At 47.1% G+C, this 124,564-nt stretch overlaps 1 protein-coding gene and 3 long non-coding RNA genes across 10 annotated transcripts; 1 reads left to right on the top strand and 3 right to left on the bottom strand.

The window, feature by feature from the left end:
• Nucleotides 1-9,140: 9,140 nt before the first annotated feature.
• On the bottom strand, nucleotides 9,141-21,358 carry LOC122241058. The gene is made up of 5 exons (XR_006221001.1): nucleotides 20,869-21,358; nucleotides 16,211-16,289; nucleotides 11,797-11,937; nucleotides 9,877-9,945; nucleotides 9,141-9,486 (listed from the first exon to the last, which is right to left on the bottom strand). It is a non-coding gene; the product is annotated as an uncharacterized LOC122241058 (long non-coding RNA).
• Nucleotides 21,359-33,921: 12,563 nt separating this feature from the next.
• On the bottom strand, nucleotides 33,922-56,318 carry LOC122241059. The gene is made up of 4 exons (XR_006221002.1): nucleotides 55,398-56,318; nucleotides 54,407-54,474; nucleotides 35,361-35,539; nucleotides 33,922-34,188 (listed from the first exon to the last, which is right to left on the bottom strand). It is a non-coding gene; the product is annotated as an uncharacterized LOC122241059 (long non-coding RNA).
• Nucleotides 56,319-59,378: 3,060 nt separating this feature from the next.
• On the bottom strand, nucleotides 59,379-112,991 carry RPS6KA1 (ribosomal protein S6 kinase A1). Of its 7 annotated transcripts, none has more exons than XM_007078149.3 (22): nucleotides 112,926-112,991; nucleotides 92,303-92,347; nucleotides 83,837-83,953; nucleotides 83,490-83,571; nucleotides 81,684-81,764; nucleotides 81,412-81,491; nucleotides 79,515-79,621; nucleotides 78,737-78,774; nucleotides 78,302-78,444; nucleotides 77,823-77,893; nucleotides 77,419-77,507; nucleotides 76,341-76,405; nucleotides 75,989-76,091; nucleotides 74,402-74,532; nucleotides 73,268-73,393; nucleotides 72,954-73,043; nucleotides 72,403-72,561; nucleotides 62,673-62,834; nucleotides 62,117-62,193; nucleotides 61,741-61,858; nucleotides 60,687-60,824; nucleotides 59,379-60,348 (listed from the first exon to the last, which is right to left on the bottom strand). In XM_007078149.3, exons 1-22 carry the CDS (start codon nucleotides 112,974-112,976, stop codon nucleotides 60,226-60,228), a joined length of 2,196 nt encoding a protein of 731 aa, XP_007078211.1. In that variant the 5' UTR covers nucleotides 112,977-112,991; the 3' UTR covers nucleotides 59,379-60,225. The 7 variants fall into 7 exon arrangements, with proteins under 7 accessions (XP_007078211.1, XP_042851598.1, XP_042851600.1 ...); XM_042995664.1 differs by lacking the exon at nucleotides 112,926-112,991 and adding an exon at nucleotides 98,548-98,641; XM_042995666.1 differs by lacking the exons at nucleotides 92,303-92,347; nucleotides 112,926-112,991 and adding exons at nucleotides 86,124-86,206; nucleotides 86,667-86,754.
• Nucleotides 87,303-90,658, top strand: LOC122241056. The gene is made up of 2 exons (XR_006220997.1): nucleotides 87,303-87,765; nucleotides 89,632-90,658. It is a non-coding gene; the product is annotated as an uncharacterized LOC122241056 (long non-coding RNA).
• Nucleotides 112,992-124,564: the final 11,573 nt, after the last annotated feature.

The following is a 124,564-nucleotide window of genomic DNA, read 5'->3' as shown; positions in this document are numbered from 1 at the left end:
CAATGGTATTTTGCTCAAGGGGAGCAGAAATGAACAGAAGTTAGAACATCTAATCCAACAAGGCCTCTAAACCTTCTAAATCTTCATCTCTCCCTCAACCTTAACACCCCTTTCCTACCCTGCACTCAGCTCGTGAATTTGCCTTCTATGTCACTGGGAAAATAAAGGCGATGAGATGGGAACTTTCTCGTTCTCTCACCCCCAAATCGACCGTCCTATCTCCACCAGCTCTCCTATTCTCTGTCTTCTTTCCTGTGACAAAGGGAAAGTGTCCTTGTTCCTATTAAAGGCTAGTCAACTCCTTTGGGCCCCTTATCCCATCCCCTTTAGCCTAGTCTTGGACTTTGCTCCTGAAGTTCTCCCTAATCTCTCTCACATCGCTGATTCCTCCCTTTCTATTGAAAACATGTAAACATGCTCTAGTATCCCCTTACCCATACTTAAATTTTTTTTCTGGGAATTATAAGAAAAAAAACTTTTGTTGGAGCAAGGAAGGCTTTGAAAGTATGATACAAAACTCAGATAAATTCAACTATGTAAAAATTAAAGATTTCTGGAGAGAAAAACAACGTAAATAAGGTGAAAAGACATACCAGCAACTCCTATCACAGAGGGTTAAAGTGCCTGATGTATTAAGAGCTTCTACAGATGAATAAGAAAAAAACCAACAACTCACCAGAACAATGAGCAAGAGGATGGCAGAGACAATTCAAAGAAATACAACTGGCTTTTAAACTTTTGAAAATATATTCAACCTCACTCAAAATAAAAGAATGCAAATTAAAGGTACAACAAGAAACCATTTTCACTTACTAGATTGGCACAGATAAAAAAACTTGATAACACACCGAATGGGGAAACGCCTTCTCATCATTGCTGGTAGGAAATATACTGGTACAAATTATATAGAAACGTTTTGCACCGTATCTGTCAAACTCACAAATGCACTCACTCTTTGACTCAGCAATTCTAAGTAATTTTATACTACAGATATATATTTCCACACATATGACAAGGCCCATGTATAAAATCATTCATTGCAGTTTTGTTTGTGATAACAAAAGATTGGAAACCACCTAAATATTCATTAGTAGGATCACTAGGGAATTGAATAAATAAATTATTGTGTAATAACATAATGCAACCATAAATAAAGAAAGTGGGAGACCTTTTTGTATATCTATACAGAACAATCTTCAAGATAAGTAGATAAGTGGAAAAGCAAGGAACAGAAACAGTACGTATAGTGAGCTATCATCTGTATATTTGTTTAAAAGGAGGAAAGGTAGAAAAAAATATATGTAAATATTTGCTTGTATATACAGAGAATATTTCCAGAAGGATTTGTAAGAGACTGGAAACATTGAAATGAGGGAGGAAAACAGAGTGACTGGGGGAAAGGTAGGGGAATGAGATTTTCACTGTAAACAAATCATTTTGTACCATGTAATGTAATCTATTAAAAAAATTTTTTTTAAATAGGCTCCACACCCAGTTGGGGCTTGAACTCACAACCTTGAGATCAAGAGTCACATGCTCTGCCAACTGAGCCAGCAAGGTACTCCCAAAATTTTGTTTTTATGTAAAAAAATTGTTTTTCTAAGTTTTCCCTGTCCTATCACCCTATTTCTTTACAAAACTACTCAAAGCATTTGTCTCTATTTGCTGTTTCTACTTTCTCATCTCCATTCTCTTTTTAATCCATTCGAACATAGTTTTTGTCCCTGCCATTCTACTGAAACTACCTTGTCCAGGTCATTATAACCTCTATCTTGCCAGACAAATCCAATGGGCATATCTCCACCCTCATCTTAATCTCTCAACAGTATTCAACACTGCCAACTACTCCCTCCTTGAAGTCATTTCTTTTCTTGGCTTGTAGGATACTTCATTCTCCTAGTTTTCTTCTTGCCTCCTTAGTCACACTTCAATCATCTTGTTGGATCCTCCTCTTCCTCTGACTTTTGAAGATTGACTCTGGCTCTTTTCTGCTCTATCCATACTTTGCCCTAGGTGATCCCATTTAGTCACATAGCTTTAAGTACTGCCATTGACCACCTAATTTATAATTCGGTTCCATTTCTCTTCTCTAAGCTCCTGAAGTCATAATTCTATATTTAGTTTTTCAAGGAACCATTAAACTATTTTCTAAAACATGGCATCATTTTACATTCCCACCAGCAATATATAAGGGTTCCAATTTCTCCATATTCTTACCAAGAACTGTTATTATCTTTTATATTATAGCCATCCTAGGAGATGTGAAGTGATATCTCACTGGAGTTTTTATTTGCATCTTCCTAATGAATAATTATGTTGAGCATCATTCATGTTCTCGTTGGCCATTTGTATATCTTTTTTGGAAAAAGTCTATTCTAGTCCTTTGCCCATTTTTTTAATTGGGTTGTTTGGTTCTTGGTTGACTTGTAGGAATTCTTTATGTACTCTAGATATTAATCCCTTATCAGGTATATGATTTGCAAATATCTTGTCCCATTCTATGGGTTGCCTTTTACTCTGCTGATAGTATCTTTTGATACACAAAAGCTTTTAATTTTGATGTTCAACTTATCATTATTTTTTCTTTTGTTGCCTGTATTTTTGGTGTCATATCCAAGAAATCATTGCCAAATCCAATGACATGGAGACTTTCCTTTTTTTTTCTTCTAAGAGTTTTATAGTTTTAGTAGTTACATTTATGTCTTTGATCCATTTTTAGATAATTTCTGTATATGGTGTAAGGTAAGAGTCTTTTGCTTGTGGATGTCCAGTTTTCCCACTACCTTTTGTTGAAAAGACTGTCCTTTCCCCATTGAGTGGTCTTGACAACCTTGTTAAAAATCATTTGACCATATATGCAAGGGTTTATTTCTGGATTCTATTTTCTATTCCATTGGTCATGCCTGTTTTTATGCAAAGTAGACTTTTAAAGATACCATTTTTAACTCTTCAGATTGGCAGTATATCAAAACATTGATAACATTCAGTATTGAAAAGGATGTGAAGAGATGAGGATTCTTACACAATGCTGGGGGAAATGAGAATCACTATGACCTTTTTGGAAAGTAATGTAGAGGTCTCAAAATTTAAGATATTCTTTTAATGCAACACATAGGATCTTTTTTATAGAAATAAAAAACTAGTGCATAAGTATATGTGTACAAAGATATTTATTGTGGTATCATTCGTAGTGGGAAGAGGCTGAACTGAAAAAGTCAGGTAGCTATTCTCTCTGCATCTTTCTCTCCTTGCAGTCACATGTTTTCTCACTTCTGTTTTCCTCTGTATTTCTTCCTGGACTTGCAAATGGACCAACTAGATCACTGGGTAGGAGTCTCTCTGATCTTACAAATCTCAGTGTTCACCATCATCTTAGTCTTGAGTTACCATTTTGCTCATTTACAAATCTGCTATTTTTTTATGCCACTTTTTATAGTTTCTACTTGTCTGCCAAGTTTTTCAAGTTTGGTTTTTTTATCTCCTTGAACATAGTTCAGAGAGTTGTTTTATAGTCTGTGTCTAAAGATTGCAACATACAGAATCAATCCCTGTGGGTCTGTTTCTATTATTTGTTATTTCTCCTCCTTATTCATGGTGTCTTATCTCCTTGTTTGCCTGGTTATCTCTGTGCTGGACACTCTATTTGAAAAAAAAATTTTTTTAAATAATTTGATGCTGAGGATGATTATATTTTTCTTTAAAGAGGATTTTTATTTACTCTTGCTACTAGCAATTAGGGCCAACTTAATATAAGTTCAGGCCCTGAGATTTTTCGGGGCCACTTAAATGATATGAAGTCAGCCTGCAATATGAGGATTAGTTTCCTTCTGGTGTTCCCTTACACCTACAATGTGGCATTTCATTTTATTTTATTTATTTATTTATTTATTTATTTATTTATTTATTTATTTATTTTAATGTTCACTTATTTTTGAGAGAGAGAAACAGAGTGCAAGAGGCAGAGAGGCAGAGAGAGGAGACACAGAATTCAAATCAGGCTCCAGGCTCTGAGCTGTCAGCACAGAGCCCAATGTGGGGCTTGAACCCAGAACTGTAAGATCATGACCTGAGTCAAAGTAGGACGCTTAACTGACTGAGTCACCCAAGTGCCCCTACAGTGCAGCATTTTAAACTCCTAGCCAAAGCAGAGGGTAAAATGTCAGGGTTACAACCCTTTATGGACCCTGGACTCCAACTTTTGTCCCCATCAGCTCCCAAGGCTGCCAAAAGTGCAGTTTAGATTGACAGTATGCCTCCTGAACTAGTAAATGTAGTAAATGCTACCAGACAAAAGCAGCATGAGTGTCAGGCTCATCACTCCAAATTTCTTATCTATCCAAAATGTTGGCCCAGTAATTCCTCACTATCTTGTTAGTTAGTTATTAGATGCTTCTGGAGGATGCTTTTTATGTGCGTCCAGCTGGGTTAGCTGTCTTCAGTAAGAGGGTTGACCTGAATTACATAGTCTATCATCAGTAACAATGGAAGTCCATTCAGTTTACTTTATTTCTGCAAGAGAAAATCTCATTAGCTCCAGTCAAGGGCCTATTCCTACTCTTGTGGCCAGGGTTCTAAGGTCATTTAGTATACAGAACATTCAATTGCTTTGAGAAGGGCAGGTTCCTAACAAGGGGATATGGGCATGGAATAAATGATTGGCATCTTTAATATACCAAATTACTTGCTGTTCTTTAAATGTACCCTCCTATATCATATTCCTGTGTTTTTTCATGTGTTGTCTCCGCAGCCAGGATTTGCTCCCCTCTGTTCACTAGGCAAACTCTTTTTTTATTTTCAAGACTTAACTCAAAGAAGACTACCTTATCTCAAAAACAAGCAAAGAAAAAAAACAAAAAGACACTTCTTCTATATGCTCTTTGTAATGTGCATAAATCTTTTCATAGAAATGATTCTATCCTAAAGGATATCATTCCTATTATTCTATCCTAAAGGATAGGAATTATTTTTTTTTTCACTGATGAGAACTGACATTGTGCCAGGCACATTCAACAAATATTTGTTGAGTAAATGAACGAATGGGAGTAAAGAACAAATGATTCTATAAAATTCTAACTCCAAAAAATAACTTATTTCCATGGTTTGTTATTCACTAGACCTTAATTCTTAGAAAAACCTTTTTCCCTCTCCTGCTAAAAATAAATAATACAGATATGTTTTGAGAAAGAGTAAATAATGATATCATTTTAGAAGCAATTGCCTAATTTCTTTTGCTTTACTAGATTTGGTACTCTCAGATTCTGACTCATTTTGTTTTCATGCTTGGAAGACAAGGCTTCAAACTCATTAGTTGGCTTTATGGCCATTTCACACTTTGCCTACCTCCCTCTCCATTCCCACAAACAACCCCCCCCTTCCATTTTTATCTTTTCTTCCTTCTAAATTTTCATTCTTTCTTCATAGAAAGGACATTCACTGATCACACAACTGGTCAAACGCAGCAAAAGAAACACACAACTTTATATCCACAGTTCTGTAACTTTTCTGAAAATCAGAGGCCTAAAGCATACATCAAGTTTAATAAGGAGTCATAGCAACTTCTAACAAATTCGGAACATTCATAAGGGACCCCTATCAACCAGTTCTAACAGTTGCACTGCAAGGGAGAAGGAGCAAAATCTTTGTGAAAACCAAGGAGATACCTTACCTTCTGAAGATCTTTTTGAGAAAGATTAGGAGGGCAGACAGGTCACACATTAGTAATCACCTTCCCCAGCACAAGGGAAACAGAAAGTATCTGTTTAACCATATTCCCAAAAAAGGAGAGACTAGAAGAAATCAGACAGAAACACAATAGTAGCTTTAGAAGCTACAAGCAATAGAAACAACAAAAAGAGAGTTGAGGTGTGACCAGTTATACAAAACTGGAAGCATACAAGAAAAAAATACCATTAAGTAGTTGTTTCAACTCGAATGTGAAGATATCCACTGTCTTTTTTTCATGTTTATGTTTACTTATCTTTGAGAGAGAGAGAGAAAAAAAGGGGGGGAACGTCAGAGAGTGAGGGAGAGAGAGAGACTCTCAAGCAGGCTCTGCACTATCAGCTCAGAGCCTGATGTAGGGCTCAAGCCCACGAACTGTGAGATCACGACCTGAGCTGAAGTTGGACTCTTTAGAAAAGAATCAGTAGCCCAAAACTACAGAAGCAAAATAAATATAATAGAGTTTTACCCAAAGAATGACTTACAAAGTGGATTTGCTAGTTTTTTTTCATAAAATATGCTCATTCATTAACAATAAGAAACTTCTGCTATTCCATAGGTACTGATAATTTGAGCCATTTCTTTGGTCTGTTGAAAGGCTGCCTTTTCAGTTGTAGCCTCAAGTTCCCAGAATCATTGGTGACAACCTAAGTGGACTTAATATCATTTCCCAAGGCTTGCTTGGGAATTTTCAGCCTGTGATGTTCAAGAATCTCAGGTGCTCCCACCCAATATTTGCATTTTTGTATGCAGAAGAAAAAAATTATTTAAGTTGAGGGGAGGGCTAAAGAAAAGAATGAGTAAACTAATACTTTTTTTAAAGAGGTAACTATTGATGGCATCAGGATGTGAAACCCCAACTATTGGCACCAACCCCACTGCCTCTGGGTTCCAGCATTTTTTATTTTTTATTTTTGAGAGAGAGAGACAGGGGATGTACAGAGAGAGAGGGGGAGACACAGAATCTGAAGAAGGCTCCAAGCTCTGAGCTGTCGGCACAGAGCCCAATGCGGAGCTCGAACTCATGAGCCATGAGATCATGACCTGAGCCAAAGTGGGTCACCCAACCGACTGAGCCACCTACGAGCCCCCCTAAAAATTTTTTTAGATAATACAAATACTATAAGCAGTAATTAGACAAAACAAATTCAGAACCCCAGTTAAACTCTTTGCTCTCAAAGTTGAAAATTAAGTGAAAGCAATTTTTATAATTCAGAAAAATAAATACTGTGGAAATGTGGAAAACATGGACTGGCTCAATTCTGTAATGATACATGATGAAATGCCATCTGTACAAGTGACAAATAACAAAACAAATCAATGGAAGTGAAGAATAATCTTCAAATGTAATTTAGACATTTTAGTTGCAAAGATGTTGATCTGCATTCATATGTGTTGCTAATTTAAAGAAAGAACTAAGTAAATGTCTTTCTGGATCCTAATGATAAAAATATAATAATTATTTCAATTTAATTTTCCACTCATTCATTCAAATATTTTTGGAGCACCTGCTATGATGTGGAAGACCCTGGGGTTACTATGGGGTGGGGGTGGGGGGTTGAAAATAAAAGGTGAAAATGAGCTCCTAACTTCAGGGTATATATATATATATTTTTTTTCTTAATTAACATAATTCACATACCATAACATTTATCATTTAAATTTAAAGGGTACAGGGTTGCCTGGCTGGCTCAGTCAGTGGAGCATACAACTCTTGATCTTGGGCTTGTAAGCTCGAGCCCCATGTTGGGTGTAGAGATCACTTAAAAATATAAAATCTTGAAAAAATAAAAGTGTACAATTCATCAATGGTTTTAAGTACATTCACAAAGTTGTGCAAGCATCACCACTATGTGATTCCAGAACATTTTCATCACCCCCAAAGAAAACCTTGTATCTACTAGCAACCACATCCCATTTCCACCTCCTCCTAGAGCCTGTGGTGGCCACTAATCTACTCTGTCTCTATGAATTTTCCTATTCTGTACATTTCATATAAGTGGAATCATACAATATATAGCCTTTTTAGACTGGCTTCTTACATTTAACATAACATTTTCGAGTTTCATCCATGTTCTAACAAGTTTCAGTACTTCATTCTTTTTTATTTCTAAGCAACATTCCATTGTATGATTATACCACATTTTGTTTATCCATTCATCAGCTGACAGACACCTGGATTGTTTCCACTTTCAGGCTATTATAAATATTGCTGCTATGAACATTTGTGTACAAGTTTTTGTTTGAAGAAAGTTAACTACTACAGAATGATTAATCAATGTACTAATTATGTTTGGATTAATGCATCAATGTATTGATACAGAAGTAATGGATAGTGGTAAGCATCATGCAGTGGATTTTTATTGGTTTTGGCTTCCCAACTTCAGTTCCTCCTTCCTATTAGTACAGTATCCGTATTCTCTTATGTGTAATAACATAAGGAAGCTTCTAAAGAAGCTGACTTCACACTCAAATCCAGGGTAGCCCTTATTGGCTTAAGTCCAGCACATCCTATCTCCATGGACATTGATTAGTTCAGTGACAGGCAAGTGACAATAATTCAAACCGATGAGATATGAAAAGATCTTTGCTGGGGCTTCTGAGAAAGATGCTTCCTTGCTATTCTGAAGTAGCTGCCTTGAGAGATGTTCTTTTACTACTAGAGATGAGGGAAGCACATACAGCTCTCTTAGAAACTGCTACAGTCATATTGAGATTGAGCATATTGACCCATACCGAGCAAAATTTAGAAAATCAAAGATTTTGTAAAAGAAATCAGGTCTTTGCTAATATCACTGAGCCTCTATACTGAGGACCAAGTTTCAGGTGACGATTAACAAATTCTCTTAATTTATTTTAATGTTTATTTATTTTGAGAGAGAGAGAGAAAGCATGATGAGTGGGGGAGGGTCAGAGAGAGACAGAGAGAGAGAGAGAAAATCCCAAGCAGTCTCCATGCTGTGCTGTTAGCATAGAGCCTGACGTGGGGTGCAATCTCACAAATCTGTGAGATTGTGACATGAGCCGAAACTAAGCCGAGCTTAACCAACTGAGCTACCTAGGTGCCCATTCCTTAATTGTTTAAGCCAGTTTGAGTTGAGTTGTCTGTTGCTTACAATCAAAAGATTATATCATAATATTAACGGAAACTAAATTTTTATAGCACTTTATAGTGTAAGTCTAAGCTATGTGAATTCAGTGGTAGACACATTGGATACTGCCTGAGGGAGTCATGAAAGTCTTCCTGCAGAAAGTGACATTTGAGTTACAACTTGCAATTTAGAAAGTATTTACTAAGTACAATGGACTAAACAAAATTAGGCAGATTTCTTTTATTGCAGATCTTCTCAGAGACTTTAATATTCATTCATAATATATGCATAATATAAATTATACATATATTCAAGAGAGGGAAATAATATACCATGTTTACTAAATTTATTTCACTCTGAACACCTAGTAATATCTCAAAGAATCCAGCTGGCTTGGTAAACACTGGTATGTATAATGTGTCAGTGGATGGCTAAAAGAGAAGAAAAGATCATCTTGGCCATCTTATTAGAAAATTTTCATGAAGATGAAGGCATTTGAAACAAATTTTAAGAGATTGGTGAATCCTGAACAAGCAGAATGGATCTAGGTAGTTTCTTGACTAAGACAAGTTCATCAGTTAAACCCTTCGGTCAAGAAGAAATCTGAAAGGGTAGTCATCAGCAGTGTCATTCTTTAAAGTTTATCAGGAAGGCTTTTTTTTTTTCTGGAGTCCTGGAGCAAATTCAACAAATAAAAGGATAATAGCTATTAGTAAAATAAGCTAAAGTGAAAACATTTTAAATGTATTGCCCACTGTATTTGTAGGAAATACTTGTAGAAGAGAGGCATGAGTAATGAGCGACTGATTTCTCTGTATTTGATAAGGCATCTAGTAATCTGTTTGTCACATTTCAGTTTCACTTTATAATTGTGAATGAACCCTGAGATACATACTACATCTTTTCAGCTCTGGCTGTCTAACAGGAACAACTGATAGTTGGAGAAAACTCTGCAAGTTCGTAGGTTATAAACTTAGGGAATTAAGGGTTGTTACCTTATTAAGACAGAATCATTAAGTCTCTAAAAGCCCATTTACAATTATTCATGGTTAACACCATTTACCTCAAATGAATAGTCCTTTCTTTTCTTCATTTTTCCAAATCAGGTCTATGAATAACAGGGTGATTAAAGCTTGAAAAGGAAAAGAGACCAGAGATACTCACATACATATCCATTTTTTATTTTCCGAAGAAAATTGTATAACTTTGCCATAAATTGCTTTCAACAAAGGCTTAGTTTACACATAAAAAGATGGTGGGGACGTGAAGATGGGGGTGGGTTGGGGGATGGCAGTGGGAGATTAACTAATAAAAAAAACCCAAAGACTATTTCTCTGAAAAGCTACATGGCAGAAGGAAGAAAATACAAACACTGGCCTTAGGACAAAGTCTCCATTGACTTCTTACATCCATCAGTCAGTGCTTACCCAAAGTCCCTGCTGAAGTAGCATTTTGCATACCACACACCTACCAATAGAAGGTCAATTTATCCTGAAGCAGGTAAAGCACATAAAACCAAATTCCTGGGCTGCAAAGATGCAAATGCTGACAAAATAAGGTGTTTACAGGGAACTTCTTATCAACAGCTAAGTCTTTAAAGGAGAAAAAAAATCTGAGATACTCCTCAAGGTACCAGATCCATACACCAAACATTTTCTTCCAGGTTTTGTTAACTAGGGGCTGAATCGCTAACAGAACTATCTTAAAAATACATAAGTTATGAGAAATTATTATTGCCATTCCTCTTCCCTTTAAGAATTGCTACATTAGGGAGCCTGGCTGCTCAGTTGGTAGAGCATGTGACTCTTGATCTCGGGGTAATGAGTTTGAACCCCACGTTGGTCTTGGAGATTACTTAAGGAAATTAAAAAAAAAATCTACATTATTATTAGGACCCAAAGACTTGTTCACTACCCTCGTCTTTCACTTCCTTCTTGCTAATTCTTTTTCTTGATACTTTACTCTGTTCCTGTGAACCTGATTACCAAAGGTCTTTTCGAATAAACAATTCATATTTTAGGAATATAGATAATGGTATTTTTTCAGCAAGTCGAATACAATTCAAGACTCTACTTTTGGGGGCTTAACAGAAGATTGCTCATTCATTAACTAATAATATTCTAATTCTTGTCAATTGTTTCCATTGGACTATGGAATTTTTTATGGTGGAGGCAGATATTATCAACCACTATTTTTTCTTAAATTATTTTCAAAATACTGTGTAAGTATAAGATAATGCACTGAAGATACACAAATATACAAGGGTAGCTTTCATTATCTTAAAATAAAATGATCTCAGCCACTCCCCCATTGTATCACCCCAGGAAGTAAAAATCACGGAATACAACTATTTCTTCACCTTTCGCCATGGCAAAAATGACAGACAGAATGCATAAGCTAAGTCTGCTCTGGAATGGCAGAAAGGCAAAACTGAGGAAATAAGGAAGATCCAGGTGATTGAGAATTGAGAGCTAAGTAAAAGATAAGGATAGGAAAGAGAGAGAGACTGACAGATAGACCCAAGTCCATACACTTACACTGCAGGAAATATAAGATCCAGATAAGAACATGGGTGCTGAGATAGAAAGAACGGGGTCTTGGGAGTTCAGGCTATTGCATTCTTGCCCCACCTCTCAGATACCAGCGTTATAATGCTAGCTTCTGTTTCCTCATCTGGGGTATAAGGAAATTGAACAAACTGCCTCTGATATTCCATCTTTAACTTTCTAAGAATCAATGGAAGGCTCCCAAGTGGTGGAAGGTAATAGAAGCCAAGATGGAAATTTGGAGGAATCTGAAGCCTAGCAAGGCTCTCACAGAGGGAGTGAAGACAGGAACAGCCAAAGTAGGAAAAGAAACTGAGAGAAGTTGAAGAGTCAAGAACAGATCCCACATGAACGGTCTCCATTTTTCTACCAACACTCTAAGAGAAGAGAAAATAACCCAATTTAATAACCTAAAATAAATCTAATAATGTACTTACTGCTATTAGGTTGAGCCATATATAAAACTGTTGATATTCAGTTGTGACAAAACTAGCAATTTCATATGGTTCAAGTTAATTATTTTCCATTATCCCATTTGGAGACAAGGAGTCTTCATACCGATGATAATTAGCTGATTTCTATGTAAATAGAAAACAACATATTTGAGCCCTTAATTTCTTTATAAAGCTGATATTAGTCAGTAACTAGTAGAACTATTAAATGACCCACACCAACTACTGTGGTTAGATTACTCTCCTTAAGACTATAATTCTGAGATGCTATATCCTCTCTTTCTCCCAGCATATTATGCCTTAATTTTCCATCAAGAAAATGGAATCATAGAATCACAGAAATGAAAACATACAATTTTATTTTATTTTTTATTTTTTTATTTAAAAAATGTAATGTTTGTATTCATTTTTGAGAGAGAGAGACCCATCGGGAGGGGCAGAGAGAGGAGACACAGAATCTGAAGCAGGCTCCAGGTTCTGAGCTGTCAGCACAGAGCCCAACGTGGGGCTTGAACCCACAACCTGTGAGATCATGACTGAGCCTAAGTTGGATGCTTAACCGACTGAGCCACCCAGGTGCCCCCATACAATTTTATTTTTTTAACATTTTATTTATTTGTTTGTTTATTTATTTGTTTATTATTTTTTATTTTTAAGTAACCTCTACACCCAGTGTGGGACTCAAACCCACAACTCCAAGATCAAGAGTTACATGCTCCACTGACTAAGCCAGCCAGGCGTCCCAGAAAATATACAATTTTCTTGAGAGTACATAAAAAGACCTTGAGATGGCGTGACCTATGGAAAAAAGTTTAAACAATATAATAAACCATTACTCTATGGGAGAAGGGTTACAAGTAATACCATATAAAAGAAACCAATTATGTACAGAAAAGGTTGGCAGTAAAGAAAGATGCTGAACCTACAAGAGAAAGGGGTATCCCAACCATAAGCTCGAAAACTTCAAATTGATCCTTGCCTAATCATGAAGGAACTGAAAGAAGCATTTAGTTATGTTACTGTGGTTCTCTAGCAGAAGGAACTAGCTCTAAGGAACCAAGAAACTAAAAAGAGAAGTAAAAAGGGGTGGCTCAATTTTTGCCATCCAAACACAAACACCAAAGGATCAGTTAGTGTTGTAAAAAGAGGACTGACATCTGGAGATCTGAGTTTGGGCCCTAACTCTTGTCACTAACTTGTTGCGATCTTGAGCGAGTCTTCACCTTCCAAAATATGAATTTTCACCTCCTCAAAGTGAGGGGGTGTAACAAATGATCTAAAACAATATAATTTCAAACTGACAGAACATTTCAAGAATAGTAGAAGGAATCTTAACTACAGAGAACACACAGTAGGGAGGTGGGTGTGGGGGGATGGGTGAAGTAGGTGCTGGGGATTAAGGATGCACTTGTTATGATGAACACTGGGTGTTGTATGAAAGTGTTGAATCACTATATTGTGCACCTGAAACTAATATTACACTGTATGTTAACTAACTGGAATTTAAATAAAAACTTAACAACAACAACAACAACAAAAGAATAGTATGGGGCACCTGGGTGGCTCAGTCAGTTGAGCGGCCGACTTCGGCTCAGGTCATGATCTCACGGCTTGTGAGTTTGAGCCCCGTGGCGGGCTCTGGGCTGGAAGCTCCCTCGGAGCCTGGAGCCTGCTTCCAATTCTGTGTCCCTCTCTTGCTCTGCTCCTCCTCCGCTCTGCTGCTCCTATGCTCATGCTCTGTCTCTCTCTCTAAGAATAAATAAAACATAAAAAAAAAAAAAAAAAAGAATAGTAGAAGGAACTCCTCTTAAGTTTTTTATCCAAATCAAATTTTATTACCTCTGCTCCATATGCCTTACTATTCTACCTTTATATATATAGACTTATAAATATATGCATTTTTTCTGAACCATTTGAGACTTAGATATCACACTCTTTTACTCCTAAATACTTCCGTGTGTTATTTACTAAGAACAAGGTCATTCTCTATGCAGCCACAGTATAGATATAAAAATTGGGACATTTAACATTGATACAATACTATTATCTAATTCACGATCCATGTTAAATGTTGCCATTTGTACTAAAAGCATTTTTTAGGGCTTTTTTTTTTTTTTTTTTTCCTAGTCCAGGATCAAATCTAAGGTCACACACTACATTCAGTTTTCATGTCTCTTTTGCCTCTTTTAATCTGGACCAGTTCCTCAGCCTTTCTCAGCCTTTCTGTTGTTTCCTGACCTTGACTTTTTTTTTTTTTAATTTTTTTTTTTAATTTTTTTTTTCAACGTTTTTTATTTATTTTTGGGACAGAGAGAGACAGAGCATGAACGGGGGAGGGGCAGAGAGAGAGGGAGACACAGAATCAGAAACAGGCTCCAGGCTCCGAGCCATCAGCCCAGAGCCTGACGCGGGGCTCGAACTCACGGACCGCGAGATCGTGACCTGGCTGAAGTCGGACGCTTAACCAACTGCGCCACCCAGGCGCCCCTTTAAATTTTTTTTAACATTTTATTTATTTTTGAGACAGGGAGAGACAGAGCATGAACAGGGGAGGGTCAGAGAGAGGGAGACACAGAATCTGAAACAGGCTCCAGGCTCTGTGCTGTTAGCACAGAGCCCGACGCAGCGCTCGAACCCACGGACCGCGAGATCATGACCTGAGCCGAAGTCGGCCGCTTAACCGACTGAGCCACCCAGGCACCCCTCCTGACCTTGACATTTTTTGAAGGGTACAGGCCAGTTATTTTGTAAAATGGCTCTCAATTTGGGTTTGTTTGACATTTCCTCATGATTAGATTCTGTTTGTACATTTTTGGCAGGATTACCAGTGAAGCAATGTTGTGTCCTCAGCACTTCTTATTAAGAGATGACGTAGGCTTGATGACTTGGTGAAGGTGGTATTAAAGAGGATCCTCCACTATTTCCCCTTTATAATTATTAAAGTCGTTTATGGAGAGATACTTCACCATGCAAATATCCTGCTCCTCATCAAACTTTCACCCATTTTGCCAGTTTCAGCATCCATGAGTGAGTTTCTCACTCCACCATTTCATCTATACTTACTAGTTGTCATCCTCTGATAGGAAATGCTTTCACTTTTCCTACATTTATATAATGATTTATTTACTTCTTTATATCAGTGTGGACTCATAGGCTCTTATCTCATTCAATGGTTTATAACCCGTTACCAATAGTAATTATTTTGATTAAAGCAGGGTTCTTTTTTTTTTTTTTTTAAGTTTACTTATTTTGAGAGAGAGAGGACACAAGTTGAGGAGGGGCAGAGGGAGGGAGAGACAGAATCCCAAGCAGGCTCCATGCTGTCAGCGCAGAGCCCGATGTGGGGCTCAAATTCACAACCTGTGAGATCATGACCTGAGCCAAGCTCAAAAGCCAGACATTTAACTAACTGTGTCACCCAGGTGTCCCAAAGCAAGGGTTCTTAATCATTCTTTGTACCATGGACTCCTTTGTCAATGTGGAGAAGCCTACAGACCTCTCGTCAGAATGATGTTTTTAAACTCATTAAATAATTACAGACGACATTACATAGGTTTCCAAATGCAACATACTGAAATAGTGATCAAAATATTAAAAATTTATGATACAATGTGCTTCATTATTAACAGAATAAATAACAAGATCTAGTAGTAAAGACTTCAGGGGTGCCTGGGTGGCTCAGTCGGTTAAGCATCCGACTGGCTCAGGTCATGATCTCTCAGTTTGTTAGTTTGAGCCCCGCGTCGGGCTCTGTGCTGACAGTTCGGAGCCTGGAGCCTGTTTCGGATTCTGTGTCTCCCTCTCTCTCTGCTCCTCCCCCGTTCATACTCTCTCTCTCTCTCAAAAATAAAAATAAGAACATTAAATTTAAAAAAGAGTGCAAACTCTTATCAACAGGTCTGCAGCAACTGCAATGTGGTAGGAAATTATCTGTGATTTCTATCAGTGACATTCCCAAGTACAGAACTGCTAATACTGCTATGATTTTGTTACTAACACTCATACTAAAAGGAAGTGCTAAATTTCAATATTAGTGAAAACAAAGATGTAATTTTCTCCCCATCCATGGTCGTGAATTTTATCCTGGATGCCCGGTTTAGAACCCCTGATATAGTCTCTTGGTAATCCCAGCCTCCCGAAGGCCCTACCTTAACATCACATTGTTATTCAAGCCCAAAGTTTCAGTCCTCCAACATAAAAGTTATCACACAAATATAGAAAAACTAGATACGACTTGAAGACACTGATTTGAATAAAAGAATAAATTGCTTTAAGAGTCCAGGGCCCTGCAGCACTAAGGCAAAAAAAGTGGCCCCCTGAAGAATGGCCTTGAGCTGGTTGTGGGTCCAGCAAGACCCAAGGTAGAGAAACGGAAGCCCAAATAAGAGGAATGACATACCCAGGATCCCACAAAGAATGGAGTCAGTAGCAGCAGCCAGAAGTCATCTTTAGAAGGCTTGGTGAATGTACCGTGGCTTCTAAAATGAAGAAACAGAACCCTTATGAATTCCAGCTTTCATGGAGGACCAACAATAAAGATATGTTTATGCTAAATGACACAGAGGTGGACAATAAAGGGGAAAACAAGGCCTAAATTCCATTAGGAAAGAGCTGATGACTTGTGTCAATTTTTCTATAGGTTTTAGTCTACAATGTGACTTTCCCTTAAGAAATCAGATAGCGCCACTGTTGTCCCAGATTAGTGATAATAAACCACAGCAGCTTGACTCTACTGTCTATGGGCCACTGTTGCAGGTTATAAGTAACAATACAGTCACATATAAGAATTCTGAAAATGATCCCCAGATTTAATAAAAAGTAGTGCATTCTCACATGTAATGTTTTCATTTCACCTAAGAAAGACTATGTTCTGAGGTTCTCACAATTTAACTTTTGATTTTAAAAGTTAGAAACAAAATGAGATTGGGGTGCCTGGGTGGCTCAGTCAGCTAAGCGTCCGACTCGGTTTCAGCTCAGGTCGTGATCTCATGGTTAGTGGGATCAAGCCCTGCATTGGCCCCTGCACTGAGCATGGAGCCTGCTTGGGATTGTCTCTCTCTCTCTGCTCCTCCCCCCACCCCCACATGCTCTCCCTCCCTCTTTCAAAATAAATAAACATTGAAAAAATAAAATAAAATTCTTAAAAAAAAATAGGGGTGTCTGGGTGGTTCAGGTGGTTAAGCATCTGATTTTGGCTCAGGTCAGGATCTCACAGTTTGTGATTTTGAGCCCTCTATCGGGCTCTGTGCTGACAGCATGGAGCCTGCTTGGGATTCTCTCTCTTTCTCTCTCTCTCTCTCTCTCTCTCAAATAAATAAACATGAAAGAAGAAAGAAAGAAAGAAAGAAAGAAAGAAAGAAAGAAAGAAAGAAAGAAAGAAAGAAAGAAAGAAAGAAAAAGAAAGAAAGAGAAAGAAAGAAAGAAAGAAAAAGAAAATGAGATTGAGCTGAAAACCTAGTTACTTATCTTACAGCACCAACCCCCTGAGAAGCATCAGTTTGCAGACCAGGATGTAACTTCAAGGTTGAAGTTGCAGTGAACTCTGGTTACAGAAGCAAGAGCCCAGCAGAAACATAGAGTATTTGAATGGAGCAAAAAGTGGAAAAATCATTTTAGAAGGGCAACTTCAAATGCTAAAGTTCAAATGCAATGCTTTCTAAATTGGTCAAAAAGTACTTTAAGATTTAAGTTACATTTAATCTCTTTGACTTTAAATGATTTTCTTTGGGAGTGGGTGGGTAAGTTTGGAGTCTGTTTAAAGTAATCACAGGACTCTCCCCTCCTCCTGCTTTAGGAAGTTTGAATTCCACTGCAACCTAGATGTTACCACTCTACCACTGGTCTTCCTTAAAATTCCTCACCAAATCTATGTATGTAGGCAACGGCTTAAATGCAAGGCTATTTATCCTTCCTGAAATAAAAACTATGTTTGTGAGCACTCATGCAAAGTTAAATAGTACATAATTCCTAATGCTTTCCCATCTTTCTTCAGCATTTAAAATCCGAAGACCCGGACATTCTTACACTTAAATTTCTCTTTCCTGACATCCTTGTTGTCTTTTTTTTCAATATTGGACTGTGCCATTATTCACATTCCCATTAAATCACTACCCACTCCTGCTCATTTTCTGTTTAGCTCGTTCTTAACTATTCATTGCTCTGTTTCTTGATCTACACGTTCAGAACCTGAGGACTGCATGTGAACAAGGGGAGAGAATTGTGGAAACCACAAATTCATATGTAACTTATGTGTGGTTTTTTTTAATAATAAGAAATAACAATGAGTTTTTACTGATTTGAGCCTGTAGTAGTTTTATCTCCACTACTAGATTGCATTTTACGAATAGCCCCGTCTTAGGGCACAGGTTGGTTGAGCATCTGACGTGGCTCAGGTCACGATCTCATGGTTCAATGAGTTCAAGCCCCGCATCCAGCTCGCTGCTGTCAGCACGGGGCCCACTTCGGATCCTCTGTCCCCCTCTCTCCATGTCTCTCTCCCGCTTGCACTCTTTCTCTCTCTCAAAAATAAACATTAAAAAATAAAAAATAGAAGAATAGCCTTATCATGTTCAACTTTATATCCCACGAAAGACCTAGCAAATAGGAAGCATCCATTTGATGAACAATGTTCAGAAAAGTGTTAGCACACCACACTCTTAGTCTACTTAACAAAAAACTCTCTTGTAATGAATCTGGACTGGTTCTTAAGACCACCATCATGATTAGAAGACATCAGCCCAATAAACAATTTAGAAATATTTACAATAGAGGAAAATCATGATAAAAGTGTCATTTCACACAAAATGTAACAAAACAGATCCAAATTTACAATGCTTGGAATGAGACTCTCAAAACATTTGAATCTGAATTAAAAAAAAATTTTTTTTTTTAATGTTTATTTTTGAGAGAGAGAGACAAGGTGTGAGCCAAGGGAAGGGGAGAGAGAGAGGGAGACACAGAATCCGAAGCAGGCTCCAGGCTCTGAGCTGTCAGCACAGAACCTGACTGGGACTGAACTCATGACCTGCGAGATCATGACCTGAGTCAAATCTGGACGCTTCACGACTGAGCCACCCGGGTGCCCCTAAATCTGAAGTAATCAATCTCTAGATATACATAAAATTACACAAGTCTCCTGTTTCCTTCAGTTCCCAGGTATAGCTTTAAAGTTTGTGGTACCAAAAGGTTTACAGTAGTGGTGCTTCAAGAATTCTCTAGGACATCTCTTGTCTCCCATGGACTTGAGATAACTTTAGAGCTGAAGCCCAGGGAAGAAGTAACTTTGGGAAGAGGGGGAATTCAGGATAATAATATCCAACCACATTAACAAAAAGGAAAGGTTATCTTTATAAAATAAAGTGGTATTAAAAATTTTTTCTAAGTTAATTTTTTTGAGAGAAGCAGAGAGAGAGGGTCTCTCTCCAAGAATCCCAAATAGGCTCAATGCTGTCAGCACAGAGCCCTACAAGGGGCTAGATCCCAGAACGATGAGATCATCCATGACCTAAGCCAAAATGAAGAGTTGGACGCTTAACCGACTGAGCCCCCCAGACGCCCCTAAAAAAGTCTTTTTTCTTAATCGAGGAGGCCAATTCCATCAAAATGTATTCAAATCCTGAAAAATAAAAAATCTCAAAGGGGGGAGGGAATAAGAGAATTACAAGATCTAAGAGAAAATATTACACATCATGGTAAAAAAACGACCTTACATTGAGCAAATAACCTCCATCACCTCTAAAAGCCTGTGTCTTGGGGCGCCTGGGTGGCTCAGTCGGTTAAGCAGCCGACTTCGGCTCAGGTCACCATCTCACGGTCTGTGAGTTCGAGCCCCACGTCGGGCTCTGTGCTGATGGCTCAGAGCCTGGAGCCTGCTTCCGATTCTGTGTCTCCCTCTCTCTCTGACCTTCCCCTGTTCATGCTCTGCCTCTCTCTGACTCAAAAATAAACGTTAAAAAAAATTTTTTTTTGAAAAAAAAATAAAAAAAATAAAAGCCTGTGTCTTAAGATGCCGGCTTGGCTCTTGGCCCTTCTGACTTACCTAGTTGAGTTGGGGTAAATTGTTTCTATGGCTTTTGCTAACCGGTCTGTTGTGGCTTGCCCTAGAGGTTTGAGGGTCCCAAGAGAAAGACTGGGGGACTGGCTTTCCAAGGTTGCTTAAAATTGGTGGAAATCGAGGGTTTAATCTTTCCAGGGTCAGGACGCCTGGGTGGCTCAGTCGGTTGGGTGCCTGACTTCCACTGCGCTCATGATCTCCCAGTTCGTGGGTTCAAGCCCCGCCTCGGGCTCTGTGCTGACAGCTCAGACCCTGGAGCCTGCTTTGGATTCTGTGTCTCATTCTCTCTTTGCCCCTCCCTCACTTGTGCTCTGTCTCTCAAAAATAAATACAAGTAAAAAAAAAAAAAAATCTTTCCAGGGTCAGCTCAGGTTTGATTTGGGGAAAAAACTCGAGGAGTGTTCAGAATCCAGCCAGTCAGACCTCTGGACCTTAACTTCCCCATCTGTAAAATGGAGCAGGCGATCGCCACTCAGAGAGAGGAAGAATCACAGGATCACAACCCATGGCTCCGCCAACGTGAAAGCAGCCATCCAGTTAGGGCAAGAAGTAGGCGGCGCGCACAGAAGAGCGAGAACAGGGCAGTTCGCAGGAAGTGCTTCAGGGCTGGGAGGGGAAATAGAGGGCGGAGGCGGGAATGTGAAAACGGAGCGCTCGCTGCGGAGTTTGTACCGAAGCTCAGGGGAGGCGGGGCAAAGCCGAGGTGAAGGGGTTAGTCAGTGGATAGGCAAGATGGGCCACCTCCCCCGAAAAGAGAGGGTTGGGTGCGGGGGAGGCTCTGAGGTGGCGGCTGAGGAACGTGGGGGGAGGGGTGAAAGCGAACGCTCTCAGGAAAAGGGGCGGGAAGCGCGCGCTAGCGCGCGCATGCGCGCGCCTAGCTCCTTCAGCGCACAGGCCTGGGTTTCTGACCGCGCGCCCCGCGCCGACGGCGCGGACGTTAGAGAAGGAGGAGCCACGCGGCCCCTCCTCGCCGCGCCGGGACCTGAGCGTCCAGCCGCGCGTACCCCGTGGTGGCGGGTCGTCACTTTTTTCTCCAGTGGGGGTTTAGGTAGCCGGGAAAGGAAACACGTTTCTCTCCGTTGCTTTTTTTCGTCCCCTCCCCCACGAAAAATGGGACGGGAGGTCCTGGGCGTGTCAGGGAGAGTCCGTTCCGGGTTTTCCCGCCCACTTCAACTCCGTGAGCGCTTCGACTGCGCGGCGCTTCACTCCACCGGGCGCGCCCGAGCCCTCCGCCGGAACTCGTTCCGCCTCCCCCACACGTCTTTCTCCGGCAAGGCAAAGTGGGAGCTCGGACCTCTTTCCCTGAGGCCCTCAGGCCGGCTGTCACCCCCTATCTCTTCGGCGTTGCGACTCTGCCTGCCCCTGGCAGCTAGAATTCTCTAATAAGGTCGCTCTGAGGGACTACTTGATGTCTCCGTGCGCTCGGTGGTGCGGCCGCGCTCTGAGCTCTTCCTGGAAACTCCCGCCTCGGGGAGCCAGGAGAGCCCGGCCGGGGGGGAGGGGAGCGGAGGGGACGCGCACGCCCCCCTGTCCCGGGGGAGGGCTCCGCGCCCCCGCCCTCCTCCCCGCGGGGAGGGGAGGGAAGGCGCGAGAGGGGGAGGGGAGGGAGCGGGGCGCGGAAACGGGGGGGGGCGCGGCTTCCCGCCCCACCCCCCACCTCGAGAACAACGGGTTCCCGCTGCTGCCCCCTGCCGCCCACAGCGCCCCGCACCCCGCGCCCCTCCCCGGCCCCGAGAGGGGCGTCGGGGGCGCCGCCGCCGCCGGGGCCGTGGGAACCGGTGCCGAGACTTACAAGAACTGACCGGTTTCCTGTCAGAAAACTTCCAGTTACTTTAGAGAAGCCGGTTGGGCCAACTTGGTCCCAGCCGGAGTTGGCCACATTTCACTACAGCCTGGTGACCTCCCTTCTACTTTAAAACAACGGGGAATAATCTTGGGGGAGGCAGTGGGTTGATAAAACCAAGAGCAACACCACGTTGCACCGCTGCGACTCAAAGGAAATTAAACAAAATACTGACTGGGGGGAATTTTTAAAGGGCTACCGAACAGAAGGAACTCGGGTTTTTCAAGTTAAAGCCTCTCCCCCCCTCCCCGCCCCCCGCAGCTGTATGTACACAAAGATGTGAGTCAGGAGCGTTCACCAGAGCAGGACATCAGCTCGTGAGCTTACTTGAGTTTGTAGTCCAAAAACACCTTCCCGAACTTTTAAAAAGGCGGTTGTTTCGGGATCCAGCAGGAAAAAAACCAATTCGAAAGAGCCTGAAAAAGTTCAATTAGAATAGCAGCCACATTTCAACATTTCCCAGATTTTGCAATATTAAACTGTGAGGGTTGGAGCCAAATTTTAAGGCAGGAATTCTCACTGCCAAATTACAAATTTCTCAAAATGAGGGGTGTTCAACCAAATTGCTGCCAGACCCCATAAACAGGCACTAACAGCACTGCTATAATTACACCTTATTATCTCCCTCTCAGTCTTCCTTGATTCACTGCCGGGTAAAATCCTCATCCCGGGTGTCACTAGCTGGCCTTTTTCTGGGGCTGAACAATCACACACCTCCCGTTCCTCAGTTCACCCAGTGCCTCTTTAGCTGTATAACTGATCTGCCTCTCTTCCATTCTTCACAGTCCCATCTCTTCCTAAAATGGAACCCAATCAGATGGGTTCTTTTCACCACCCCCCCCCCCAGCTTCCCTAGGGACTAAGAAATGAAGAAGATGAAAACAAATTTATCGGAATTACTCACAAGAAACATTTCTTCTTTGAAGAAAAGGATTTAGGCCAAGAAACCAAATTTGTTGTTTAACTCAAGCCCCCTACAGGGATTTAGCATAGTGGGTTGAATGCAGTTAAACCAGCTTAATCACTTTCTTTGTTCTGGGCTCTTTGCATTTATTTAATGTTGTATTTTAACACGATTTGACACAACCTATACTAATTTCTTCTGTTAGTGTAGAGTCTGCATTGTTAGACCGTACAACATAAGCAAACAGAAGTTTCTACGGAACATTTGGCGTTTTGTAGAATTCGGTACTAAACTGCTATATGACCAAGACTAAAGCAGTAGGGTGGTTTGGGGGGTGGGGGGAAGGGGAGGTGGGAAGTCACGTTTTCATTTTTAAATCCAGAGATTTTTAAAGCACAAAAGAGTGGCCAAGGTAGACCACTGAATTCTTTGGGTAAGATCTGTAGCTCCCCCGCTCTCGCTAGGAGTCATATTTACTCATTTTCGCCTGGAAGTTTTGTTGTTGTTGTTGTTGTTGTTGTTGTTGTTGTTGTTGTTGTTGTTGTTGTTGTTTCAATAGCAAGAAAAGAAAGATCATGCTGGATCTCATCCCCGCTAGATTTTAATTCTTCCAGCCTTTCTCCCTCTTAAATAACAATCCTACCCTGCTTCTCACCAGCCCCAGATTGAGGGGCATTCATTCACAAATGACTCCTGAGCCTCTTTCTGAAAGTCTGCTTCCTTATAAAGCCAAAACCTCAATACTAAGGCTCAATGAATTAAGGCTTGTAAAGATGCAGGCGGAAAACTTAAATGCCTGGAGAAATAATCTCCTTTCTGTTTTGGCTTTATCCAACATGCAGGAATATCTGTCCTTTACTATGTGGGAGCCAGACACTGTTCTAAGCTCTTTATATGAATTAACTCCTCACAACGGGCCTAAGAAGTGGGTACAATTGTTGCCATTATTTTACACATGAGGAAATTAAGACACAGAGAAGTTAAGTAACTGGCACAAGATCACCCAGGCTGGAAACTTCAGAGACAAGGTTTGAACTCAGGCTGCTTCCATTATTCTTCTCATCGTCCAAGCTAGTTATTACTTTAACTGTCCATAGAGTGAAGGGGTCACTGTTCGTTCATCATATTTTGCACTCAGGATGTCCCCTATAAGACTAAGTCCTGGGCCATGGTGTGTGTGTGTGTGTGTGTGTGTTTTAAATTTTTTAATGTTTGTTTATTTTTGAGAGAGAGAAGAAGAGAATGCAAGTGGGGAAGGGGCTGAGAAAGAGGGAGACACACAGAATCTGAAGCAGGCTCCAGGCTTTGAGCTGTCAGCTCAGGGGCCCAAAGCGAGACTCGAACCCACGGACCATGAGATCATGACCTGAACTGAAGTCGGACACTCAACAGACTGAGTCACCAGGCGCCCTCTGGGCCGTGTTTTTTCCTCTGGAACTCCAGTAAAGTGAAATTCTCGTTGAGATCTGCTCATGAAAAGCATTCCCAAATCAAATTACTCTCTTGGAAGCCAGCCTCAAACTGCTAGCATATGTATTTGTAAATGCTAACCAGGACAGACGCGTCCAAACTCACCGGATTCAGAACATGCCTACCTCACGTTATAAAGAAAAAAGATGGTTAGAAAGCAATTTGGATTCTCTGATATTGAACTAGGTAGAAAGCAGGAGGTGAAGTGGGAAGAGATAAGGTGATAGAAACCAAGAGAAAATGAATGTGACATATGTGCACATGCAGAGATCAGTACTACACTGCAAGAATGAAGATCAAGGTCATGCAGAAGAAGAAAAGCATGTGCACGTGTTATGACAGAACCAGAAAAGGAACATAAAACCTAAAAACGACATGGCAAGGGGAGGCAGTGGGGTTTCAGGTTGGGTTTTCCCCCATAGGGAGTTCAGATAAATTAAGTCGAATTTTAGGCTGGATTAAGAGAAATATAGCATCTAGAACAAGGGGGGGGGGTGGGAATCCACTTTATTCTGTATTAGACCACATCTAAGTGACGTGTTCACTTTTAAAGGGATGTAATAAAGAGCAACCAACCAAGATGGTGAGGAGACTTGAACCCCCGGGTAATGAGGAAAAGTTGAAGAATTCATGAGTGATAGAAGAACCATGTTGAAATACCTGAAAGGCTACTGAATGAAAAGGAAATTAAACTCATCCTGGGGCTGCCCCAAGACTAGAACTGATGATTAGGAGCTTCAGAAACACATGTTTTAGTTCGGAATATGGAAGAAGTCATGTAATAGACTTAGAATGTAGCAATCTCCATCCACATCCATCACTAGAAGCATACAAAATGCACGTGGTGGCTGGACTATATAGTGTTCAAGGTGCCTCTCATCCTTGCTTTGACATTCACTTAGACACCGTAAAAAGAGGAAAAACAATATAACGCACCTCATTAGTTTGTTGAGAAGCACTTAGCGCACAGTTATAAGTAATAGCACTCACTAAAAGTCAGCTGCTAATAACATCGATGAAGTTCTAAGATTTAGTCTTTATAAATTTATCAGTGGGAGATTATTTAAGTCTCGTGTTTATAGATCACCTTTTTGGCATTATCAATATTATCCTGAATGGTGGCTTGGGTATCACTTAAGCAACTCTAGGATATCCCGATGCAACTAAAACTTATTTAGTAGCATCCGGGGAGCAATCTTGTGAATTCTACACCGTCAGGATCTTACAAGCTGAATTGTAGCACTATGCTGCGATTCCAGAGGTAAACGATATGATAAGATAATGTGAGGTGACTGTTGGAAGGGTGAAGAAAATAAACTTAATAAAATCTGGCAGACGGAGAGAAGTCCAGCAGCACAGCTTTGTGTTAATTGTTGAAAAGCAACAGCAGCTGAGGTCAGCCTTACTTTTCACATACAAGACACAGAGGAAATGGCTCATCTTGAGCAAAAGGTGTCACGAAGTCCAAGAAACCAACTGGGAGAGCTGGGTACAGAGATAAAGACAAGCCAACCAGTGATCTGATTACCTGCTTACCCTGGGAAAGTAGTTCTGTAAAAACATTGCTATGTCACGGAGAATAAGGCTGGCCTCAGCAGCATCTTCAACAAAAAGAAAACGTGTGTGACTGCTAAGAAGGACAATGAAGTTGTCTTAGCATCACACTTAATTCCTCTTGGTTCCTCCAACCCCAAAGGGAAAATGGAGAGGAGGCAGTACAGCTGTAAAGCAGGACAAAGCTGGGGCTAGATGAGTGACTAGAGCCAATGGCTTTGCCTCTCCAGGCCTCAGTTTTCCCATCTGTGGAATGGAAATAATAGCATACATAGCATCATTGTGAGGATTATAGCATTTTTGTGAGGATTATAGGATAGGTTACATGTAAAATATACTTAGGGCAGTGTCTGACACATAGTAACTAATGCATTATCAGAATACAGTTTTATTGGAGAAGGGAAGAAATTGTGGCCACGTGATAGTGTTTGCGATATAGCTTCTGCCGTAGAGAGAGAGCAACATTATACAAAGGGAATGGAGAGCCACGACCCCCACACACAAACCAACCCTCTCGGCACTAAAGGGCCTAAAGCTTAGAACTTAACATAATTTCTAGAAGGCCAGCGGAAATAGAATTGCAAGTGTCCTTGCTCCAAATGCAAGGGAAATAATTTCCCTTCTCCCTCCTTTGGTTCTGTTTTTTTTCTTCATGCTTTAATCATTTTGACACCAAGCTGTACAAAAGTAATTTAAAATTAACATGTCTGACACTTGGTAGCTAGCAGAACCTGATTCTGAACCCTGCCCCCTCTCCAGGGCAGCCAGAAGTCTTCTCTGATTGGCTACTGGTCCTGCAGCAGCTGATGAAGGGCCCAGGAAAACACATCCAACAATTAATTTGCTAATTTAGTTTTCTGTTTAATTTGAAACCAGAAAATCCTCAATCACTCAGGAGCTTGGTTTTCTGGCTCAAGCATTGGCTTCTGAAACTTCTTGTTCAGTAGCGAGCAAAGAAACAGAAGAGAAAGGGAGAACGCTTACCTTTTTAGGTACATGCCATAACCCCATGCCCTTCTCTCAAAATGGTTTTCTATAGGATTGCAGCTCACAAATCTTTTTACAAGAAAAATTGAGAGTAATACATTCATGTTCAACGTAAGTAAACTGCTTCTTCAGTTATGGGGAATTTCCAGACCAATATGTATTCAGGATTTAGAAAACTACCTTAGGGTTACAGACAGACTCTTAGAGGGTTTCTACTGCTAGAAAGAAACACTGCTCCGGGGCGCCTGGGTGGCTCAGTCAGTTAAGCATCTGAGTCTTGATTGCCTGAGTTCGAGTCCTGAGTCAGGCTCTCTGCTGACAGTTCGGGGCCTGCTTGGTATTCTTTCTCTCTCTCTCTCTCCTAAAATAAATAAACTAAAAAAAAAAAAAAAAAAAAAGAGGTATTGCTCTGTTGTGAAGCAGCTTTCAGGTTCCCTGGGAACTTTTCTGTTGATTTTGAGAAAGGAAGAGGCAAAGGCAATTTGTATTGGAGGTAGAAAAAAATTGTATAAGAGAGTTTAGTGAAAAGATACACACACAGGTCTTTCTGGTAGTTTTTTTCCTTTCTGGAGAGAGTTTCAGAATTAAGAGGGGGGCCTAGGGGCGCCTGGGTAGCTCAGTTGTTTAAGAGTCTGGCTTCGGCTCAGGTCATGATCTCATGGTTTGGTTCGTGGATTTGAGCCCTGCATCAGACTCTGTGCTGACAGCTCAGAGCCCGGAATCTGCTTCGGATTCTGTGTCTCCCTCCCTGTCTGCCCTTTCTCCACTTGCACTCTGTCTCTCTCTTTCTCTCTCTCTCTCTCTTTCTCTCTCTCTCTCTCTCTCTCTCTTTCGAAAAATGGATAAACATTTAAAAAAATTTTTTTTATTAAAAAAAAACACACAGAGATTACTGGGTTGTATTCTCCCTGAGATTCTGTTTTGTTCGGTCCAAAATGGGACCCAGGAATCTGTATTTTTTGCAGGTGTTCCAGGTATAGCAGTCTCCTGATGAGAGTTGGAGAATCATTTCTTATAGCAAAGAGTGAAAGACTCACTCGACTTGAGTATGAAAATTTGGGTATAAACAGTATATGTACTTACTTACATCACACAGTGACCTTATCAATGGGCATTGCCACTGCCAGACTTACACCTCAGGGCACAAATTGGAAGGCAGATAACCTGGTTAACCTTTTGTGGCATCTGGTATGTTTGGAATCCAAATCTCCTTTCACCTTATGATTTCTTTGTAATTGCAATTGCAGAGGTCAGGTTGATAGAATTGACAACATTGTAGCTGGTGAGAAACATGGATTCATTTCCCATCCTTTTCCATTTGTTGCAATCTATAGTATTTGAGGACTGATATTTACAGGCAGGGGGTCTTGGGCATGTGAAAAAAGCTGGTCGGATTCTGCCCCAGGCACAAGGGGCAAAACTGGTAAAATGTTCCTGCCCAGTCCTCACCCCATATCCTAAATCCAGCTCAAGTGTTAAATGATGAAGGATTAAGCTGTGATCCCCTCCTGAGGTACTTGTGTTTCAGAGAGAATCCTCTGGAAGTGAGAGGAGAGGATTATCTTAATGACTCCCAACCTTACTTGATAGGCAGAGTGCCAGATCCCAAGATTTGGGGGAGCATTTTCTTAGAAGATGACCCCCTGAGTACCTCTTTGCTACCTTCTGTACTCTACCGTCCTCAGTAAACAATGACCATGAAAGTTTCCAGTCATTATTCTCAGAGCTGAGGGAATGGGAGCCTTTTTGTTTAAATGTGGACATGTCGGTCTGCTGTGGCTGGTGTCAGAAGAAGCATCTGGGTCACAGAGTCCCATCGCCGTTTTGTCAAAATGCCATATTCTGAACTTTCCATATTCTTACACTACTAAATTCAAAGAGAGAACCCATGAAGTGTTTTTTTATTCATTCAACAAATAAATTTATCAAGTGCTATTTTTTTTAATGTTTTAATGTTTATTTTTGACAGAGAGAGAGAGAGAGAGACAGAGCATGAGTGGGGGAGGGGCAGAGAGAGAGGGAGACACAGAATCCGAAGCAGGCTCCAGGCTCTGAGCTGTCCGCACCGAGCCCGATGTGGGGCTCGAACCCACAAACCGTGAGATCATGACCTGAGCCAAAGTCAGACGCTCAACCGACTGAGACACCCAGGCACCCCTCAAGTGCTATTTTGTCCCAAGTACTGTCCTATATTCTAGAGATACAACAATGAACAGATAAAATTCGTGTAAGCTACATTATAGCGGAGGACAGGGATGAGGAAAGGGCAAGATATAAACAAAATAAATAGTTATATGGTTTGTTGAGTGATGAATGTTATGGAGAAGAAAACAGTCATAGAATGGAAATGAGAAGTATTGGGAGGGGGGAATGTTTAAATTTTAAACTGAATAGGCAGGGAAGCGCTCACTGAGAAGGTGTCACTGGAGAAAAGACCTAGAAGAGGTGAGGGAGCAAGCAAGCCATATAGATACCTGGTAAAAAAAAAAAAAAAAAAAAAAAAAAAAGGAATTCCTGGGGCACCTGGGTGGCTCAGTTGGTTAAGCTTCTGACTTCGGCTCAGGTCACGATCTCACAGTTCATGGGTTCGAGCCCTGCATCGGGCTCTGTGCTGACCGCTCAGAGCCTGGAGCCTGCTTCGGATTCTGTGTCTCCCTCTCTCTCTGCTCTTCCTTTGCTCATGCTCTGCCTCTGTCTCTCAAAAATAAACATTAAAAAAAAAAAAAAAAAAAAAAGAGTTCCTGATAACTAGTTTAATACCTCTCAGAGCATAGGTTAAGAGTTAAAACTTGCAAATTCTAACCTAACTCTAGTATCTTTGCTAAATGCACAATAATTTCCCCTTTGAAATTTACTCAACCCTTAAAGCTATGAAGTCTTCTAAGGCTTCGTTGAAATTTTCATATCAAAAAGTAAATTTTATTTTTTCCCCCTGAAAGCCAAATAGTACTGCCGTAGTCACTTAGAGGTATGGAAATCCACCCAAAAAACAAACAAATAAAACTTCTTGCAATTTTCAGCCCAAAGATTTTCATTTTGTAAATTTACTTTAACTTAAAACATTATTCACATAAATAATTAGACATTGGACTTTAAATGGATTATTTGTTTAAAACATGAAAAATAGTTTCTTTCATTCGGTTCTCAGAACAAATTGTGAAATGTGCAAGACTAGTATTATGCTCAGTTTACATAAGAGAATGCTAAGGCTCAGAGAGATTAAGTGCCTTGCCTTAGGTCACACAGCCAATAAGTGGTTGAGCCAGTGTTAAAACTCAAGCCTTTTGACTTTAAATCCCATGCTTCTTCCCTCTATCATAGCTGCCACTTCGGTTCCCAATTTAGGAAAACAGCTACACCACAGTATTTACTTACAGAATTTAAGCAGCCTCTAGATGCCCTGTGAAACCACATCTGTCACATAAAAAAGAAAAATATCAACAGTATATTGGAAAAGCTAGTTGCGAAGTTAAACTAAAAACCAAAAGGACAGACAGCTGGCACCAGTTCCTAAGGCCTCAGTTTTAAAGGCTGGAAGTCTAAATCACAGAAGAAATATTATACCTTTCTACCACTGGGCTCTGGTACAAGGAATGCTTTCCACCTTGGTCAGAAGAGATGCTGAGAAGCAGCATAATGTTCCATTAAGTACTAAAATTTATCAATACCCTAGTTCAGGCAAAAGGAGATATAGATAAAGAAGTGGTTATATTTCTGGAATTTGGTTCTTTCCCCCCATTTCCAAAACCACTATAGTCAGGACCTTTGTCACTTATTCCTCACGTTTCTGTAAAAGCCTGCTATCTGGGTTTCCTAACTCTGTTTCTCCTTTTTCTCTGACCTGTTTCTCAAACCTTTATTGTACATTCTCCAGATTAAGCTTCCTTAAAGTACTGTCATCCTTTTGCGTGAAGACCTTTAATGACCCTAAAATATAATTAATTTCAATAAAAGAGGACTCAGTCTAGCATTCAAGACCTTATCTAATGTAACTTACTAAAACTGACACAAGATGAAAGAAAAAATGTGAACTGCCCTATCTCTATTAAAGAAATTGAATTTGTCATCAATTATGTTCCATAAAGAAAGCTCTAGGCCCAGAAGGTTTCACTGGCAAACTCTAGCAAGCATTTAAGGAAGAAGTGACATCAATCTAACACATATTCTTTCAGAATATAGAAGAGGGCATATTTCCAACTTGTTAGAACTTCTCTAGCCAGCCAGATCTTTGACACTGTGGTCCCAACCACCGAAAACTTTGTGTTCTCTAATTATCCTACACACAACATGTGGCATGCCTTTGCTGACACTTTCCTTTTCTTGGAATGCCCTCCCCACTCCCTATGCCTCTACAAATACTTTGGATGGATAAGATTCTTAGATGATTTGAAGCTGAGGTCTATTCTTTTGTGTCACCTGCCTGTAAAGACAAATACATCCTTAAGAAGTGAGCACAAAAAAATTGAACCCATCAGTGTTAGTACTATATATATAGACATTAAGCCCAGCATAGTGTACAGAAAAAAAGAGTCAAGGGATTTTCTGATTCAACGGGGAGAAGTGTTTCCACTCAGCAACAAAAGGCAATATAGAATTGTGCAAAATGCAAAGAAAGTGAGATTTTAAAAAAAGAAAAAGAGGGGCACCTGGCTGGCTCAGTCGGTGGAGCAGGTAGGTGACTCTTGATCTTGGGGTTGTGAGTTTGAGCCCCACATTGGGTGTAGAGATTACTTAAATAAAATCTTTAAAAAGAAAATTAGAAAGAATAGCAGCAGAATACCAATAAAAGCCTTTTATGTCACTCAGCCTTTCAACAAATATTTATTGAGAGCCTACTGGGAGCCAAGCATTCTGCCAGGCATTGAGCACACTCTTGGGGGTCACTGCCTTCGTAGAACTTACCGTCTAGTGGAAGAGACAGACGATACACAGGAAAACAGAATTATAAATTGTGATTTACTTTCCTGAATGGAAAGAACAAACCCTGAAAGAAAGAATAATGGTGGGAACCTGGGAACCTGTTTTTAAATTGATGGTCAGGAAAGGCCACTCTGAGATAGTAGTTCCTTGCAGGATCAGAAGGCACCAGCCATGTGGGTGAGGGCCATTCCAGGCAGAGAGAGGAGACTATGTGATAGTTCTGACGCTGGAAAGTTGTCAAGTTCTTTATCAGCCAGATAAGAAGGTCAAGGTGGCTGGTGGGTTGGACAGGTAGGTGAGGCTACACCATGAAGTGTCTTCCTGGATTTGGAAGGAGTTTGGATTTTATTCAAAATACAGTGGGAAGCCAGGTTATAAGTTACAGGTTGTAAGTTAATGAGAAAAGTATTGAGAAGACACTAGATTCATAATATTTCAAAAGGCATCATTTACTCCCAGGATCCAAGGGACGTCTGTCGAGTATTGCTCTACCAGGTATTATTCTAAGAATTTTCACATCCCATTCAATTCTCACCATAGACCTGTGAGACCGTTATTACTATCATCATCATCACTTTCTTACTGAAGAAACAGATGCTCAAAGAGGTTCAGGGACTTGCCCAAGATCACAAAACCCAGAAGCCATGGATTTGAGATTTAGTTTCACCTGATTCAAGGCCTCTGCTCATCCCATTAGATTATCTAATAGTTACTCAGGCCCAACCAACATCCACAATATACTTGACTCCTCTCTGTTTCTCAAATACCCCCATCGTGTCCATCAGCAATTCCTGGCACCTGTACCTCTAAAATCTAACCACTTGTCACCATCTCCATTGCTGCCACTCTGACCTAAGCCGCCATTGTTTCTTGCTTAGATTCCTGCAATTGCCTCCCAACTGTTGTTCTCCTTGCTTCTGCCCTTGTTCTCCCACCTTCTGTTTTCTACCCAGCGGCCAGAATAAAGCTTTTAAAACTTAAATCATATCATAAAATATGTCATTTCTCCAGTAGCTTTCCATCTCAGAGTAAAAGCCTACAGTGACTTACAAATCCTTACAAAGCCTGCCCCATGCTCTCCCACTTCCTTGACCTGTATCCTACATCTCTCCCTTGGCTCACTCTCTTCAACTACACTGGTCTCCTTCAAAGAGGGAACTCCTGCCTCAGGGCCCTTGCACTTGCTGTACCCTCCGCCTAGAATTCTCCTCCCTGTCATATTTGACTTTCTCCCTTCCTTCTTTTATGTCTCAGCTCGGGGAGTCCTTTCTGTCCATCCTTGCTAAACTAAAAAGCTCCGTTCAAACCATAATCCCCATCTCCCTTAACTCTCCTCTCTGATTCTTTATAATCCCTTTTACTATTTTACTTATTTGTTTATTGTTGGGCACCCCCCCCCCACACACACACCCTTTAGAATCTAAGTCCCATGAGGACAGGAACTTTATTTTCTGTTCTTAGAACATGGTTTTCAGCTCCTAGAACACCACCTGGCACATAGTAGGTGCTCAATGAACAGAGGCAGGTGACTAAAGAACAAAGCCTATTTGTTCAAAGACTAAGGAAACAGAAAGTCAAAGTCAGTCTTCTGAGGATGGGAAATCACTTTGTAAATTAAGAAGTGGTGTGGAAGTTTATTTCTTCCAGTTGGTTCTTTGAATTCTAAGCCTTAAGAACCACTTCTGAAATCCTTAACTAAATTGAGTGGACCCAAATGATCTTGGTTTATGCAAGGCTGCCTTTTGGTAGGCCACCAACTACATAACTGATATTGCCAGGGAATCCTGTCTTGCCCTCCTTGCCTTCACTGGAAAGCCAGCAAGGACCCCTTCTCTTTTCTAAGGCACCCTTGCATGCCTTTGGAGTTTTAGAGTTTTTATTCTGGGCAATGGGAGTGATGGTCGATGCTCTATCCGTGGTCGGGATTCTATACAGGGAAAGTCATTCAATTAAATCAAGCAGTATTGAATTCTTAATTGACACAAATGAGACAGACAGACAGCTGGAGGAGTGGGGGAGGGACAGGGAGCAGGTGCTCTGCATAATGGAGAAAGAGGAGGGGCAGAATATAAATTCGAACTGATGTTGGAGAAGCTCATTTGCGAATGTAGATTTTGTGTCACAAGAAAGGTAAGTTTTGCCACAGCTTGCTTTACATACAGCAGAATGGATCAGGTGGTATCTTTGCCAAGGATAAGACAACAGGTTTCAAGTGCTCGTGCCATTTTGGCTGCCCCCATGGCCCAGTCTGCCTCTTTTCAGGTACTGTCATTTGTGAGAATCACTCTGGGTAAAACCTGGGTTTTGGTTTTTGGTTTTGTTTGTTTGTTTGTTTCAAAATAACCTTATCAGATAATGTTTGAATAAAAGAGACCACTTTTTAAATTCCATTTCTCAAATACAGGGATCCTTAGTGCATGAGTTAGGAAGGTAAAGGAAAACCTGTTTCCAGATCTTCAAATGCCAGATGTATGGGGCATTCCTGCAGAGAAGGCATGTCCCTAGACAACTCTGGAATTTCCTCTGAGAATGTTGGGGGCATTTTTCCCTCTCAGCACCCTCTCGATCAGAGCTTTGACTCCCCAGCTTAGACAATTCTTCTCTGTATCCATGGGAATTGCTCCCATAATTAGCAGTGTCTCCTGCCTGGAACACAGACAAGTAAATGTTCAAACCTGGCAGCTGATCCTGGGAAGGAGAGCTGATTAAATCTTCCCTGTTGAGAGGCACCTCTTTGATTTATATGTGACACCTACATCCTCCACCTCAGGTTTGTCTGAGGGAAGCAGTTTCACCCACGTCTTCATAACCAGGGACCCTAATATTTAAAGACATTGAATCTTAAGTGGAGACTACTGGTTTCTCAAGTCAACTGACTTAGGAAAACGCATAGGTGATTTTTCCTCTCTCCTCGCCCCTTCTCCACTAACCACCACCCTGCATTTGCTGTGATGAAAACTCCTGCTGCACAGGTATCATCAAATGCCAGGGGACTTGAGAAATAAAAGGAGCTCAGAACACCACTAAGTACCCATCAGTATTAACTACAAATGGGAGAGTCAAGGAGTGGGCAAACTGTTTCTTTAGAAGTTTTAGTAAGACAGGCTGGAACCGTCAGGCCGCAAAGTGAATACTCTTGGTGGTATTCCATTCCAGGAAAGCTTTCTACGGGAGGAGGCGGATTCTTATCTGGATGTAGCTAGGATTATGTGCTCCCATTCAAACACGTTCAGGAGAGACAATATCCATTTTCTCCTGACATCAAGGCAGCCTTTTAAGTTTATCCAGATTTATTTTGGTTAGTGCAATAAAAAAGCCAGGTTGGAGAGTTCTGTCTAACAAAAATAAAGCCATTGTACGTTTAAAATTTCCCACTGAAAGCCCGCTTTTGTTTTTTTTTATTTTTTTTTTATTTAAAAAAATTTTTTTTTAACGTTTATTTTATTTTTGAGACAGAGAGAGACAGAGCATGAACGGGGGAGGGTCAGAGAGAGAGGGAGACACAGAATCTGAAACAGGCTCCAGGCTGCCAGCACAGAGCCCAACGCGGGGCTCGAACTCACGGACCGCGAGATCGTGACCTGAGCCGAAGTCGGCCGCTTAACCGACTGACTCACCCAGGCGCCCCTGAAAGCCCGCTTTTAAAGCAGTTTGCTGCTCTCCAGCTCCAGCCAACTCGCAATACTTGCGTTCAGGCAGGTTGGCTGAGAACAAAGCAAATTTGCTTCGCACACAACAGCCTAAACCTACACTCCTAGGACAAAAGTTTTCCTTAGCAATGTTTTGCACACGGCTCTGGTTAAGGGCCGTTCACTTACCTCCAACCTCTTTCTCCTAGGAGACAAAGGCACCTTTGGGCTGCGGTGACATGGGAGAGTTAGAATCAGATTTGTTATCGGCGTTGCAGCCTTCAATTTCAGTAAGAGGCTAAATGTGTCTATTCCGACTACAGGAAGGCAGTCTTTAGAACCCCTGGAGCACTTGGCCAATTATGCACCTGCAAATATACCATACAGGACATTTCAGGTTCCTAAGCACTTTGAAAACCGATACTTAAACCGTCTCAAGGGATCCTATCACCCACCTCGAATAATAGCTGCTTTGGAATCTGTTGTTGGCACCAGAAAAAGAAAGAATCCTCTGAAGTCATTCTAAAGCCATTTTTATTGTGCATTTTCAAACAAAGAACCTCACCAAAAGAACTCGTTACAAAATCAGGGTAGAAAGTCAAACTCATCTCATCTAAGAGTCAATTACCCTGGCAATTTTGCGAAGGGATGGGAAATGAGTGCTAGGGGAGAGAATTGTGGGGAGAGGGTGGGATTGGCTTTTAAAATCCCCTGGGCGAGGAGGGTGTTCCCACTGACTCTAACAATTACAACAGGAGGGCCTCTGTGACTTTCTGGCTATAAACTTTTTTTTTTTTTTTATGATTATTAACTGGGGAAATCTAGAATATGTGGAATTTCAACCTCCATTTGCTTCTTTCTGAGAAATTTGTTTCTGTACAGAGTACAATATAACCTAAGGCTCAGAATTTATATCGGCTACCTTGATATTCCTTGCTGAAAAGCCACCTTCTTACATGTCTTACTTCCAATAAGGAGGCAGATGCCCTACTTGCTGTTTATCTCAGGAAAGAAATACATGTGGGAAAAGAAGCAATTTTCTCCTCATTGCAATTAAATTAAGTCATGACCACCTGTTGTGGGATTATCCTGCCATCTGCTGGTCAAAAGAGAAATAACAGCAGACAAATGAGATGGATGAGGTAGAATGTCCCTCAGCTGATTGAAGGCTTTTGGCATAGCTAAAATCTTCCTTCTTTTAATTAAGAGTATCACTCTCTTTTTATTATTGTGAGGTAGCAAAAATGGGATTCATAGCAGGAATACTTATGGAGAGTCCAAGAAAGGCCGGTATAATCCTTTTTGAAAACAACTGGCAATATTTTATCAAGAGTGGGAGAACGTTCTTCACCTTGACTTCGTCGTTCCACTCCTGGAAACCTGTTCTAAGGGATGAATTCAAAATTCAGAAGAAGCCGTGTGCGCAAAGCTGTTCATCACAAAGATCGTTTTATGTTGGAAAAAATGTTTAAAATATGCAACCCAAAATATCTGCCAATTAGTAATTAGTCAAAACAATCCACTTGGAATATTCTGAAGCTGTTAAAAATAATTATATTAAAAAATTATGTCTACACGATGAAGTGTTTATATTATAATACAACATGAAAAAAAAAAGCAGATTGAAACCTAAGCATAGGGGTGCCTGGGTGGCCCAGTCGGTTAAGCGGCTGTCTCTTGATTTCGGCTCAGGTCATGATCTCACGGTTGGTGAGTTCAAGCCCTACGTCGGGTTCCGCACTGACAGCTCGGAGCCTGCTTGGGATTCTCTCTCTCTCTCTCTCTCTCTCTCTCTCTCTCTCTCTCTCTCCCCCTCTCCCCCTCTCTCTCTGCCCCTCCCCCACTCATGCTTTTTCTCTCTCACTCTCTCTCTCAAAATAAATAGATTAAACCTAAAATAAGAATCCTAAGCATGGAAAAAAATTCTTTTGGGAGGGGGGGAAGCCACACCAAAATATTACTGGTAATTCTTTGTGAGGCCATAAGGGGCTAAATATTTTTTCCTAGGTTTTAGTCTTTTCCAAATTGTCTTTAACAAGTATATATTAGCTTGTGTAATGGAGGGAAAACTCGTTTCCCCTAAAGGATGCCAAGGTTCTTATTCATTCCTCATTTTACTAAAAAACATTTAAAAGTCCCACAAATCCTGCCTGACCATCACAACTCACTTCAGCTCTATAGGGCTCTAGCCTTTTATCTGTCAATTGCTTCCCTCCCCTCCCAGGGTTGTTCAAGGATCAATCCAATAATGGATGTGAAAGTACTTTGAGGAATGTGATATTCCATATGATTTGTTATTAATAATTAATGTTGTCTACAGGTTCTCCCCAGTCTTATCCATTACCCTGGTTTCTTGTCTGAAATCAATAGGGAAAATACAAAACCTTTCATTTCCCCCTCACTCTTGGCAAAATAATACTTTGTAATCTTGGTAAAAGGCACCACTCTCCATTCAGGAATCCAAGTTCTATGGGTGCCTCCCTTGAGCTCTTGATTTGGCTATTCTAAATGTCTCCTGTCTGATCTCCCTGTCTGGGGTGTCTCTTCCTTCACAATGTTGTTCACACTAGTGGCAGCCAGAATGATCATTCTAAAATGCAAGGTTGGCCAAACCGTTCCCCAGCTCAGAATCCTTCCGTGGCTCTCACTGCTTTATGGAGTTAAGTTTAAACCCCTAGTCTTGGCATCCAAGGTCTCCGTGTTGATCCTTCAAGTCTGATTTGTCAGGCTATTTCACACGTCTTTGATTTTGCTTGGGCTGTTCCCTCTGTCAGGAACGCCCTTTCTGGCTGTCTGCCTGATAAATCTGTCCCCATCTTTGGGAACTCAGTTTAAGCATCAGCTTCTCTTGAGACCTTCCCTGAAACCCTGCCCCTTGATCGAACTGGCCATACCCTCCTTCCTACCGATGGCTCCCTTTCCACACCATGCTTTAATAATGTCACTTATCATAGAGTTAGGTAATTTTTGATTTCCTTATCTGACTCCTTCGCTAGATGAAAAGCTCCTTAGGAATTACAAATCTTGTACTAAGTGGCAAAGCTAGGACTCAAGCCCAGCTTTTCTAAAAGGAGGGAAAAACCCAAACCCTGTAGTAGATATTATTATCATTCTTGCTCATCCCAGATCCTCTCAGATCTCTTACCAGTCCATCCCATCCCTCCTTTGGTTGCTGTTTGCTTTTGCTTCTAATAACCAGTACCTGAGGCTCTTCTAAGGAGGATGGTCCTCAGGCTACCAGAATGGCTTTGATCCTTCCCTCGTCTTCAGCAAATGACTAATTGGATGTGAGAGTTTGAATGAGAGCCCAGTTTACTTGTCTCCAGTAGAATTTATACTCCTGAGTTCCCTGAGGGATTAAGCTGTGCTTTTTGCAACTGCCTGAAATCTCGTTTGCTTGGCTGCTGCTTCTTCTTCCCTGTCCCACTTTTCCTACACCCTTACTGACTTCTTGGAATATTTCTTTTAAAAAAGGTTTTTTTAATGTTTATTTATTTTTGAGAGAGACAGAGACAGAATGCAAGTGGGTTGGGGGCAGAGAGAGAGGGAGACACAGAGTCCAAAGCAGGCTCCAGGCTCCAAACTGTCAGCACAGAGCCCGACGCGGGGCTCGAACTCACGAGCTGCGAGATCATGACCTGAGCCGAAGTCGGACGCTCAACCGACTGAGCCACCTGGGCACCCCAGAACATTTCTTTAATAAATCTCTTACCCAGGAATCCTTGTCTCACGGTCTCCTCCTGAGGCTCCCCTGGCATCCACCTAAGCCTGTTCTCAGTTCCTACTATATGCTAGAAACTCTTGGATGTTGTATAAAAGCTCGGTTATTTGTACCTCACAAACTCACTATGAATAAAGTGTATGTATTTAACTTTTTTACACCCGAATAACAGACTCAGAGAGGCTGGGTAATTTATCCAAAGTCACACGACAATTGGAAGAAGAGTCAGAGTTGAACCTAGTCCCTTTTACTCCAAAGGTATGTCTGGGCCACCTGGGTGGCTCAATGTGGGAAGCGTCTGACTCTTGATTTGGGCTCAGGTCGTGATCTCACAGTGAGATCGAGCCCCATAGTGGGCTCTGTGCTGGGCATAGAGTCTCTCTCTCCCTCTCCTTATGCCTCTCCCCATCTCATGCTGTCTCTCGCTCTCAAAAGAAAAAAAAGAAAAAGAAAGAAAGAAAAAAGAAAAAGAAATAAGAATAACTACCCTATAGGATAGGTTACACTATTACTACAACGGCTACTTATTCAACAGGTTATTCTCCAAAAGGCTGTTGATTAGTCCTCCTGTTCGTATGTGCATTATAATGCTCAACCACAGAGACTCAGGATGGGCAAAACACTAACAAGGAACCACTCGCATAAGCCCTGGATGCGACATACTAAGAAGGAGCCGCTGCTCAGATATCCATATTGTTATTTCCACGTGGGTAGATAAAAAATATTGACTTGTTCTCACAGTTCACAAGAGTAAATTCCTATTCCCCCTTGCGGCCATTCCTAGAATTACCACTGCCGCCTAAGTCCTGGACCTTACAGGACCAGACTTGTAAGAGTTCCTAGAGACCACATTGAATTCAGAGGCTACGGAGCTGGAGCCCCAAACCCCTACCTGTCAGAGAAGGTGCTAATGAATATTTTCAGAATTTCGAGAAAAAAAATTCTAGCTAAAATCATTCAATTACCTGCGATGGGAAAAAATTTAACTCTTTTAATCCTCATAGCAATCCTGTCAGTAGGTATCCCGTTAGGATTCCCTTTTTACAGATAAGGAAAAGGATTCACAGAGTAACTTGTCCAAGTAACAAATAGCAGAGATGGGTTTGAATCCGGGCAGTCTGGCTCCAGGGCCTTACATGTATCTACCCTGCTGTGTGGTTGCATTTATTCTAGCCCTATTTCCCCAGCACCTTCTATGTGCCAGAACTCAAACTAAGGTCACACCACAGGTCCTCACAACTGAGCTGCATGTTGCAAATGAAAAGGCTCAGACTCAAAGGGGCACAAGGAAGCTTTTGGCAGGGGTGGGGGGTAAAGAATGCATTCATTATCTGTTTGTGAAGATGGTTTGACAGGTGTATACAAATGTCAGAACTCAACAAATTGTTCTCTGTGCAGTTTATTATTTATCAGTTTTATCTCAATAAATCTGCTTTTAAAAACAGCATGGTGGGGCGCCTGGGTGGCTCAGTCGGTTGAGCGTCCGACTTCAGCTCAGGTCACGATCTCGCGGTCCGTGAGTTCGAGCCCCGCGTCGGGCTCTGGGCTGACGGCTCGGAGCCTGGAGCCTGCTTCCGATTCTGTGTCTCCCTCTCTCTCTGCCCCTCCACCGTTCATGCTCTGTCTCTCTCTGTCTCAAAAATAAATAAACGTTAAAAAAAAATTAAAAGAAAACAGCATGGAGATATTAGATTATAACATTAGACTGGCAAAAATTAGAAAGCTAGGTAATGCTAAGTGTCTGCCAAAATGGGAAGAATATAGGGGCTCTACTGGGAATGTTAAATTAGTGCAGCCATTCTGGAGAGCAACTGTCACTACACGGTCAAATTCATTTTGCCTATAGTCTGGGTCCCAGTAATTCTATTCCTGGGTCAATATTAAAAAGAGAAGAATCCCATCATAGTGAAACTGCACAAAATCAAAGAAGAGAAAATACAAAAAATGTACAGGTGAAGCAGACTTAAACTACCTGGTATCAAGATTATAAAGCTATGGCAATCAAAACAGTGTGGTATTATAAAGACATATAGACCAACAGAATAGAGTTTGGGAACAGAGGCACACGCATACAGCCAATTGGTTTTCAGCAAAAGCGCTAAAGAAAGGATGGTCTGTTTCAAAAAATGGTGTAGAAGCAACTGATGTACATAAGGAGAAAAAACAAATTTAACCCTTATCTCATGCCATACAAAAAATAATAATTTGAAATGGATCATAGACCTATGCATAAATGCTAAAACTTTTGCAAGAAAACAGAAACTCTTTGAAACCTTGGATGGAAAAAGTTTTCTTAAAACAAGAACATTAACTATAGAAGAAAAACTTGATAAATTAGACCTTAACGTTAAGATCTTCTGCGCCTCAAAAGACACCATTTAGAAAATGAAGGCACGCTGCAAACTAGGGGACAATACTTGTAACATATATTTCTGACAAGGGATCTGTATCCAGAATATGTAAAGAATTCATCAACTCAATAATAAGAAAACCCAATGAGAAATAGGCAAAAGATTTGTACAGACTCTTCAAGAGAAGATACAGGAACTTCTAATAAGCACATGAAAAGGTGCTCAACATTTATTAGGCATCAGGAAAATACAAATTAAAATTAAAATGAGGGGTGGGGCGCCTGGGTGGTTCAGTCGGTTAAGAGTCCAATTTCAGTTCAGGTCATGATCTCACGTTTCATGAGTTCGAGCCCCATGTCGGGCTCTGTGCTGACAGCTCGGATTCTGTGTCTCCCCCTCTCTCTCTGCCCCTCCCCGACTCATGCTCTGTCTCTGTCAAAAATAAATAATAAATAAAACATCAAAAAAATTAAAATGAGGGGTGCCTGGGTGGCTCTGTCCATATAGCATTCAACTCTTGATCTCAGGATTATAAATTTGAGCCCCACCCTGGGTATATAGATTACTTACCTTTAAAAAATAAAAGAAAAGTGGGAATGCAAGCTGGTGCAGCCACTCTGGAAAACAGTATGGAGGTTCCTCAAAAAACTAAAAATAGAACTACCCTAAACCCAGCGATTGCACTACTAGGCATTTATCCACAGGATACAGATGTGCGGTTTCGAAGGGACACATGTGCCCCCATGTTTATAGCAGCACTATCAACAATAGCCAAAGTATGGAAAGAGCCCGAATGTCCATCGATGGATGGATGGATAAAGAAGATGTGGGATATATATACAATGGAGTATTACTCGGCAGTCAAAAAGAATGACATCTTGCCATTTGCAGCTACGTGGATGGAACTGGAGGGTATTATGCTAAGTGAAATTAGTCAGTCAGAGAAAGACAAATATCCTATGACTTCACTCATATGAGGACTTTAAGAGACAAAACAGATGAACACAAGGGAAGGGAAACAAAAATAATATAAAAACAGGGAGGGGGACAAAACAGAAGAGACTCATAACTATGGGGAACGAACAGAGGGTTACTGGAGGGGTTGTGGGAGGGGGGATGGGCTAAATGGGGAAGGGGCATTAAGGAGTCTACTCCTGAAATCACTGTTGCACTATATGCTAACTAACTTGGATGTAAGTTAAAAAAAATAAAAAATAAAATTAAAAAAAAGAAAAAATCTTTTAAAAAATTAAAATGAGATATCTGTATACATCCATCAGATAGCTATAATTTAAACAGAACAATAATACCAAGTGTTGGTGAGGAAATCGAACAACTAAAACCTTCAAATGCCACGTGGGATTGTAAAGTGGTGCCTACAACTATTTTGGAAAACAGCTCTATAGTTTCTTATAAAATGAAACATATGCTTAACTTATGACCCAGCAATTCCACTCCTAGATGTTTACCTGAGATAAATAAAAGCATATGTCTATAAAAAGTCTTGCATATGAATGTTTACAGCATGAACCTAGACCCAAATTGGAAATAACCCAAATGTCCATCAGCAGGTAAATGGATAAATGAATTGTGGTATAATAAAACGAAACACTACCCAGCAACAAACGAAACTGATTTCTGCAGTAATATGGATGACTCTCAAAAATGAGAGTCTAGCTAATGAGGGAAGCTAGACAAAAATGAGTACATACTATATTATTCCCTTTACATGAAATTTTAGAACAGGCAACCCTATGTAACATCAAGCATATCAGTGATTTTCTGGGAGTGGAGAGATTAACAATAAAGGAGAATGAGAGAATTTGGGGACTAATATAATTGTTCCATATCTTGGTTGGGGTGTTTATTTTATTTTATTTTATTTTATTTTATTTTATTCTCTCTTCTTTTCTTTTCCTTTCTCTTCCTTTTTTTTCTCTTTTCTTCTCTTCTCTTCTTTTCTCTTCTTTTCTTTTCTTTATTTTAAAGAGCCCCAGTGGGGAGAAGGGGCAAAGAGAAAGAGAGAGAATCTTAAGCAGGCTCCATGCTCAGCACGAGCCCAACACCACCCCCAACTGTATACTTTAAATGGGTGTATTTTATTATATGAAAATTTAAAAAGTACATTTGATTTCAAAAATAAAAAGAAGGATAGAAAGGAAACAAAAGGAATAAAAGGGTATAAGGGAAGAGGAAAGAGGAAAGGGAGAAGCAGCATCACTCAGGCTCAGAAAGGGAAAGCGATTTACTTAAGGTCATACAGCTAATGAACTGTGCATTTGAGATCCCAACCTAGATCTAACTGACTTCAAATCTCGTCCACTCCTTCCACTCTCTTCCACTGCTCCCATCAGCAAATGTGGTTTGATTGTAGTTCGCAGGGTTTGAAAAGGAAAAAAACAACCCGAAGGGGGCTTTAGTGGTTTTCAAACAAACAGAACCATTGGTTGGGTTTTATTTTTTTTAATATATTTTTTTAACGTTTATTTATTATTAAGAGACAGAGCGTGAACAGGGGAGGGGCAGAGAGAGAGGGAGACACGGAAGCAGAAGCAAGCTCCAGGCTCTGAGCTGTCAGCACAGAGCCAACGCGGGGCTTGAACTCACAAACCGCAAGATCATGACCTGAGCCGAAGCCGGACGCTTAACCGACTGAGCCACCCAGGCGCCCCCATTGGTTGGGTTTTAATCCCTCATTTCTCTGGACAGTGATTTGCCCAGTGTCACATAGCTGGTAAATAACAGACTGGGATAATAACTCCGCTTCTGTGTTCTGATGATTTCTCCATGGGACACCGTTTCTTCTACTTCACTCCTTCATTTTTCTCTGTCTCAAAGAGTTAAGAAAAGTAGCTCACAGAGTTAAGGAATAGCAAAGAAGAATAAGAAAAAAGATGGAAAAGCAATAGTGAAAGGAGTGTTGCAAACAACAAAAATAAGAGGAGATAAGAGCAAGCAATTGGACTCAAACGGTTAAGAAAGGCTTTCTGGAGGAAAGCCTTCGATGGAAACCTGGAAAGACAGCCATAGGAGGTTTGTGAGCAAGAGAGTTTAGTTACCAGGGAGCAGGTGGACTTCACAGGAATATGGCTTGGGAGGCACCCCACCATCCCATTCAGAGTTTTTTCCTTTGGAAACCTGCCAACATCAAAATGTTATCATCAGAGCCTTAATTTTTTAGGTGGAGATCATGTCTCCAGGAGTCCTAGGTCAGAGTAACTGTCCAGCACACTGAATGCAGAGTTCAGTCCTTGGCTCTTCTATCATTTGATAACTGGTGTCTACTTAGTGGTGATGCAGGGCATGAAGAGATCTGGGGTGAGGAGTACTACCCTGGCCAGCCCCTGTGTGTGGACTTCTCAGGACCACAAAGACAGGACCCGTGATGCTTGGAGCCTGGGGATTGCCAACAATGAGAACGGACCCTTCATTGATCCCTTACAGTAGTACTTAGTGCTAAAACAAACCAACCCACAAAACAAGTTTCTTTCTTGCTAACATAAAATCCAAAACAAGTGTCCCTGATTGACATGTGACCTTCTTTTTAGCAGTGATGCAATAACCCAGGCTCCGTCCGCCTCATGGCTCTGCCCATCTTCACTGCATGGCTCCCAAAGTGCCCAGGCTCTTCAAACCACAGGAAGAAGAAAGGGCATGGAGAGGATGATTTGGCAGACAGAGTATGTCTGTTCACATCCCATTGGCTAGAACTCTGTCACATGGCCACACCTAACAGCTAGGGAACATGGGAAATGTAGTCTGGCTGCCTGCTTGTTCAGGAAGAGGAGGAAATAGACTCAGGTGGGACACAGGCAGAGGGAACATTGCCTACAGCACCTAACAAATAAAATAATTACCATTGATTGAACAACTGCTTTACGCCAAACATGGTGCTGGGCACTTTATTTAATTAACTTGGTCCTCTGAAACACCTCTGCAAAGTAGGTGTAATATAGAGGGGATGATAGGGGTGCCTGGGTGGCTCAGTCACTCTCTCTTTCTCTCTCTCAAAATAAATAAACTTAAAAAAAAAAAAAACTTAAAGCAAAGCAAAACAAAACAACATAAAACAAAACAAAACTAAGCTAAACTAAATCTCAGAGCTGTTGGGCGGCTTGCCCAAAATCACATTGTAAAAACAAGATTTGGAGTGCTTGGGTGGCTCAGTTGATTAAGAGTTAGACTCTTGGTTTCGTCTCAGGTCATGATCTCACAGTTCATGAGTTTGAGCCCCGAGTCAGTTCATGAGTTTGAGCTCTGCATCAGGCTCTGTGCTGTCAGCTTGGGATTCTCCCTCTCTCTGCCCTTCCCCTGCTCGAGCAGCACTTGTGCTCTCTCTCTTAAAATAAATAAACGGGGGGGGGCGGGGGGAAGAATCATTATTTTAAAATAAAAAATAAAAAAAAATAGAAACAAGATTTGAACCCAGGTCTTCAAATGCTAAGACTAGTTCTGGTACCAGAATTATCATTTTCCAACAGGATGATCTTCAGTAGGTAATTTAACCCACAGATAATTTAACCTCATAAGTAAAATGAGTATAATCAAAGCCTTCTCTCCATAGGTAAGTAAGTAAAGGCATTAAATACTAATAAAGCATTTGGTGCAGTGATTGGCACTCAGTAAACGTGAACTATTAAGGGATTTAAGTTCTTTTATATCATTTGATTAAAGTTCTCTGACATGCCAGTGTTTTTTTCATATGTAAATGGAAATAATAATATCTCCTTTGCTGTTTTTTTAAAGTTTATTTATTTTTAATTTTTTTTAACGTTTATTTATTTTTGAGAGAGAGAGAGACAGAGCATGAACGGGGGAGGGTCAGAGAGAGAGGGAGACACAGAATCCGAAGCAGGCTCCAGGCTCTGAGCGGTCAGCCCAGAGCCCGACGCGGGGCTTGAACTCACAGACCGCGAGATCATGTCATGAGCCGAAGTCGGACGCTTAACCGACTGAGCCACCCAGGTGCCCCTTTAAAGTTTATTTATTTTTGAGAGAGAGAGAGACGAGACAGAGGGAGAGAGAGAGAGAGAGAGAGAACACGTGCACGTGGGGGTGGGGCAGAGAGCAAGGGAGAGAGAGAATCTTAAGCAGGGTCCGTGATGCCAGCACAGAGCCCCACTTGGGGCTCCATCTCATGCACTGCGACGTCATGACCTGAGCTGAAATCAAGAGTTGGACGCTTAACCAAGTGAGTCACCCAGGGGCCCCGCCTTTGCTGTTTTGTTTTGTTTTGTTTAATTTTTATTTTTAAGTAATCTCTACACCCAATGTGGGGCTCAAACTTACAACCTGGAGGTCCAGAGTCACATACTCAAGCACCTAGATGGCTCAGTCGGTTGAGTACCCAACTTCGGCTCAGGTGATGGTCTTGTGGCCCATGAGCTTGAGCCCTACATCGGGCTTGTTGTCCTCAGCCTGTCAATGCAGAGCCCAGTTCAAATCCTCTGTTCCTCTTCCCCTGCCCCTTCCCTGCTGTACTCTCACTCTCAAAAAAAAAAAAAAAAAAAAGAAAAAAAAAGAGTCACCTCCTCTGCTGATTGAGCCAGCCAGGCGTCCCTCATTTGTGTGTGTGTGTTGTTTTTAATAATTAAATGAGTTAAAGCCTTTAAAGCCTCTAGTAAAGTGCTTAGCGTGTGGTAAATGGGAGGAAGGAACAGAATTGCCTTTTAAGAAATACCAAACTAAAGTCATATTTTTTTCCTCCAAAAAATTCGGTGTTGTGTAGGTGCCCATTTGTTGACTGACAAATGAGTAGATGCCAACATCACTGTAATGTACAGCATAATAAATTTCACTTTTCGTTTTTTTAAATTTCATTTTTCTAAAACACGTTGCTTTTTAGGCAATCAGAACACTTGCCTGTCCCTAGTCAGGCTTTCTAGCTTCTTAGTTGGGGATCGGTAAATCATTTTCTTTTTGCCATAGTGTCCCTACAAAGGCTGTGGGGATTAGTCAAGACTCTCCTTTGAGATCCTGAAAGAAGGAAAGTGGCTCTGTGACTGTGGTCATAGGAACAGTCAGCTACTTCTGAGTCTCCCTACCTCTTCAATTCTTAGGACACGTACTTAGGGCACACACAATTTTTTTTACTTAGGAGTTTGTGGCTTTTTTTTTTTTTTTCTAGATTCGTAGCTTCATTTTAGAAAGTTTGTCAAGTATTTAAAAAACACAATCACTGTTAATATTTTGTTGTCTATCATTTGGGTTTTTTTTTTTCCCTATATGTATAAAATTGTAAAAATAAATTAATCTTATACTGTATTACACTTGCTTAAGACATTATATCATAAATATTTCCCCATGTTCTTAATAGTTTTCCCAAACAAAATTTTGTGTCTGTATAATATATCATCATACAGCTAGCTATACCATAATGCATTAAAATTTTTTTTAATGTTTTATTTTATTTTTTTTAAATTTTTTTTTTAATGTTTATTTATTTTTGAGACAGAGAGAGACAGAGCATGAACAGGGGAGGGGCAGAGAGAGAGGGAGACACAGAATCTGAAACAGGCTCCAGGCTCTGTCAGCACAGAGCCCGATGCGGGGCTCGAACTCACGGACCGTGAGATCATGACCTGAGCCGAAGTCGGACGCTTAACCGACCAAGCCACCCAAGCGCCCCTATTTTATTTAATTTTTGAGAGAGAGAGAGAGAGAGAGAGAGAGAGAGAAAACACAAGTGGGGGATGGGCAGAGAGAGAGGGAGACACAGAATCTGAAGGAGGCTCCAGGCTCTGAGCTGTCAGCACAGAGCCTGACGTGGGGCTGGAACCCAGGAACCTCGAGATCATGACCTGAGCCAAAGTCTGATGCTTAACGGACTGGGCTACCCAGGTGCCCCCATATTGCATTTTTTGCATCACTGGTGTATATTTAAGTTTGACCAATTTCCCACCAATAAAATAATGCTGTGGGGTATAGTTGTACATAATTTCTTATTCTTATTCCTAATTTTCTCTTTAACATAAATTCAGTGGTATTCTGGAGCCTATTTGTACTGGCTCCTGAGAGCCAGCTGTGGGCATTGCTTCACAACTACACATTTATGTTAGTAGCTTCAAATTGGCCATTGTGGGAACATTTATATCACAAAATCAGTAAAGGCTACAAATCAAGGGCTGCTCTCCCTGCCCTTGTCAGTTGTTATTTGCCAGTATCCTAGTGTATAAATTCCTCAAAGTAGTATTTCAGAAGCAAAGAATGTGCGCATTTCATACACATTTTAAACATTTTGTTATTACCTTGTTGCCCTCCAGAAAGGTGAGGCATTTCTACTGGCAACTTATGAGAATGAAGCAGAGTTGGTGTTTTAGTCAGCTTCCAGTGGAAGTGCAGATTTTAAGAGCAGAAATCAATGAAACAGACAATAGAAAAACAATATAAATCGTTGATTAAGCCAAAACCTACTTCGAGAGTATCGGCAAAATTGATAAATCTCTAGCCAGACTGATCAGGAAAAAAAAAAAAGAGAGAGAAAAGACATACATTACTAATATCTGGACTGAGACATTTCAGGGACTTGACTCTAGATACCACAGGCATTAAAGTAACAATAAGGGAGGGGCGCCTGGGTGGCTCAGTCAAGCGGTTAAGTGGTTAAGCGTCAGACTCTTGGGTCATGATCTCGAGGTTCCTGAGTTTGAACCCTGCATTGGGCTCTGCACTGACAGTGTGAAGCCTGCTTGGGGTTTTCTCTCCCTCTCTCTGCTCTTTCCCCGCTCGTTCTCTCTCTCAAAATACATAAATAAACTTAAAAAAATAATAAGGGTATATAGTATGAACAACTTTATGCCAGTAAATTAGATGCCAACAACCTAGATGAAATGGACAAATTCCTTGAAAGACACAAACGACCAAAGTTCATTCAAGAAGAAATAGATAACCGGAAGAGCTGTGTATCTCAGTAATGCAATGTTGGTTTAACATCAATCACTACATCAATAGACCAAAACAACAAAAACAACAAAAAACATATGATCATCTCAATAGCTACAGAAAAGGCACTTGACAAAATCCAAAATACATTCATGATCAAAACTCTCAGCAAACTAGGAAGAGAAGGGACTTTAGCCTGATAAAGGACATCTAGGAAAATCCCACAGATAACATCATATATAATGAGGAAAAATTGAATGCTTCCCCCTAAGATTGAGAAAAAGGCAAAAATGTTTTAAAATTTAATATTGTTCCAGAGACTCTAGCCAATGCAATAAGCAAGAAAAACAAATGAAACACATACAGATCAGAAAGGAATAGATAAAACTATCTTTTTTTTTTTTTATTAACGTTTATTTATTTTTGAGACAGAGAGAGACAGAGCATGAACGGGGGAGGGTCAGAGAGAGAGGGAGACACAATCTGAAACAGGCTCCAGGCTCTGAGCTGTCAGCACAGAGCCCGACGCGGGGCTCGAGCTCACGGACCGCGAGATCATGACCTGAGCCGAAGTCGGACGCTTAACTGACTGAGCCACCCAGGTGCCCCTAAATAAAACTATCTTTATTTGCAGAGGACAAGATTGTCTATGTGGAAAATTCTAAGGAATCTACAAAAACAGCTATTAGAACTAGTAAGTAAATTAAGCAAAATAGCAGAGTACATGGTCAATATATAAAAATCAATTGTATTCTTAAATCAATTGTATTCTTAAAAAAAAGCAACACACAATTGGTCATTGAAATTTAAGAAACAATGCCATTGACAACATTATTCAGAATATTAAATTCTTAAGGATGAAGTCAACAAAAGATATGCAACACTGACGTCTACAGAATTAAATAAAACCTCAACAGATGAAGATACACTGTGTTCATGAATTGGAAATATCAATATTGTTAAAATATTAATTCTCCTCAAATTAAGTTATAGATCTAATGCAATCTCAATAAAAACCTTACAGATCTTTAAAATTTCCAGAATAACCATCACCTGGGTTTGAAATTATGGAAGTCATAAAGTAGTAAATGTTAGGAGCAGAGAATTCCAAGATAGATGGACCTGAATTGAATCCTAACTCTGTCTCTTCCTAACTGTGGGCCCTTGAGTAAATTATTTAATTTCTCATTGTTTAGGTTTTCTCATGTTGTTAGGTACAATTTTCATTAAAATTATGGGTTTCCCTGGGGCATCTGGATGGCTCAGGCAGTTAAGCGTCTGACTTCGGCTCAGGTCATGATCTCATGGTTCATGGGTTCAAGCCCCACATCGGGCTCTGTGCTGACAGCTCAGAGCCTGGAGCCTGTTTCAGATTCTGTGTGTGTGTGTCTCTCTCTCTGTCCCTGCCCTGCTCGCACTCTGTCTCTCTCTCTCAAAAATAAATAAAACATTAAAAAAAAAACTTAAAAAAAATTATGGGTCTCCCTTAAAAGACAATGTTGTGACCACTAGACAGGTAAAACAACAACAACAACAAAACTTTTTGGATAGGAAAACATGAAACAAAATTAAAATTTGAGAAATGAATTGTAATTTCACCAAAATTAAAAACTTCTGCTCTTCAAATAAAATGTCAAGTCTCAGATTGGAATGGTCCCAATACGTGTATCTGACAAAGGTCTTGTACCAGAATATACAACAAATCCTTTACAATCGACAACTTAATTTTTAAAATAGGGGAGAAGATTTGAACAGATGAAAGAAAATATCAGAATAACTGCGAAGCCCATGAAAAGATATTCAGCATCACTAGTCATTAGAGAAATGCAAATTAAAACCACAAAAGGAAACCTCTTCCCACTCACTAGAATGACTAAAGCCGAAAAGACTAATAATACCTAAGATACCTGGAACTTTCATACATTGCTGGCGTAGTGTAAAATGTATTTTGAGAAGCAGTAATTTTTTGTTTTAATTAAAGGTTCTGTTTTGTTTTGTTCTTTGAGAGAGGGAGAGAAAACACAAGCAGGCTCTCGTATAGAGCCTGCTGCAGGGCTTGAACCCACAAACCGTGCGATCATGACCTGAGCCTAAGTCAAGAGTCAGATGCTTAACCGACTGAGCCACCTGGGCACCCCTGGAAAAAAAAATTTTTTTTATGCAGTTAAACGTACACCCACTCTGTGACACAGCAATGCCACTTCTATATATTTACCCAAGACAAAGAAAAATTTTTCCACACAAAGATCCTGCATGAATATTCCTCTTAGCCCAAGACTGGGTGGGAAAGTGCCCATCAACACATGAATGGATTAAATCAATTGTGATATATTCACTCAATGGAGTACTACTCTGCAGCAAGAGGGAATGAACCACTGATACACGCAACAGCATGGACGGATCTGCACAGACATGATTGATGCTGCACAAAAAGAAGTCAGACACAAAAGAGCACCGGCCGTTCCGATTCCATGTGTACAAGTTCTAGTACAGGCAATACTACTTCGTGGTGACAAAAATCAGAATAGTGGCTGTCTCTGACATTGAGGGAGATTGAGAAAGGAACACGAGGGAATTCTCTGGGTTATGCAAATGTTCTATATCTCGAGAGTGTTATGGACTTCACCAGTGTGTTTGTCAAGTCATTCAACTGTACAAAGTGTGTGCCTTTTACTGTAAGTCAAACCTCAGTATGGTTGATATAAATACACATGTGGAATTTCCTCTTGGTCTGTCAGCCTGCGGTGGAGTTTAGGAAGGGACCCCCCCTCCCTGAGTCAGCTCACAATAGGGCTGTTTACAGTCAATGACCTGCCACCCACAGGCAGCTCCTGAGCAACCCCCCACCCCCACCCCCACCCAGGTGCACCCCTAGCCTCAATCTGGCTCCTTCCTGATGTCTCCAGGGCTTTTCCTGCTGGTCTCAGGACCAGGGGGAACTCTGGCACGCAACAGACATGGAGGGCCCTCTACGGAGACACACAGGGGCTGGCTTCGCAGTCAGAGATTTGGGGTTCCCATCCTAACAGCGGGGTCCAATCCTGACAGTGGGCTTCCTTCAGAAGTGTGCGACCTTGGCTGACCGACTTAACCTCTTTGACGCGCGGTGTTCCAGAAAGGCAAGGAGGATTTGTCTTTGTATCGTCAGTGCCCAGAACATTCGTCTTCTGCATGAACTCATGCCAGTGCTGGGACAGAAAGTCTGTCCTGAGTACTTGTAAAGTAAAAGTGCTAGTTATGTGCTCTCCTGGAGGCAATAGTTCTTAACATTTTAGGGGGTCACAAACACCTTTCAAAATCTGCTGAAAACCCTGTACTCTCTCCTTCCAGAAAAAATACCAATATATATGCTGTTTTACAGATACATATAATTTCCATATTCCTGGGAAGCTTAATGGACCCCGAGTTAAGATCCTCTGGTTCTGGAGGGTCTCACCTAGCTCTGCAGGTTCTATCAAGCATTCTTGCAACTTGGCTACCCTTTGCTCTTCACCTAATCTCTGTCAGAGCCTCGATTCATATAACCCTTTGAGGATGGTTTGCAGATGAGGAAAATGAGACTCAGTGGCCAAATGACTTGCCCAAGACCACATAGCTAGTCATGGCTGGTGTTAAGTTTTTACTTCAGTCTCGTGCCTTCTGACTCCAACCCTCTACTCATGCCTCCAGGTGAGAATTTAATCCCCTTCGAGGGCTCTCTGAAGCCCATGGAAATAGTCTGATTACTGTAAAGCTGGTGGTGATGGTAGGAATGAGTGACTCCAGGCCCATCACAAGTACAGCCCTCAGGCCCAGTTCAAGTATGTGTCATCTGCCCCTCAGTTTCTCAATTTGGCCCACAGCCTGGGCAGTGGGTGTGGAGCAGAAGAAGGAAAGAGAAACAGGAAATTATTTAGAATAAGAAGTTTCAGACTGAGTCACACACATGAAATACAACTCAGAGAGAGGCGCTGGGGTGGGAGGGGAAAAAAGAGAGGGCTCTATCCTCTCCCTGGGGGGCAAAGATGCTTGGATGGATGGACCTCTCTCCAGGCTTTGGGTGTGGCTCCCTCTACTTAAAAGGGTGGTGGGGACAGGGAGAAAGAGAGACAACTGAGGGGCTCTGGGAGGAGGGAATGGACAGTAGTCAACAAGCGTTAAGTACTTTAAGTAATTCGTATGTGTCAGGCCCTGGGCTATATGCTTCCGATGCATTACCTCATTTTACCTTCACCAAGGAGAAGACACCACTGTCGATCCCCACTTTAAAGATGAGAAAAATCAAGGCAGAGAAGTTAAATGACTTGCCCAAAGTCGCACAGATAAGCGGTCAAAATTGGATTCTAACCCAGTACTGCCTGTATGTCAAGCAAACAGTTAAACAACCAAACCAGGATAGCCTAACCCCAGAGTCTGCACTTAACCAGAACACTAGACGTTTTGGTTGCTGTTTGCTTGTAACTGAGAAGCTTGTAACTGGGAAGACACTTCACACACCATCTTTTAATGCTCACAATAGCCCTTTGACAGTTGACAGTTGAGGGAACCTCAGAGCAGTGCAGTGACTTGCCCAAGGTCACACGGCAGGTCGGTGTTGGGGCTAGAGTATGATTACAGGTCTGACTCCACATCCAGTGCTGTTCCCACTACTAACTCGCTGCTGCTTTCACAGATGAGTTGGGCAGGAGTCAAGGCAGGAGGGAACAGGTGGGGACCCACTGCATGGGCCTGGGGGCTGGGGGTGGAGGGATGGCCCACGAGGCCCTCTTGCTCACCTCACAGGGTCTTTCTCTCACGGAGACACAGCCTTAGCGCCAACCTTTTGCCTGCTTCTGTAGCTACCTGCCCTGGGGGTGAGCAGGGGTGCTCATTTAGACTTCTCTCCTATTACTGTTGAGTCATTTCTCCCCTGAGTCCCTTGGAGGTAGTGGGAACCCCCTCAAGACATAGAAGCTACTCAGAAGACCTCAGTCAAAGTGGAAGAACTTTCCAACCGTGCGGGGACTGCCTTGTGATGTGGTGGGGTCTCCGTCACTGGGGGTATTTGAGCAGAACAGGATAACCATCTATGGGAGATTCCTGTAGTGGGTGGAGCTTGGGTCTAGGTCTTCGAGAGCCCTTTTGACTGTGAGATTCTGTGAGTCACTGTGGGATGAAGTTCAGCCTGTGCATCAGGGTGGTATACTATGAGATCTGGGGCCAAATAGACCTGGGTTCAAAACCTGACTCAGTCACCTCCTTGCTGGGGGACTGTGGGCAAGTTTTCTCTCTTAGCCTCATAAGACGGAAATTTCAATACCTACCTCATGAGATTGCTTTGAGTACAGGTTTCCTCCACTATCCGAAAGTACGAATGTTTCTATGAAAGCTTCTGTAAGCCAAAGTGACGTGTAAAGTGAAGAAACAATTAACGTTAATGTATATGGAATTTTTTTTTTTTTTTAGCTTTCCCAGACCCCAAAAATAACCTCTTAGGCTTCTCTGATACTGTAGGACCCATCTTGCTAACGGATACACAGAACAAACCGAAATCAAGCACAGATGTTCACAGACCCAGTTCAAAGCTATGGTAGCTTGTGGGAGCCTGGCTAGCTCAGTTGGTAGAGCATGCAATCTTGATCTTGGAGTCCTGAGTTCAAGGCCCAGCTGGGTGTAGAGCTTATGTAAAAAAAAGAAAAAACAAACCTATAGTGGGTTGATGCTGAGTGTAGCTCCCCTGGGAGGAGTTTGGTGGGGCTGCTTTGGGGTGAGCACTGCTTCTATAAGAGCTCACTGCAAACAAACACTCAGTACTATTTATTTTCACTTTTCGCCTTTTTCGAATCAGTGAAAATCCTCTTTTGAAAAATGGGGGTAGCTGCCTGTGTATGTCGTGCTCCGTGTAAAGAAGGAACTCAATAAATCGTTCCTACTATTATGGCCATTAAATGAACGGCCAAATCACAGATTGGCAGGTCCTTTGGCAGTCTTTTATGAGGGCTGGGTCAGAGAAATCCAAGTGTTAACCAAAGTACCAAATGTTTGGATACCTAACATATGTAGGAAACCACCCTTTCTTCTGAGGCTGCCTGTCTTAGAAACAATGGAGAACATGGTACATAAAGGGGGTAAAATGCACGAAACGCTCAGGGACTTTGAGGTCTGTGCCAACAGTTGAGAATGTGAGTCCCTGACTCAAGAGGAGACACAGAGGCTATCTAAACAGTCCCTGGCTGGGAACAAAAATCTCCTGTAAGATCCTGACAAATCTCATTAGTTCTCTGTGTGAAGCCCAGGCAATGGGGAACTCACTACCTTCTGAGACCATCTGTAGGAAACTCCCCACATTTCCCAGCGTGTTCTCCGTTGTTTTGCCAGCTGGGAACTGGAACTAACAACTACATCCTCTAATTGAGAGCCGACCCCATATCATAGGAACGTTTATGATCACATGGCTGGCTGAGGGGAAGAGTGATGACCCGGCAGATCTGTGGAACATTTAGACTTTGAACATTCTCAGAAGCACAGAGGTGGGACAGCACACTCTGTTGAGAGAGTTTCAGAATCACACAGACTCCGATTTGAGTTCTGCTCTGCCACTCACCTGTGTCCTTGGGCAAACTACTTAACCTCCAAGCCCCAATTTTCCCGTGTATGAATCGGAACCGATCATATCTCCTTCACATGAGGAGGGAAGAGTGACTTTGGAATTTAGGGACGTATGGATTCACAGTTTGTTCCCCCCAAGCCAGGTTATTTCTATCAGTGGGCTTTGCCCAGGGAGTCAGCACCTCAGAGAAGCAAATTCCTGGCTGAGATGCTGCTGGTGGCGAACTGTGTTTCTGGAATCCACTGAGGTCCTGGGGAGCTGTCTTGACTTTGTGAACATTAAAACAAGCTTAATGGTACAAGCTGCACTTTCAATTTCCTAAACGTATGCATATTCATTTGCTCATTGATCTTCAGGTGACACGGTGAGATGGACATGAATTATGTCCCATTTAGCAAGTGGGGAAACTGAGGCTCAGAGAGGCGAGTTATTTTGTGCTTTAGAGTTTAGCTGCTAAGTAAACACCTATGGGCTCCCATTCCACCCATCACCGATTCCTGGTTCTTGATTCTTCCCTTTGGTGCCTGGGGCCAATACGGACTGTTTTGGGCCTCAGAGCACCAGCTTCTCTTCCTCCTCCCCAGATGCAGTTCCAGTCTCCTGCAACTCTGAGGGTATAGTTTCTTTCTTTCTTTCTTTCTTTCTTTCTTTCTTTCTTTCTTTCTTTCTTTCTTTCTTTTTTTAAGTTTATTTATTTATTTGGAGAGAGAGAGCGAGCAGGGGAGGGGCAAAGAGGGAGAGAGAGAGAGAGAGAGAGAAAATCCCAAGCAGGCTCTGCACCAACAGCACGGAGCCCGACGTGGGGCTCTAACCCATGAAGTGTGAGATCATGACCTGAGCTGAAACCAAGAGTCAGGCATTTAACCAACCGGCCGCGCCACTCAGGCGCCCCAAGGACATAGGTTCTATGCTTCCCCCAGTCCCACCATCAAGTCCCTATTCCTGTTTTCTCTTGTGCTCACCCATTCAACCAATGCTAGCTAAGGACCAAAATATTGTGGGCCAGCCCTGATGCTTGGTGCTTGGGGTACAGAAATGAACAAAACACGTCCACATCTTCAAGTTCACAGTCTGATGTGTGTGTCTGGTCGGGGGAAGACATCATCAGCTTTTTCCAAACAGTGTGATGTACAAAGAAATGGAGCATGAGCGTGTCTGGGGATCCCAAAGGAGGATTACCGGAGTCTGTGGGGTTCTTGGAAGTGTCATTCAAATTTTCCTAAAGAATGAGTAGGAGTCAACCAGAACATGTCGCAGCGGAATCCAGGGGAGGCAGGAGCATGGCAAGTTCAGGTTCTGTGAGCAGCCGAAGGGCAGGTTCTGAGAGCTGATGCTCAGCAGGGGCCAGATCCCACAGGACACTGTCAGCCTGAGCTCCATCTTGTGGACGATGAGGAGCCAATCCAGGCAGTTGCTGGGTCAGATTTGTCATTCTAATTGTTATTTTTTAAATGTTTGTTTATTTTTGAGAGAGAGAGAGAGAGAATGAGCAAGGGAGGGGCAGAGAGAGAGGGAGACAGAGGATCTGAAGCAGGCTCTGTGCTGCGGTGCTCAGACCCACAAACCAGGAGATCGCGACTTGAGCCAAAGTTGGATGGTTAACGACTGAGCCACCCAGGTGCCCCCAGATTTGTAATTCTGAATGGAGGGTGTTGGGGACACAAAAGACTGGAGGGAATTAGTAGGTTGTGGCAAAGAACAAAAATATGAGGACGGGGAGGATGGAGACGGGGAGATAAATCCCCCCCAATATTTAGGAGAGAGAATTGATGGGGTCAGGATGCAGATTGGATGGGAAGTGGGGGAAGGAGTCAGGGATGATGCCCAGGATTCCAGGTGGGGCGAGGGGGTCCAGGGTGAACAACCCCGGGTGGTGGGCAGGACAGGGAATGTTGGTTTCACTGCACAGTTGGGGGAAACTGAGTCTTAGGGCAGTGGAACATACCCAGGTCAGGGGCTCAGCACTGTGTGCGTCAGTGGGTGCTCAGGAGGGTTCCTCAGCCCCTGGGACTCCACTACTGCCTTCCCTGCTCCTATGGGGAGGTGGCTAGCTCAGAATCCGCATGCTTAGGCCAATTCTGAAGCTGGGCTGCTAGGGTCAGAAACTCCTTCTATCCTAACAGGATTGATTCACTTCATGGCCCTGGTTTTCTAACCTGCAGAGTAGGAAGGCTGAGACATAACAGGAGCAAAAGCCCTGGTTCGTAAGGCTTCGAATCTTGCCAGACTGGCAGGTCTCGCTCGCTGGCTGTCTCCTCTGCTGGCTCTCCCTTCTCTGTGCCGCCCCGAAGTGCTAGCATGCTCCAGGGCTCAGTGGCGGTGCCTTTTCTTCTCTGCTCTCAGTCCTCAGAACAGCACTTCTCAAACTTCGGTGTGCACACAAACCATATGCGGATCTCGTTAAAATGTAGAATCTGACTCGGTAGGTCTGGGGATGGGCCTGGGATCCTGCCTTTCTAACAAGTTCCCAGACGCCGCCGCTGCTGGTCCGTGAGCCACTCTTGGAAAAGCCCGGCCTCTTGGCTCTACAAGTTTCTTCCAAGCTAATGACTCCCAGATTTATAATTCCAATCCAGACCTCTCTCCAGAACTCCGACTTCTGGTTACGACTCTTAGGTGACATTTCTATTGGGAGATTTAAAAGATATCTCCCACAGGCGTCTCAAGCCTCTGCCTCCACAACTTTCCCCTCAGTATTCAACTGCTCCAGTCAGAAATCTGGAAGATCTCACGAATCTCCGTTTTCTCTTAGCCTCTCTACCCAAACCGCCAGCAAATGCTGTCTACTTTACCTACAAAGCATATCCTACCTGCCCACCTCCTCCCCATCGCCGCTCTCACCGTCCTAGTCCAGGCCACCTCATCTCTTATCGGAGCCACTGTAGTGGCCACTGACCTGCTTCCTCTTGGAACCAAACCCTGACTCCTCACCCTGGGCCACAAAGCCCAGCATGACCGGCCCCACCTTCCTTTCCAGCCTCATCTCATGCAAACCTCCGGCCCTGATAGCACAGCCATATCGCCTTTTCTTTGGTCCTTCCCTGAACATGCTCGGGCTGTTTCCCCCTTGGGGCGTTTGTCCCGACACTACCCTGTCTCCCGGTCTTGGACAGCCCCTTATCATTCGATCTCAGCTTCTGGGTCACCTCAGAAGACCCCAGGGAGGTCTTCCTGATCATGCCATCTCGCATCTCAATTTAATTCTGCATACGTCTTATCCATAGCTGACCTCAGTTTGCCCATTTCCCCTGTTAGGAGAGAAGACCCATGAAAGCAACGAATGACCTTATTTTCTACCTGGTTCGCCAGTGTCTGGAGCAGGGCCAGGGCAGGTGCTCAGAAAATACTTATTGTGGAGAAAATGTCATTCTCCTCTCTCGGCCCGTTTCCCCATCTATAAATGGAGATAATAAAAGAAGAGCATTGACCTCACAACATTAAGATCAAATGAAATATACATGTGAGACCCAGGCGCAGTGCCTGACACTTGGTCACTGGTGGCTAATAACACCGTCACTATCACCAATACCATAACGGGAACCCCCGGTGGGAGTCCCACCTGCTCCCCAAGTGACCTGAGCTCTAAGCAGCTGGGCTCGCTGGCCCTGGCCCATTGTGGCTGCAAAGTCCTCAACACCCAACAGCAGAGAGGGCAAATTCAGGGATGAGAAGAGAGGCAAGTGTGCTTCAACTCAACTGAAAGTTTATTAGGAAGGCCATGGACAGGTGAACCCTGAGATACCAGCTGAGGAAGAAACGAAAAAGAGCCCCTGCCTCTCTTGGCCAGCCCCACAGGCCTCCTGCGAACTCTGTCCTGTAGCAGACTCCAACACAAGTCGGCCAAAAAGTGCTTTCTCGATCCTCCTCCTGGGGCTGCCCAATCTCACTGCAGGGAACCCACTGGCAGGGCCGGTGTGGATGCTGGTGCCTGGAGCTGGGAGCCACGGAGTCTCGGTCCTCTCTTCTAGCAGGAAGAGGTTTAGACCCTTCCCCTGCCCCAGCAGAACAGAACGGAAAAGGAGCTGACTGCGGATAGAGCAAATTCTGCTAAACAGCCAAGGGCTTTGGAAGGTGGTGCTGGACTGCCTTGGAGGTATGTGCAGATGGCTACAGATGGCCAATCGTGGGGTTCCCCGGGGGAGGATGCCAAAGCTCTAAGGAGTCTCAGCCACAGAGAGCCCTAGTATGACTCAGTGCCCCTCCTGGGGCCTCACTGGCTATTTCTGCTCCCAGAAAGGCAAATGGATCTTGTAAAAATCCATGGCAGTTTGATGCCATTTTTCCCTTAAAAAAAAGGTAAGAGTCTGTACAGTGAATTGATTTCAACCGGCAGAGCATGAGCCGAGAAGAGTCCATCCCGGGGAAGGAGAAGGCACTTCTCACACCCTCACTGGGGGTGATCCGGGCTGGCTGCTTCCTGGGTCCCTCGGGGGCTCCGCTTCCTCTGGCCCCGTGACTCAGGCCTGCTCCCTCTGGGAAGTATGCTGCCTCCATCGAGCTAGCACCGCCCTGCGGCCTGGACGCCCTGGCCTCTCACAGGGTGGTGGACGGAAGCTTCCTCACCCGCCGCTGGGCCAGAATAGAGGACTCGATGGGCTTCAGCTGGGGGGTGGGCTTGTTGCTGTTGAGAGCAGAGTACGTAGCTGCCATGGCTCCCTGGGAGAGAGGGTGGGAGGTCAGATCACAACGGTGGGAGGTATAGGCGGGAGGGGGGACGTGTGCTCCCCAGCCTCTCTGTGTTCCACACCCGCCCAGCCATCTCTTAATTCAGCCTTGGCGTTCCTTCGTGGTCATTAGTCCTGCCTCCTCCACCACACTGGAGGCTTCAGAGTCGGAGCCTATGTCCCCCAGAGGACAGTTGACACTCTTGCATGTTAGACTGGGGCTCCCTGAGGACAGACAGATATGACACCTCCTGGCTCTGCCACCCAAGTTCTTACCCATGGAACCCTGGCCTGGACCACCAGATGCCCAGCAGCCCGGAGTGGCCATACCTTCACGAGCTGCAGGTCTTGGTGGGACAGCTGGCTCTGGGGGAGCTTGTCTTTCTGGGTGATCCATGGGTGCTGCAGCACCTGCTTAGCTGTGAGGCGCTGGTGGGGGTCCACATGCAGCATCTTGGACACCAGGTCCTGGGGGGGCACAGCAAACAAGAGGGCTGGTGGGAGGAGCTGGCAGGGGAGCTCAGGCTGTGTCCCACTGGTGAGAAATGGACAAGGCGGCCATCTCCCACCATCTCCTGCCTGAACCCTTGCAGGAGCCCCTGCGATCCATGTTCCAGATCATTCCAAGGCCTCCCCAAGCACATGCCCTTCTTTGGGACTTCCTGGAACATCCTTTCCTTTCTCTTTCACCTTCTAGAAGCCACGCAGGAAGGTGGGGAGAACCTAAGACTGGGATCAGGTAGGCTCAGCTTCAAAACTTGATTCTTCTGCTGATCAACTGAGTATCCTGGGCAAATTACTTCAACCCTCCGAGCCTCAGTTTCCCCTCTGAGAAAGAGGGATAACAAATACCTGCCTCATAAGTTTGATGTGAGGTACTATTGAGTAAGGCCTTAACCCATTGCCTGGCACAGAGGCTCCCTTAACTGGAAACTTGCTAATACGGAGAGCTCAAATGTTCCCTCCTCTGAGAAGGCCTCTGTGCTTCGCATGGTCAGTAACTCTGCTCCATGCCTTTAATGCCTGCACCCCTGGAGGAGGGCCTGCCTTTCTCTGCTGCCAGACATCTCCGCTCCTTGTGTGCAAGCCCGTATCTCTCCGCACACCAGGTTCCCACAAGGCAGGGGCTGCGATTATGCAGCCTTCTGTCCCCCACAGGGCTCAGAACATGGGAAGGGCCACTGATGATCACCAAGGTGTCCAAACAAGGCAGGAGGGCAGTCCTCCTGGGAGTCTTCCACTTGGAGAAATACGGCAACAGGGATTTATGGAACATTCCACTTGGAGAAACCAGGTTGCAGGCCATCTGTTCATGAACTGCTAAAACACCCTAGGATGGGACCCTGCCTCCCCATCCCAGATGAGCTGGGCCTCACAGACTTACCTTGGCTGTCTCTGAAACTGTGTTCCAGTTTCCGCCACTCAGCGTGAACCTCCCACTGCCGATCCGGGACAGGATTTCCTCTGGTGTGTCACTGGGTCCATTGGCAAATGGAGTGTATCTGGAGGAAGGTCCACCCAGTTTGGGTCTAGCCTCTGGCCCCCATCCTGGGGCTAAGGGTGGGATGGGGGGGCTGTGTCTCCCCCCCAGGCTGAGTATTCCCCAGGGCGGTATCTTCCCTGTCCCGGTGAGGCTCCCGAAGGCAGGGCTACATCTGTATCTTCAGACCTTCCTGAGCAGAGCTGAGTCTCTCCCATCAGACCACCCCAGCCCGTGCACTAGGGCTGGAGGAATGGGCTGGGGGGAAGGGGACACTCACCCCGCCAGCATGGTGTACAGCAGAACGCCCAGGCTCCAGATGTCACAGCCTTCATCGTAGCCCTGGCGTTTCAGCACCTGGCAGGAAGGTAGGGGAGGGTGGTTAGTCAGACGTGCAGCACCAAGTGGCCCCGAACACTTGCGTGGTCCCCACAGAGGGTAAGACAAGGATCCCAACCATGGGCTGGATCCTCTCTCTCTCTTTTTTTTTTAAAGTTTTGTTTATTTATTTTTGAGAGACAGACAGAGAGAGTGAATGGGGGAGGGGCAGAGAGAGAGGGAGAGAGAGGGAATCCCTAGCAGGCTCTGCGCTGTCAGCACGGAGCCCGATGCGGGGCTCGAACTCACACGCCGCGATATCACAACCTGAGCCGAAACCAAGAGTCGGACTCTTAACCAACTAAGCCACCCAGGCGCCCCAAGGCTGGATCCTCTCTTGGTACCTAGGCCAAGACCATACAGACTAGAATCCTGGATAGCGTGGGGCCTCTGTAAAGGGCACGAGGCTTCCTGTGCCAGGGCGCCTCACTCGCAGGTGAGGAGGCTGGAGCGCTCACCTCGGGTGCCACAAAGTTGGCAGTGTAGCAAGGTGTCATGAGGAGTCCGTTCTCAGCCCGCAGCTGCTTGGCAAAGCCAAAGTCACAGATGCGCAGGCACTCAGGGTTCCCAGACTCGTCCACGTACAGGATGTTGCTGGGCTTGAGGTCCCTATGAACAACCTAGGGGCAGAGGGTCCGGTCAGTTCTCCATGTGGGCAGGCTGCCAGGGGCCCAGGTCAACTGCCAGAGGTGAGAGAGTTGAGAGTTACGAAGACGGGCCCAGAAAGGGATAGAAGGACCCAGAATTTGGAAGGAAGGGGCTGGAATGGGGCCCTTAGTGCTGCTGGTACTGCCGACTTGAATTTCATGTCAGTGTCCGCGAGGCAGCCCTCGTTTCACCTGTCCACCCCCGAACTCTCCTTATTTCTCCCTTCAGATCCGCTCATCACAGTTTATCCTAAAGACAGTTCCATTGAAACTTCCCATTGCTTGGGTCGAAATCCTAAGAGTCATTCCCAATTCCTCTTTTTTTTCTTATATTCCTCAATCAAGGCATCAACAAATTCTGCTGTCTCTACCATTAAAATATATCCAGAGCTGAACCACTTCTCAACCCCTCTACTGGCAGCAGTGATCCCAACCAGGGACCCTATCGTCCCTCCCTTGTATGACAGCAAACACCTCCTCACTGGTCTCCCTGCTTCTGTCCTGCCTCCTACAGTCTGTTCTAAATACAGCAGCCACAGTGAGCCTGTTGAATATAAGTCATATCACGTCATTCTGGCTGCAACCCCTCCAAGGTTTATCGTCTTAAGAGGCAAAGTCCTTACAATGGCCTAAGTGGCCCCACCTGATCTCCCGTGCCCCTCACCCACGTCTCTTGCACTCTGTTGTCCTCTAAGCACCCTCCTCCTTGCTCAATCAGCTTCAGCCACACTGGCCTCTTTGCACATCCTTCAACATGCCAAGCACACTCCTGTCTCAGGGCCCTTGCACTTACTGTTCCAGCTTTTAGGAACATTCTTTCCTCAGGCATCTGCCTCGCTTATTCTCTTGTTTCTTTCAGGTCTCAGCTCAAATGTCACCTTATCAGTGAGGCCTTCCTTGGACCATTCCATATAAAATAGGAATCACCAACCAGTACTCCTTAGTCTCCTCACCCTACTTTCTTTTTATCCATAGCATTTACCACCATTTGACATATTTATTTAATTGTTTTTCTGAATCTACCCTCTGGAATATAAGTTCCACAAGTGTTTTTGCTCACTGCTATATCTCAACATTGAGAATAGTTCCTAGCACACAGTTGGTATTCAAGGAGTATCTGTTGAGTGGATGAATGACATTTTTTTTTTTTTACTTTTTTTTAAAATGTTTATTTATTTTTGAGAGAGAGAGAGAGAGAGAGCGAGAAAGAGAGAGAGAGAGAGAGAGAGAGAGAGAGAGAGCATGAGCAGGGGAGGAGTAGAGAGAGGGAGACACAGAACCTGAAGCAGGGTCCAGGCTCTGAGCTGTCAGCACAGAGCCCGACATGGGGCTTGAACCCGCAAACCACGAGATCATGACCTGAGCTGAAGTCAGACGCTCAACCGACTGAGCCACCTAGGCGCCCCGAATGACACTTACTTCTGAGACCTGAAGCAAATGAGACCTCCGGCTCCCACCTGCTCCTCTGTAATCTGAGGGGGCTGAACCACACTCCACTTTTCATCCTCTCCCCTCCCTCGGTATGGTTCTACGTATAGCCACTCTCTCAGATCGCTGACCCTAGCCCAGAACTTTCCTGAGTCCAGGCTCATATAACTGCTTATCAGATAGAAACCACTGAATGTTCCACAGACCTTCAAACCCAACACATCCCAGAGTAAACTTGGTCTTACTCTCGTGCTCCTCCTCCCATAAGCTAACAGGGCATTGTCAAAAACCTTCAATGGCTCCCTACGACCTGCAAGATAAAGCCCAAAGTCCCCTTCCTGGTGTGGGAGGCTCAGCTATCCCTTTCAGCCTCATCGTCCACGACATCTCCTCAAGTGTTCTGAGCTCAGGCCAGCAGAGGATCCTTCAACCACAAATAACTGCATCTATCTATGGAACGCCTGCTCACCTCCAGCACCCAGCACGGAGCGAGTGTTAAGTGAACTTTGTGCAATGAATAAACAAATCACACCTCTGAAACACACAGAGATCTCGCAGGTTACATTAGTTGACTCTCACGGATTAGTTGGCTTTATGAGACGATGCTTCCATAGTCCCACTTGAGTCCCAAGCCCTCCAGCAGGTGCCTGTGGGGCGGGTAGGTTGGAGGGTAGACATGGCCCAGGATAGTCCACTTCCCCAGAGGGAACAGCGCTAGATGAGGAGGAGAGCGCTGTGCTGGTAGGGTGGTCCCAGCTACGTGCTGCAAAGTATATCCAAACCCATGGGAAGCCCCTTTCTGGGCAGTGCCTGTCCAGCTCCTAGGGCTCTCCTTCCTAATACAAGTCTGTGACCCCAAAGACAGGGCCCGGCCTCAAGGATGTAGACTCTCTTCCCTGTGGAGGGCCCAGCCAAGCTTCCCAGAGGTCAGGGAGGCTCAGCTTGGCTGAGGACACGGACTATCCTGTACAAGTGATCTTCCTGGTTCACAAAGCACTTTCCTGACCATGATCTCACGGGGGCTGTTACGTAGGTTACACCTACGTAAGTGGGCAGGGCAGGGACTGCTGGCTTCTCTTTTACAGAGAAGGAAACCGGGGCTATGAGAAGAAACTTGACTTGCTCATGTACGTAAGAAGCAGAGGTGAGACTTGAGCCCGGTTCTGACCTTCATTCCACAGCCTTTTCAGTTCAGTGTGACACAGATGACACTTTCGGGAAACAGGGATAGGGAAGTTTTCAATCTTTATCCCGCTCTAACACAACACAGAGAAACAACAAACTCCTTCAGGTGACCGTGGCTCACTATGGCAGGTAGCCCCACCGGTGACTCTGACACCGGTCCCCTAGGCGTTTGTGCAGCGGAAGGGGTAGCGGATGCTCGCATCTCTCTGCACTGAAGAGCACAACAGGCTGGGCAAGCAATGAGCGAAGCCAGGCTGAGACGGAGCCATGCCAACCCGTCTAAAGGGGCACCTGCTACTTACTCCAGCTGACAGTCACCCACGTAGCAACCCGGGCCCAGGTTTCAAAAGCAGCCAAACTACCCAACTCAACCAAACCCCAAACAAAAAACCACCCGACATCTTGCAGGCCAAACAAAACATGTATTCAGGTCAGATGCAGCCCCCGAGTAACAGGCTGTGGCCTGTGGCAGAGTTGTGATTTCAGTCGGGCCGGAGTGTGAATCCTGGCTCTACCGGCAGTAGCTGCGTGACTTGGGGCATGTCACTTAACCTCTCGAGCCTTCGGTTTTCTCACCTGGGGTTCAGAAATGGGGTTGGTGACAGTGCTGAGGCAGGAAGGAGCACATGAGTTACGTACCAGGGATATTTAGCACAGGGCCTGGGAGATGACAGCTGCTGTCATAGTAACTCCAGCACTCGCTGGGCTGAACCCACCAGCATGCCGGACATTAAGATGCAGTGAGTGCTTGTTGAGAAGCACTTACAGGGGCGCCTGGGTGGCTCAGTCGACCGAGCATCTGACTTCGGCTCAGGTCACGATCTCCCAGTTCGCGGGTTCGAGCCCCACGCTGGGCTCTGTTTCGACAGCTGAGAGCCCGGAGCCTGCTTCGGATTCTGTGTCTCCTTCTCTCTCTGCCTCTCCCCCCACTCGCAGTCTCACTCCCAAAAATAATATGTAAATGGGGCGCCTGGGTGGCTCAGTCGGTTAAGCGTCCGACTTCAGCTCAGGTCACGATCTCGCGGTCCGTGAGTTCGAGCCCCGCGTCGGACTCTGGGCTGATGGCTCGGAGCATGGAGCCTGCTTCCCATTCTGTGTCTCCCTCTCTCTCTGTCCCTCCCCCCATTCATATTCTGTCTCTCTCTGTCTCAAAAATAAACTTTAAAAAAAAAATTAAAAAAAAAAATAATATGTAAACATTTTTTAAAAATTTAAAAAAAAAAAAAAAAAAAAAAAGAAGCCCTTACAGATCAGAGGACGTCAATAACAGGATAGGGAAGCCAGGTTAGCTGTGAGACTTTTACTTACTTCCGGAGCCTCAGTTCCCTCACTTGCAGAGTGCGCACAGCAACAATAGCCACTTCCGACTGTTGGAACAGCTAAGTGAGTTGACCTATAAAGGGCTTGGACGTGTCTGGCCTGTGGGAAGTGCTGTGTGGTGCTGGCTACCAGAGCAGCAGCCCCCTTTTGTTTTCATCACCATCACTGGAGGATGTGCATTTCGGTGCCTCTGACCAACCACAAAAAAAAAAAAAAATGCTTTTCTGTGTAAATCATCTGGTTAAACACAGAAGCCAAAGTGTGACTCCCTACTGAGTTCTCAAACAGGGTGACAACACGAGGGAAGCTAGGCTTAAAAGCGCTCCGTGTGTGAAACAAAGAACGCTGGCCAAATAAGATGAAAAAGGCAGACAACCCGATTTTTAAAAATAAACATAAGACTCGAACAGGCATGTCACGGAAGAAGCTGCCCAAATGGCAAGAACCACGCAAAGAGGTGCTCCACTTCGCTGGCCCTCAGGGAAAGGCAATTTAAAACCACCGTGGGGCGCCTGGGTGGCTCAGTCGGTTAAGCGTCCGACTTCGGTGCAGGTCATGATCTCACGGCTCATGGGTTCAAGCCCCGCGTCGGGCTCTGTGCTGACAGCTCAGAGCCTGGAGCCTGCTTCGGATTCTGTGTCTTCCTCTCCCTCTCCCACTCCCTGTCCACTCTCTGTCTCTCTCTCCTTCAAAAATAAACAAACATTAAAAAAATTTTAAAAATAAAACCATTATGAGAAAAAACGCCACATCTATCAGAATGGCTAGATTAAAACGACACAAAAGCCCATGCTCTGGAGGGGTGTAAGCTGGCAGAACAGCTTTGGAGAACTGTTTGGCATCACCCGCTAAAGATGAACACACACACACACACACACACACACACACACAGAGCAACCTGGTGGGTCCACTGCCAGGGGTGCACACAGTGTTAAAACCCACATGTGCGGTCACATGCCACAGCAGCATTATTTGTCAGAGTCAAAACTGGTAACAACCCAACATCCATTAGCAGTAGAATAGACAATTAAAGTATTGCTTGTTCATACAGCAGAAATGACACAGCAATGAGGATGCACAAACTATAGCCACACAACGCCGTGGATGAACCCCGGAGAGCCTGTGGCATGGCAGAGGCCATGTATAACAGAGTATATTGATATACGATTCAGAGACAGGCAAAACCAATCTAAGCTATTAGCAGTTAGCTTAGAATGGTTATGCTTGGGAGGGGGCAGGGAGTAGAAGGGATTCTTGGTCTGGGTGCTGATCACCTGGCTATATCCACTTTCTTAAAATTTACTGACTTGTACGTTATGATTTGTGTTTATATAATACTTCACTAAAAAGGCAACATTAAAACAAACAGGAGGTCCCAGTGGACCCTGCTCCTGGTCACCCCCTTCCCATCCCTCTATGAGATTCCCAGCTTCTAGACCACAGATACTGCAATTCGTAATTAGCCCAAAGAATCTCCCTCCAAATACCTCAGTGAGAGTTTCCCATTTCCTCATCATCTCCCCTGGTATTTGGAAAGGGTCAGAAACTTTATTTAAAAAAAAAAAAATTTTTTTTTTAACATTTATTCATTTTTGAGAGCTGGAGAGAGACAGAGCGTGAGAGGGGGAGGGGCAGAGAGAGAGAGGGAGACACAAAATCCAAAGCAGGCCCCAGGCTCTGAGCTGTTGGCACAGGGCCCGACGCAGGGCTGGAACCCACAAACCATGAGATCAGACCTGAGCTGAAGTCGGATGCTTAACCAACTGAGCCACCGAGGCGCTGAGGCGCCCTTAAAAGGGTCAGAAACTTTAGAGACCCATGGACTCATGGCTTTGGGGAAGAGACAACTTTCTCCCATCACAGTACCACCAAGTGGTTGTCTGTATTTGGAAGTTCTTTGTCCCTAGTAGAGGGGGCAGTTCTTACTCTAGAAAGTCCTTCCTCGCTCTGAGCCTTAGGTGACCCACTGGAAACTCATTGCTTTGGCTCTGTCTTCTAAACCTTCTTGGAGGGTAACTTTAACAAGCACTCACTTGAGAACAAAGCAGGAAAAGGAAACATTTACTATCTGGCCTGACATATTTAAATATTAGTCTATTTGCACTGGCCATTTCAAAAACCAAAACCACTTCAAACAGACCATTAAAAACGGTACATGTGGTAATCAAATTGAGGCTCTGGTTCTTTTTTACAAAAGAATCCTCCCTAATAAATCCTCCCTAATGTCTGATTAGACAGAATCAGACATTGCCATTTTTGCAAACCCTAATGAAACGATTGATTCAGGCAAAGATCCTGAAAGGATGAAGTCATTACCCATCCCTAGACTCTTACCGCCTGAGAGGACTAATGACCAAGGGGGGCACAGGGACACTGTGCCTGGGGATGTGATGTCATATGAAGTACACTGCACCTCCCATGAAGTGGTTTTTTGTTGTTTTTAAAAAATGTCTATTTAATTTTGAGCACGGTGGGGGGGGGGGTTGGGGAGGGGCAGACTGAGAGGAAGAGAGAGAACCCCATACAGGCTCCGTGCTCTCAGTGCAGAGCCTGCCACAGGGCTTGATCTCATGAATCCTGAGATCATGACCTGAGCCGAAATCAAGAGTCAGGTGCTTAACCGACTGAATCGGGTGCCCCCGCCCCATGAAGTCTTTTCTAACTCCCCGCTCCCAAAAATAAGTTGAAGCAGAATATAATTAAGACTTTAGAAATACAGGCACCAGAGAAACAACTAAAATGATGCCCCAAGAAAGCAGACACATTCCGAATGTGGGGCATTCCAGTGGCACAGAAAAGGGAAGCTGGGGTGCCTCGGTGGCTCAGTCGATTAAGTGTTCTGCTCTTGGTTTTGGCTCAGGTCAGGATCTCACTGTTTGTGAGTTCGAATCCCACATTGGGCTCTATGCTGACAGCATGGAACCTGCTTGGGATTCTCTCTCCTCTCTCTCTCTCTGCCCCTTCCCTGTTCTCTCTCTCAAAATACATAAATAGAACAAAAAAAGAAAAAAGAAAAGGGAGGTTTTACTATGGAGGTTATGTAGATGTACACATGTAACAAAAAAACTCATCAGACTATACACTTAAGATCTACTGTATGCAAATTTTATATCAGTATTTTTTTTTTTTTTTGAGAGGGCGAGAGTGTGCATATGAGCGAGCTGGAGGAAAGGGGGCAGAGAGAGGGTGAGAATCTTTTTTTTTTAAAGTTTATTTACTTATTTTGAGAGAGAGAGGGCGAGCATGAGTGGGGGAGGGGCAGAGAGAGAGGGAGAGAGAAAGACTCCCAAGCAAGTTCTGCACTCTTAGTGCAGAGCTGGGCACAGGGCTCGAATTCACGAACCATGAGACCATGACCTGAGCTCAAATCAAGATCATCTAGATGCTCAGCCAACTGAGCCACATGCCCCTGAGAGGGGGAGAGGATCTTAACAAGTTCCACGCTCAGTGCAGACCCGATGTGGGGCTCGATCCAACAACTCTGGGATCACGATCTGAGCCGAGATCAAGAGTTCGAAGCTCAGCTGACTGAGCCACCCAGGCGCCCCTTATCTCAGTTTTTGAAAAGAGACTTGAGGGACTTAACAAGTGACTGAAAGGAGTAAATCCTGCAGAGACTGGTTTTCCAATACACTGATGGCAAAAAGATTTTTTGAAAGGACAACAGGGAAATGTGTCTGTTGATTGGGTACTATGTGAACACAAGTAATTGTTAATTCTGTTAGTTGTTACAAAAGAATGTCTTTTATAGAGTTACAGATACACAGCTAAGATTATGTGAGGTCTGAGATATGCTGTAAGATGCTTTAGGGGTTGTGAGATGGGGACGTGAAGCCTGCCTGGGATTCTCTCTCCCTCGGCCCCTCCCCGGCTGGAGCTCATTCTTGCTCTCACTCTTTCCCTCTCTCTATAAAACCCTTTAATTAGAGGCATTTATGGGTCAAGGGTCATAATGTCTGCAACGCTTCTCAGTTGCACCCATAAAAAATATATATTTATATGTAGACAAGGGTATAGAGATAGAGGCAAAGACCGAGAGAGAGAAAGCAAATGTGGCAAACTGCTAAGATTTGGTGAATTCGGAAGGGGAAATCATTTTCATTGTAATATTCTTTTAACTTTTCTATAGATTTGAATGTCTTCCTCAGTAAAAAGTTGGGAGAGATACTTCAGCAACAACAACAACAACAACAAAAAAAAAAAAGAAAGAAAGAGAGGGAGAGAGGGGACAGAAGAAAGAAGGAGAGAAGGAAGGAAGGAAACGGGGGAAGAAAAGGAAAAGAGAAGGAAAGAAAGAGAAGGAAGAAGGGAGATAAAAATCTCAACAGTTCTTTAATCTGGGAGATGGGTGTCTGAAGGTTCATTATACTTTTCTCATAGCTTTGCATATGTTTAGCATTTTTGATAAAAAGTTAATTAAAAAAAAAGGCACACCGGGGGCACCTGGGTGGCTCAGTTGGGTAAGCTTCCGACTTTGGCTCAGGTCATGATCTCACGGTTCGTAGGCTCAAACCCCTCGTCGGGCTCTGTGCTGACCGCTCAGAGCCTGGAGCCGGCTTCGGATTCTGTGTCTCCCTCTCTCTCCCTCTCTGCCCCTCCCCTGCTCATGCTCTCTCTCTCTCTCTCTCTCTCAAAAATAAATAAACATTAAAAAAAAAAAAAAAGGCACAGCAATGATCTGGCCCTATTTCCCTTGAAGTTTGTGCACCATTTCCCACGGGGCTGCCCCGGCCCACAGTGCCCTCCCGGAGCGGCGCCTTGCTTCAACCCAATCCACCCTGCGAGGTAGCAGCTCCCTCGATCCCGAGTGTGCAGACGAGGAAACAGCTCAGAGGTGAGAGCCCTTCCCAACCATATACACAGAACTTGGACACAGCCAGTCGGATTCCAGAGCCTGGATTCTTAACCCCCACAACCGTCTGACTGGAAGCACCCCAAAACATCATCTCGTCCAGAAAGAAACTCATGCTAACTCTGTTTCCAGCTTCTATACACCATCAGGAAATTTTCCATCTCCATCCCAGGCAATGATAAAGGCCACATCCTCTCATTTGGACAAATACCTCTTCTGTAGCACCTGCTGTGTCTTCAGCAACATTTACTCCTGCATTCACTCCCTCTGTCCCGGCAGCTGAACCCACAACCAGATTCACCTCCCTGCTGACCCTGCTGCTTCCCAGCTCAAAAACCCACTCCCTGTCTGCAGCTCCCCAACCACATCCCTCAGTGTGACCTTGGGCAAGTGACCTTACATCTCTGAGCCTTGGTCTTCTTGCCTGTAAAGGGGGGGGGGGCCCATAACAGCACCTACCTCGTAGGGTTGTTGTGAAAATCAATTGAGGTAACGTAAGGAAACAAGTTGGCACGGTGCAGGGCATACAGTAAGCATGGTGTAGACACTCCGTGTCACAATCCGGCCTCATCTCTCGCCGTTTCCCTTCCTCGTATCCGTCTGCTCACCCACCCACCATCCCTAGTCTCCCTAGGGATGGTCTGGCTGCTTGAAGACCGCTACTGCCTGGGCCAGCCCACGGTTCGTGCACTCTACTGCTGGTATGACCCCTGGCGGCCCGCCATCCCCACCGGGCGCCCCCTACCCCAGACTTACCCCCTGGGAGTGCAGGTACTCCACGGTCTTGCTGATGGTGTGTAGGACAAAGCTGGCCTCCCGCTCTGAGAAGAATTTCTGCCGCAGGATCTTGTCCAGAAGCTCCCCGCCCCGCATCAGCTCTGTCACCAGGTACACATGTTTGCCATCATCATACACCTGCCAGAGACCTCACCGTCAGGTCCCTCCCCTCCGTGCCAGGCCGGGGCCCCTCAGTTACCGGTTCACTGGGCCAGGAAAGAATAACATGAGCCTTGGACGTGGGTTCTGCTCTGTGCTTCTGTGGTCCTGGCGGGGCCTTCACCTATCTGGGCCTCTGTTCCACCCCTAGACGGGAGGAGATTGGCACTGGTCCCCCGAGGGTTGGGGAAGCTGTCAGAGGATGCCTGAGTCTGAAGTGGACGGCCTTGGGGCATCGCCAGACCCGAGGCACAGAGATCCTTCGCTCCCAGGAGCAGAGGAAAATCAGAAATCAAAGGAATGACAGTCCTGAGACAGATCCCGGAGTCAAGTTCCCAGCCCCCATCTCAGTCTCAAGGACCCCCACTCACATCTTTCAGAGTGATGATGTTGGGGTGCTGCCCATACCGCAGAAGAATCTCAATCTCTTCTGAGGGATCCCGCTTGCTCTTGTCAATGACCTGAGGAAAGGGGGTACATGGGAGATATCAGGGGGACAGTCTCCAGAGTCCCTCCCTGCCACGGAGCCCACACTGCAGGGCTTGGGGGTCTTAGCCACATGCCTTCCACCCACCCACAGAGCCTAGGGCACCAACCCATCCCCCAACTCCCACCGAAGGACTGAGGCTACAGTGGCCTCCCCCTGGCCCAGCAGCCTAGGCCGAGACGTGGTCGAGAGGCCCACCTTGACAGCATACTCCATATTGGTGGCCTTATGGACACAGCGCTTGCACACGGAGTAGGACCCCACACCGATCGTCTCCTTTACCACGTAGCCATCGCTAAAAACCAGGTTCTTCCCATGGAGTTGCTGCAGAAGACCAACAGGTGGGGCTGGCCCTCTGCTCTAGAATGCAGGGCTCGTCCCCCAGTACCCAAGGCCTTGGCTTCTGGGCCTCAATTTTCTACTCTATACGGGCACACTCACTGGCTCCCGCACTGTGGTCAACAGAAATGCAACACACGCATCGAGGGGTCTGTGGCTCTGAGAAAGCTGGGTAGGCCTGAGAGACACGGGAGCCCTGAGCTGGGTCCCAGCTCTGCCACATCCTGTGAACTTAGACGAGTTGCCTCCCCCCTTCTGGGGCGTCACAGCCCACGTCATGACGTGTCTTAAAGTTCTGAGACATTAACAACAGCAAATGCTTCTGTGGTGCTTATGTGCGGCAGGCACTGCTCTCAGCACTTTACGGCAGGTGACCACACGCCATATGACAGCCCTGGTTTATGCCTGTTGTCCTTGTATCCGGTCTGGTTTAATATTTGTCCCAGACAAAGATGTCCCAGTTGTAGAATAAATTACACAGTCACCTTAATTTTACACATGCAACAACCTATGGAGAAAAGTTCTATCATCACCCCCATTTACAGATGAAGAAACTGAGGCACTGGGAAGGTAAGTGTCTCGCCCAAAGTCCCTTACCTTGGACAATGGGCTCCAGAGTCTACCCTCATGCCTCTGAATTCTAAATCTCCCACGGAAAGTGTACTAATGGGGGACAAGTGTGAGGACACACGAGCCCTCTGCCACCCGTCCCCATCAGGGATCTGACAGCCACCCCACAGCACCACCACCCTGGGCACCGCCTTGCATTTATTTATCCAGGCTCCACAACGTCCCTGGCTCTGTGCTAGGAAATCTGTTACATCCATGTTGCCATCCCTGTTTTACAAACGGAAAAAGTGGGGCCCAAGGAGGTTTGGAGGTCCAATGGGCTACACGGTGGCAATCAGAGGTTGAACTCTAGAGCCTGTGTTCTCTGCCTTTGTGGCTTCTGGGTAGAAAAGACAACGGAGTAGCAGTCTTCTGCCCCCTCACCTGTACCACGGAGTGCAGGGGTGCCTGCGTGGGCCGAGGCTTGCCATCATCCTCCATCAGGCCAGTGGCCACGAAGCTGAAGCCACGGAACAGCTGATGGGCGCCAGCGCTGGGAGGGATGCCTGGGGAGTCTGCAGGGGTGGGAGGGGGATGTGACCCTGAGAAGGTGCCCTTGACCCCGAGGCAGCCCAGAAAAGGGAGACCAGGGCTGTGGAGAGGGCTTGGGCAGGCCTCTCGTGCCAGACCTCAATTAGGCCATCTGTTCGTGTGCGTTTAGACCAGCCCAGGCCTGACACACAAGAAACATAAAAGACACCCCACGATGGGCATTCGGCCCAGGCCAAGACACTTCATCCCTTTCTGGAAGCCTCCCCCTTGCTTCACTGCCTCGGGTCTGCCCCTTCAGGTCCATCTTCTGCCCAGGCAGCGGGAAGGATGGTCCCAGCTGCAAATCTACCCCCTGCCAGAACCCTTCAAGTGCTCCTCTCTGCCCCAGAAGAAAGCCCAAAAGCCCAACTTCTCAGCCTGGTGACTGAGGTCCTTATGATCTTAGCCTCCTCTCTTCCCACTCTACAGCTCAGCCACGCCAGACTTCCCAGATCCTTAAAGGAGACCCTGAGCCACCACACATGCCGTTCCCTCTGACCAGATACTCTACTGTTTGTCTGTCCTTCACAGTTCAGCTGGCACACCCTCCTCTGAGAAGCCTTGCCTGAGCCTGCTCCTCCAACTCCTCACCCCTATGATGCTGCACTTGCCACACCGCCCAGTAGAGTTTTCACACCTCTCCCCCGACCACAGTCTAGGCCATAGGAGGCGGGGCAATCCCCTCATGGCTGATCAGGGGCACACAGTAGGAAGCTGGTATGTACTGATCCGGTAAGCGAATAAAGATGAGACCAACTGCTTGCGAAGTGCTAAGCTCCCTGTCATCAGAGCTGTGCAACCCGCAGTGAGAAGAGCAGCCCCTCTGCTAAAACCCATCCATCCGGGAAGCCTTCCAGAACTAACACTAACCCCCGATATCTGACCAGGATATTGGGATTTACCAAACTCCCTCCCAGAAGCCCCATCCTTGGCTTCTTGCAATAACCCCAGGGACCGAGTGAGTCTGTGACCGAGCCCATGTTCTAGATGAACACACTGAGGTCCAGTGATCAGAGCAGCCAAAGGCGTTTCCCACACTTGCCCCTGACCTGTGGGCGCTGTCACCTCTGCTCTGACAGACTGTCTCCACCTCATGTTTTTGCTGGGTCAGATTCTTTAGCCCTGACGTGAGTGTGAGCCCGATGTGTTTGGTCTTCCCAGTGGGCTGGAAGATGCCTGGGGCAGGGGGCCTGACTTTTCTATTGTGGCCTTAACCACCCACTCCCCCCACCCCCTCACTCACGTACAAAGAGGCCCATAGAGCCCTGGAGTGGGAGAGTCAGGCAGAATGAGATGGGGACAAAGAGTCAGAGACCCACCCTTCAGTCTGCCCACACACCTGGGCCTGCCAGAGTCCCTGACCACCCTACATCCCAAGGGGCCCCTGACTCCCTGCTTCCCTCCTGTGCCAGCCCAAGACAAGCCAGACAACCGACATACCCTTGGGTGTGCGGGACGTGAATTCAGTGTCAAAGTAGAAGGTGTCATCAGGTTGTGCCACGGCTGGCTTGAAGGGTGGCTTGATCTCGCGACGGTACAGCTTCTGCAAGGTGAGGTGGCCACTCCGGTCACCATGGCCCATCCTCAACAACCCACCAGGAGCCTCAGGCAGGAGAAGGTAACTAGCCCTGCCTATGCAGGCTGTACAGACGGGGGCATAATTGCTTGCCCGGGGGAGGCCAGCCCTTGCTTCCAAGGCCATGCTGTCACCCTCTGCTCCACATCGGAGGAAGCCCCCTCCCACCACCGGTGAAGCCCTGACTGAGGCTGTGGGGTGGACAGACACACTCACATTCCAGTCAATGGTAGAGTAGAAGATATGCCGCTTGATTTCCTCTGCCCCATCAGGGCCGGAGCCTGAAAGAGCCCAGATGAGGGGTCTGCCCCTGGATGGTCCAACTCCCAGACACCCACCCTGTCTGCTGAGTGACCTCACCGTGGTCTGGGACCAGCGGCTGCAGCTGTCTACTGGGAGCAGGGAGGGACGATAGGCTCTCCCCGCCCCAAAGCCACCCAGCCGTCACCCCAGAGGCCTATTGCCCACTCAGCGTTTTCCACTTTCTGGAGACCGTTATGATCAAGCTCCAAATGTACTCATGGAAGAAGAAAGGCCCAGAGAGGTCAGGCAACTTGTCCAAGGCCACAGAGAACAGAAATCAGACTTATTCTGACATCTGCAGGGGACTCCCATCTCCCTCTCAACCCAGGCCTCATCTCCATTGCTTTTATCCATCCCATTGCCCTTCTCAGCCACCAGGCAGACTCTCACTCCATTCGACCCCAGGGACCTGAACTGGGACCTTACAAAGCTGGTCATGGTCCAGATGAACCCAGGATCCAAGGGGCCAAGACATACTGAAAAGCTACTACATGCCAGGCATGTTCATGCAACTTCATTCAGTCAAGAGGGATCTGGATCATCATCTCCCGTGGAGACGAGGACCCAGAGCTCCGGGAGGTGAAGTCAACTGCCTTGGGTCACTTAGCTCATAAATGGCACTCACTCAACAAATATTTATGGAGGAACCACTGTGTGCAGGGCGGTGAGGACCTGCCATGGGGACAGGATTGGGACCTGAGCCTTCTGACTCCTGAGCTCATGCCTTCTCTTGTGCCAGCAGCCTTGGCGGACCTGTGTGGGGGCCTCTGTCCTTGTCCCCAGGGGGAGTAGGGATGACTCAGTTCCTGCCTTCCCCCTATACACAGGTCACCCCCCCCGCCCCAAACACCACACATGGAGCCAGAAAGCAGGGTGGCCGGCGGCATTGTCTGCCCACACAAAGGACAACGGCCCCTTTCAGCCCCAGATGTGACACTGTGGCCTAGGCTGCAGCTGTACCCCGCTCCCCTCCCAAGCTGGAGCTGCTTACCGAGACGGTTGGCAGGATTCCGCTTGAACAGGGCCCGCAGGAGGCTCTGGGCTTCCGTGCTCAGAAACTGGGGCATGCCTAGCTTCGCCCTAAAACAGCCCCCAGGTCTCATCAGGGCTGAGCCCGCCCCAGAGGCCCATCTCCCCTCCCCGCTCTGTCCAGGTCTAATTTCCAGCTCAATCCAGACAAACCATCCACTAACTCACCTCCCAAAGACTTCAGGGATTCCCCACCCACAGGCCCTGATGGATGAAAAGGGGGCCCCAGAAAGCATAATGCTTAGCTCAGAGGAGGGTCTCATTGATGGGGAAATCTGAGGCAGGTACAGGATATTATTCTGGCCCCCAAACTGGGGCCAGACATCAGGGGAGACCCTGAGGTGTCAGGACAGGGCTGGTGCTTACTTTAGAATCAGTGTCATGGTCTCTTTCCGGTCCTTCCCCTGGAAGGGCAGGGAGCCCGTCAGCATCTCAAACTGTAAAAGACAAGGGTCTGTTAGGCTCTGGTCTCCATCTCCCATGTCCCCCACCTCCTCCCACCCAAACCACTCAGCTTCACTCCCAGGATTCCTGCTGGCCTGTGGCAGGACCACCTGGATCGAGAATTGTGACTGTCTCTGGTTCCTTTGTCAATCAGAACACCGAAAGCAGCACTAGGGGCCTGAGGCTGAGGAGAGGCCCAGTCCTGGGGCGGGGGCAGCCCAGGTGGGGCCAAGCCTGGAATCTTCCTAAGGAAGGAAACTGCAGCTGGGTGGACGTTGAGGCAGCTTGGCTGGGAGAAGACAGGAGGAAGTCTTAGAGACTATCAACCCCCTCACTGTTCAGATGAGAAAACTGAGGCCTGAGGCATGGGCTGAATGCTTTTCCCCTGTCTGGCCACTCACCATCAGCACCCCATAGGACCACCAGTCTGCACTGTGGGTGTGGCCCTGGCGGTTGACGACCTCAGGGGCCATGTACTCCACCGTCCCGCAGAAGGAATAGGCTTTCTTCTCATGGTCAATGGCCTCCTTGCTCAGGCCAAAGTCTGTGGCAAGGAGGGCATGAGGACACATCTTTAGGAACCCCCCCCCCTTGCCTTCCTCCCTGCCAACCCTGCACACCCAAAGCCCCCTGCCCATAGGCCTGAGGGCACCACTCCCATGGGGCTGGGGTTCACACCCAGGCCATCCCAAGTCTAGGGTCTGGGCTTTTGACCACTTCCGAGTACCTGGCACAGCCTCTCGGGAAGAATGGATCCCCTAGCGCTCAGCCCAGGCCCATCAAGAGCCCATCCTGACCTCCCCTGGGAATTGAGGGGGCAGGTGCCTTCTACTCACCGGTGAGTTTGATGTGGCCCTCCTCATCCAGAAGGATGCTGTAATGGAGAGATGGGAGTTGGGGCCCCTCAGCTGTGGCCCCTTGGGTTCTGGTGACACCAAGGGGGCCGTGGGGGTTGGGCCCAGCCCAGAGAAGGCGATCCACCCAGATCCATCCGGTGAATGGCAGGTGGAGCAGGGTGGTGGTGGTGCCATGCAGATGTGTGGCCTGTGTTCTTTGCTAATCCTCGGAACAACTGGATGAGGTAGGTACTATTATGGCCCTATTTTAACAACGAGGAAACTAAAGCTCAGGGAAGTCAAGCAACACCCCACGGTCACAGAGCTAAAAGGTGATGGAGACAAGATTTGAATTCAGGTCTGCCTAACTCTAAAGTCAGATCTCATTTCAGCCCAGCACCTGCCCCTGGCTGTCAAGTTACCATTTGAGGATGTTTAGATATTCAGGAAAATTCTAGAGAGGACCGTATCAAACAAAGAATGACCTTTAGTGGTGGCATCTCAGACATCGCACTGGATTAGCAAAAAAAAAAAGAAAAAAATGTAGGCAACGTACCTGCAAGGAGGTGTCCAGCCCTTTTAACGGACACTGGTAATTAGGCAGACCCCTAAGAGGGCCCTGCTGCCACCACCACCCGTCCCACCCACCTATCCACGGGGCGGCCACACACAGGGAGACTTTGTTGGGGAGAGTTACACCCACCCCTGTCAGGAGAGACCCCAAGGCCTGCCTCTGCCCTGGCTAGGGAGGCTGGGGCAGAGCTGGGGCTTCACTCACTTTTCAGGTTTGAGGTCTCTGTAAATGATGCCCAGGCTGTGCAGGTGGTCCAGGCCCAAAGCTAGCTCAGCCAGGTAAAACTTCACATCCTCCTCTGTGAACATAACCTACGACAGGCGGGAGGGGACGCCAGCTGCGACTGCCTCTTCCTCAGGAGCTCAGGTACTGCAGTCAGCAGCTTCCTGGTCTCGGCGGCCCACCTCGGGGAGGACCCTTAGACACCCCAGGGCCACACACCATGCTCTGTATAAAGGGGTACGAGGGGCACCTGGGTGGCTCAGTCGGTTAAGTGCCCGACTTCAGTTCAGGTCATGGTCTCGCGGTTCGTGGGTTCAAGCCCCGCATCAGGCTCTGTGCTGACAGCTCAGAGCCCGGAGCCTGCTTCAGATTCTGGGTCTCCCTCTCTCTCTCTGCCCCTCCCCCACTCGCACTCTGTCTCTCTTTAAAAATAAACGTTAAAACAATGAAAAAATAAGTAAAAATTAAAACAATATGTAAAGGGGTTTGAGGTATGACATGATTAACATATGAGTCACTCATTGTGGCGTTGTTTGGAAATAGCAAAAGGGTTGGGCAGAAGACTGGGATAAACCATCTCTCCCATGTGTAATGGAGTGCTATGCAGCCATAAACTAGAACAAGGAAACTTCCATGTTCTGATATGGATCCATCTCCATGATCTGCTATCTTGAATAAGGCAAGATATAGAACAGATACATAGATTAGTACTTTTTATGTAAGGAAATGGGGGTTGGAATTCAGAACATGTATCAGAATGGGTTGTATTACCAAAGAAACATGGGGCGCTTAAACAAGAAATCAGTAAAAGTGTTTACCTATGGCGGGTAGAGGGACTGGGGTGGGAGGAAGATTTCTCAATGACATTTTTCTTTTCTTTTTTTTTTTTTAATTTTTTTTTTAACATTTTATTTATTTTTGAGACAGAGAGAGAGCATGAACAGAGGAGGGTCAGAGAAAGAGGGAGACACAGAATCCGAAACAGGCTCCAGGCTCTGAGCTGTCAGCACAGAGCCCGACGCGGGGCTCGAACTCACGGACGGCGAGATCATGACCTGAGCTGAAGTCGGACGCTCAACCGACTGAGCCACCCAGGCGCCCCGACATTTTTCTTTTCAATCATGTGAGTGTATTGCCTATTCAAACATTAAAATAACATTTAAAAAATTTTTAGGGGTGCCTGGGTTGCTCAGTGGGTTGAACGTCTGACTTTGGCTCAGGTCATGATCTCACAGTTTGTGAGTGCGAGCCCCACGTCAGGCTCTCTGTGCTGACAGCTCAGAGCCTGGAGCCTGCTTCACAGTCTGTGTCTCCATCTCTCTCTGTCCCTTCCCGCTTGCACTCTGTCTCTCTCTCCCAAAAATAAATAAACATTAAAAAAAATTTTTTTAAATTTTTTTCTTTTAAAGTTTGTTTCTCTTCTGAAGTTTGACTTGTATTAATGGTCCCATTTTTATATCTGGCTCGAATTCTTTTATGTCAGTTAAAATCCTTTTGATTAACACATGGGACATAATATTAAAATATTTAGCTTTCTGGGTGGATTTAAGCTTCTGCCCATCTTCACAGCCCTGCCCAGGGCAGCCTTAGAAGAATGGAGGCAGAGAGACGAAAGATCCCTTAGCTCCTGGGAATCAAGGAGACCCAGGGCCTGATCCTCCTCACCCATCTTGGGAGGAACGAAGGCTTTGCCAAGCTGTACGCTTTGTCCCAGCGTGACACTGGGTATCAGTTCCTGGGCCAGGGACTGCTAGGCAGGCCTGGGTGGTCCCAGGTCCAAGCCACACCAGACAGGTTGTTCACAGGGCTCTGGGATGGGATGCCTCGTTGTCCCTCCAGCTCCATCTCGGGGCCCCGGGGCAGTGGGGTGTTAGCTCACCTCTTTAGAGAGCCGTGTGAAGAGGTCCCCGCCTCGCAGGAAGTCCAGAATAAGATAGAGCTTTCCCTCAGTCTGGAAGGCTGGGGAGAGGGGAAAAGGCGATGGTGGAGCCAGCTGGGTCCTGGGCCCTGCCCCTTTACTCTAAGCTCCCTTGGCCTGCTGGGGGTGGGGGCAACATACGGGGAAGGCAGTGGCCCACAGGCAAAGGCAAAGGCTGGCAGGCAGGGTGCGAACTCAAGTAGGCTGCGAACTCAAGTGGACTGCGGTCTCACCATAGTGGAGCTTCACCACAAACGGGTGGTTTACATCAGCTAGGATGTCTCTCTCCATCTTGGTCCGAACACGGTCACGCACTGGCCAGAAGAGAAAGACAGTCACTAGGAGTCTAGCCCCTCCCCCTAAAGAGTCAGCCCCAAGCCCTGTCTAAGAAGGGCTCTTCTTTTCCACGAGTTCCTCACATTACATGGCAGTACTCAGGGCTGGGCCCTTAGCCCCCTGCCCATCCCTCTCGCCCTCTCTCTCCCCCCAGCCCCCATCAAGGGCCATCCAATCCAGCCAATCTCAGCAACCTGTTTTGTCCTGTGTGCCCTTAGCCTCTGCCCCTGAGGCTCCCCCTGGGATGCCTTTACCAGACCCTTCCTCACCTGGCACAAAAATCCCTAGTTCCAGTCTGGGGGGATGGAGAGAACAGTCACTTGGGAGCTAGTTAGGCAGAGTCATTGGGCCTAAGATTCAGACTCGTGTGTCTGAGCAGACACCCCCACATACTCTTTTTTTTTTTTTTTTTTTTTTTAACGAATGAAAGTCCCTAGGCATTCTGATCACCAGCAGGTTCTTCTTTGACTCAGCTTAGGCCTCATCTCCTCCAGGAAGTCTTCCTTAAACTGCCAAGCTAAATTAGGGCCCTCTCTCCTGCAGGGCTTGTGCTTTGCTCCTTCAGAGCACTTTTTGCCTTCGATTTTAATTTTTTCGTTTCCCTTACCAGGTGTGGCATGGACCATGCTGGAGTTAACTATTCCTGCTGCTGTTGGCCAAATATACCTTACATTTTTTACACTTTTGCTCGGGCCAACAGCTCCTCCTTCCCGGGGAACCCTCCCTCTACTATTTTCATTCTGGAGAACTCCTAACTGATCCTTCTCAAGGCATAGCTCAAATGGCTACTCCTTCTGTGAGGCTGCAACCCACTCTCCCCTGGGCTTCTCACTCACAGCACCAAGTGCACCACGCTGCAGGGTCAACACAGCCACTCCCGCCCCAGCCTGGGGACCTTCACAGCAGCGACCAAGTCCTTCATCCTTTTCCCTCATGGCTCCCATCACCCCTGCTGGGGAATGACTTCTACCCCTACCAGCCTGGCCTTAGGGCACCAAAACCACAGTACCCCACAGACAGCACTTTATGGGCTACATGACCCCTAAAGTCCCCAAGGCCAACACTTCTGATCCTCCCTCCCTCCCTTCAGCCAGGGCCTACTCCACCTGGTCAGGGTCACTGCCAGCCCAGAGTCCACTACCAACCACAGCAATACACTTTGTGAGCCGTGGAATTCTAGACCTGGCCTTGGGCTCCCTTCTGAACCTCCCTGCTGTCCATCTCTGTGGCCCTGCCTCAACTCACTCTCTCCTGCCTGCCCTAGCTGCTTGCCTGGACTCCCTGCCTCTTCCCCAACACCTTTCTCCACCCTGAGAGGTCTCCCTCATGAAGCAACTCTGCCCAGGTAACCTGAGTATCAGGGGTGTGAAGGCCCCTGCCACAAACATACTGCACTCACCCCCTGCCTCCTTCTAGACATTCACCTTCAGCTATGGTAATTGGTGGCTGGCTTGGGGGTGGGGGAGGGGAAGGATGCGGTTATTCCCCAGAAGTCTTTTCTTCGAAAGGGACCCCGTCTTTGCAATGGGGTGGGATAGGGAGTAAGGGGTGGCTGAGGACAGGCCTGTTTCTCTACCTTCAGACCAGGTACTTCTGGAGATAGAACTGCCTTCTCTGTCAGACCCAACACCTTGAGAGCTGGGCTGTCTCCCACAATCTGGGGCCCAGTCTGGGCTCTGCATGGGGAGGGGACCTCCACTCACCTTTCAGCGTTGCCTTCTTTAGTACCTTCATGGCATACAGGTGCCCACTGTCAGGTCGGGTGATCTTCCGCACCAGGAAGACCTGAGAAAGCAGTGGGGAAAAAGCAGAGGAGAAGCTGGGGAGGGGGGCCCAGCCCATCAGCTTCCATCCTCCAGGGCACAGGCTGACCTCTGACGTTCCCGAGTCCCAGGTTGACCTTTTGCCCTCCCTGGGTGCCAAGGTGACCTCCTGTCCCCCCCTCAGACCCAGCAACCCTTGCCCTCAGATCCTGAGCCCCAGGGTGACCCCTCATCCCCACCTCTGACATGATCAGTGTTGCCCTCCCAGTTGTGGGCTCAGAACTCACTTTGCCAAAGGATCCCTGGCCCAGAACCTTGAGCAGCTCAAAATGGGATGGGTCGGCCTTCTCAGAGCCAGCCTTGACGTGGTGCGTGATGGAGATCTCCTTGAGGATGCCCTCATCCTGATAGAGGGATAGAGCTGGTGGGCATGGTGGGTTTCATCCGGGCCGGCCGGGGGAATGGTCCCCATCCAAGCCCGCTCCCACTAGACCTCAGCAGACAGGGCCCTGCCAGCAGCACCAGACAGCTATGCTGAAGGGGCCAGCCTCCTGGCTCATCAATACCAAAAGGGCCTCAAGGGCCGGGGAGGATCAAACTACCAAGGTGCTGAGTCAGGTGAGGCACTGCTCCTCTTGCTCCAGCTGTGCTGGCCTGGAGAGGCCCAAAGGGATGCCCAGGCACAGCCAGGTGGAGCCAACCCCAGGCTCTGGCTGAGGCCCAAAGCTCTGCGCAGGCCCTCCCTGTGGGGCTCCCCTCCCCTGCTGCAAAGGTTTTGGTTCTGCCACAATAGGAAGTAGAGTTTGTGCTCAGACTGGGGAGGTAGAGCTGGGCTTTTGTTCCTGGTCAGAATGGATGACAGGACCCTTCTGGCCAGAGGGACAGGGCTGAGATGCACAGGGACCCAAAAGTCACCAGAGGCTCCCCCGGCCAACCCAAGTGCCAGTCTGGGGTAGAAAGGAGCAGAGGCCTAGAGACTCCACGATCCACCCATAGAAACTTCCGTCATAGAAGTCTACTAAAAACCCCTTGCCCGGTCTTAGCTGTTCTAGGACCCTTCTGCCCTCCCTCCAATCTGCTGGTATTGCTCTAGAGCCCCGAAGTGCCTCCTCACTTCCCTAGGAAGCAAACCTGGGCAGGGTCCAGTCATCCAGCAGGGCCAGGCCTGGGCTTGGAGTCCACAGCCAACTGAGGCCAAACTGGCTGCCCAGGCACCTGCTCCAAGGGCCATAGCCAGGCCAAGACCAGACATCTGGGCACACTCACCGAGTCCTGCCTGGGGCCAGAGCCAGGGCCAGGGGCAGGCAGAGAGGTTTGGCTGATCCTGGGCCGCTGCTTCCTGGGCAGCCAGGGGAGCAGGGCCCAGAGCCGCAAGCGGGGCGGCTTGGGATCCTGCTCCATTCGCCCGGCAGGGCCGAGGCACCATGGCAGGAGCAGGCAGCGTCAGGGGCTGCCTCGGAGGTGGCCAGGCCCAAGGCGGATGTGCAGGGTGAGGGCGGGGGCTGGGCCCTGCTCAGGGCCGCCAATCACTCAGGGCCTGTGGTTTCCCAGCTCCAGGCCTACAATCTCACCACGTTACCTTCCTCTCTTTTCCCCCCTCCCCACTGCCTGAGGGCTGCCCTCAGGCCCTTCCCCCCAACCCTCCTTGTGGGTCCCAAAGGAAAAGCCCCAGGCCAACCCAGCTGCTGAGGGGTAGACAGGTACCCAACAGGCAAAGACAGACACCCAACATGTAGAGGCAGATAAAGAGGGTCACCGAACAGGCAGAGGCAGGCATCAATAGGTAAAGACAGATGAAGATGGGCATCTAACAGGCAGAGACGCATGCCCACAAATCAGGGATGGATAGGGATACATGTCCAGCAAGGGGAGGTAGGAAGAATACATATCCAACAAGTACCCGATAAGCAGAGGCAGGAGGGAACTCATATTTAACAAGCAGAGGTGCATGGGGACACATATCCAACAGGCAGGGACAGAAGGGGATACAAACTCAACAGGCAGAGACAGATGGGGACCCAACAGGCAGAGGCAGATGGGGGCTTGCATCCAACAGGTGGAGACAGATGGGACACGTACTCAACAGGCAGAGACAGAAGGGGACACAACCCAACAGGCACCCGACATGTGAGATGTACCCAACAGGTGAAGATAGGCACTCATCAAATGGAGACAGAAACAGGAACAGAAGCAGGTGGGTGGCAGAAAGAGACAGTGAGGCCCAAGTAGACTGACAGATACCCAAGCCATACACACAGGCAGGAAAGACATGCAGACAGTCAGACCCTGGACTCAATGGCAGAGCTCTGGGTTCTTGCTGGTCTGCCAGGGGGTGGGAAAAGAGGTGCAGAGACATCACCTGCAAACACCCAGCGCTGGGGGGGACAGTCCAGCATTTGTGGCAGACACACCTCTGAGGTCTCTTCCTATGCCAGGGCCCTGGACTAAGATAGTGGACTGAGAGGAACATCTCCTGAATGCAATCTGATGGCTTTGACTCTGATCCAAATTTCCCAAAAGCTGTTATCCCCATTTCAGAAACAGGAAACCGAGGCCCAGAGGACAGTGACTCACCCAGGCTGAAAGGGAACCAGTGGCAGAGCAGGCTTAAACTCAAATCCTTCCTCCAGTTACTGCCTGGCCTGGGGTCAGCGGGCCTCAAGTGGCCAGGAAAGGGTGGGCAGGTAAGTCAGTCAGAGCCATGCCCTGCCCATCCAAGCCCACCCCCTCCCTCAGTACTGGGGTGGGTCCAGGGACTTCCCATTCTAGGTCTAGACCCTGACAGACACAGCCCCATCTTCAGGGGACCTTGAACAGTCACAAAAGTTGCAGCTCTAAGAAGCTGCATGCTAATCAGGCCCCTGAGTATCACCCTGTGTGGGACAGGCAGAAAGCCTGGCTCAGAGAGGGGCTGAGGTGAGCCAAAGCCACACAGCAACCCTTGCCCACCCCGCCCTGAGGTTTGAGCCTCCACTTGCCTGTCTGCCTCCGAGAACACTCCCTCGGGACAGAAGCAGTCACCCGGAAACCCCAGGGGACAAAGCCACTCCCAAACCCATTCTTTGCCCAGGGTCATGGTGACAGACGCTGCTGGAGGCAGGCCAACCCTCTGCTCACCTTTCTGGGACAGGGGAGTGAGTCTCTCTCAACCCTGGGGAAATCTGCCGGGGTCTGCATGGTGGGGCTCAAGCCGGTGGCCAGAGGGCCCTGTTACTCGTCTACTTCTGCTTTTTCAGCCTTCCCGGCCCAGAAGGCAGGGTCCCTGACCCCCTCCTTCTCACTTCCCCCTCTGCAGGGAGGAGGGACAGAAGATGGGTCAGGCTCCCCTGCTGAGGAGGGGACAATGTAGACCCCAAGCCCATGACTCCGGGGGGGCCCAGGGATAAATCCTTCCTCGATTCCTCTGATCCTAAGGAGGGGAGACTAGAACACAGATAAAAGTCACAAAGCAATGAGGCAGTGACACATTGGGCATCCCAGCACCTGCAAACATCCCTTTGAGAGAATGTGCAGTAGAAGTCAGCAAGGCCACAGACTCTGAATGCCCCAGCTCAGAGTGCAGGAGCTTCTTCCCCCCATAGTGACCTTCCTATGGCTGGGCCCACCCAAAATGGCAGCCCACAGCACAGGCAGCACCGCCCCCAGCCCTGCCTTGCAGAAGCCCGCCAGTCCAGGGCCCTGGGATGGGCGGGGGACGGGGGGGGAGGGGGGGGCGGCAAAAGGGCCTAGCAAGGACCTCACAGAAGTCTGAGAGAAGGAGCAGGTAGCAGTAGGGCAGGGGTTGACCAGGCCCAGCCCCCTTCCACGTGGCCTGGCCGCACCAGTCCCACCAGTACACCCACAGGAACTGGCACGCCCACAAATATAAACAGGCTGATGATCGGAAACCATTTCCACAGACATGTGGAAACACACGCTCCCACGTACACACGGACTTCCCCTTCCAGTCCTCAAAGGGGCTCCAACGACAGCCTGATGACGGCCTGCCGCGGGTTGTGAAAGACGTCTCCTTAGACAGCTCGCTGTACCCAGCTTCTGCAGGCAGGGGTCTGGAGGATGGGACGGCCCTGGGAGCCCCAAAGTGCTCTGGGCCAGAGCCAGTTGGGCCCCCCACCAACCCTCAAATCCCTCAGAAGCAAAGGAAGACTCTGTGGCCAGCAGGGTACAGGAAGGGGCAACAGGAAGGAAACAGTCTCAGAGCTGCCTTCCCTGAAGGGTATGTGCTGGGGCTGTGAGGCCTCTGGTGGCAGGAGTGGGGGAGGACAGGCACCAGACCACATCCCTTGGTCCCTGCCCCATTCCCCCCTATAGATACTTCCTCTTATCTACTTCCTCCCACAGGGCAGCTGGGAGAGAAGCCCAGAGCCCCCTGGCCTGATCCCTGGTCCCTAGGGTCCCCACCCCAGGCCTCCCTCCACCAGCTGGAGCCCAGCTGCCAATCCTGGCTGTAACGGACACCCACAGCCCCTTCCCCGGCTGGCAGTATAGGCAGGGCCTCCCAGGCCCACCCCCTCTGGGAGGACAGATAGTTCTGGCTATGTCTCCTAGCAGGCCTCTGGGGAGGTGAGGAGGGGGCCACAGTTCCCAGGTGGCCTTGCTGCACTGGGCCAGGCCTGGCATGAGTGACAAGAACTGTGCTCCTTACAAACTGAGCAAATACTGCACCAGAGTCATCCTTTCCTTCAGCCTCTACCGGTATGGGTTCTGCCAGGCCCTGTGCCTTAGCTCCGAGGCAGATACTGTCACCCCATTCCAGAGATGCGAAAACTGGACTCAGAAAGTGACTTGCCCAAGGCCACATAGCTAGAAAGGGGGACTGAAGCCTACACTCAAGCGTTTCATTATCACCCTCCCTGCGAGCCTATTTCCCCTTTGGGCATCACTCACAGATACTGGGCTCCTGCTCGGTCCCCAAGCCAGGAAGCCAATCAGAGGAGGGGCACAGACTCAAGCCTTGTTCTCAGGCAGCTCTTGAAAATATATAACAAAACACAACTCTCAGGCTGCAGTGGAGGTGCTGTAGGTGCCCAGAGGCAGTAACTATCTGCCTAGGGTGAGGTCCCAAAGTACCTTCCACAGAGAGGGCGGTCCAGCTAAACCCTGAGAATGAATAGGAGTTGGCCAGGCAGAAAAGAGGAAAAAAAGACACTCCATGTAGAGAGGGACCAGCATGAAGAGGCTGAGGCCAGGAGTACAGGGTAGGAAGTTAAGAACTGTCCACTCATTAGCTGAGTGCTACCAGGCAAATTCACTTCCCTGTCTGAGCCTCAGTCTCCCCCTCTGTAAAGCAGAGGTTAAAACTAAATGTTCAACCCTCGGAAGGCTGTTGCAAATAAAGCGGGCCACAGAGACAAAGGGATGTTGTAAACAGGACTTCTCCCTTGATAAGATGGGCAGTCTTCCTGCTGCAGAGTTCCCTTGGGCAGTCCGAAGGGACACAGCCCAGCCACGTGGTTCCAGGACCTGGGAGGGTGGGCTAGCTTACCCTGGCCAGTCCAAGGGAAGTTCCCCCCCAACACCTGAGGCTTCCAAGGCTCCCCGAAGTCCACAGTCACATCCTGCTTGTGCTCCGGCCAGGGTAGCATGAGGGATCCGGGATGGATCAGGGTTTCATAAACAGGAAGAGAGGAGGGGAGGGGGGAAATGCTCAGCTCTCAAAATAGACCTGCAGGCGCTTCAAAGGGGTCCAGCTCCGGAGATAGCCGGGGAAGGGGGCCTGGGATGCCTGGTCCACAGTCATGGAGGGAGGGAGGGTGAGCGGAGCCCCAGTGTGCCTGAGGGCACCAGGTGCGCAAGGGCGCGGAAGGGATCTGGGAGCTCTTGCCCTAGGCTGCTGTCTATACTATGGCTGCGAAAACCCCAATCCCCCTTTCTGCCTAAAATAAATAAAATAAACACGCATTACACCAAACTTGGGGGGCCTGGCTGGCTCAGTTGGTGCAGTGGGCAACTCTTGATCTCGGGGTTGTGAGAGCCCCACACTGGGTGTAGAGATTACTTAAAAATAAAATCTTTAAGGAAAAAAACAATCACACCAAACTTTGTGGGATTAATTTATGCCATGTCACATTCCCTCCTCCAGGTGGCCCTGAGGGGTGGACCCTATTCTTCTCTTACAGGAAAAGCACCTGACCCTCAGAAGGGCAAATCACTTGCCCAAGTTCTGCGGCAAACAAGAAAGAGGGGCAGGATTCTGACTTCAGAACACCTGACTCCCAAGTGCCTCTTCTTGTCTCCTCTCTGCCTGGAAGGCCCAATTCTCTCTGGAGCTGCCGAATCCTGCTTTTCGAGGCCCAGCCAAGTGCCAGTTCTGCAGAGAAGGTGGCCTGGTGCCCTACAGCCCACCACAACTCTCCTTCCTCTGCCACACACAGCAGTGACCATCCATGTGGTCCATGCTCAGCCCTGAGCGCAGATGCCCCTGGCTGGGCTCCCCAGGACGTGCTCATCTTACCATGTCACCGGGAGAAATATGGGTACCTGGAAAGTGCCCAAAATGGGGCCTGGCACAGAATGGAGATTCTCTGTGCCTACAGTCATGTTCTTCCCCATCACAGTGCCCACCATACAGCTTTCCTGTCTCCACCCTCTCCCTAAGTCTGCAAGCTCCCTGGGGCTGGGGGTATTGACCTCATTTCAGGGTCCCCTAGTGCTGCTGCAAGGTGCACCAAAAGTCTGATGAAGCAAAGGATAAACTGGCCTGCTGCCCCTTCATTCCACTGCACAAAGCGATGAGGTCCTGACCACGGGCTGAGCGCCCCCTGGTGTGTGGAGCCCAGAAGTGGGCAATGGGGATACTGTGAGGTTCTAGGGGCAACAGAAAAGATAGATGAAGCAGATGCCTGGAAATGGTGGAACCTGGGATCACAGGGATCCGATATGCCCCCTCTTCAGCACGCAGCGTTCTCTGGGCTGGGAGAAGTGTGAGCTCTGTGGTCAAGCAAGATCTGACTCCATTGCTCACCAGCTATGTGACCTTGGGCCTCAATTTTCTCATCTGTAAAATGGGGACGGTAACAATTTCTGTATCGGGGTGTTGTAAAAACTAAACGCAAAGCTCCTGGTATGGGTTAAGCTCTTTCTATCCCTTAAAGTGGCATTCAAAGCTCTCCTTGCCTATCCATCTCCAGCCTTGTCTCTCTTCCCATCCCAGGGTCTTCTGCCAGAGAGCAAGGGTCATAGGCTTGGGATCAAATGTAGGTTACCTGGCGGGGTAAGCTCTCACTCTTTCCCAACAAGTCCCTCTAGCTCCTGAGGTGAGAAGCTGTACTTACCCCCTGCTCCCCCAAAGCTGCAAGCTCTTCTGCAACCCCCAGAACTTAAGCCTCAAGATCTGAACATCCTGGTTCTTCTTTGAACCCCTTCGTTTTGTTACTAAGCAACTAGCAAGCGCTACTTTGTGGGAGGAGATTCTCCAGACGTGGGGCTAAGGCAAACCAAGGGATCCAGTCCCCTACCACTTGGTCTGGCCTCTGGTGGCCAAGGTGGCCACAGTAACCATCAGAGGAGGGGGAAGGAGCCTACTGATCTTACCTTGCCCTATCCTGGGAAGCTCAGCTCCCTTATCTTAGGAGGATGAGATAAGACAAACATCAGGACCAGCCCTGAGTCTATTTCAAAGGTCAAGTTTATGGCAGGTGTAGTGCCCAGGCCAACCCAGATGTAGAGGGTGTGGCCACTGGAGGGAACTGAAGCTGAGTGCTCACACTGCTGGTGCTGAAGTCAGTGTGCCAGGCAGTTACTACCTCATCTGTCCTTCCCATCACTCTTGTGAGGTAGATACCATTATCCCCAATTTACAGATTGGAAATTTACAGAGGAAATGGAGACTCAGAAGGGAGAAGACCTCTGGCCAAATGGTGAGGGTGGAACCAGGACTTGAACGGTCTGCTCTACTGCCAGAACCCATCCTCTGTCCTGCCCAAGCAACTTCCAAAGCACCCCTACCCCAGCCAGTAGTTCTGGAACCTCACAGCTCCTGAAAACTGGGCACAGAGATGAGAAAGCCCAGCCCAGAAAGCACAGAGGACCCACCCAAGATCACACAACTGTCACCCAGCCCCTGGTGCTTTTGTCAACACACAAAACCAGGAACAGGGGTTGAAGGGCTAAAGGGAGGTGCCCAGGGAAGCAAAGATAGTAGGGGTGAGGGAACCAGCCTAGGGCTGGGAGATGGGAACCCAGAGAAATGGCCGATGGGCCACAGGCCAGGCACTGGGCCCTGGTTAGACATGAGAGGCCACCAGATTCCCTTCCTTCATGTACCAGCACCATATACCCAGATGATTCCAGGCCTTCATGAAAGCCCGGCTGATCTGAGCCTCTCCCATCACCCCTTCAGCCCTTTCCTTACTTCTGTGAGTGAATAAACCAAGGAAGTGGCCTGAGTAATGAGAAGCCAGAGTTCTAGCCTGGGTTCTGCTCCTGACCCTGTCTGGGCCACAGTCCCCTCACCTAAGAAATAGGAAGGTTGAGGGGCACCTGGCTGGCTCAGTCGGTAGAGCATGTGAGTGACTCTTAATCTTGAAATTGTAAGTTCAAGCCCCACGGTGGGTGTGAGATTACTTAAAAAAATAAAGTCTTAAAAAAAAAGAAAGACAGAAATAGGAAGGTTGGAACAAGTGATCTCTGTGCACAGGGTCACCTCGAGGATTCCGTGGGACCAGAGAGGAAGGCTGAGCTGGGCAGGCCTCCCTCCTCCTCCAAAGCCATGCAAATGGTCCCTTGCTCAGGGTGCCTGCCTCGGTCCTCACCTTGGACGGCTGCAGTCCAGCTTCTTCCCCCGAGGTCTGTCCATTCTGGAAAAGAAAAGGGAGATAGGGAAACATTACCAGGACTTACCAGTGTGGGACAGAGTGAAAACAGACCCTGACAGAACCCATGCCCATGGCTGCCCCCAGTAGCTAGGGAGGCCATGTAGGCAGGGGCCCTCTACCTCCATTTTCACTGTAAGGGCATAGGTATCAAAGTGCCCTCCTGGGCCAGTCCCTCACCAGCATTTCCCAATCCTCCCTCCCTTGTGCTCTCAGCCTAGCAAACCCCTCATCTTTGAAGACTGAGCTTAAATGTCACCTCCCCCCAGTGAGAAGGAAAGGACGTGTGTGGCTCCCAGCTCTGCCGGAGACAAACTGCGTGATTCTGTACCAAATAACCAACAGCAAGAGGCCTCAGTCCCCTGACCTGTAACATGGGGATAGTCATATCCACCTCCCAGAATTGCTGCAGGGATGTAAGGGGACAAAGTCTGGGAAAGTCCAGCCTGGAGATGGTGGCTACCCTGTCCTTGCCCCACTCTGGGACCCCTTCCCTGTCTTTGCCAGGCAGAATTGCTGCTGCCCCACTGTGCCCCTGCGTCCCTTCACTGTACCATGTGTCACGCTGCAGGGACTATTTACACATAGGCTCACCCTTTCTAATAAACGGGGAGTCCTGGGAGGACAGAGATTAGGACTTGGTGCTAACAGCTGCTCTCTTCTAAGCCCCTGCCACATGCCAGGCCCTGGGCTCGCTGCCTCACACCTGTGGTACCGTTAAATCCTCATGACCTGGGAGGTAGGCCCCGGCCCCACTTGGCAGAAGAAGAAACTGAGGTTCAGAGGGGCGTATGATGGCACCTAAGGTCTCATAACTGGTAAGTGGGGATTCAAAATCTGGTCTCTGACACCCAGGAGGTGCTCAAAAAAAAAAAAAAAAAAAAGGTCTGCTGAAAAGGAGCCCACACCCCAGCGGGGGAACTACCTGTAGAGAGGCAGGCAATGGGCCATTCTCTAGGTAGTCCTGCTTTCTCCATCCCCTAGACTTCGCCCTCAGGGGTACACCAAACCCAGCCCATCCCTTTCCTGTGTGATATGAGGTGAGTAACCAGGCCTTGGGAAGCAGAAAGGAGCTGTCCCCACCCCTCTTGGCAAGCAGAAGTGTGGTGAGGCAGACAGAGGCTCCTACCGGTAGCAAGACCCAGCCTAGGGCAGGTCAGGACTTTGGAGCCAGGGGCTGGGTCCACAGGGCAGCTGTGGCTTTGCTTGGCAGAAGCAGGCACAGCTGTGCTCTGCCCATTACATAATCTCCCTGCTCCTGGAGCAGCTCCTCCCTGCCGCTCCCAGGACATCCTGCCTCCGTGAGCCTCTTTAATGCCCCCAGTCCTCCCCAGGGACCACTGTTCTGCAGGCCCCTCCACACACACATACATATACATGCTGTCCTCTCTCAGCGACCTGGGGAGAGGGCTGGGTTGGTCAGGGCCAGGGAGGAGGGGTGGGGTGCACGGTACATTTATATATTGAGTTCCATTTCACCCAGCATTCTAGACTCTTGACATAATTCCACAATTATGGAAATGTGGAATCCACAGATGGTCACAACAGCCTACATGCACACCAGCCCCCTGCCTTCCCCATTCCAAACCCCTATCCTTCCTAAAACTCAACTGTGACCCTTGCACTTGAGCAATCAACTCTCTTGGTGATTCACTCCTTATTGAGAACCTTCTATGTACCAGGCCCCAAACCCTTCCATGACTTCTCACTGTCTATAGAATAAAGACCCAGCTTCTTGGCATGACATCCAAGGCCATCATCCCAACTGCTCAACACAGGTGATTAGTATGTGGGTTCTAGAACCTGACCTTCTGAGTTCAAATTCTGGCTTCTACTGCTGCATGACCCTGAGGTTATTTCATTTCTCAGGGCTTCAGTTTCCTCATCTGTGAAATGGGGATAAAAGTAATGTATCTCACTGGGTGGCTATAAGAAGCAAACAAAATAATGCCTATAAATATCTACACCTGACACATAACTGGTTCACAAACAATAGCCATTATTATTACTGGGCCCTCTTCTTGAGCTTAACTGAATGACCTGGGACCTTCAGAAGACCAGCTTGTTTCATATCCCCAAGCTATCTTCATGGTGGCTCCTAATACCAAGAAAACCCTTCCTGTCTTGTCCCTTTGGCAAATTCCTGGTCTTCTTTCAGGACTCACTTCCAATGTCCTCTTCTCTGTTCACAAAGCCTCAAGTCCTTTCCTCCCTCCTCTGGGCCCCACAGTACCGAGCAAGCCATAGGTTAACTCAGGAAGAAGCATAGCTTATCCATCATTACCTCCCTTGCACCCAGCTCAGGGTCCAGAGCATGGTTTGTCAAATGAAAGCTCGGCTCAGTAAAGAGAGCAAGAAGGCCAGAGCAGGGTCTATTACTCCTATTTTTCAGATGAAGCTCAGAGAGTTAAGGGACTTACATGAGGTCCCTCGGCTAGCATGTGACAGACATGGGGCCAAAACCCAAAGTCACATGGCTACAAGCCTAAATCCCCAATGAGGGGTGTGATGAGGTCATGGATGTACCCAGAAGTGTGGGCTTACTGAGCAGTATCCTGCATGATTCAAGGAACCACACAGGCCCTGTTTGGCTGCCTCCAGCCCCAGGGTCTCTGGCCTGGGTGTCATCCTCATGGAACCCCATGCCTGTAACAGCTGATGCACAAGTCTTCTAGAAGGGGATAGGCAGCCCTGGAGAAAGGACTGGGAGTGCAAAGAGACCACAGGTGAGTATCCCCCCCCCAGAGCCAGGGTCCTGAGAAGGCAGGGTCCAAGTGCCTCTCTGGCCTTACTACTGCACAGACGGTGGAGAGAACACAGTTCTGCAGCAACGAAGACATACTGCTAATCCCAGCTCTGCCAGCCACACACTCTGACCTTGGGTCTGTCATATCACTTCTCTGACCCTCAGTTTTCTCATCTGTATTACGAAGCCAGGTCTGTCTTGTTCACAGCTGCACTGTTGCTTAGCATAGAACTTGTCACATGACAGTACTCAATAAATATTTGCTGAATGAATGAGTAAATGAATGAAAGGGGACAATGATCTTGACCTTGCAGTATACTAATGAAAGACCTTGTCTAAAACATCTGGTATAGGAAGGGTTCTCTGACCTCTCCCACTCTCCCTGCTCTTCCTCAGAGAGCACTGCTCATAGGCATGCTCTAAGGACCCCAGACCACTGTGCCCCCTCCCCAGAACTCAGAGATGGATTCCAAAAGGCATCCTTCCTTCCCACCCAAGCAGCTCTGCCTTGAGAAGAGGGGCCCAGGGCAGCGTCTGGAGAGGCCGGGCAGCAGATGGACAAAGACAGCACGTGCCCCACAGGCAGGAAGCAGCCCCAGGAGCTGGGTTCAGAGCCCAGCACTGGCAGCCCTGCACGCTGCTGGAGGCTGGGGGCCAGGTGCCAGGGCTGGCTGGCACCACCAGCCCTCTGAAAAGGCTGGACAGAGGCCCTGCGGGACATGGAGAGTCTGCCAACATCCGGAGCCTCTCCTGGAGTACCTTCCACCTGGGCCAGTGTGATCCCAGCCCCTCCCCAACTTTGCCACCCCCACCTCCACCCCCACCCAAAAAAACTTGGTGGAAGACAGTGAGAGATCTGGGTTCCCAGTCTGTCTCTGCATTAATTCACAGGCAAGTTCTTCTCCGAGTTTAGCTGTTCCATATGAAAACGGGGGTAATAATCCCTTTTTTTTTTTTTTTTTGTTTTTTTTTTAAGAGGCTCTTCACCTAACACGAGGCTTGAACTCACAACCCTGAGATCAAGAGTCGCATGCTCTACTGACTGAGCCAGCCAGGCCCGGCAATAATCCCTACTTTGAGAAGTTGTTTCAAGAATTATTTTATTTTAATGAGGTGACATAAGTGAAGCAGGGTAGGTGGCATACACGGAAGCTCTGTGCACAGCAGGGCTGGGCCTAAACACAAGGTTACTGCTTTCAGCAGGGCCAGGGAAGGCCCAGGCAGAATCCTCACCCACACTTCCACCTGGGCCAGGCCCTGCCTCCCAGCAGCCCATTTTCGGCAGCGTCATGGGGAGGACAGGGCAGTCTAGATCCCAAGCCTCGGCCAAATGCCCCCACCGGCCCCTTGCCTGCCTCATTCCTGGCCGGGAGCTGGTGGCAGCGTCTGTACCTGTAGGTCAGGCTACTATATCGCTTACATGTCACCTGGCTAAGAACAGCGAGGCCCTGTTCTCCAGTGAGAACAGTCCAACCGGTGCCCTGGCTGCCCCATGGCTCCTATTACCCAAACAATAACACCCAGTCGCCTGGCACTTCCATGGAGTGGGGGAGGGGGAGAAGAGGCAGCAGCGCCCAGGGCTCTACACCTCTCAGGCCCAGGAAGCATGAAGCTAGAACCCAGCCCTGGCCACTGGAGGAACAGAGGTGCAGAGAAGCTAAGGACCGACTGAGGGTCACACAGTCTTCCCAAGGTGAAACTCTGAGAAATCATGACCCCCCACCCCCACCCCCCAATCCTAGGAAGCAAACCAGGCTTCGCCTCTCACAGAGCTCAGGTGCAGTAGTACTCAAAACTGAGTTGAGTTTCCTGTTTAATCCTGGTTAAGCTGGCCCCTGCCCCAGGATTCCCCAAAGGGAAGCAGGAAGTAGTGCCCTGCGCTGGGAATCAAGCTCCTGGGTGTCTGTCTTCCTACTAGTATAACCCAAGGTAAGTCCTTGGGTTAAGTCCTTCCCGGCCTACCTTCCTCTAGGGAGGCCTAAGTCTCAGGGGCATGCCAGGGCAAAGGAATCCACCTCGGAGCGCCCCCCCCCCCAACCTGGCCCTTATACCCCAGGGTTGCAGGGCGGGGGGGGTACTGCAGAGGGCAGTGTTCCTCACCTCAGAGGGTGAGTCAGCGAGAGAACCTCCGAGAGTCGTGCAGGGCCTGTAAAAACCCCATGGCAGGGATCCCAGAGCAATTTACTCCAAATTGCACCTTCAGGTTGGTTACCTAATCCTGCCGCGCCCACCCTCCAATAGCCAGTGTCAGCCATGACCGTCCCTTTAAAGGGGTAGCACACCTGGGGTGCTGGGGACCTGGGGTCCTCAGTCTGATCACAACCTGTGGCCCTGAGAGGCAGGGTACCTGGTGGTTGCCCCAGGTAAGAGAAGGCAGAGGAGTGGAGCTAGGCAGGGGCCAGGGACGAAAGCCAGGAGAAAATCACCTTGGCTCCTGGGCTCACTGAGGTCTTCACACCCTCACAGTATATTCCCCACATCCCCTCTGGAAAAGGAGTGTCGCCTGCCTCCTTCCCAGCATGAGGCTGAGGGGAAAGTTTTCTCAATCTGCTGTTTCAGGGTCTTGACCTTGACCCTGAGGGTCAATGGGCACAGGAAGCACTGGCCTTCTGCATCCCAGGGCCTGGCACCACAGAATCCTCAGAGGAGGGCAGGAGCTGCTTCTGGTAGAGGTTAGGTGATAGAGGCCAAATGCCCCAGGGGCCCAGCCCTTCCTAAGCAAGGGCTCCCAAGAAAGGAGGCAGGCACTGAGGTCCTCCCTGACTCCAGGAATAATCTTCACAAGGTCTAAGGGGTTTTCCCCACTCTCTTCACAGCCTGGGGTAGGGGATACAGGTGTCCTCTGGCCCTAGCCTCGGGGCAAAGAAAACCAAGTTTCAGCCCTAGACGGGCGGTGTCACCCCACATTCCACAACTGCCAAGGGTCAAGAGGGGTAATCCTGCTAGGGTCAGCAGCGGAGACGCGGGAGCTCTTGGGGTAGGACACTGGGAGACGTCAAGGAGAAGTGGGGTTCCCATGACCCTCTTCTCTGGGAGAATCCCAGACATCTGGCACCTCAGCCCTGCCCATCTGCTCTGATAGTGGAAGCTCCGACAGTTCCCCGTACGGGTCCTAGGTGTGTGGGGTGAGGTGGGCAGATCTCACGGCCCCGCGGGATCTTCTCTCCAGGCTAAAGGGGTCCTGGGCGCTTGGAGGAACTGTCCCTCGCGCGCGCGCGCACACACACACACACACACACACACACACACACACACAGACACGCGCGCGCGCGATATGGAGGGGGCGGGTGGAGCCGAAGAGAAGGCAAGTGATCGGAGTGCACTCGCGCCCTCGCGGGCGCCCGCCGGGCTGCAGCGGCTCCGCAAGCCGCCCCGCCCCTGTGGGGACCCAGGCTCGCCGGCCGCCCGCCGGCGCCCATCCTCCGCCCCGCTCACTCACCTCCGGGTCCAGCGGCACCAGCTCCATGAGCGGCCAGGGCTCCTTGAGCTGGGCGAGCGGCATCGCGCCGCCGCCGGGCCGCCCGCGCTCCTCCCGCGGCCCGGGCCGCACCGCCTCCCGGGTCCCAGGGTCCCTGGCTCTGCGCCCTCGCGCCCCCCGCCCCCCGGCGAGACCCTCACGCTCGGGCAGGGCCGCCCGCCGCCGCTGCCGCCGCGGCACTCGCACTTCGGCTCCCTCCGTCACCCGGCACCGCCGCGCCCATTGGCTACCTGCGCGAGGGGCGGGGCCGCCGAAGCCCCGCCCCAGCCCCCGCGGCGCGGCTTTCCCGGAGCGGACCCCCGCCCCCGGCGCGCGGGAGCGTTGGCTCCGCCTCTACCGCGAGCCCCTGGCCGGTGCTCTGCTACGCCTTAGAAGAGGCCTTCCAGACTCCTCCCTCCCAAACCTTGTCCTTCCTTACGGACCACGCCAGGGTCATCTGTTTCCCCTCATCTGTTAGTTTGGGATCATGCCCCAGATATTCCTTCTCCCTCCTGAGGGAGAGAAACCCCCTGTTCCCCTAGCCCCCATCCACCCCCCCCCCCCCCAACCACCACGCACTCATTCACACACAATGTCCCCGGGCCTGACCCAGGCAGAGGCTTGAAAAGAGCCCGGGCCCCACTCTCCTCAGGCCCTCACCTCATGAGGCCCTAGAGATCCCCCTACACGGAAGCCAACACTGGATGCCCTGGGGATCTTAGCGCCCCAGCTCCAGGTAGGTTCCTATTCTTCTGTTGCCACCATCAGTACCCACAGCCTCCCCGGGGTGATTTCTTAATACGCATTTTTTGTAATCTGTGCTTGAGGGGGCCTCTTTCAAGCCATGTCTCCCCAGAATCTCTCCAGCTTCAGGCCCAGATGCCCGTTGATTTGTGTTTGTGCCCACTCTGAGGAGGGCAGGGACCAGACTCCCAGGGTTGACAGACACTTGGGCTGGACCTGGAGTAAAAGGCCAGGGAGAAGGATTCCTCTTGGAGAGATTCAGCCTCCACCTAAAGAGCTGTTAGGGGTCCAGGTGTGGTGAGATTTATTCACAGGTGGGGCCGTGGAGGGATGGGCTTGCAGGTTTCATGGGTGGGGAAGAATGGCCAGTTCTTTGCAAAGCTCTTCTAAGGCAGGGGGATGGAAATGATTGTTTATCCAAAACCTGTGAACCAGCTCTATCGACCTGTGATTTCTTTGAATTGTCACCACCACCTAGTTTACAAACCATAAAACAGCCTCCCAAAGATGAGGTGATTTACCCAAGGTCACACCACTGGTCAAGAACAGATTAGGCAGGGGCGCCTGGGTGGCTCGGTCGGTTGAGCGTCTGACTTCGGCTCAGGTCATGATCTCACGGTCAGTGAGTTCGAGCCCCGCGTCAGGCTCTGTGCTGACCGATCAGAGCCTGGAGCCTGTTTCGGATTCTGTGTCTCCCTCTCTCTCTGCCCCTCCCCTGTTCATGCTCTGTCTCTCTCTGTCTCAAAAATAAATAAACGTTTAAAAAGAATTTTTTTTTTAAATAAAAAAAAGAACAGATTCGGCAGATTAGGAATTTTTTTCTTTTTTTGAAAGAGAGAGAGGGAGAGAGAATAGCAAGCAGGCTCCGAGCTCTGTGCTGAGTCCGAGATGGGGCTCGATCCCATGACCGAGAGATCATGACCTGAGCCCAAATCAAGAGTTTGACGCTTAACCAACTGAGCCACCCAGGCACCTCTACACTCTGGTATTTTTAAAGTCCTGATCTGTTCTTGGGGTGCTGGGTGGCTCAGTTGGTTAAGCGTCCAACTCGATTTCGGCTCAGGTCCTGATCTCTGGGTTGGTGAGATGGAGCCCCAAGTCAGGCTCTCGCTGGCAGTGAGGGGTGTCTCCCCCTCTGTCTGCCCCTCCCCCGTGCTCGCTCGCTCTCTCTAAAATAAACTTAAAAAAAAAATCAAAGTGTATGAGGATTTCTCCTAAATCCAGATGTTCCCCTTATTCCATGACTTTCCCAGGGTAGCAAGTTAATTGAGTTTTCAGTGGAAAAGACTATGGAACCCAACAAATTTGTTTTGAAGTAGCCCCACACCCAACATGGGGCTCACACTCATGACCCGGAGATCAAGGCTCACATGTTCTACAGACTGAGCCAGCCAGTTGCTCCAGAACCCAACAGATCTTGATTTGAATCCTAGCCCTATCACCTGCTTAACATTGGGAAACCAACTCACTTTATGTCTCTAAACCACAGTTTCCTTATCTGTGAAAGAATTACAATGCAAATCTTTCAGGTATATGCTGAGGACTACATTCATTTTAATTCAATAAATATGTATGGCCATACATTACATGCCAGGCCCTCTTCCTGAGCATATATTGTATACCAGGACTGCTTCTAGATGCTGAGGATATAGCAATGAACAAAACAAAGTCCCCGTTCTCGTGGATTTTACATTCAGTCTGGTGTGATTAAATAGATTATCACAGCTAACATGAACCTCTTACTATGGACCAGGCACTGTTCTAAGCACTTTACCTGTCTAAACTCATTTATTTAAAAAAAAATTTTTTTTAACATTTTATTTATTTTTGAGACAGGGAGAGACAGAGCATGAACAGGGGAGGGTCAGAGAGAGGGAGACACAGAATCTGAAACAGGCTCCAGGCTCTGAGCTGTCAGCACAGAACCCGACGCGGGGGTCGAACTCACGGACCGTGAGATCATGACCTGAGCCGAAGTTGGCCACTTAACCAACTGAGCCACCCAGGCGCCCCCTGTCTAAACTCATTTAATCCTCACAACAACATTATGAGGTAGGTGCTGTTACTGTCTCCAGTGTACAGATGAGGAAACTGAGGACAGAAGTTAAGCATCTCAGACCCGGAGAAGGGGTCTCTCTGAGGTTGCATAGCTAGAAAATGGCAGAGCTGAGAGACAACTCTGGCAGTGTGGGCCCAGACTTTGTTCTCTTGTTCACTCACTCTCCACCTCCCCGATGAGAAAAGGCTGGGGCTAAACCAGAGGCAGCTTGAACCAGGGGATGGCAGCCATTATTAACATCGGTGTAGGTGTCAGGTCAGTTGCCTGGAACCAGTTTGCAATGCCCCAGGACCTGCTGCTCTGGGCTAACATTGTAAAATGTGGACTTACCTAGACTAAAAAATTGTTGCTGTTTATCTGAAATTCAAATTTAACTGAGCGTCCCGTATTTTGATTTGCTACAGCTAGTAGTCCTACTCAGGGTACAGAACAGATGACACACAGGTGCCAAATATCTGACCGCAAGCTGGGAAGAGACACTGAGACCCAGAGCATTAGGGCAAAAGACTGGGTGAGGGAGATGGAGTAGATGGGCAGGGGTAGAGGAGGTGAGGGGAAATCAGGAGTCATTTTGTCTTCTGTCTGCCCCTTTCCCGGGACCCCTGGCCCTCTTCCTTTCCCTTCTTATAGGAAAGGATTCCCTATCAAGTGCGTCATCTCCACTTGAGGACTGAGTGGTGATCGTGCTTTTCTGTGAATAAGTTTCACTTCCTGTGTCCCTCTCCCAAGGGTATTGGAAAGGCAGTGGTGGGTCATTCTGGAAAAGGGAAGCCCGGAAGACACCCGGGCCCTGCCTGGGCAGCTTGGGCAGGTCGGCTTGCCTATCTACGTTCTAGTGAAGCAGTCACTCAGCACAGAGCTATGGAGATCTAACCAGCACCTACAAGGCGGTGATCCTGCCACAGCCTCGGCTCACAGTTGTCACTGTTTCCCTCTAGACTCCAACCACACTGACTTTCCTTCAGTTCTCTTGCCACAGGGCCTTGGAACATGCTGCTCCTTGCTCTTCTTCAGACCAGCTTGTCTCCACAATCGCTTCCTCCAGGACATCTTCCTTTAGCTTCCTGTTACACACACTCATAGCAATGGATACTTCTCAAGGTTGTACCTTTACATGTGTTTTTGTGATTATTTGCTTAGCACTTGGCTCTTTGGTTAGTAAGCTCTGAGAGGGCAGGAGTCACGTTTTCTTGGTTCTTCATGGTCTTTCTGGCACCTGACACACTATGTGGCTCATAGTAGGTACTCTGAGAGGCTAAGTGATACTCTGGAATCATCTAGGTATGAAACGGTAAATGCAGGACTCAGACCCAGGCAATGCAACCCCATGCTCTGAAATGCTGCACTCTGAGTAGTGGATAAATGCTAGCTATTATTATTATTAATAATAATAATAATAATAATGGGGTTAGAACAGGCTGTTCTGGGCGGTCACTTGAGGTGTTTGTTAAACGAATGACTCATGAGAGGGCTTTGCTGGACACAAGTGAGGTTATTATTCTGTATCCTGTTGAAGAGATTTTTCTGGCATGGAGCAGGGGGGTGAACTACAGGGGCTGAGGACTGGGTTTTGGGTCTTTCGAATGCACCCTTGCACATATAGCATGTGTTTGCTCCAATGTTCAAGAGCAGAGCACAGGGCAATGCCGCAGGAGGACAGTCTGTCCATATTCTTTCTTAGCCTTTCAGTAGAGGAGGGTCTTGGCATACGTGTCTCCTGGCAGCAGGTGGAACACAATGAGAGGGATAATCATAATGGTAGTTGTCTTTAACAAGTGATTACAAAAGGCCAGAGCTTGGCTAAGAATTTAAATAATAATCACCAGCCATGAGGGCTTATTGAGAGAGTACAGTATGGCCTGCCTGGAGCTGTTTTATGGACGAGAGCTCACGCAGTCATCCCAACACCACCGAGAGATAGAAATTATTATCCCTATTTTCCAGATGAGAAAACTGAGACTCACAGAGGGACAGGATTGCCGGTAGTCAGATAGCTGGTAAGTATTGCAGCGGGTCTGGGAACCCAGTGCTCAGACTCAAAGCCAGTGCTCTTGATCATTTCACTACACTGTAAGCCCAGAAAGGGGCCCAGGGGTGGACGGGGCACAGGCAGTGGGTAGTGGAGAACAGGTGAGGGGGTGGAGTCTCTAGTCTCCCTCATCCAGGTCTGGGGGACGGGGGTGGCATCACTCCCCTGCTTGAAACGCTCCTGTGGCTCCCCAATCACATTTTGAACAAAACCCAAAGATTGCTGGGCCCCCCAGGACCCAGCCCCCTGCTCCCTCGGGCATCTCCTCTCCTACCATTTGCTCACTGCCTTCCTGCCACCAGGCATCCTGACTGCTCACTGACATGCCAGGTAGCTCCCATCTCAGGCTTTTGTTCCTGCCATCCCCTCCACATGGAATGTTCTTTTTCCAGCTCTCAAGAGTTCGCTCCCTCACTACACTCACACCTCCGCTCAAATGTCACCTCTCCAGAGAGAACTGGCCCTATCTACACTAGCTCCCCATCAGTGGCATCACCTATGCTATCCTTGCTTAATGGCATGCCTCTACCAACAATCATATTGCCTATTACCTGTGTTATTGTTTCTCCCAGTAGAATAAAGCTCCATGAGGCAGGACTTGTCTGCGTTGTCTACTGCTGTATCCCTGGATACATCTGGCATATTGCAAGCCCTCAAAATATACTTTTGCATGGAGCCACACCAACCTGGGCTCTAATCCCAGCTCTCCCACCTCCTAGCTATGTAACTCTGAGCATTTAGTTAACCCCTATAGCCTCAGTTTCCGCATCTGTAAAAGGGGTGGCTGTGAGTGTTAAGTTACATCGGGCAATAAAGATCTGTGTGGTGCTTGGCACAGGAAGGTGCTCAATAGAAATTAGCCCATCTCTCTTGCCCCTAATTCTTGCCCTGGGCAAAGGAGGGGAGGGCAGGAGACTCGGACGTGGAGGATTCACTGGGGGGACTCTCTGTTGGCGTGAGAAGAGACTTCAGTTTAAAGGAAGTCGCATGACTGTGATCACAAGACTGGTAAAGAATGAGGCTAAAGATGTAGTGGTCAGAAAGGAAGAGGAGGGACAAGCGCCTGCAGATGGGACAGCCCCAAGGCTGCTGGAGAATTGGCCAGTAGTCTCCTCCACTGACCTGGAGTCTAGGGGGGATGCAGAAGCTTGTTCCTGTCTGTTAGAGAGTGTGGAAAAGGACTCGGAGGTCGAGGGACAGAAGAGGAAGCAGTGGTCATCAGTAGGTGCTTATCGGGCACCAGCTATGTGGCAGGCACTGGGGATACAGCAAAGGAATAGACAGAGAGGGTGTCTGCCCTCTAGGATAGGGGTGGGTGAATTAGGGCCCATGGGCCAAGTCTGACCTACTTTTTTTTGACGTGTTATTATTTATTTTGAGAGAGAGAGCGCGAGCATGCATGCAGGAAGGGCAGAGAGAGAGGAAGAGAGAAAGAATCCCAAGCAGGCTCCGCACTGTCAGCACAGAGCCCGATGCGGGGCTAGAACTCACACACCTTGAGATCATGACCTGAGCCGAAACCAAGAGTCGGGTGCTCAACCAACTCAGCCACGCAGGCGCCCCTGATCTAGTACTTTTGCATGCCCGCGAGCTAAGAATGGTTTTTACATCTTTAAATGATTGAAAAAATTCAAGAGAAGAATATTTCATGACATGTGAGAATTATATGAAATTCAAATTTCAGGATCCACAAATAAAGTTTTATTGGCACACAGCCATGCTCCATTTACGCCATCTAGGCCTGCTTTGCACTACAACAACAGAGTCGAGTGGTTGCAACACAGACCATATGGCTTGGAAAGCCTAAAATGTTTACTAGCTGGCTCTTTAGGAAAAAGGTTTGTCAAGCCCTGCTCTAGGAACTTGCATTCTCTTGGGGGAGACAGTTAAACAAGCAGGTAAGCTAATTTGGGGATGCTTCTGAAGAGAAGAGCCAGCTGGCATAAGCATTTCCTCGTACTCTGCTTTTTCCTCAGCCACCTACCCCCTGAAGGGAAATGCTCCATCCAGCTGGGTTACATGACAGGCACAGAGGAGCTGGGGTCATTGTGATCAGCTCTCTGCTGCTGGACCAAGAGGAGCGAGCCTTTTCCTAAAAGGAAAAAGTCACGCGCAACGATTTGCGAAGTTCAGCACCCACTGGATCCCCTTCCCCTCGCTCAGATCCTCACTGTAAGAACGACTTCTGCATAACTTCAGAGGAACGTCATCGCCTTTGTCATCAAGGCCTGCCACGGGTCCACCTGCCACCTATGTGCAGTGCCTCCCTTTTTATAAAAAGGCTTCTTCCACCCTCCCTCATGGAGCTCTTACAGGGATAAGTCACAGGTTGGGGTTATTCCCATTTCACAGAGGAGGAAACTGAGACTTAGAGAAATTACCTGAATTACCCAGGGTCACACAGCTTGAAATAGCTTGCAGATCCAGAATTAGAAAGTAGCGGAGTGTCAGCTTTGCAAGGGCCTTTGGGACTGTCTTAGCGAGACATGGAAAACTGGTGGCCTGGGGCTGAGGTGAATCAGGTAAGGGTGGTGGCGAATCTTCCATGTGCAAGAAATAAGGCGTGCATTGTCTGTGAAGAATTTAAAAACATTAATGAAACCGGGTAGGTCTGCTTTTTATTGCTATCACCATGCCTTGGCAACTCTACACAACGTTGGTGATAAAATCCTCCCTCCTGAAGAGATCTTTCTGTCAGTCTAAGTTCTAAATAATTGCTGTGCTTATTACGAGTTTTTTTTTTTTAGTTTTTTTGAAGGTTTTTTATTTATTTTTGAGACAGAGAGAGACAGAGCATGAACGGGGGAGGGGCAGAGAGAGAGGGAGACACAGAATCGGAAGCAGGCTCCAGGCTCCGAGCCATCAGCCCAGAGCCCGACGCGGGGCTCGAACCCACGGACCGCGAGATCGCGACCTGAGCCGAAGTCGGACGCCTAACCGACTGAGCCACCCAGGCGCCCCTTATTACGAGTTTTAAGAGTATAATATATATGTAGGCTTCAGATTAGTACATTTCCGTTACCTCATCTTTGAGAAATCATCTATATTACGTGAAGGCTAAGTTGAAGAGCTCCCAACTACACAACTGGGCCCCAACATATGCCTTCCATTGGCAAGTTCATAGCAGGTCAGAGTCACTGGGGCTCACCTCAGGAGCCCCACATCCCTCCCCAACATATGCCTTCCATTGGCAAGTTCACAGCAGGTCAGAGTCACTGGGGCTCACCTCAGGAGCCCCACATCCCTGTGTGCAAACAGCAGATGTGAACCCAACAGTGGTGGTATAGTGATTGTAAAAACAAAGGAACGACACTCGAGTGACCACAATTCTCTCACTCTGTGCAAATCCTCCTCTGAACCCTGCCCGGCTGCCTCCTGTGGAGGCACTTCATGGGCACTGTGTATGCGTGTTCCTTTTTGTAAAAAACAAAAAAACTTTCTGTACCTAAAAACTATTGGTCCATTACTTTTTTTCTCTTTTGTGTTGTAATTTTTATTTATTTATTTTTAAGTCTTCATCAGTCTGAGTGTGTAATACGAAGTCCATAAAAGGAAATTTTTACTGTGTTTCTTTTCTGGTCATTATTGTTTGTTTTGTTTTAATTTTTCTTCATGTTTTATTTATTTTTGAGAGAGAGAGAGAGAGACAGAGCTCAAGTGGGGAAGGGGCAGAGAGGGAGAAGGAGACACAAAAGTGGAAGCAGACTCCAGGCTCTGAACTGTCAGCACAGAGCCTACAGCAGGGCTCAAACCCATGAACTGGGAGATCATATCCTGAGCTGAAGTCGGATGCTTAACTGACTGAGCCACCCAGGCGCCCCTATTATTTGTTTTATTTCATGATTATTATTGAAGATAATTCTGTCATGTTGGGGTTAAAAAATGATCCATTCTGGCTGTCAGATACATGAGCTTTACCACTGACCTGAAGACAGGACAAGACCCACAGACAATGACATTATCTTCTCAACCATAATCATCATTATTATTTTACTGAGCACCTACTTGGTGCCAGGCCCTGTTCTAAGCTTTGACATGTATCATCCCCTTCTTTGTGTGTGTGTGTGTGTGTGTGTGTGTGTGTGTGATTCAACAAATATCCTACCACATGTGAGGCACCATTGTAGGTGCTGGTCATATGTCAGTGAACAAAGTCAAATGCTTGCTGTCTCTTACCCTTGAACCACTGGGCCTGGCGGTGGGATAGGTTTTCTCCTTGTGTGCCATCTCATTTTAAAAATGAAGACAGGATGGGGCGCCTGGGTGGCTTAGTTGGTTGAGTGTCCGACATTGGCTCAGGTCATGATCTCATGGTTCGTGAGTTCGAGCCCCACATCAGGCTCTAGGCTGACAGCTCAGAGCCTGGAGCCTGCTTCCAATTCTGTGTCTCCCTCTCTCTCTGCCCCTTCCCCACTTGAGCTCTGTCTCTCTTTCTCTCAAAAATAAACATTAAAGGGGCGCCTGGGTGGCTCAGTCGGTTGAGCAGCCGACTTCGGCTCAGGTCATGATCTCGCGGTCCGTGAGTTCGAGCCCCGCGTCGGGCTCTGTGCTGACCGCTCAGAGCCTGGAGCCTGTTTCAGATTCTGTGTCTCCCTCTCTCTCTGACCTTCCCCCGTTCATGCTCTGTCTCTCTCTGTCTCAAAAATAAATAAACGTTAAAAAAAATTTAAAAAAAAACATTAAAAACAATTTTTTTTAATATTGGGTCTCTTAATTGTTGAGTTTTTTTTGGTGTCCCCCTTAAAGTTTGTACCCAAGGTGATTCCTCATTAACTTTACCCTATTCCCATCTTTGCTCATCTCACCCTCACTGCCATTGAGTGAAGACAGTGCAATAACCCTCCCCATCTTACAGATAAGAAAAGTGAGGCACAGAGAGGCTAAATGATTTGTTCAAGGACACACAGATATTAAATGGTGGGACTGGCACACGAACATCTCTTACCGTAGAGCCCATGTTCTTAACCCTGCTTTACATCTCTGTTTGGCCCACCCAGGTTGCTGAATAACTCCAATAACTTGCCATAGCTTTAAAGTTAAAAATATAGCTGTCCAGCCTTTTTAAAAGTCTGGCAACCTGGGCTCACATTCGTGTTTTGTAACCATCAGCAGGGGGAGTGGCAGCCCTTCTGAAATAAGGCAAGCTCATTAGATAGCCACAGCCCCCACCAAACCCTATTGTCTCAGCTTCTCGCCCACTTCACTCTGTTTACCAGCCTGCTCCTGGGGACATCTGGAGTGGGACCCCTGATCTAGCCATTTCACAAGTGGAGGAGTCCAGGCTCCAGAGAGGAAGAGGCTTACCCAACTCAACATTGCACTTTTAGGACAAAGCTGGGCTCCAAGCCACGCCTCACACAGCCCCTCAGTGACAGGAGACAATTCGTGAGTGACTTTACATTTAAGGGAAGTTCGGAAAGGGAGCTCCTAGACTCAGATCCGGCTACCACTCCTTCCCTGAGCACCTCCCAATGGCTGGCACTGAGGTGGGCGTGCCCATGTCCACACACATGACTCCCAGCAACTCTGGCAGGTTGACCTTGATAATGTCCATCTTGCAGAAGAGAAACTGTGGCTTGGGAGGTCAAGTGACTTTCTCAGGATCTCACTGCAAGTTTGTGGCAGACCTGCCTAACTTCAGTTCACTAGCTCTTGACATAAAACCAGAGGAACTTACTTCCTGCTCCCTCCCTGCAGCCCCCTCTCTCACTCTTGCTGAGATTTTCTTGGGCTGAGGCTGTAATCACCCTGACTAACTTTACTCTCTTCCAAGCGGATGTTACCACGGAGCCCCTGAGAAGCAAGCCTGAGTTGTCAAAAACACCTGCTATATGGGGGCACCTGACTGGCTCAGTTGGTAGAGCATGCAACTCTTGATCTTGGGGTCATGGGTTTGAGCCTCACATTGGACATAGAGTTTACTTTAAAATTTTCTTTTAATTAAACCTTTAAAAAAAAAAAAAAAAAGACCTGCTAGGGGCGCCTGGGTGGCTCAGTCAGTTGAGCGTCCAACTTCAGTTCAGGTCATGATCTCACAGTTCGTGGATTCCAGCCTTGTGTCAGGCTCTGTGCTGACAGCTCAGGGCCTGGAGCCTGCTTTGGATTCTGTAGCTCCCTCTTTCTCTGTCTGCCCCTCCCCTGTTCACGTTCTGTCTCTCCTTCAAAAATAAATATTTTTTTTTAACGTTTATTTATTTTTGAGACAGAGAGAGACAAAGCATGAACGGGGGAGGGGCAGAGAGAGAGGGAGACACAGAATCGGAAGCAGGCTCCAGGCTCTGAGCCATCAGCCCAGAGCCCGACGCGGGGCTCGAACTCACGGACCGCGAGATCGGAGATCGTCACCTGAGCTGAAGTCAGACGCTCAACCGACTGAGCCACCCAGGCGCCCCCAAAATAAATATTTTTTAGAAAGTTAAAAAAAAAAAAACCCAAAAGACCTGCTATATGCCAGGCATGTGCTTTTCACAAGGCTTATATTCCCTTCTTTGTGTTTATCTGCATCCTCCAAGCTTCCTACAATGAATACATTTTACTTCCGGTACAAGGAGTTGCTTGATCTAGGCCTGGAAATGATTCTACTAAAGATTTGGAGAAGTTAGAGATCAGAATCCCCAGTTTGCAATTAAGGAAACCGAGACTCAGAGGGATTGCCCAAGGTCACACAGGTTAACAAGTGATGGAATCACGATGCTGTCGGAGTCCAAGGCCTGGGCTCTTTCCACGCCACTGTTCTGCCTGCCTTTTTTTCCACACTTTGTTCCACAAAGGAGTTCAGGCAAATTATAAACATGCATAAGAGAAACCAAGCATTTATCCTGTCTTTCTTGTATAAACTGTATTTCAGGAATATCAAATAATGAATGAAGAAAATTTCTTTAGGGAAGAATTCCAAGTAATGAATGCAAAAAGGAATGACACACTTAGAAAATTACCTTTTGGGGGCACCTGGCTGGCTCGGGAGGTGGGGCAGAGCATGCAACTCTTAATCTTGGGGTGGTGAGTTTAAGCCCCACATTGGGTGTAGAGATTACTTAAAAATAAATAAAAGCTTTAAAAATATATTTTAAAAAAGAAAATTACCTCTTTGTACCATTTAAGGAAATGCTGGATCATCAGTGGATGCTCAAACTAATAGATTAAACGTTGATGGGGAATTTTGTAATGAAGAGAGCAGGCCAAGAGCCCTGACTGACAGATCAGTCAGTAACAACGTTTTAACTAAATATTATGTGCCTCCAGATGTGCCTTAATAATAAGTACACAGCACAAGGGTGCCTGGGTGCTCAGTCAGTTAAGCATCCGACTTCAGCTTAGGTCATTATATCCCTGTCCGTGGGTTTGAGCCCTGCGTCGGGCTCTGTGCTGACAGCTCAGAGCCTGGAGCCTGCTTGGATTCTGTGTCTCCCTCTCTTTTTACCCTGCCCCCACTCGTGCTCTGTCTCTCTCCATCTCTCAAAAATGAATAAACGTTAAAAAAACTTTTAAATGTAATAAGTACACAGCACCATTGCCAATAAGTTATTCCTGCCAAAACCATTAAACCTAATATAATCAAGCCACTAGAGCCAACTGTTAGTTTACTGGAATACAAGTGACAGAAGAACAAGTTAAACTACACCATCATGAAGCAATCAGCCAAATCTTCTGTGACTTGGGAAACATTATAGGACAAATGCTCTGGGGTTTTTTTGTTTGTTTGCTTGTTTGTTTGTTTTTACAAATAAATAGCAGTTTTTTAAAAAAGGGAAAGAAAGGTGGAACTGTTGCAGATTAAAAGTTACTTCAGAGATATATATCAACAAATGAAGTGTGAGGGCCACCTGGGTGGCTCAGTTGGTTGAGTGTCCAACTTCAGCTCTGGTCATGATCTCACGGTTCATGAATTTGAGCCCTGCATCGGGCTCTGTGCTCACAGCTCAGAGCCTGGAGCCTGCTTTGGATTCTGTGTCTCCCTCTCTCTGCCCACCCCCCCCCCCATGTTCTGTCTCTCTCTCTCTCAAAAAATAAACATTAAAAAAAATTTTTTTTAACACAAAAAACAAACAAGCAATAAATGGAATGTGTGAACCTTACTTGAATCCTGATTGGAACAAATCAACTATTAAAGTTTGAATATGAACTAGGCATTAAGTGACTTTAGGGAATTCATATTAGCTTTGTTAGCTATGATAGTTATGTTTGCAAAAGCCCTATCTGTTAAAGATATATGCTGAAATAATTTGGGTGAAGTGATATAATGTTTGGGATTTGCTTTATAATACTCCAGAGAGAGGGAAAAGTGAGGAGGTAATTGAAACAAAACTGGCAAGATATTGATAATTACTGAAGATGGGTGATAGGTACATAACAATTCATTTTATTCTGTTTTTATGTATGTTTGAAGTGTTCCATAATAGAGAGGTTTTTTAAAGGCTAAAAGCAAATAATTAAGAAAATTGGGACAAAGAGAAAAGACAGATGAAGAAATAGAGAAGTTCTGAGCTTTTTAGCAGCCAAAGCAGAGAGAGAAACAAGAGTCATGCTAGCCAAGTATTGAGAAAGGCAACCTCTTGCCTGCAGTCTTTCGATCCCCACTCAGGCTCCATAAGAACGGGCCATAGGACTGGAACACTTCCTAACTAAGAGATAAAGAGCCCACACAGCTTGTTCTGGGTTTATCACCTTGTGTGGGATTATCTTTCCTTGTCTTAAGTGCAGTGAATATTCTTTTGTCTCTTCTTAGAGTGTGCACATCATATGGCGACTGGCCAACTGCACTGCTCTGTCTGTTCTCTGGAAGGGGACAAGCCCCTTCCACCACTGCACGAGAAGAGTGAGCATAGGCAAACTGCCCTGTGTCCACCGTTGGGAGAGATCCGCTGGCCATACGGGACTAAGGCCCCAGATTGAAGGTGATCTCACTCTGTCTCTTCGCTATGTGAGTGAAGCATTGTTCCATCCAATGCTTGACTGCATGTGTTTACTTTGGTGACTCAAATACCAAGACTCAATGGGTTAGAGGGTTTAGAGTTCTCCCCTGGGATTCATAACAGGTGCACAGTACTCTGCTCTCTTGGGGTTGAGAACTGGTGCACCGTACTTTGGTCGACACCAAGAGATTTAGAAAACCACCAATCCAGCACAGTTTCTTACAATAAAAAAGATTCCACTGGTGGCAAAATTGCCACTTAACATGGCCTACCAACCAGGTCATCAGTAGGGGGGCCGGTCACCTGTCCAGACTTTGGCTATAATGAGGGACTTGCAAAGGGGTGGGCCTTAGAGAATGAGGGAGATGGAGAAAGACAGGGGAGAGGTGGGGTATTCCAAGTGGAGGGCATACAGAGAGCAAGGGCAGACATGCTATTCCATTTTTGTAAAAGAAAAAAATATCATACAAAATGCATGTGAACCCAAATAAAGCTGGACTTGATTGTTCCCTCGTCACCCAAAAGAAATTGATCCAACTCCAAAAAGCAGTCAGGAAACAAAAGTCTTCACCAAAGGTCTGCAGAGGACATTGCAAAGGAATTACACATCACATACCTCACAGCAAGACAGCCTTTCAGAATCTCCAAAATCTCTCTTCCTCAACATTCCACGCTATCAGAGTAGCTCCCCAAACCTCTTCTTTCTTCTTTTTTCTTTTTTCCACATTCCTGACCACCCAAATTCTGCCAGCTCACTCCCTTCCCATCTCCCAGGAGCAGCTTTTCCTCAGTGGGATGGGAGGAAATTTCCCCAGGTTGCTCCACTCTTTTGCTTAGGTCTGTTCCTCTCTCTGCCCTCCTTACAAAGACTCCTTAGAACTAAGTCTGGGAAGGAGGAAAAGCCATGAATATTTACATGCAACTATTTTTGTCCTGTTGCATAGAAAAAAGGTTGGAAGGAAATTCACCCAAATGTGAACAGAGACCAGCAGAGCCTTGGAACCAGATAAAGTTGGGCCCAGGTCCTGGCTCTGCTGCTTGGTAGCTGTGTGACCTTGGGAAAGCCTCACTGGAGATATTTCTGCAACCCTCAGATTGCTGTTCTGTGAATTATTCACATGGTATCTGGCATATAGTAATTTTTCTGCAAAGTGTAGCTTACAAAGTAAAGGCGTTATTTCTACCTGGTAGGAATATGGGGAATTTCATTTTATCTTTATCACTATTTTTTTTTTTGCCTTTATCGCTACTTTTTAAAAATTTAACTTTTACTTACTTTAATATTTATTTCTTTTCAAGAGGGGAGACAGAGCGTGAGCTGGGCAGGGGCAGAGAGAGGAAGACACAGGATCGGAAGCAGGCTCCAGGTTCTGGGCTGTCAGCACAGAGCCCTAAGCGGGGCTTGAACTCACAGACCGTGAGATCATGACTTGAACCCAAGTCGGATGCTTAACCGACTAAGCCACTCAGGCACCCCATATTTAAAAAAAATTTTAAATGAGCACATATTTGTAACTTATAAAGCACCATAAAGATTATTATTAACATAGGGCGCCTGGTTGGCTCATTCGGTTAAGGGTCAGACTTTGGCTCGGGTCATGATTTCCCGGATTTCCAGCCCGTCGTCGTGGACATGACTCCAAGACTGTCCGCACCGCAGTCCTCTCGCTGTGCGGTGAGCTCCAGCCACTACTCGGTTGGCAAGAAGGGGTTAACGGCAGCACCCTGTCTTCAGCCCTCAAAGTCCACCCTAGCCAAAGTCCTCTTTTGCAAGGGCTGCAACCGAAAGGAGCCAGGTTGCTCCTTCCTTCCTCCGGATGGGGACCGCTCAATACCTCCGCTATGGCGGGTAAGATTTGCGGGAGCCGTGAAGAAGTCTGGAAGAGAAGGCCCTGGGGCTTGTGGCCCCGGAGACTTCCGTCCTCCCTGAATCTCGTTGAAATTGAAGAAGGGGGAGGGCTCTGAAGGTACAGCAGGGCGTCGCTGAGTTCTCAGGGTAGGGCCCGCCCCTCAGCGTGTGAAGGGAGGGAGCCGCTAAGTCCTCAAACACTTGGGGGACATGCCTGAGCAGTTCCTGGAATGCAGGGGAAATGAGTGCGATGACACACTGGGGGGACCTTATCAGCGGGCTCTATAAAACCCTCGCCTCCAGATCTAGCCCCCAGATTGAGTCCCAGGATATCCTGGCTGTTTCCAAGAACCCGGCCCGGAAAGTGGGTGGGGTTCCTGCCTCCTCCACTCCCCCTTCTGGCCCTTCTTGCATTTGGGCCCCAAATCCAGTCCAACCCCACCGCCAGCCCATTCACCTCCCAGTTCTACTCCACCGCGCGCTCCCTCAAATCACCACGGGTGCCCGCCCCGCCCGGGGCAGACCTCTGCCCCGCCCCCCAGTCCTGCACCTCCCCCCACAACCCCGCGCCTCATTTCCGCATAGTTCCCGCTCCCGGCACCCCGCGCGCGCCTCGCGGACTCCGAGGTCCGCGGGAACCTAAGCCCGCGGATCCCGCCCCGAGACCCCGCCCCCTACCAAGGCCCCGCCCCTCCACGTGCCCGCGCGTGCTCCGTCAGGTTCTCTGGCCTGCAAGGCGACCCCTTTGGAAGTCAATCCTTGTGTCTGTCAGTCCTCAGAGCCCCTGTTCGGCTGGTTGAGAAGGAGGGCGTTCTGAGAAGCTCGGAGAATATGCGTGCCCGAGGCGGAAGCAGAGGGTGGAGTTGACCGAGGTCAGGGCGGTGAGGGCCGCAGAGCTCGAGCCCACGCCCACCTCCTTTCCTCCGGCCGGCTCAGTTGGGCCCGGCAGGCACGGGGCCCGGGTCTGAGCATGGATTGGCTTGGTCCCCGCCAGGTGCGCTGAGCGAGTTGGCAGCGAGGCGGGGCGGACCCCGGAACGCGGGTCAGGGTGGAGGGCGAGTCACGTGAGCTGGGAATGTCCGATCAAGGATATGGAACCCAGAGCCCTAAGGGAGGTATAGACGTGAGCTCAGGCCCAGCGGCTCTCTCATCGTGAGTGCGGTGACCTGCCCTGGCGGGGATGGGGAACCGGGCCCAGGAGCCCAACTGATGGGGCGCTGCCTCTCCAGCGCCTCCCAGGTATGGAGGAGCTCGGCTCTGCGCTGCCACCGTGTGGCCGCGGGGAGCAGCGCCCGCCTAGCACGCGGAGAGGACTCCAGGCTGAGAAAACCGACCCTGCTGACCAAGGAGCAGGCCGCCGTCGGGGGAGACCGGCTTTCGACACCCCGCCGGTCTCGAACCGGTTTCTGGGAATGGGGTTGAGGTTGCCTTGGCCGTCCTTCTTTCGGCCACTGTGAATCCGGATCAGGACCTCGTGGGACTTGGGTGTGGATACCCCGAGCCCGCCCCCATCCTGCTCACCGAGTATTTGTGAGGAAGAGCAGGATCCCTCCCAAAGGCAGCAACGCCACCAACAACCAACCAGCTTTTCCTAAGTGCCTGCTATGTGAAAGACACACAAAAATAGATAATTAAAATAAGTAGAGGGGCGCCTCCGTGGCTCATTCGGTTAAGCCTCTGACCCTTGATCTTGGGTCAGGTCATGAGCTCACGGTCTGTGAAACAGCCCAGCGTGGGGCTCTCTGTGCTGCCGGTAGAAGCCTGCTTGGGATTCGCTCTCTTACTCTCTCTGCTCCTCCCCTGCTCTTGTGTGCTCTCTCTCTCCTCCACAAAATAAATAAACATTAAAAAAATAATAAGTAGAGAAAGCCCTCTCAAATTCGTGGCTCTCCATTCTCACGAAAATGAGCAGGTAACATTTAAGGAGGGCTTGCTGTGTGCTATGCCCTTACTGAGTACTTGTATATGCATGAGGACATTAAAATCTCACCACAGCCCTCTAAGGCTAAGCTATTTAACAGATGTTCCTATTTAACAGATGAGGAGTTTGGGGTTCAGAGAGGTCAAGTAATTTGTCCAAAGTCACACAGCTAGCTAACGTTTGAATTTCTGAGTCTTGGCTTTTTAAAAACAATTTTTTAATGTTTATTTATTTCTGAGAGAGAGAGAGACAGCACAAGTGGGGGAGGGACAGAGAGGGAGATACAGAATCCAAAGCAAGCTCCAGGCTCTGAGCTGTCAGCACAGAGCCCAACATGGGACTCGAACTCATGGATTGTGAGATCACGACCTGAGCCGAGATCAAGTCAGACGCTTAAGTAACTGAGCCACCCAGGGGCCCGCCCCCCATATTCTTTCTTAAGCAAAAATTAGACATACACATGGTTTAAAGAGGTTAACAAGTATTAATAAGGTTTTCTATGAAAACAGAAGGCAGCCCATCACACTCTTCCCCCATTTCTACTTTCCCTGAGGCACCTATTTTCAATTCTTTCAGCTGACTGTATTTTACATTTATCTCCATTATCTCTTAAGTAGCATGCTTGTTTTGCCTTTTTTTTTTTTTTTTTTTTGATGTTTCAGTTTTAAAGCACTATTTCTTGATTTTCTACCAAGGAAGATAAAGTTTTAACTCTTTCGCCATCACGTGCCTCACCATACACATAATCCCACCTCCCCAAACGGCCAACATTTTGGTTGGTTCAGTAATCCCTGTGTACGTTAGTGTATGTAAGCTATGATTACTTTCCCTTTTTGTACAACTTGCTGTTCTCCCCAGTTAATAATTGTCCTGTTTTGTCACTTGCTTAAGTTTTTATGTATGCCACTCTCCACCAGTTATCTAAATCTCTTCCCAAAATGTTCACACACATCAGGTGCCTCAGGTTGATATCTCTGGGGGCGGATGGGGAGATAGAGATGTTTATTTGGGATTAACAGCTGGGAAAGGAAGTGGGCGGAAGCAGGATTGGGCAGAGGGATATGTGGGACTTTGGTGAGGCCTGGTAAAGCCTCCCCCAAACTGGCAAGGAGCTTTGGAGCAAGTGTTGCCCATCAGAGTGTCCCAAGCCCGGCCGAAATGGTCAGGCCCTTAGACCCTGTGTGGCTCAGTCACATCGTGGGGCTCCCCCAGGGAAGAATGCTGTCTTGGGCAAGGCTGCTCTGCATCTGGGGCTGACCCTGAAGGAGTTGACAGTTGAGAGTAGTCTGCTGTCCAAACCTCCTGCTGCTGGGCAGCAAGCCCTTCCTTGAAGTGGCCTCTGGGGACACATCTCTATCTCTGTCTACCACTTCATGTATTCTGTTAAGTCCATCTCCTTGAGGAAACTTCTCTCGAAGTCTTCCTGGAACTTTCTGTTCCAATCTGGAGTGTTTTCTCTTTACACCTGGCGAACAGTTAGCACTCCGGGCAGGGAAAGATCTGGAATTTGTAGGGTTTCAAGTTTTAAAGCTTCTGCAAGCTGGGGACTCTTTGAAAACAAGAATACAAAATTAGGTATAATTTATTTAGATTGATAAGATAAACCAATAAATCCCTGGAGCTTTGAATCCCTTAGACACTCGGGACCTTTTCTTCTGAGATCTCATCAGGCAATCTAACACAAATGCTTTCTGATTACAGCTTGGCTTCTGACCACCCAGAACACTCTACAACCCCCAGCCCTCACAGGGCCCCAGGGAAGTGCAGGAACCTGGAGCTTAGGGTATAGGAGCTTCTCAGGAAGTTCTCCTCTGACCCTGGGATCTTCACAATCATCCCAGGGACTGGGCTCACCTCACACCTATGTTGGGTTCTCCTGCAATCACTTCTTTCTTGATTTACTCCATCCTCTTGCTGGAACACCCGTTCCAGTAGTTTCTTAGGAAAGAAAGAAATGTCACTTCTTGGGACCTTGTATATTTGCAAATACCTTCATTTTACTTTCACCCTTAATAATATGGCTGGGTACAGAATATATTTAAAAAAAAACAACAACTCTTAGGGGCGCCTGGGTGGCTCAGTCGGTTAAGTGTCTGACTTTTGATTTTGGCTCAGGTTATAATCTCACGGTTCGTGGGCTCGAGCCTCATGTTGGCCTCTGCACTGACAGCACAGAGCCTGCTTGAGATTCTCTCTCTGTCCCTCCCCAACTCATGCTCTCTCACTTGCTCTCTCAAAATAAATAAACTTAAAAAAAAAAAAAAAAAACAAACCTCTTAGAACAGGACCTGACACATAATAAGTACTATAGGAGTTTTGCTATCACTGTTATAAAAAACTCTAGTTGGAGATTATTTTCTTTAAGTGTTGTTACTGAGAAGTTCAAAGGCATCCTGATTCCTGGTGCTTTGTGGAATGTCTTTTCCACTTTGGAAGGTGTAGGATCTTCTTTTTTTCTCCAGGGTTCTGACAGGTCACAACAGTATCTTGATACTAGTCTGTTTTCATCCATGCACTGAGCACTTTGGAGATATCTTTCTTTTTTTTTTTTTCTTTTTTCTTTTTATGTTTATTCATTTTTTTACAGAGAGAGACACACACAGAGAGCACAAGCAGGGGAGGGGCAGAGAGAGAGAGGGAGACACAGAATCCCAAACAGGCTCCAGGCTCCAAGCTCCTAGATCCTAGCTCCCAGCTGTCAGCACAGAGCCCGATGTGGGGCTTGAACTCACAAGCTGTGAGATCATGACCTGAGCTGAAGTGAGACACTTAACCAACTGAGCCACCCAGGCGCCCCTGTTCTTTTTAAATAACATCCTGCTCTTGCTTCATGGATGCACGATATTCTCTTCTCTCTCTGAAGATATTAACAGTAGGTCTTTTTGGCCTGGTCAGGTTACCTTTGAGAAAACTTTTTCTGATCCCCTGCCTGGAGAGCAAAGTCTTGGCTGCCAGCTTTCTGGGGGGGCCAGCTGGGAAACAGGGTTGGGGGGTGTCCGGCATTCACAGCATATACATTCATGTCACCGCCTGACTTGGGGAGGACGCTCCCGCCCTCCCCTGCACCTGTGGTTTCCCCATTCCGGTGAACCTTTTTCATCCTTTCCAGAGTAAACCTCCAGTCTTCTGCCAGGATTCGGGAAGGAACCTGACAATTCTGATCTTTTTTTTTTTTCCAACTTTTAATTTAAATTCTAGTTTATTAATATATATGGTAGGAGTGGTTTCCGGTGTAGAATTCAGTGATTCATCACTTGCATATAACACCCAGTGCTCATCACAAGTGCCCTCCTTAATGCCCATCACCCATTTAGCCCACCCCCCACCCACCTCCCTTCCAGTAGCCCTCAGTTTGTCCTCTATAGTTTTATGAGTCACTTATGGTTTGCTTTCCTCCCCTCTTTTCTCCCCCTTCCCCATGTTCCTCTGTTTTGTTTCTTAAATTCCACATATAAGTGAAATCATATATTTGTCTTCCTCTGACAAACTTATTTCGCTTAGCATAATATACTCTAGCTCCATCCACGTCGTGGCAAATGGCAGGATTTCACTCCTTGATGGATGAGTAACATTCCATTGTATATATATATATACCACATCTTCTTTGTCCATTTACCAGTTGATGGACATTTGGGCTCTTAACATAATTTGACTATGGTAGATAATGCTGCTATAAACATTGGGGTGCATTTGCCCCTTCAAATCAGCATTTTTGTATCCTTTTGTAAATACCTAGTAGTACAATTGCTGGGTCGTAAGGTAGTTCTATCTTTAACTTTTTGAGGAAACTCCATACTGTTTCTCGGAGTATCTGTACCAGTTTGCATTCCCACCAACAGTGTAAGAGGGTTCTCCTTTCTCCACATCCTCACCAACATCTGTTGTTTCCTGTGTTGTTGATTTTAGCCATTCTGACACTTGTGAGGTGGTACCTCACTGTGGTTTTGACAATTCTGACCTTAAAACGGTTTCCAAACTCTTTTTATTTCATACCCCGCTATATTTAAACAGGTACCTGTGTGTGTGTGTGGGGGGGGGGGGGTGTCTGTGATCCTTCTTCCCCACGTCCAGCGTAGGCTAAGATTTCCTTGCATTTGCTGTGTAGTTATTCCCCAACCACCTGTTTTCCAACTTCCCGATGCTATGCTCTGGTCTCTTCCGTCATTCTCCTCGTCTTAGTGAGTTTGTGCCTTAAACAAAATCTCTTTACTGTAGTTTTGGCGGGGTTTTGGGAGGGCATGATGACATTAGGTCCACATGTTCAATCTGCCATAATTTTCAGAGCTTCCGTTTTTCCTAAACCAGTAAGCAGGTTAATAATTACAGACTGTGAAAGCTACCGAGGGAAACAAACCTGAGGCCAAGATGAATGCAGCAGGCAGGAGGACTCAGACTTAAGAAACACAGATTTGTGTCTTCAAACTACTTCCCTCGTTCCTGCGAAGAGAAGAGGCCATCCAGGAACACGTGTGCAGTCAGAGCAGGTGAGGAAGCCACCGTGAAGATCAAGGTGAATGCAGGGTGGTTTGCAATGATGATGGCTATAGGGCTGGAAGGAGCCATTTGGGACAGGTGCCATGAGGGGAGACACCGCGTCTGTTTTGTGCCCTGCTGTGTGCATGTCCAGAGCTTACCAATGTCCCTAGCTACCAGAGACACTTTATAAAATGTTTGTAAATGGACACAGTGGGGTGAGGGGGAGGTGAGGAAGGGAGGAGATGAGGACTAGCAGGTTTCTCCTGCTAGTGTAGACCTTGGAGGCCAACTATGGGCTGTGCAGTGTGTGACCAAAGGGAGCCACAGAAGATGTGGGAGCAGGGGAATGACCGGGTGAGAGTGGGTCTCTACCTGCACACAGGACCAGTGTCACCATGCACTTTCCCCTTCCGGCCTGTTTTCCTTTACACCCTTTCTACTCTGATCACTCCTGCTGCTGCCTGACACATCCTCTCCCCAGCCTCACCTCTTCTGGCCACTCCTCACCTGCCCCTCCCGCCTCCCCCTTCTCCCCATCCCCGTTGGCCCCAGTCTGATCCTTCAACCATATTCTTTTTCTGCAGACTCTTACCTCAGTCTGCAATTGTGGCCATTGGTGGGATCCCGTTTAATGTCAGATTCCCCCATAGAGGGTGAGTTTGCAAGGGAGGGCATCTGCCTCTTTCGCTTGTCATTGTGCCCCTAGCACTAGGACTGGGCCTGGCATGCAGAAGTGGGCTCGGCAAATTTAAAAAAAAATTGTTCTGGTGTCTTATTGAGATACAATCGATTAGAACATCGGATTGTTTTTAAGTGTACAACATAATGATTCCATACTTACATATGTCACAAAATGACCGGGGCACCTGGGTGGCTCGGTTAAGTGTCTGACTTCGGCTCAGGTCATGATCTCACAGTTCGTGAGTTTGAGCCCCGTCCTGGGCTGTGTGCTGACAGTTCAGAGCCAGAAGCCTGCTTCCGATTCTGTGTCTCCCTCCCTCTCTGCCCTTCCCCCATTCGTACTTTAACTCTCTCTCTCTCTCTCTCAAAATAAGTAAACATAAAAAAAAAATGATCACAATAAGTCTAGTTAACACCCATCACCACAACAGTTACAGTTTTGTTTTATTTTTTTGTGATGACAACTTTTACCATGTACTCTCTTGGCAACTTTCAAATGTACAGTACATTATCGTTAACTATAGTCACCTGCTGTACGAATAATTATTGAAAGAGCCAGATGAAAACAGGTGTCATCTTGCAGAGATGGTGGGACAGAGAGGTTGAAGGGGAGACCATGGACAAGGTATGTGACCTGGGAGGGAGAGGATACAGCCTGTGCACAGGCGAGGGACAGAAGTCCTGAGAGAGGAAGTGATAGGTCTCAGGGCCTGGTAGGGCTTCCGTTGAATGAAGCCGTCCCTGAGCCATTGCTTGGCGCTGGGCCCTGGGCCTGCCCCCGAGCTCTGCAGTCTTGGGGGCGTGTGAATGTCCGTTTGACTCTGGAGTGAAACAAGCTGTGAGCCGTGCTATGGGCAGGTCACACCTGGTGAGGGTATCAGGGAGGGCTTCCTGGAGGAGGATGCCCTGGAAATGGATTTCGAAAGCTGTGGGGGACACGGCCTGGATGGGGAGGAGTGATTTGAAGGCTGCCAAGGTTCTGAGTCTGATGAGTGGTTGACTAGTGGGGCCACAGGCAGAGGCAAGGGACATGGGTTTCAGATACACTGATCAGTCCAGGGTATGGGAGGATGCTCAAGGACCTGTGAGGGGCCAGAGTAAGAGGCAGGGTGTGGCACGCACCTCAGGCTCACTCCAGGCCACCGAGGACACCAGGCCATGATGGTCTCATTCCTCACCTTACTCCCAGCCTCTCCCCGGGTGGCCTGCCCTCATCTTCACTCAGGAGTTTCTTCCCCTCAGTTCAGCTCCCCTGAAAGTCCTCTAGGAATTTTTTGTGCTGGGCACTTTTCCAGACCTCTCTCTTATCCCCTTGTATTTGGTCATATACCCCAAATTTTAAGGATAGGTGAACTGGGGCACTGGGTTGGCTCAGTTGGTAGAACATGCAATTCTTGATCTTGGGGTTGTGAGTTCGAGCCCCACATTGGGTGTACAGATTCACTTAAAAATAAATAAACAGGGGCGTCCAGGTGGTTCAGTCAGTTAATAGTCCGACTTCTGCTCAGGTCACGATCTCAGTTTGTGAGTTTGAGCCCCGCGTCAGGCTCTGTGCTGACAGCTCAGAGCCTGGAGCCTGCTTCAGATTCTGTGTCTCCTTCTCTCTCTGCCCAGTTATGTTCTCTCTCTCAAAAATAAATAAATAAGCATTTAAAACAAACAAACAGGGGTGCCTGGGTGGCTCAGTAGGTTAAGCATCTGACTTCGGCTCAGGTCATGATCTCACTGCTCATGAGTTCGAGCCCCGTGTCAGGCTCTGTGCTGACAACTCAGAGTCTGGAGCCTGCTTCCGATTCTGTCTCTGTCTCTCTGCCCCTCCTCTGCTCGCTCTCTCTCTGTCTCTCTCTCAAATATAAAAATAAAACAAAGTAATTTTAAAACAAACAAACAAAAAACAAACAAGGTATAACTGAGCTCACAGAGGAGAAGTGACTGCCCACAATCAGTAGAACTGATCAGGGAGTTAAATCTGGGTCGGCCGATTCTGAAGCGTGCTCTCCTCATTGTACCCTAAAAGCCAGGCAGGCAGGAAGCCTTGGGGATTAAGGGTGCTTCTCATAGCCAAAGCTCTGGGTGCCCTGTGTGTGTGTGTGGGGGGGGGGGGGTCCTATTGTACTACACAGAAGAAGTAAGAGCTTGAGGGACAGTGTGGTACAGTGGTTAGAAGCATAGACCTAAGGGCCAGAGTGCTTGGGTTCCAGTCAGATCTGCTGCCTCCTATACCTCAATTTTGCCTTCTGCAAAATGGGATGATAATAGGTAAGTGTTATTATCTCCTTTCCTGAACTCCCTCTGCCCAGTGGGGGTCTGCTGTTTCTCATACTCTGGTTGGTGGTGATCACCAGGGAGTGGGGGTTTCCTCTCTGCTCTAGCCTGGAGCAGGAGGAAGGATACTTTCTTATCTCCATTTTATTAATGAGGAAGCCAGGCCTCAGAGAGGTCATACAGTCAGGGACAGAGCCAGGATTAGAAACTGGGCCTGCCCAAACCCCAAGCCTGGCATTTTCCTGCTGCACCAGCTGCGTCCCCAGCATGTTGTTGACCCCTCTGCGGGCAGGATGGAAATGCTTTCTTCATTAGGAGACCCAGAATGCTCTTTTTCCAGATCTAAGGTATGCATAAAACTCCTTATCTTCAGGAGTGAGGTTCAACCCCTACCACATCTCCAGTGCTGGGCCAGAGCCCTGCCCACCACTGGAGCTCAGGAGCTACTGACAGACCTACCCCCAGCCCCATCCCAGTGGCCCCTGGGGATGTCCAGACATGGGCAGTCAGGGCACAGAAGGCAGGCCCAAGCTGATAAGAAGAGTGGACCGCGGGTTTAAATTCAGCTCTGTCACAAATTTACCGGGTGACTAGGCTACATCACTTCATCTCCCTGAGCCCCATGTCATTCAGCTGTAAAATGGGTGAAATAAAACATCTTATTAGGGCTCTTGCAAGATTGTTGTCTTGAGGTTGGTGCCAGTAGGCGCTCAGTACATGTGTGTTGAGTGACCCAGCTGACTGATCAGATGCATATAAAAGGTTTGTTAGCACAGGGCCTGGCTTGGAAACGGTGGCCTCTGAGGATCGGCTTCTCGGTACCTGGCCCTGTCCTGTGCTGCCCCTTACGTGCAGCCTCCTCTCCAGTCCTTTTGTCCTACCTTGTGTGGGTCCTCAGCCTGCCAGGCCACCCCGCACCCCCAAACCCTGTTTGTGGTCTCTTTCCAGACAACCCTTCCCCCAGCTTCTGAACTTGACAGCTCGGAGCCTGGAGCCTGCTTCGGATTCCGTGTCTCCCACTCTCTCTCTGCCCCTCGCCCAGTTGCAGGCCCTGCACATCTCT

Source organism: Panthera tigris, chromosome C1, assembly GCF_018350195.1.
Source record: "Panthera tigris isolate Pti1 chromosome C1, P.tigris_Pti1_mat1.1, whole genome shotgun sequence".
NCBI lineage: Eukaryota > Metazoa > Chordata > Mammalia > Carnivora > Felidae > Panthera > Panthera tigris.
The sequence above is the reverse complement of the archived record's forward strand: the minus strand, read 5'-3'. Positions and strand labels throughout refer to the sequence as shown.

What these genes read in the sequence shown, in the direction of transcription:
- RPS6KA1 (XM_015535710.2), bottom strand. Translation starts at nt 84,975, where the DNA reads ATGGTGCCTCGGCCCTGCCGGGCGAATGGAGCAGGATCCCAAGCCGCC. An exon ending in CTGGCCCCAGGCAGGACTCG is followed by an intron (nt 83,971 to 84,815) that starts GTGAGTGTGCCC and finishes CATGCCCACCAG; the next exon opens with CTCTATCCCTCTATCAGGAT. An exon ending in GCCAGGGATCCTTTGGCAAA is followed by an intron (nt 83,572 to 83,836) that starts GTGAGTTCTGAG and finishes CTGCTTTCTCAG; the next exon opens with GTCTTCCTGGTGCGGAAGAT.